At 44.2% G+C, this 143,172-nt stretch overlaps 8 protein-coding genes and 1 long non-coding RNA gene across 12 annotated transcripts; 6 read left to right on the top strand and 3 right to left on the bottom strand.

Moving 5' to 3' along the window:
• Positions 1-15,871: 15,871 nt before the first annotated feature.
• On the bottom strand, positions 15,872-18,212 carry LOC144411396 (proteasome assembly chaperone 4-like). Its single transcript, XM_078107900.1, has 3 exons — positions 17,810-18,212; positions 16,884-16,959; positions 15,872-16,238 (listed from the first exon to the last, which is right to left on the bottom strand). Exons 1-3 carry the CDS (start codon positions 18,002-18,004, stop codon positions 16,117-16,119), a joined length of 393 nt encoding a protein of 130 aa, XP_077964026.1. The 5' UTR covers positions 18,005-18,212; the 3' UTR covers positions 15,872-16,116.
• Positions 18,213-20,300: 2,088 nt separating this feature from the next.
• Positions 20,301-25,782, top strand: LOC120824300 (uncharacterized). Its single transcript, XM_040185020.2, has 2 exons — positions 20,301-20,764; positions 21,773-25,782. Exon 2 carries the CDS (start codon positions 21,790-21,792, stop codon positions 23,446-23,448), a length of 1,659 nt encoding a protein of 552 aa, XP_040040954.2. The 5' UTR covers positions 20,301-20,764; positions 21,773-21,789; the 3' UTR covers positions 23,449-25,782.
• A 1,475-nt stretch (positions 25,783-27,257) lies between these two features.
• bphl (biphenyl hydrolase like) lies at positions 27,258-30,716 on the bottom strand. The gene is made up of 7 exons (XM_040185021.2): positions 30,374-30,716; positions 29,421-29,524; positions 29,150-29,316; positions 28,395-28,548; positions 28,179-28,310; positions 27,755-27,878; positions 27,258-27,594 (listed from the first exon to the last, which is right to left on the bottom strand). The coding sequence occupies exons 1-7, from the start codon at positions 30,454-30,456 to the stop codon at positions 27,486-27,488; spliced, it is 873 nt and encodes a 290-aa protein (XP_040040955.2). The 5' UTR covers positions 30,457-30,716; the 3' UTR covers positions 27,258-27,485.
• A 2,138-nt stretch (positions 30,717-32,854) lies between these two features.
• On the top strand, positions 32,855-40,052 carry LOC120823720 (dual specificity protein phosphatase 22-B). 2 transcript variants are annotated; one of them, XM_078107903.1, is made up of 7 exons: positions 32,855-33,015; positions 33,085-33,160; positions 34,926-35,008; positions 37,247-37,296; positions 37,694-37,768; positions 38,255-38,426; positions 39,256-40,052. In XM_078107903.1, the coding sequence occupies exons 1-7, from the start codon at positions 32,995-32,997 to the stop codon at positions 39,415-39,417; spliced, it is 639 nt and encodes a 212-aa protein (XP_077964029.1). In that variant the 5' UTR covers positions 32,855-32,994; the 3' UTR covers positions 39,418-40,052. The 2 variants fall into 2 exon arrangements, with proteins under 2 accessions (XP_077964029.1, XP_040039886.2); XM_040183952.2 differs by having other exon boundaries at positions 33,127-33,160.
• A 252-nt stretch (positions 40,053-40,304) lies between these two features.
• On the top strand, positions 40,305-46,748 carry LOC120823719 (interferon regulatory factor 4). The gene is made up of 8 exons (XM_040183951.2): positions 40,305-40,839; positions 41,471-41,657; positions 41,817-41,893; positions 42,506-42,638; positions 42,736-42,837; positions 43,497-43,874; positions 44,850-44,962; positions 45,819-46,748. The coding sequence occupies exons 1-8, from the start codon at positions 40,642-40,644 to the stop codon at positions 45,978-45,980; spliced, it is 1,350 nt and encodes a 449-aa protein (XP_040039885.1). The 5' UTR covers positions 40,305-40,641; the 3' UTR covers positions 45,981-46,748.
• Positions 46,749-48,955: 2,207 nt separating this feature from the next.
• On the bottom strand, positions 48,956-83,484 carry exoc2 (exocyst complex component 2). 3 transcript variants are annotated; one of them, XM_040183949.2, is made up of 28 exons: positions 83,402-83,484; positions 74,963-75,126; positions 73,083-73,259; positions 71,933-72,059; positions 70,035-70,148; positions 68,943-69,067; positions 64,213-64,293; positions 62,748-62,893; positions 61,997-62,078; positions 61,791-61,893; positions 60,896-61,014; positions 57,186-57,299; positions 56,741-56,865; positions 56,300-56,368; positions 56,005-56,162; positions 55,764-55,885; positions 55,332-55,393; positions 55,023-55,103; positions 54,701-54,760; positions 54,063-54,118; positions 53,908-53,977; positions 52,725-52,841; positions 51,781-51,922; positions 50,579-50,634; positions 50,316-50,438; positions 50,044-50,105; positions 49,658-49,717; positions 48,956-49,350 (listed from the first exon to the last, which is right to left on the bottom strand). In XM_040183949.2, the coding sequence occupies exons 2-28, from the start codon at positions 75,078-75,080 to the stop codon at positions 49,257-49,259; spliced, it is 2,763 nt and encodes a 920-aa protein (XP_040039883.2). In that variant the 5' UTR covers positions 75,081-75,126; positions 83,402-83,484; the 3' UTR covers positions 48,956-49,256. The 3 variants fall into 3 exon arrangements, with proteins under 3 accessions (XP_040039883.2, XP_077964028.1, XP_077964027.1); XM_078107902.1 differs by having other exon boundaries at positions 83,356-83,435; XM_078107901.1 differs by having other exon boundaries at positions 83,156-83,410.
• LOC120823721 (uncharacterized) lies at positions 66,904-67,729 on the top strand. The gene is made up of 2 exons (XR_005712872.2): positions 66,904-67,042; positions 67,267-67,729. It is a non-coding gene; the product is annotated as an uncharacterized LOC120823721 (long non-coding RNA).
• A 47,166-nt stretch (positions 83,485-130,650) lies between the features above and the next one.
• Positions 130,651-132,199, top strand: foxq1b (forkhead box Q1b). Its single transcript, XM_040185264.2, has one exon. The coding sequence runs from the start codon at positions 130,833-130,835 to the stop codon at positions 131,727-131,729; it is 897 nt and encodes a 298-aa protein (XP_040041198.1). The 5' UTR covers positions 130,651-130,832; the 3' UTR covers positions 131,730-132,199.
• Positions 132,200-135,952: 3,753 nt separating this feature from the next.
• On the top strand, positions 135,953-140,567 carry foxf2b (forkhead box F2b). Its single transcript, XM_040185266.2, has 2 exons — positions 135,953-137,454; positions 139,049-140,567. The coding sequence occupies exons 1-2, from the start codon at positions 136,479-136,481 to the stop codon at positions 139,219-139,221; spliced, it is 1,149 nt and encodes a 382-aa protein (XP_040041200.1). The 5' UTR covers positions 135,953-136,478; the 3' UTR covers positions 139,222-140,567.
• The last annotated feature ends 2,605 nt before the right edge of the window (positions 140,568-143,172 follow it).

The following is a 143,172-nucleotide window of genomic DNA, read 5'->3' on the forward strand; positions in this document are numbered from 1 at the left end:
TAATAAAAACGAGAGCACAAACAGGCACGCACGCGCGTTCTTAAGTGCCTTGGCAACGGAGCGATGACCCGCCCGAGGTTACTTAAGGTCAGCAGACTTTCTGATCGTTCCATTTGCACTTTGACTTGAACACGAACTTTAAACCTCTTGTGAAATCAAACTGTTGAAAGCGAACTCTTTGAGTTTTTAACTGCTGGACGAAATCTATCGATACGAATCTTGTTGGAGAAGTGAACTACTAGATAACAACTCTTGTGGAGCACAGAAGAGGCTGAAAAAGGCCCTCAGGCGGCTGAGCATCGCGGACGAGCACCTGCTGGAGGACGTCGGCTGTGATTGGGACCTCCGGTGCGCAAGTAAGACAACTTTCTGACCCCCTTACGCCCTTAGAAGGGTTCCCAGCTTACAAATGAGTACGATACATTGAGTTTAAAGGTGAAAGAAATGTGATTTGGTGGACAAAGACACTCAGTCGATGATTTCTCCCTGTAGGAGGATTATTTGCGGCGCGGGGTCAGTTAAATGTCGCGGGACATCTGCGGAATGTGTCAACAATTAGTGTAGAGCTTTTAAAACACTATTATTTTGGTTTTAGGGTATGAAATCGTCGAAGTTTAACATTGAAATTTGTGAAAAAAGATGGCGCTGAGAACGTATTCATAGAACGTTTAAATAGTGATCCGAATGATGATTCGATAGCGACGGCTGAGAGGCGACGTCACGATGGTTGAAACTTCTATGAATGTATTGTTGCACGCTGCACACACCACGTCTCTGGTATTGCGCGATGTGCGCGTGCTGCACCTCCTCACGCGCTGCGATGTGCAACTCATACACTGTCTGGTAGAATAAAGAGACATTAAAGAAGATCAAGTGGTTATGTTGGATCAATGCCGCCGTGTTTCACTGACTCACTAGTTCAATGCACATCAAACAGGTCCACGCTTTTTATTGCAAAGTAATGACACACATGCAGAATCCACGTCTCTGTCCAGAGCTCCAACAGTGGCTCAGTTGACCCGCTGATTAGAAGCTTTTTTATATTAGAAACCCTACCGCATTTTTTTTTGCCACATAAAACCACAACAGGATATTATTTACATTAATTGTTGTATTATTATTGTTATAGTTGGTTTGCCATGTGTTATCTGTTCAGCTTGACAGAGGCAGAGCTGTTTCATGTTACGATTCAAAGGACACGCTTCATGTGTGTTGGTGACTCCTTGTGTCGTGCAGTCATAGTTTTTGTGGTGATCAGCTGTCGACTTTACAAATTAAATATTTGATTATTGATTATGTAATCCAGAACTATTTCATGTAATGAGAGATCCTGACAGCTTTAATGTTTCCTTCAAAGCTGGTGTTGGCTGAGTCATGGAGCGTCCCGCTGAAGACTGCAGGATCCTCGGGGACAACCCCGGTGTTCTCCCCATCTGCAACCCCTCTGATGAGGTAGAGGTAGGTGAGCTTTATGTTGTGGGTGAAGGTGAGTTTCTTCCCCAGGCCTTCTTTGACGAGGAAGAGGAAGAGGAAAAAGAAGAGGAGGAAGAGGAGGAAGACATGGAGGAGGAAGACGACAAGTCCGACTGGGAGAGCTACGGATCTAGCTACCACGAAGAAGAGGAGGAGGAAGAAGATGAAGAGGACCCTCTCACCCAGAGGTGGCCACCTCAGAGCTTCATGACGGAGTTGCGACGAGTGCTGTCTCTCCCCCTGGCCTCTGATGTGGAACGCCCGGATTCTGTGGGTGAAGATAAGCTGCTTCCCTGGGCCTTTTCTGACGAGGAGGAGGAAGAAGAGGAGGGCGAGGTGTCCGACTGGAAGAGCGACGGATCCAGCTACAACTCCAGGTTGTATGAAGAGGAGCTGGAAGGGATGGACGAGGAGGAAGAGGAGGAAGAAGATGAAGAGGACCCTCTCACCCAGAGGTGGCCACCTCAGAGCTTCATGACGGAGTTGCGACGAGTGCTGTCTCTCCCCCTGGCCTCTGATGTGGAACGCCCGGATTCTGTGGGTGAAGATAAGCTGCTTCCCTGGGCGTTTTCTGACGAGGAGGAAGAAGAGGAGGAAGATGAAGATGACCCTTTCACACAGCCACCTCAGAGCTTCACGACGGAGTTGCAACAAGTGCTGTTTCTCCCCCTGGCCTCCGATGATCCCGTGGGTGAAGGTGTGTTGGTTCTCCTGCCCTCTCCTAACGAGGAGGAAGAGGAGGAAGAGGAGGAAGAGGAGGAGGACTATGAAGAGATGGCGTACCATTTGGACTTCGGGAGGGATTTGGCGTACTATGCTCTGGAGGCGGACAGGATGTTACAGGACATGGAGGAGGAGGAGGAGGACGAGTTCGAATGGGAGAGCGACGATTCTGGATACGACTCCTTGATGTTTGACGACGAGGTGGAAGGAATAGACTGGGAGGAAGAAGAGGAAAATGAAGATGGCCCTTTCTTGCTGCCCCAACCTTCTTCTCACGTGGAGTGTCCTGAAGATGCGTCAACCCCCGTCCCTCAGATGTCAGGAGTGTCCACCAAGTGGAGCAGGCAAGAGGACGACACAGGGCAGGTAAGTGTGAAGAGGCAGAGGATCGGTGAGGAGGACCACGTGGACACAGCCCCTTGTACTTCAGGTCAAGGCCCCTCCTCCACCAAGAGGACCAGGGAAGAGGACTACAGGGACTCAGCACCCTCCACTTCAGGCCTCGGCGCCTTTTCCACCAAGAGGACCAGGGAAGAGGACTACAGGGACTCAGCACCCTCCACTTCAGGCCTCGGCCCCTCCTCCACCAAGAGGACCAGGGAAGAGGACTACAGGAACTCAGCACCCTCCACTTCAGGCCTCGGCCTCTCTTCCACCAAGAGGACCAGGGAAGAGGACTACAGGGACTCAGCACCCTCCACTTCAGGCCTCGGCCCCTCCTCCACCAAGAGGACCAGAGAAGAGGACTACAGGAACTCAGCACCCTCCACTTCAGGCCTCGGCCCCTCTTCCACCAAGAGGACCAGAGAAGAGGACTACAGGGACTCAGCACCCTCCACTTCAGGCCTCACCCTCCCCACACACAGAAGATACTGGCAGTGGGCTCCAGACAGCGACTCGGATTGAGAGTGACAAGAGGCCGATAAGTATGAAGAAGGCAGAGAAACGATGAGGAGGAACACACCCCTCCTCCACTTAGAGGACCGGAGAAGAGGACTACAGGGAGGCAGCACCCTCCACCAGGCCTGGTTTTCTCCTCAAAAAAGAGCCGAGCAAAGGACTAAGTGGTTTCCTCCCTCAACTTCAGGCCTCAGCCCCCCCAATATACTGACTTCGATTGACAGCGACATTCTGCTTGCTGCAGGATGTAAAACCTTTGTTTGTCTGGTCAGGACTAAAAAAGCCCCAGACAGCATTCCCTCGTGTTTAGCGAAGTTGGCTATTGGTAGCATCTTGCAGCAGAGTTTTTACATGAATCTTCTTTATGGATTTTAAGTTTGCGACCCGTGGCAGGTAAGTTTGAAAAGACAGAGGAACAGTGAGTGTCCACCAAGCAGGCCAGAGGATGACAAAGGATGGGGTCAGTGAAAAGGCCGAGGAACAGTGAGGAGGGCGACATGGACACAGCCCCTTCTACCTCAGGCCTTGGCCCCTCCTCCAGATGACCTGGAAAGAGGACTACCTGGAGGCAGAACCCTCCACCTCAGGCCTCAGCCCCTTCTCAATGAAGTGGGCTCCAGACAGCGACTCGGATTGAGAGTGACATTCTGCTTGCTGCATGATGTAAAACCTTTGTTTGTCTGGTCAGGACTGAAAAAGCCCCAGACAGCATTCCCTCGTGTTTAGCGAAGTTGGCTATTGGTAGCATCTTGCAGCAGAGTTTTTACATGAATCTTCTTTATGGATTTTGAGTTTGCAACCCATGGCAGGTAAGTTTGAAAAGACAGAGGAACAGTGAGTGTCCACCAAGCAGGCCAGAGGATGACAAGGGACGGGGTCAGTGAAAAGGCCGAGGAACAGTGAGGAGGGCGACGTGGACACAGCCCCTTCTACCTCAGGCCTTGGCCCCTCCTCCAGATGACCTGGAAAGAGGACTACCTGGAGGCAGAACCCTCCACCTCAGGCCTCAGCCCCTTCTCAATGAAGTGGGCTCCAGACAGCGACTCGGTTTGAGAGTGATACTCATCCGAGCAGATGAGTACCTGTTGTTTCCTCCCTCCAATTCAGGCCTCGGCCCCCCCACACACAGAAGATACTGTCAGTGGGCTGAGAGCAGCGATTTGGATCGAGAGCGACATTCAGCTCGCTGCAGGATGTGAAACCTTTGAGTCTGGTCAGGACTGATAAAGTCCCAGACAGACAGCAGGTTGCATCTTGCAGCAGAGTTTTTACATACCTCTTCTTTATTAATTTTAATTTTGATTAATAGTTGATGCTATATGCAGAGACCAGAGGTAGGTTTACAGGGTATGGTTGTTATTCTGTGTTGTATTTTCCTTCATGTCGTTTAGATGTCTTCACCAGACAAAGGTAAGTATAATAACATGCATACCAAACCTGAAGTTTCCAGAAAGTCTCTATAGTCCTTATAGTTAAGAACCCTAAGGTGAAGGGGACTGAACCAGACAACGCTTATCCAGGATCTCCTTAACGACGGACAAGATAAGCCAATTACAGGACCAGATGAGAAGGATGGAGGACTGCAGGACCAGACGAGAAGGATGGACGACTTAAGAGCGGCTGGCACCCTTCTTTCATTGGGCAAAGTAAGTAATCCCTCACTAAGACTAAAGTTCAATCGTTGGAGGCCGGATCCAACTCAACAATGTAAAGGTTGTGTATTTGAGCTCAAAAGTTCTCATCACTTGTGTTTGTGTTCCACAGGACGAGACCCCTCCAGGCTTTGGTCTCACTCCTGGGACAGATGAGAGAGGAAGTCAACCTTATTGCATCTTCTCAGAAATCAAGAAGGAGACGGACGTTTCAGGCTGAAGAAGAAGGAATAATTCTAAATATGTTTAAAGTTTTTCATTTGCCTCATGAAATAAATTCTGTTATCGTAAACTCTTTTTCTCTTGTTATCTCTACACAATGAAGTTATTTAAAAATTGGAAATACCTACATTTTTTAAAATATTGGGTAATGAATCCAACCCAAAAGCCGGCCCCTCATCCAAAGTAATGACATTTTTTTTATATTTTGTGGCCTTACTGACCAATATTTATTATGATTATTTTGACACGGTGGCCTTTTTTTATATTTCTGCTGAAATATTTTTTCCCCACAGTGGTTTTATTTGTAATACTGGGTAATCAATTATTGCAAAAATGTATTCAACCATATTCCTGTGGGGCTAATCAAAAATCATTTTCCTTAACCTGGGTTAAAGAAAATGTTATAGTGTGGAGTGCACCAAAGATTTGACTTTTGTCAGGTTTCTTTGGACCTTTAAGACAGATCATATGTACACTGATTACAATGTAGAAGCATCCACTTCTTACAGGGTTGAACTGCCCCAACTAGTCAACAAAAAGTTAATACCAAATGCATTTGTTAAAGCGTTAATGCAAGATAGCATTGTCAACTTCTTCCCTACATGTATTTCCTTTTAGTAGTCCACCAATCAATCAAAGGAATCACACACAACTGCAAATAAATTACTATTAGATTTCAAATAAAATACAATTAAGAGTTACCGTACCTCAAATTGGGGCAGGACATTTAAAACAATTACTCCACTGACAGTAAGATGCAACAGAGACACAGTCCAGTTTTATAAGTAAGCAGACAAAGATTGGTCTGGAGGTGAACCCGGCATGTGGCGGAGTGTCGGGTACATATTGCAGAAACACTTTCAAGTAAAATTCATATGTTCAAAATGTTAAATAAAAGTACAAGTAGGTATCAGGTATCAGCCTCAAACTTGACCAAACATCTAAATAGGCGCAAAGGCCTGTTTTACATTAATATTTATAATTGGATTATATTTACTTAAATTTCAGTTGCAGCCAAAAAATGTAGAGCAAATATACTGTTGGGTACCTTAATCTATAATTATATAATTATAGATGTACTAATTACTTACTAATTACTAATTTTCTGATGATATTCTGAATCTGCAAAGCAATTAACGTAAATCAAATTAACTGAGATAACTATTTAATGAATGGAACATAACCAAGTCTATTTAAGCCAATTAATTCATTTCCAGAGAGACATTGTTCAAATTAAGTCTTGTAATGTAACTGACTTCATTAATTAACAAAATTCACAACATCTTAACTTCAGCTGTATAGTTAAGCCTTGAATTAATCTTTGTTTTTCAAGGTTTTATTAGCCACAATTACAACAAATATCAAGATGCATGATGAGAGCAGCAAGTAATTTACTTGACAAATAACTTCTCTCTCTCTTAAAGGGGTATATAACAATTGAGTAAAGTTTAGACATTTTTAAACTAAGCGTCTGAACGCAATTAATTGTATTCTCTCTGATCCTTGTGCACAAAAGAATCAGGCATTATTTTGGATTTTCTGAAGTGTGTTCCAGAAAGTTTTCCACCAGTTGGTTGAATTCATCAGCGTACCTCAGGTGGATATTGTGTCTACCCTCTGGCATCAGGTGTAATCTAGATTTCAGACACAAAAAAAGGGTTCTCCACAACCAGAAGGGCTACTTCCTGCACCACGTGATCTTCGCCTGCTGCACCCTGCTGTGCATCATCTGCCTGCTGCTGCTGCCCGAGCCGCGGGGCCAGCCTTTACCCGAGAGCCTGGCCGACGGAGAGAGCTTCACCCGACAGACGCTGCTGCATCCGGGGGAACAGCACCTCCTACTGGCCAAGACCGACGGGGACTACGCCCGCGTCCACGACACGCCGTTGCACCTCACGACCACCGGGGGCGCCACGTTGTTGTGACTATGATTCATTCAGGAGTTGCCAAAAGAAAAAATATTGTTCTTGAGCAAGTCTATCTGAAGTCAGTGTGCGTTAAATAATTTGAAAGTGTTGTTTGGGGAGTTTGTTGCACTGCCGTCCGAGAAGGATCGACAGGTAGAAGAAGCGGGCAAAGCGGAGCGGACCCTCAGAGTAACGTCCGCTCGGGGGACGTTTCCGTTTGCGGTTTTGACTCGTTTGAGGGAGAAAATTTCACTGCATCTTGTAATTCTTTAGAAGTTATTTTGCACTAAATGTCAGAGACACAATCAAGTGTTTGTGATGTTCAGCCGACTTGTTGGAGCACCAGGGATTTGGCTAAACCACACTCTCTTTTGCATGAAAGGGCACAAATGGTTTGACATGTGTAGCAGGATGACTGCTTTTCCAGTGGCTCCGTCCACTCGCAGTATTGTCCCCCTTTAATTTATTATATAAGGAGGGACCTGTAGATCTGCTCGCTCTCTGACAGCTGATACGCACCTCCCCCTTCCGGGTTTACCTGGCTGCAGGTTCGGCAGACGCTCGGCACTCTCTGCAGGGTTGTGCAAATTGTTCCACCGTGCAGGTATGTTGCAGTCTATTGCGCGTCGGCGATCTAGTCGGCACCGTAATAAACTTGCGTTTATGTGCAGGCGCTGGCAGGTCGGACTGCGTGTTTGCTCGTTCTGTCCCGGAGCTATGCCACGCTGAGGTCCCGACTGTCCTGACCCGTTTTGGACTGCTGCTGCTTTGTGTGGGGATAAAACCCACACTTTTTACGGACATTGCCTGCTGCTGCGTTCGGGTGTGGAAATCCCGTTGTCCGCATTTTTATGCCTATTGTATTATGTTTTCATGTTTAGCTGCCTGAAATAGGAGGTGGATGGCAAGGGAGATTTTTCTTTATTATTTTGTTTAGTTCTTTGAGTTCAAACTGTAACCTGTTTTGATATTTTCCTTTCTTTTTGATTTGTATTGGATCTCTATTGTTGTTGAATTTATTTTCAGTCTCCCATTAACTGTCCATCTTTGTGATTCCAGGTGCTGAGGGCCTCACTGGTGATCCTGTTTGGTGATGGTGTCCCTTCGTGTGTAGTGTCTTATTCACTCCCCTCCTTTGTTTTGCTTTGCCCTTGTGTGTTTGGAGTGTTAATTTTGGATTGTGGTGCTCCCATTTTAAGTTTATACTCCCACCCCTCACTCACCTTGAGCACAAATGCCCCAGCCCTGGAATACATGATAATTTATACAAATAGGATAACTTTTTTTTAGATTTGAATTGTGCCCAATAAACTGTTGTATATGCTTTTGGAAGCACGTCTCTCGCCTGCTCAGTGTAACGAACTTGTGTTGTCCTTTTGTTTAGATTTAGTAATTTACCTTATTCATAGATTTCTTTCTTTTCCCTGGGTGATTTCTCCCAGGGTGGCGTTGCTGGTTTCCTTTAGTTTCTTTCTTTTTCCCCTAGTTAAAAACATAGATTATTGGGGTAGTTCCTACCCCACCTCACGCTTACCACAAACTTGGCGTTGCTGGCAGGACTTATACTGAAAAAAAAAAAAAGGCAGAGACGTGTGTTCCTTTGTTTTTTTGTTGTTTGTTTTTTGTTTTTTTTGTTGTTTTTCTGAATAAGACAAAGCAGCAGCAGTCCCCTGGCAACCATGGAGGAAGAAATGCAAGAGTTGCGAGCTCTGGTTGCGCAGTTAAAGGCTGACAATGAGAGGTTGCGTCAAGCTTCGTTGGTGCCGCCCTCTAGTGCTACACCTTCAACCTCCTCAGTACTGCCGACTGCCCTTACTTCTGCCAGTGCCCCTGCAGCCGAGAGGTTAGTGTTCGTGCCCCGAGACAGAAAGTGCCCTATGTTTAGAGGAAGGTCAGGGATAGCTCTGAGCGAGTGGCTTGAAGAGCTACAGTCGTGTATGCGGGCTCGTCATTTAGCCCCAGCTGATCAGGCCTACTTTCTGTATGACCATTTAGAGGGAGAAGCACGGGAGGAAATTAAATACCGCCCCAGCACAGAGCGCGGGGATCCAGCTAGACTAATCACTATATTACAAGAACTCTATGGCTGTTCTGAGTCGTATGTGGCCTTGCAGGAAGCATTCTTCTCTCGTAAGCAACATGAAGGGGAAACGCTACTCGAATTTTCGCTCGCTCTCATGAGCCTTATGGAAAGGGTGAAGCAGCGTGCACCGCCTGGAATGCTTAATACAGATAGTCTGTTGCGGGATCAGTTTGTTGAGCAGGTCTTAGACAGCACCCTGAGGCGAGAGCTTAAACAGTTTGTTCGTCATCAACCTGCAGCTACCTTGCTCGACGTCAGAGGGGAAGCCATTAGGTGGGAGCGTGAAGGTCTGCCCAGCACCTTCAGAGGCCGCAGTAACTCCGTCCCTTCCATCAGTGGCATTCAGTATGGAGTTCAGGGTGCTCATTCTGTTGTATGTGTCCCTCCGTCCTCAGAAATGGTAGAGTTGAAGGAAATGTTGAGGCTGCAACAAGAGCAGCTCAACCATTTAACCCAGACCCTCGCTCATATGCAGCGCCCTCATGCTGGTAGTCATACAGCGCATCGTGGGCCCAGAGTGTGTCATCGCTGTCAGAGACCAGGCCATTTTGCGAGAGACTGTGACGGTGTGCGCAATTCCCGCCCCCAGTTTTCTTCACCAGATTCCAGGCCGTCTGCTAGGCAGGCAGAACCCAGCACGGCTCCGGAAAACTAGCACCCACCAAACTGCAGAGCCACAGTTTAGGTGGGGCCCCTCATGGCTCACGCCCTGTGTCTGGTGGGCTAGCTCAAGGCCCCAGACTGGTGTCGTCCTGTCCCTATTTAGAGGTTCTCATGGGAGGAGTCAAGGTGCCATGTTTGATTGACACCGGCTCTATGGTTTCTACCGTTACAGAAAGCTTCTTTCAAAAACATTTTGAACCTTGGGGTCAGGAGCGGCTCAAAGCCTGTAGCTGGTTACAGCTAAGGGCAGCTAATGGTTTGAGCATCCCATACCTGGGTTATTTGGAGCTCGATGTTGAGTTGTGCGGTAAACTAGTTTCACTGTGTGGTATCTTGGTGGTAAAAGACCCCCCTGGTAATGCTTCTCTTCAGGCCCCTGGTGTGTTGGGAATGAACGTGATCCAGAAATGTTATCAAGAGCTCTTTGTGCAGCATGGTTTGTCCCTGTTTAATCTGCCCTCTGTCACGCAGGCCCCACAACCTGTCACGCAGGCATTACAGGAGTACCATCAGGTGACCACGCAGACCTCCCAGGAGCTGTCTGGGAAGGCAAAGGTCAGAGGTAGGCGTGCCTGTCGTATTGCAGGTGGTGTGATGCAGATAGTCGCAGCTACTTGCTCAGGGCAGGGTACCGATAGCACAGTGTTGTTTGAGCCCCTTGACTCCGGTTTACCTGCAGGTTTGTTGGCTTCTCCATCTGTGGTGAGGGTAGTTAGAGGTACAGCATACATACCCATTGTAAACGTTGGCTCTATAGAAGTACTGCTGTACCCATGCACTGTTCTTGGCACTTTACAAAAAGTGAGTGTTGTCAGCCTCCCTGCAGGAATCGCAGAGGTCCCATCCACTGTAGCCATTGTAGCTTCTCACACCGCCTTACCTACCGTGCCAGACCAGATTGAGGGTTTAGATCTGTCTTCTCTTTCCCCTGAAGAGCAAGGTCAGGTGAGGTCTCTCCTTAGAAAGTACAGTCCTATTTTCTCTACTCATGACGGTGATTTAGGCTGCACTAACCTCATCTCTCATGACATTCCTCTGTTAGACGAGGCCCCAGTCACGCAACGCTACAGGCGTGTATCCCCTTCTGATTATGAGGCTGTCAAAGACCACATTAATCAGCTTCTTTCTGCTCAGGTAATTAGAGAGAGTTGTAGCCCCTATGCCTCCCCCATTGTGCTTGTAAAGAAGAAGGATGGGAGCCTGCGTATGTGTGTCGATTACCGGCAACTAAATGCCAAGACCAGGAAAGATGCGTTCCCGCTGCCACGCATTGAAGAATCATTGGATGCCTTGACGGGTGCACGCTGGTTCTCTACCATGGACCTGGCCAGTGGGTACAACCAGGTTGAGGTCACGGAGAAGGACCGACTGAAGACGGCGTTTTGTACACCGTTCGGCCTGTTTGAGTGGAACCGTATGCCATTCGGACTCTGTAATGCACCTGGCACTTTTCAAAGATTAATGCAGAGGATCTTTGGCGATGAACAAGGTCTGTCTCTGCTTTTATACCTAGATGACATTGTTGTTTTCTCTTCTACTGTAGAGCAGCATCTTCAGCGACTTGACGTGGTACTAGCCCGTCTGAAACAGGAGAGACTCAAGGCCAAGCTCTCCAAATGCACCTTTTTTCAGCCAGAGGTGCGGTATCTCGGCCACATTATATCGGCCAACGGTGTCGCCACGGACCCATCCAAAATAGAGGCCGTGGCAAAGTGGCAGCCTCCCCAGACGGTCTCTGAGCTTCGGTCTTTCCTGGGTTTCGCAAGCTACTATCGCCGCTTCGTGGAGGGCTTTGCAACGCTGGCAGCCCCCCTCCACCGACTGATTGCTGAGCTTGGAGGCACAAAGTCTAGACGGGTCCAGCGGTCCCCACAGCTGAGCCCTGAGCACTGGAAAGAGGAGCTTAAAGACTGTTTTGAGACACTTAAGACCAAGCTCACTAATGCCCCTGTGCTTGCTTACGCAGACTTTTCACTGCCCTTCATCCTCGAGGTTGACGCCAGTTATGGTGGGTTGGGTGCAGTGTTATCACAAGAGCAAAACGGCAAGGTGAGGCCCATAGCTTATGCCAGCCGCGGACTGAAGCCCACCGAGCGTAATATGGCAAACTATAGTTCCATGAAGCTGGAGTTTTTAGCCCTAAAGTGGGCTATGACCGAAAAGTTCCGAGAGTATCTGTTGGGCCACCGCTGCATAGTCTACACGGACAATAATCCACTCAGTCATTTGGCGACTGCTAAGCTTGGCGCCACGGAACAGCGCTGGGCAGCTCAGTTGGCCTCTTTCGACTTCGAGATCAAGTACCGTTCCGGCAGAAGCAACCGAAATGCGGATGCTTTGTCCCGTCAGCATCCGCCTGGCCCATTAGATCTGACGGCCATGCTCCCTGGCACACCACTCCCGGAACCACTCCAGCAGGTCCTAAAAGTGAATAAAACGGTCGTGACACAAGCAACTGTGACTGTTTTACCTGAGAGAACCCCTGACGATATCCACAACCTGCAGCAGGCTGATTCGGTCATTCGGGAAGTCCAGAGGTACTGGGAGGAAGGACGGCGTCCCAGTTACGCAGAGCGACAAGAGCTCTCACCTCCCGCATTGATCCTGCTGCGTCAATGGGGCCGGCTGGTTAAGCGGGGCGACATCCTGTATCGGCAGACCTTGCGCCCTGATGGAGCTGAGCCCATCCTCCAGCTGCTCCTGCCTGCAGTTTTAGTTCCTGAAGTGTTGACACAGGTTCACCAAGAACATGGCCATCAGGGTGTGGAACGGACCCTCGCTCTTCTACGATCCAGGTGTTATTGGCCGGGTATGTCAACAAAGGTCGCACAGTGGTGCCAAGCTTGTGAGCGGTGTCAAGTTGCCAAGGACCGTCAGCCTGCTGCCAGGAATCCCATGGGACACCTTTTTGCAGCAAGACCAAATGAGATCCTCGCCATTGATTACACCCTGCTGGAGCCCGCTCAAAATGGCATGGAAAATGTCTTGGTGATGACAGACATCTTCAGTAAATATACGCTCGCCATCCCCACCCGTGATCAACATGCTTCTACTGTAGCCCATGTTTTGGTGGTGGAGTGGTTTTCGAAGTTTGGGGTTCCTGCAAGGATACATTCGGACCAGGGACGCAACTTCGAGAGTGCACTTATCCAGCAACTTTGCAGTCTTTATGGCATCCAAAAATCTCGCACCACTCCATATCACCCAGCTGGCAATGGTCAGTGTGAAAGATTTAATCGAACTCTCCATAACCTCCTCCGCACACTGCCTCCATCCCGAAAAAGAGACTGGACCTCTTGCCTCCCACAAGTCCTTTATTCTTACAACACCACTCCCCATCAAACCACTGGCGAATCACCATTCTTTTTAATGTTTGGTCAGGAGCCCAGACTCCCCATCGATTTCCTGTTGGCCAGAGTCCAGGACCCTGTCAGTGGAGGTGTTCATGAATGGATCCAAGAGCATCAGGCCCGGTTGCAGATTGCGTTTGATGGTGCAAGAGAATGCATGAAGACTGCAGCGGAGCGCAGAAAGACGGCGCATGATCAGCACCTCAGAGGTGAACCACTGAAAGGAGGTCAGTCAGTCTTCCTGCGCGACTTGAGTACCAGGGGGCGTCACAAGATGAAAGACCGCTGGAGCTCGACAGTGTATTCAGTCCTCAAAGCACCAAAGGAAGGAGGCGCCGTCTACACAATAGCCCCAAAGGATGATCTGTCTAAAGTAAAGCATGTTCACCGTACCTTGTTGAAGGCGGTGGTTGGAGCAGAGCCCCCTGACCATGCGGTGGCCAGTTATGCACCGCCCCCTGACAGCCCAGTCTCTGAGTCCTCCTGTGATGGTGACTTGTTGTTCCTGGTCCCTAGGACTGCTCCCCTCCCCACCTTTCCAGCCACTCGGGCACGGGCCGAGACTGAAACCGCTCCTCAACAACTACACCATCGACCTAACATGGATCCCACTGTGCCAGGTCCATCAGTGCCCCCTGTTCTGAATCCAGACCTGCCATCTGCATCCCCAGTTGCTCCGTTCACCAGCTCCTCTGACCCCATTAACTTGCCACCCCGGAGGTCAACGCGGTCAACTGCTGGCCACCATCCTAATGTCCACCGCATTCCAAGGCCAGTGGGGGACTTGGCATCGGGGGCTGCAATTTCCGAACGCCCCGTATCACACTTAGTCACTGCACTCTTTAGACCCTGGAGTTAAGCACGCATTTAGTTTATCGTCGGGACGGCGATACAAAGAGTGGGGGTAGATTGTAGCAGGATGACTGCTTTTCCAGTGGCTCCGTCCACTCGCAGTATTGTCCCCCTTTAATTTATTATATAAGGAGGGACCTGTAGATCTGCTCGCTCTCTGACAGCTGATACGCACCTCCCCCTTCCGGGTTTACCTGGCTGCAGGTTCGGCAGACGCTCGGCACTCTCTGCAGGGTTGTGCAAATTGTTCCACCGTGCAGGTATGTTGCAGTCTATTGCGCGTCGGCGATCTAGTCGGCACCGTAATAAACTTGCGTTTATGTGCAGGCGCTGGCAGGTCGGACTGCGTGTTTGCTCGTTCTGTCCCGGAGCTATGCCACGCTGAGGTCCCGACTGTCCTGACCCGTTTTGGACTGCTGCTGCTTTGTGTGGGGATAAAACCCACACTTTTTACGGACATTGCCTGCTGCTGCGTTCGGGTGTGGAAATCCCGTTGTCCGCATTTTTATGCCTATTGTATTATGTTTTCATGTTTAGCTGCCTGAAATAGGAGGTGGATGGCAAGGGAGATTTTTCTTTATTATTTTGTTTAGTTCTTTGAGTTCAAACTGTAACCTGTTTTGATATTTTCCTTTCTTTTTGATTTGTATTGGATCTCTATTGTTGTTGAATTTATTTTCAGTCTCCCATTAACTGTCCATCTTTGTGATTCCAGGTGCTGAGGGCCTCACTGGTGATCCTGTTTGGTGATGGTGTCCCTTCGTGTGTAGTGTCTTATTCACTCCCCTCCTTTGTTTTGCTTTGCCCTTGTGTGTTTGGAGTGTTAATTTTGGATTGTGGTGCTCCCATTTTAAGTTTATACTCCCACCCCTCACTCACCTTGAGCACAAATGCCCCAGCCCTGGAATACATGATAATTTATACAAATAGGATAACTTTTTTTTAGATTTGAATTGTGCCCAATAAACTGTTGTATATGCTTTTGGAAGCACGTCTCTCGCCTGCTCAGTGTAACGAACTTGTGTTGTCCTTTTGTTTAGATTTAGTAATTTACCTTATTCATAGATTTCTTTCTTTTCCCTGGGTGATTTCTCCCAGGGTGGCGTTGCTGGTTTCCTTTAGTTTCTTTCTTTTCCCCCTAGTTAAAAACATAGATTATTGGGGTAGTTCCTACCCCACCTCACGCTTACCACACATGTTTCCTTTTTTTAATTTGGTATTTGTTGTTCCTCTGCTAGAAGTCTGTTGTGGCACTTTCTCCTCACAGACGAGGTCAGTGTAGACACAAGAAAGCATTACCGCTATATTGGTGTATGATGGTTGTCGGATGGGACCAACAGCCGGAGACCTTTGGCAGATTCCACGTGCAGCTCGTAGAGACGGGCGAGTGGCGCTGAATAAAACCTGAGAGTTGAACGGACATGAGAGTTTACCAGTCGAGTGTGCAACCGTATGTCTTATTACGCTTCTCAGCATTTCAATGGCTTTATCATGATGGCTCTGTTACTTTTTTTTTAAATTTTTTAAAGGAACAGAAGATTTCAATTCAAGGTAACCAGTATTTATTTTCTCCTGCTCCAAAGGGCAGTTTTGTTGCTTGAAATATCTGCTAATTAGAAGGTATTTCCACTCCCACTCCTTGTTCTCTGTACTGTGGTAATGTTGTAATCCTGCTCAGAGGATGTGTAACTATAGCCAGAAAGCACAATATTTTACAGTTTTTTTTAAATAAACGTTTGTGAAGATTAGAATAGAGCAGCGCAGCCTGCACAGACCTGGCCTAGATGTGATCGGTGTACAAAAATACACTTTACTAGATAAGTATCCTTTAGGACTGCATACAAATGTAATGTATGGATACATGTACCATTCATAATGTAGGGACCATCAACTTTTATAGGATACAAGATCTTTGAATGGATAAACCAATTTTCATTCATATAGACAATATTCATGTGTAGTACACAGCACGTATTTTGAACACCCTGTACCGTTTACTAGTTTGTATGTTTTCAACAGTGAAAAAAAACTCAACCACTAATGCTGTTTTCTTAATGGTATTTTTTTAATATGACGCATTTGTACAAAAAGCCATAGGCCTACATGTTTTGATAATAAACCACTTAATTTATTGTGTCAATAAAAGAACACTTGATGTGACAGTTTGTGGTGATTCTTGTTGTACCACGACAGTGTCTGCAGGAGTTCCAAATGGAAGAAACGCTACTTCTACCCCTCTTCCCATCTTATCCTCAGCTCTACACAAAACAGGAGTAAATAATCGAATGTGATCAAAAGTGTTCAGGGTGAAGCTCCACCTCCTTTTTGATCCTCTGCTCCACCGAAAGACTGAGGTTGGAGTCCGTCATCGGAAGACTGTAACTCACAAACACTTGCTTTTTGGTCTTCTTTGCTGCAAGACAGACAGACACAGACCGTTACCTCCCGTTTAGTTTGGATTGTAAAATTAATTGTTTGCTTTACAACACAATTACACTAGAGTCAGACTAAGAGGTTTGTGGAGATCTGAAAGGAATTATTTTTAAAAGCCTTTTTAGAATGACAAACACCGTAGAAAGCTTGCCACAACACGTCTGTGTGTTTATCACACATTTAATGAAATGATGCGAGGGTTGAAGATCTACTTGAAAAGATGAATTGACATGCGACCGGTGAAGAACTTAGTTAATAATTCAAATCCATGATATAAATCAAATGTACATAGCACCTGAATATCATGTGTAACAAGACTACATACAACTGTAAAATGGACAAAGAAAGTAACTGCCTGAAAATGCATGTTGTCATGTCGTTGAAAACAAAATAAAAAGTGAGTTTAAAAAAATAAATAATATAAATCAAATGAATGTCTAACTGACTCATGAATTCAAAACATCCGCGCAGCATTTTGAGAATTATTAGCATTTTACGGTTCAGGGTTTCTCAAATGAGCTCAAACATACAAATAACCTATTTAAAGATACAGAAAATCAAACCACATTACAAAAGTGCTCCAACGTTTTAGTAACTAAAAACGTTATACGTCATGCATGATTACCTAATCTCTGTGCCATAGAATTAGCAGCGGTATTGGATGGGTCCCCCATGACTAATGTAGATAATGGCATCGAATCCTGCAGACAAGAAAAACAAAACTATGTGTACACCTGCAGTTAGTGTCTTTTCAGGGGGAAAAAATAATGAACTGTCTCACATCCAAAATTCTGACTTTCTTAATATATCTATATAATAATAGAAGTGAAGGCAACAGATCCTGAACCCTGTTTTTACCCCTAGTGACTCCCGTCAGACAACAGTTCAGTTGTCTCCGGTTTGTGTTGTAGTCAGAGGACACTAAGCCATCGATGAGCAATAAACAACACACTACAATCTGTCAATGAGTATAGAAATAACAATTGAAATAAACAGCAGTGAAGTGTGCCAGTTCCTCAACGTCGTGTATTCTCGTTGTCAACCTCATCGGACTGTGCATCAACGAAAAAAAGTCTCAATAAAGTTAGAGAGATGAAAACAAGTCTTATATTTACTAATGCGTGGCCTAAAACAGTTTCTAAAAGGTATTTTTTTAAAGTCAATAATAAAAAATGTATAAATACACAATTGAGGGAAATTGTAGCCTTAGACACACTGTCACATTACACATTACATTATTACTCGTGCACTAAAGCAGTAGATCATTTATTTACTAGTTTATAACTACTGTGCAATGATTATTTACATTGTGAGGTAACTGGTTAATCGACTGATCACGTCTGATGTTTACGCGTGGCGTGAAATGATGGATAACGTCAGCAGCTTTAGGACCGAAACATCCCGTTCTACAAGCTCTCAGTATCGTTAAAACGTCAATTAGTAAAGTTGTTCCCCGAAATAAAGTGTAGCAGATCAACAGCCCGTGGTTTAAACGCGTAGCGTACAAGTATGAAGAGGCAATAAAAGAAAAGAAGCAACTCGTGTCCTCACGTATCTGCTGCCCATCGACACCGCGAGGTTGGACAGAACCGGACTGGAACCGACCCAGAGGAAGAACCCGCCGCTGAGCTTCATCACGTGGAAGTGTATCACCTGCTCCAAAATCCTCTCCGAGAAATTGTGCACCGTAATGGCCGCAGACGCCTCTCCGTTGCGTGCGTCGCTCATCCCCGTGCAAGTGCGCATCTACCGGCCACGGTTAACGTTAAAGCGAAGGCGCGAGCTACAAACAGAAAGGGCTACCGCTGCTTCCTGGTGACGCGAGAGCGGCAGCCCAAAGCAATCGATCGTCAGGACGCACAAGTGAACGTGCGCGTCCACGGCAACACCGAAACAGCTGGTCAGAGCCGGGAAAACGTTTATGATGAGATACACGATGAGAAAACCGCTCCCAAATCCCAGGTGGGCCACACGAACAGGATTAGTACGACCTTATCGTTGCAACTGGTTTACGCCATGAAACTACAGTGTGGTGATTGAAACACTTCAATAAATTCATATTGTCGCCATGAATCTATGGAGTCCGATCAGTCTCAATAATTGCAAATGCAAACAAAAAAAGTCACATATATATTTAATTTACAAATAAATGTGGTTGGAAGGTCGTCAAAATTATCAAAAACGCTGTTAACATGTCCGGGAACCCAATTCTGTGCGTTCACAATAAGATTTCCTGCATCCACCTTTAAATAGTGCAATAAAAGCTCTTTCTTTCTTCTTTCTACGTCGCCCCAGCGTCGCACGACCGAGTCTACTTTCTGCAGTAGTTAGACATGTAAATTACGTTAGTTTATCACTATATAATCATTTTTAGTTGTATGGTGACTAACTATTTAACTTCATGCCGACTCAACAGTAAAACATATTAATTAATACATGAATTTAGTATTTAGTATTATATCATAATAAATAAAAAGACAACTAGATGTGTTACAGGGTTCAATAACAAACCCTCTGATTCGTTGGCTGATTTTTGTCACTAGAGACAGTTGAGATCAAGTTACCATTAACGTTGGAGCGAGTAAATTAGCCTATTAGAATATTTAGGATTTTGTTATTTTGGGAGCAGTTAACACACATCTTTCTGATCGCTCACACATCTTGTTGAACTCGGGATTTGAATTTGTTTTATTTGATTAGTTTGTGCTTTCTGTTGCCTGACTTCATTTCTTAGAAACATTCATGTTTTAATCAAAATGTTCCCTGTAGGAAACATGTTCATCTACTTTAAATATTCTCCTCTTCTTCCTCATCCGTTATTCTAAGACGAGATGTCTCATTACAGGAGGAAGTCAACAACTGAAATCAGGCTTAAACTGCCGTTCACTATAATTTAATTTAATTATTTTAATTATTGAAATCACAGGTCTTAAGTTGAGCTACATGACGGTCTGGTGAGGTGTATTGTGGTATATTATTAATGTAATGCTGCTTATGCTTCAACTCTGTCTGTTTATTTATTTATCAATATTATTTTTAATTTCATGAATAATTTTGGCGATGGGTGTCCTTTTGTTTGGGGATTTTGAGCACCTGCCCCCCAAAATGTCTGTGCGCGTGCGGGGAGAGAGGGAGAGAGGGGGTGCCAACAACTTATTAAGTTGTATTATTAAGTTGTCTTAATAAGTTGTTGTGCCAACACCTTATTCCCTTATGGACCGGACGTAACAGTCCTAAACGTGGGGTTTAAATACCGTGATTTTGTCTCTCAATGTGGAGGTTGAATTATGATAAATACTTGTATACATTTTTTTCTTCGTTGGCAGCTGAATGGAGGTGACACGTTCATCTCAATTTAGAATCCTTTCCTAAACATGTTGAAGCAGTGCTGTAGTTCTTCACCTCACTGACACACTAATGCAGAAAATCTGCAATAACAAACCTAAAACCAGAGCTCATGAAAAACACAAAAAAACCTCGATCGCGTTTATATTCCATCAAAAGGCTTCAAGAAATCCGCTTTAATTGCTCTGATCATTTCACCTCTGAGGGTGTTAGATCACATGTATTTAAATGGAAACGCACGACGGTTATTATAATATTATTATTCATGTGATACAGAAATACTTTAAAGCTGAAACCGTTTGATGAATCATGAATTTCACCAAAATGAAGTCAATCACACAACAGTCCAACCTCAAAACAATCTTACTTTGAACCTCTGACTATGTTGCATCCGAAATAACCGTGTTTTTAGCGAAACACGGATACTTCGGATTTATGATATCCACATAAATATAGTTCAGATTGAATGATTTTAAACATGTGGAAACGTTGTGATATCACTCCAAAGTTTACATTTCATAAGTTTATAACATTTCCTTTAAATACACCTTTAAGTAAACAGTTTAATTTCTGGTGGTTTATTAATTCCCAACTCATCATCTAAATCTCACCGTAAACTCTCACATTGATCTTATAGCGCAATTTAAGACCTGTTATTTCGATAATTAAATTAAATACATACAAACATATGCCGCTTTTTTGGAGTTTAAGAAAAAGATGTTCACAAGTAAACTGTATTGAATGGGCATGAATCGCTAAAAAGAACATAAATAATACCGTAATCAATTAAAAAACGAGATCTATTTAATAAAAACGAGAGCACAAACAGGCACGCACGCGCGTTCTTAAGTGCCTTGGCAACGGAGCGATGACCCGCCCGAGGTTACTTAAGGTCAGCAGACTTTCTGATCGTTCCATTTGCACTTTGACTTGAACACGAACTTTAAACCTCTTGTGAAATCAAACTGTTGAAAGCGAACTCTTTGAGTTTTTAACTGCTGGACGAAATCTATCGATACGAATCTTGTTGGAGAAGTGAACTACTAGATAACAACTCTTGTGGAGCACAGAAGAGGCTGAAAAAGGCCCTCAGGCGGCTGAGCATCGCGGACGAGCACCTGCTGGAGGACGTCGGCTGTGATTGGGACCTCCGGTGCGCAAGTAAGACAACTTTCTGACCCCCTTACGCCCTTAGAAGGGTTCCCAGCTTACAAATGAGTACGATACATTGAGTTTAACGGTGAAAGAAGTGTGATTTGGTGGACAAAGACACTCAGTCGATGATTTCTCCCTGTAGGAGGATTATTTGCGGCGCGGGGTCAGTTAAATGTCGCGGGACATCTGCGGAATGTGTCAACAATTAGTGTAGAGCTTTTAAAACACTATTATTTCGGTTTTAGGGTATCAAATCGTCGAAGTTTAACATTGAAATTTGTGAAAAAAGATGGCGCTGAGAACGTATTCATAGAACGTTTAAATAGTGATCCGAATGATGATTCGATAGCGACGGCTGAGAGGCGACGTCACGATGGTTGAAACTTCTATGAATGTATTGTTGCACGCTGCACACACCACGTCTCTGGTATTGCGCGATGTGCGCGTGCTGCACCTCCTCACGCGCTGCGATGTGCAACTCATACACTGTCTGGTAGAATAAAGAGACATTAAAGAAGATCAAGTGGTTATGTTGGATCAATGCCGCCGTGTTTCACTGACTCACTAGTTCAATGCACATCAAACAGGTCCACGCTTTTTATTGCAAAGTAATGACACACATGCAGAATCCACGTCTCTGTCCAGAGCTCCAACAGTGGCTCAGTTGACCCGCTGATTAGAAGCTTTTTTATATTAGAAACCCTACCGCATTTTTTTTTGCCACATAAAACCATAACAGTAGGCAGGATATTATTTACATTAATTGTTGTATTATTATTGTTATAGTTGGTTTGCCATGTGTTATCTGTTCAGCTTGACAGAGGCAGAGCTGTTTCATGTTACGGTTCAAAGGACATGCTTCATGTGTGTTGGTGACTCCTTGTGTCGTGCAGTCATAGTTTTTGTGGTGATCAGCTGTCGACTTTACAAATTAAATATTTGATTATTGATTATGTAATCCAGAACTATTTCATGTAATGAGAGATCCTGACAGCTTTAATGTTTCCTTCAAAGCTGGTGTTGGCTGAGTCATGGAGCGTCCCGCTGAAGACTGCAGGATCCTCGGGGACAACCCCGGTGTTCTCCCCATCTGCAACCCCTCTGATGAGGTAGAGGTAGGTGAGCTTTATGTTGTGGGTGAAGGTGAGTTTCTTCCCCAGGCCTTCTTTGACGAGGAAGAGGAAGAGGAAAAAGAAGAGGAGGAAGAGGAGGAAGACATGGAGGAGGAAGACGACAAGTCCGACTGGGAGAGCTACGGATCTAGCTACCACGAAGAAGAGGAGGAGGAAGAAGATGAAGAGGACCCTCTCACCCAGAGGTGGCCACCTCAGAGCTTCATGACGGAGTTGCGACGAGTGCTGTCTCTCCCCCTCGCCTCTGATGTGGAACGTCCGGATTCGGTGGGTGAAGATAAGTTGCTTCCCTGGGCCTTTTCTGACGAGGAGGAGGAAGAAGAGGAGGGCGAGGTGTCCGACTGGAAGAGCGACGGATCCAGCTACAACTCCAGGTTGTATGAAGAGGAGCTGGAAGGGATGGACGAGGAGGAAGAGGAGGAAGAAGATGAAGAGGACCCTCTCACCCAGAGGTGGCCACCTCAGAGCTTCATGACGGAGTTGCGACGAGTGCTGTCTCTCCCCCTGGCCTCTGATGTGGAACGCCCGGATTCTGTGGGTGAAGATAAGCTGCTTCCCTGGGCGTTTTCTGACGAGGAGGAAGAAGAGGAGGAAGATGAAGATGACCCTTTCACACAGCCACCTCAGAGCTTCACGACGGAGTTGCAACAAGTGCTGTTTCTCCCCCTGGCCTCCGATGATCCCGTGGGTGAAGGTGTGTTGGTTCTCCTGCCCTCTCCTAACGAGGAGGAAGAGGAGGAAGAGGAGGAAGAGGAGGAGGACTATGAAGAGATGGCGTACCATTTGGACTTCGGGAGGGATTTGGCGTACTATGCTCTGGAGGCGGACAGGATGTTACTGGACATGGAGGAGGAGGAGGAGGACGAGTTCGAATGGGAGAGCGACGATTCTGGATACGACTCCTTGATGTTTGACGACGAGGTGGAAGGAATAGACTGGGAGGAAGAAGAGGAAAATGAAGATGGCCCTTTCTTGCTGCCCCAACCTTCTTCTCACGTGGAGTGTCCTGAAGATGCGTCAACCCCCGTCCCTCAGATGTCAGGAGTGTCCACCAAGAGGAGCAGGCAAGAGGACGACACAGGGCAGGTAAGTGTGAAGAGGCAGAGGATCGGTGAGGAGGACCACGTGGACACAGCCCCTTGTACTTCAGGTCAAGGCCCCTCCTCCACCAAGAGGACCAGGGAAGAGGACTACAGGGACTCAGCACCCTCCACTTCAGGCCTCGGCGCCTTTTCCACCAAGAGGACCAGGGAAGAGGACTACAGGGACTCAGCACCCTCCACTTCAGGCCTCGGCCCCTCCTCCACCAAGAGGACCAGGGAAGAGGACTACAGGGACTCAGCACCCTCCACTTCAGGCCTCGGCCCCTCCTCCACCAAGAGGACCAGGGAAGAGGACTACAGGGACTCAGCACCCTCCACTTCAGGCCTCGGCCCCTCCTCCACCAAGAGGACCAGAGAAGAGGACTACAGGGACTCAGCACCCTCCACTTCAGGCCTCACCCTCCCCACACACAGAAGATACTGGCAGTGGGCTCCAGACAGCGACTCGGATTGAGAGTGACAAGAGGCCGGTAAGTATGAAGAAGGCAGAGAAACGATGAGGAGGAACACACCCCTCCTCCACTTAGAGGACCGGAGAAGAGGACTACAGGGAGGCAGCACCCTCCACCAGGCCTGGTTTTCTCCTCAAAAAAGAGCTGAGCAAAGGACTAAGTGGTTTCCTCCCTCAACTTCAGGCCTCAGCCCCCCCAATATACTGACATCGATTGACAGCGACATTCTGCTTGCTGCAGGATGTAAAACCTTTGTTTGTCTGGTCAGGACTAAAAAAGCCCCAGACAGCATTCCCTCGTGTTTAGCGAAGTTGGCTATTGGTAGCATCTTGCAGCAGAGTTTTTACATGAATCTTCTTTATGGATTTTAAGTTTGCGACCCGTGGCAGGTAAGTTTGAAAAGACAGAGGAACAGTGAGTGTCCACCAAGCAGGCCAGAGGATGACAAAGGATGGGGTCAGTGAAAAGGCCGAGGAACAGTGAGGAGGGCGACGTGGACACAGCCCCTTCTACCTCAGGCCTTGGCCCCTCCTCCAGATGACCTGGAAAGAGGACTACCTGGAGGCAGAACCCTCCACCTCAGGCCTCAGCCCCTTCTCAATGAAGTGGGCTCCAGACAGCGACTCGGATTGAGAGTGACATTCTGCTTGCTGCACGATGTAAAACCTTTGTTTGTCTGGTCAGGACTGAAAAAGCCCCAGACAGCATTCCCTCGTGTTTAGCGAAGTTGGCTATTGGTAGCATCTTGCAGCAGAGTTTTTACATGAATCTTCTTTATGGATTTTAAGTTTGCGACCCATGGCAGGTAAGTTTGAAAAGACAGAGGAACAGTGAGTGTCCACCAAGCAGGCCAGAGGATGACAAGGGACGGGGTCAGTGAAAAGGCCGAGGAACAGTGAGGAGGGCGACGTGGACACAGCCCCTTCTACCTCAGGCCTTGGCCCCTCCTCCAGATGACCTGGAAAGAGGACTACCTGGAGGCAGAACCCTCCACCTCAGGCCTCAGCCCCTTCTCAATGAAGTGGGCTCCAGACAGCGACTCGGATTGAGAGTGACATTCTGCTTGCTGCACGATGTAAAACCTTTGTTTGTCTGGTCAGGACTGAAAAAGCCCCAGACAGCATTCCCTCGTGTTTAGCGAAGTTGGCTATTGGTAGCATCTTGCAGCAGAGTTTTTACATGAATCTTCTTTATGGATTTTAAGTTTGCGACCCGTGGCAGGTAAGTTTGAAAAGACAGAGGAACAGTGAGTGTCCACCAAGCAGGCCAGAGGATGACAAGGGACGGGGTCAGTGAAAAGGCAGAGGAACAGTGAGGAGGACGACGTGGACACAGCCCCTTCTACCTCAGGCCTTGGCCCCTCCTCCAGATGACCTGGAAAGAGGACTACCTGAGGCCTCAGCCCCTTCTCAATGAAGTGGGCTCCAGACAGCGACTCGGATTGAGAGTGATACTCATCCGAGCAGATGAGTACCTGTTGTTTCCTCCCTCCAATTCAGGCCTCGGCCCCCCCACACACAGAAGATACTGTCAGTGGGCTGAGAGCAGCGATTTGGATCGAGAGCGACATTCAGCTCGCTGCAGGATGTGAAACCTTTGAGTCTGGTCAGGACTGATAAAGTCCCAGACAGACAGCAGGTTGCATCTTGCAGCAGAGTTTTTACATACCTCTTCTTTATTAATTTTAATTTTGATTAATAGTTGATGCTATATGCAGAGACCAGAGGTAGGTTTACAGGGTATGGTTGTTATTCTGTGTTGTATTTTCCTTCATGTCGTTTAGATGTCTTCACCAGACAAAGGTAAGTATAATAACATGCATACCAAACCTGAAGTTTCCAGAAAGTCTCTATAGTCCTTATAGTTAAGAACCCTAAGGTGAAGGGGACTGAACCAGACAACGCTTATCCAGGATCCCCTTAACGACGGACAAGATAAGCCAATTACAGGACCAGATGAGAAGGATGGAGGACTGCAGGACCAGACGAGAAGGATGGACGACTTAAGAGCGGCTGGCACCCTTCTTTCATTGGGCAAAGTAAGTAATCCCTCACTAAGACTAAAGTTCAATCGTTGGAGGCCGGATCCAACTCAACAATGTAAAGGTTGTGTATTTGAGCTCAAAAGTTCTCATCACTTGTGTTTGTGTTCCACAGGACGAGACCCCTCCAGGCTTTGGTCTCACTCCTGGGACAGATGAGAGAGGAAGTCAACCTTATTGCATCTTCTCAGAAATCAAGAAGGAGACGGACGTTTCAGGCTGAAGAAGAAGGAATAATTCTAAATATGTTTAAAGTTTTTCATTTGCCTCATAAAATAAATTCTGTTATCGTAAACTCTTTTTCTCTTGTTATCTCTACACAATGAAGTTATTTAAAAATTGGAAATACCTACATTTTTTAAAATATTGGGTAATGAATCCAACCCAAAAGCCGGCCCCTCATCCAAAGTAATGACATTTTTTTTATATTTTGTGGCCTTACTGACCAATATTTATTATGATTATTTTGACACGGTGGCCTTTTTTTATATTTCTGCTGAAATATTTTTTCCCCACAGTGGTTTTATTTGTAATACTGGGTAATCAATTATTGCAAAAATGTATTCAACCATATTCCTGTGGGGCTAATCAAAAATCATTTTCCTTAACCTGGGTTAAAGAAAATGTTATAGTGTGGAGTGCACCAAAGATTTGACTTTTGTCAGGTTTCTTTGGACCTTTAAGACAGATCATATGTACACTGATTACAATGTAGAAGCATCCACTTCTTACAGGGTTGAACTGCCCCAACTAGTCAACAAAAAGTTAATACCAAATGCATTTGTTAAAGCGTTAATGCAAGATAGCATTGTCAACTTCTTCCCTACATGTATTTCCTTTTAGTAGTCCACCAATCAATCAAAGGAATCACACACAACTGCAAATAAATTACTATTAGATTTCAAATAAAATACAATTAAGAGTTACCGTACCTCAAATTGGGGCAGGACATTTAAAACAATTACTCCACTGACAGTAAGATGCAACAGAGACACAGTCCAGTTTTAGAAGTAAGTCCTGATCTAATATTCTGTGACCGAAATGCTGTTCAATCACATTAGTTTAGCAGTTTTTAGTAGCCTGGCAGGTTTCTACAGTAGTAAAACAGTGAAACAGCTGTGAATCCACATATTTACAGTAATGTTGTGCACTTAAAACATCTGTCTGAATAATTTTTCAGTTTGTCTAATAAGCCACAAGAAAAAATTCCAATGCTTTCTTGCTAAGGAATTAATTAAGTGTTTAATTAAAAAAAAAGAAAAAGCAGACAAAGATTGGTCTGGAGGTGAACCCGGCATGTGGCGGAGGGTCGGGTACATATTGCAGAAACACTTTCAAGTAAAATTCATATGTTCAAAATGTTAAATAAAAGTACAAGTAGGTATCAGGTATCAGCCTCAAACTTGACTAAACATCTAAATAGGCGCAAAGGCCTGTTTTACATTAATATTTATAATTGGATTATATTTACTTAAATTTCAGTTGCAGCCAAAAAATGTGAGCAAATATACTGTTGGGTACCTTAATCTATAATTATATAATTATAGATTTACTAATTACTTACTAATTACTAATTTTCTGATGATATTCTGAATCTGCAAAGCAATTAACGTAAATCAAATTAACTGAGATAACTATTTAATGAATGGAACATAACCAAGTCTATTTAAGCCAATTAATTCATTTCCAGAGAGACATTGTTCAAATTAAGTCTTGTAATGTAACTGACTTCATTAATTAACAAAATTCACAACATCTTAACTTCAGCTGTATAGTTAAGCCTTGAATTAATCTTTGTTTTTCAAGGTTTTATTAGCCACAATTACAACAAATATCAAGATGCATGATGAGAGCAGCAAGTAATTTACTTGACAAATAACTTCTCTCTCTCTTAAAGGGATATATAACAATTGAGTAAAGTTTAGACATTTTTAAACTAAGCGTCTGAACGCAATTAATTGTATTCTCTCTGATCCTTGTGCACAAAAGAATCAGGCATTATTTTGGATTTTCTGAAGTGTGTTCCAGAAAGTTTTCCACCAGTTGGTTGAATTCATCAGCGTACCTCAGGTGGATATTGTGTCTACCCTCTGGCATCAGGTGTAATCTAGATTTGGGACAGAAAAAAAAAGGCTATACACATCACATTTTCTTTTCCCTGAAATTCAGGTATTTCTCATATTGTTGATGCTTAAACATCTGTGCGCACGCACACGTGTGTGTGTGTGTGTGTGTGTGTGTGTGTGTGTGTGTGTGACAGGTCTTACCGTGATCCCTGTATGTGTTTGAGGAGGTGCTGTGGGTGGAAGCTGGGCACCATGGGGTCTTTCTCTCCATGAATGACGAGGGTTGGACAGCGGATTAGCGGCAGCAGCTCCAGGCAGATACTCCCTGACGGGAGGACGTTTTATCTTAGCATTTTGGCTTTTGTCGTTTCCGTCTGAAATCTACTTGAACATACCAAACCGGAGGAGCATCTGAAATGTATTCGCCACTGGTTTCTCGTGTTAAAGGAAGAAAATATCTAAATATCCTCAATCCTAAATTCATCCGCTACTGCAAACCTACAGTTGTTACACATTATCAACCTTTTACAAGCATCAATACCACAGCTTCCTTGATAATATCTGAATGTATTTTCACTTTTAACTTCACCCGCGTGCTGATTGGGAAACCACACGTGGTCCGTACCTTCAGGTCTTTTTGCAAACTGGGCGATCCCGTCCCCCCAGGCCTCCCAGGTTTTAGCGAAGGCTTCTGCTCCGTACACCTCCTCCATGGGCTTCCTCATCTTCGCGCTCCACTTGGAGACGTCCCGGACCGCTGCGTGGACGCACATTGCACAAAGATATGAATGACTAAACCGGGCACAGTTCACACGGTGTTGGGATTACACTGGCAGATTACCATCGTAGAGCTCCAGGTCCTGCTGGGAAACAAAGGCATTGGCTCCCCATACAACCATCTTGCTGATGACGTCGGGGTTCTTCGCCGCCGCGATCATAGCGGTGATTCCTCCGTCGCTCCACCCCAGCAGAGAGAACTTGACAAATCCCAGCGCCTGGCAATAAAATGAGCTGTAGTATACGTCCCTAACAGAGTCCGTGTTAGCTTTGTTCTCCTCATACAATTGGGGGAATAAAGCACATATTTGGAAGGTAGTGAATTGAATACAAGGTAATACAGGGTTTAAAAAAACTGCTGTTAACATTTGGCTGCTTGATCCACTGACAGCATGGATTAATAAACTGTCAGGATTATTATTGTTAAGCACAGTGTGGGAGCCTCCCGTTTACAGCAGCCACTCAGAGATGAACCAAGTACAGATCAAAGGAGGTATTGTACATTTTAAGGTGTCATTTTTGCTTTCTTCACAGTAACATGCTGTGACCTTTTTTGTTCAAATCCATTAAGTGCATCATAAAGGAAATACAGTATCTTCCTTATTATTATGAAACCAGTTGATTTAACTGGTGGGACAATTTAGAACTTCATTATATATTTATTTCAAACGTTTTCCCTCCACACTTTTGTTCTTAACTTGCTTAAAAGTTTCCCTCCATTGAGTTTACAACACACGCTCTCACATCCACACACCCATGTTACTCTCAGTAAAGCATGCGATTCACAACGACACCCCCCACACGGCTGATGGATCGGACCTTCATCAGATCCACCGCGTCCTTGGCGTCCCTCTCAAAGAAGTCCGAGGGGAAGTCTCTATCCGGGGGGCGCGATCGCCCGTAACCACGGGGATCCCATCCCACCACCGTATGGCGCTCCTTGTTAAGAGACTTCAGCTGAGGTCCAAAGTCAGTTTTAGTGCAGCCTGCGGGAGAAGAGGACGCACGCGTCAAGGACACGAGGCAGAGAGCGTGTTAGTGTGAGAAGGCCTAAGAAGAGGCATGTTGTTGTTGTTGTTGTTGTTTTTACCAAGGGCACCAGGAAGCAACAGCACAGCGTGTTTCCCTGTGCCGGTCTGCTCGTAGTACAGATCCACTCCATTAACACGCTGCTTGCCTGAGGCCACCGAAGAGCTGTGGGGAAGCAGACAAGGCACACCGTTAGCCGATGAAGTCGTTGAAGTGGAAAACACTGGCTTTATTTTACAGTCAAAGCGAAACCAAATATGAGAAACTACAGCAACATGACGTATGACAGAGCTGTGTTGTTCTTGTGTTTTATAAGTAGGTTGTGTGCCAGCTATGTGGCCTCGGCCTTCTGTCAACGTCAAAGCGTTTTGACCTTGTTTCTCAGTTTGCACCTGCAGGTCATTGAAGACTTGCTGCTAAACACGAGTCACGCTGTGATGAGGGGCCTCTGACAGCAGGAAGCAGCAGTGACTTTTCTTAGATATTGCACAAGGGAAAAAGCTTCTGAGAGGAAGTTCTGTGTACTCACTTGTGCAGGTATTTTGATAAGATCCATTAGCCATTTGGCTTCCACTAATCTTTGTTCATAAGGGGATCAAATCTACTTAGTAAGTAGACATTGAGTGAGTAAACATTGCAACAACAATTTTAACGCTGGAAAAAATGTACCTGTCCAATTTATATTATATTACTTTAGGATTTGTAGATTTGGCAATATGCGTTCAGTCTCAATGGTTCACTTGACTACTTAATAATGGGGCTCAATTTCAATGAACGGATTGTTATTCCCCTTTAAATGTAAATATACAATCTAACATGGTAGAACTGTTAATGCAAATATGTCACATGCACTACACGCCACCTAGCGGCAATAAATCAAACAACCCTTGAGGGAAACTGGACGAGCACGCCGCAGACAGCCGGACGGGCTTTTCCTGCTCGTCCTCTGCAGCGCCGCGGCTCGTCAGGCCGGTTAACAAGCAGAGGAGCGGCGGGCGGGCGGGCGGAAGTTACCGGTTCCGCTGCGCGGCGGTCGTGACTCTCCTCACGTCGCTTCTGCAGCTAAAGAAACGTCCTCGGAGTAAAAACAACGCCATTCCTCGGTCTTCCGTTGCGGGCGGTTAAAGATTCAACTAAACTTGTGTCTGACTGACGTCATTTTTGCCAAACCGGAAGTCCGTTTGGCACTTTCCGCCTCGTTTTATTGACACAACATTTAGAGCGAAAGTACGAAAACGAACCGAAAGACAAACATTCACAAACAACTTTCATTTATTGAGTCTCATATTCGACACGCTGGCACATATTTCTGTCATTTCCTAATAAATTGAGACAGCGAGAGACAGTCGTTAAATAACTGACACGTGTGACGAAGCATCGTTTTCCAAACAGACTCCTGAAACACAGTTCAAAGTCATATTTAAAACAAATTACCCAAAGACCAATGAAAGTCGTGAAGTTCAGTGTGTTACAGTGAGCCCAGTTATTGATTAGCAGCAAAACAAAGTACACACAAAAATATGAATACAGTTCATTCTTATGGGAAGTGGATGTGGGCATTTCACAGCAGTTCAGCTGTTGATTCGTCCCACTAAAAACACAACTGAACCTCAGACGACGTGAAAGAATCCTCTGCGAACTGTAAATATCTGTAAGAAAATATTTAATAATTTATCATGTGGATGTTGAGAAAACCCCAGGATAAGGGAAACCATTCAAAGTCACTAACTCTCAGTGGGATTATCATCTGAGCACCAGCAACGTCTGAACCAAGCTTCGAGGTGCTATAGACATTATAATAAAAAACTTAAATTTCTATTTAATGGGGGGCACTTAAAGCAAGGTCAGGGATTCAGTGCAGACCAAAGTGTTGGAGCAACAACGCACATTTCCAAAATACCCAAAATCTCTCTGGTTTCAGGTTCTCGATTGCGAGGATTTGCCTTTCTGTGTTAATATTCTGCGGTTGAAACACATTACTTTGATCTCTGTCACATCGCATAGGCCATTCTTTTCAATAAAATAACCTATTACTCAACAAATCGAGATAACGTTCCTCAGATTGAGTCACGAATGAAGATAATTAAGTTGCAGAAATGCTGAGTAAGGGTTTCACAGTGTTCTGTTGCATAAATCATAACTCCTCTGCTGGCCGGGTTAGAAACAAACAAACCGACATCCATCTTGAAAGTAACTTCTCGAAAGAGACAAATAGGATCGTCGACATATCACCTCCTTTAACACATGCCCACTCCCCCCCCGGGTTTCTTTCTGTGTGATGTGTGTGTTTATGAATGGGGTTGACCCGCTGCTAGATGAGCTGTAGAGGCCTATTTCTCTGAGGCAGGCAGCAGGCTTTTTGTAAACGCCTCCACTCTCCTCTGCCTGTCACGGCGTCTGAGCTGTGCCACACACTGAACCGCACACAGGAACACGACACACAGGAACACGACACACAGGCGACACGGCCGGGCTAAAAATACCGTGATCGGCGCAGAGCCGTGTGTTGAAGATGAAGCAGAGTTTACTGGAAACGAAGTGACTGATGCAACTGGATGTCCAATGAGAACCAAGACAACACTAAAAATGAATGGGTGATTTCTCGCTTCTGAAAGAAAAACTATTCTTGTGAAATAAACAACTGATACATTAGATGTCAGGATTTGCAGCTTAGTTTTGAAGCCAACCTACCATCAATGTTAGCGTGCTAGATGGATTTCAATGATATTCGGCGCAGACATTCTTAGTCCCCGCAGGATGAACCCTATACTGACTTGGTTGACCCCCTGACCCCCTGACCAGGGGGTTGAAACTTTTGTTTTAGACTCAAATCAGAAGTTTATCTCAAATAAAATTGTTTACTGCTAAATATGTAAAACATACACCTTAGAAAGAGCATTGTTTATTAATCATCATTATTATCATGTAGCTAAAAAAAGTTTTGCAGCCTAAGCAAACATCTCTATAACTATCATTGCATTTTCACAGATATATTGCTAAATTCTTTTTGTATCTATTCAACCACTTTCCAAGCAAACAGCAAGAACAGCACAGAGACCATTTTAAATACAGAGCAATTCTATGTGGAAGGACAAAAACTGTTTTGTACTTTTAAGGAGTTTTGTGTTCATGCAGGACACCATTAAAAAGTGTATTTAAGCTAAATGGGCAGATTTGTAGTTCAAAGACAACTAGCCTGTCATACATACCTTGAAAACATTATCTAAATTGTGATTTATTGCAAGAGGCATGTATTTTGAGCATCAAGAGGAGGTGCTCCTTTTACGGTATCTCCTCAGCAGAGAGGGATAGCCGGTCTTGACCCACTGTTCTTCTGCCCTCTGGCCCTCAACCATCTTTGTCTTTCTGGCATGTGGCTATCCGCATTCCCGTGACCCAACTCTAGGCCTAAATATAAACAAGCAGCTAAGGTCACATTACGTAATCTCGAGCAGTACGTTCCCAATACAGAAGCCCTGGGAGCGCAAGCTGTGGGCGCGTCGAAGGCTTTATGATACCCAAATGACGGGATGCAGTAACGACCAGTGAGCGAGCTTCAGCAGCGCAGCTACACACTTCTGGAGCACCAGCTGACACACAACTTTAAAAAACCCGGAGAAAAGAAACAGGCTGACATGGGTAATGGGATAAATAAGGTACAGTAGTAAATCTCCAAACCCCAAAACTGCCTGTGATGACCATGGCGCATGCTTGTACTTTCACAGCCTCTTCTTCCCTCCTTTGACTCCGTTTCTAACCGTCTTCAGGTCCTGCCTCATCTGTATCTCGGAAATATCAAAGGTGAGATGTCCTGGCTTTGCCATTTGCGTGAAGAATTAATTTTGTTTTCAGGATAACATGGCAGAGTGTGTTTCAGTTCCTCATACGGAGGGGCATGTGGTGAGATGCTACGCTGAGCTCAGTTTCTATAGAGTGGAGAGGTCACAGAGTAGAACAGAGCGATTGAAGTAGTGTATTTTGGTGTGAAAAACCCCCGGTTACACTGCGTATTTGCCGGTGAGTGTGTCTGTGCAGAGGTTGGTGTGTAACCGGCTTGGGGAAATAACTTATTTTGAGGGTTGCTCGGAGCGTTGGGGTTGGTGTGGGAGGGGATGCCCCGCCGAGTGGGGGCGTCCCTGTTGCGAACTGTATTCCAACTCTTTCCGTACAGCAGCAAATGCATCAAAAATCTGTGCTCACGTTTAATGATGGAAAAATGATGTATTACTTTTTGTAAACATGACGGAACAAACGTTCTAAAGGAAATTGGACACCTTTTATTCCGGCTTTTGATCTTCTTTGACTCAAAAATTTCGCGGAATAAGCAAACACCGTCATACAACGAACGGCAAGTGGGAGCGAGTTTGACAAATAAAGTCAAACAAAGGCTTACGGTGATAAAGTGATACCTTAGTAAATCACAGCCATTTAACAATTGTATCGTTAAACCCTTCCGAGAATGAGGGGAAAAGTGCAGCTTAAGAAAATGTTCCATCTCAGCTTTCTTGTAGGCTACTTTTGTTTTTTAAGTTCTTTGGTCATGAAAATAAACGGACCAAATTTATTCAAAGATTTAATTATGTGATTTTAAGTTTCCTTAACCGGACAAAATTCTATTTTGCGTTCAAAGCTGTGATAGAAGTTACCTGCTACCATGCTAAGCTAGTTGCATTAGCTTTAACAGGAGTTAAGAGGTAACAGCAGTTCAGCGTAAACTTGTTTTTATTCCACGTAATGGTTTATGGCTTTAGCTACTGTCTCACTACTCACTACTCACTACACTAAGATGTTGGTTTACCAAAATGGATACGACATCAGCTATAGGAAAACCTAAATAATGGTATTACATGATAATAATCAGACTGTTGTACAACAAGCAGAGGTTGTGATTTGGCCGTTTAGGGTATAGTGTCACTCATCTGTGCTCAGTATGGGGGGGGGGCAGGTGTTGGCACCAAGATACCCCATTAAAATATTGAAGCTATCTCATGACCGCGTAAACATACTCGTGGACTTTTTTTTATCACCTTCAAGTCACTGGCGTACAGGTTGAGTTACATAATCAGATTGTGCTTCCAATGCAGCTATATTTAGGATTCATTCACTCAGATGTTCATCTATTTTCAAGCCATCCATTGTATCAGTTGATGCTTTGCAGTATGAACAAACTCTCATGTTAAATTCATTTGAAGAGGGTTCAGTTCAGGCTCACCTTGGTCTGGTATAGGTGGAGTCAGCATCCTGCAAACTTGCAAAGCGTGAGATAAATGTGCTCAAGAAGGTAGAAAACATCTGGCTTCCTTTTAAAGAACAAATTTGATTAGACCAATTACTGTTTCTTGCTTCTGGGCCAAGCTGTTGGACTGTTTTAGAAACATTGGTTTTCCGGTTTTTCTTTCAGTTCAAAACCGGAGCAAAATCTTTAGGCTCCATTCGTTTTGGAGAGAGGGGGTTATTGTCGTTGGGCAAAAATGCTTAATTTAGTCTGGGCCCTACATGGGGGGGGGGGGGGTTTGATTGGATGGACGGACGGGTTGAGATGATTGCTTTTCTTTGCAATCCGTAGATGCGCGAGACGGGCAGCTGCTGGCGCAGCACAACATCACCCACATCCTGTCCATCCACGACACAGCTGCCCCCATCCTGGAGGTGAGCCGTCCTCCCCGAGTCTCATGTCGGCCCGTCGGACCCCACATTAATCCAGCCATCAAATACACAACCTCCCCTGAGCTCAGCGCCGCAACCTCAGCGGACCTGTGGTGCCACTCTGTCTTTTTCAGACGGAATGTTTTCGTTGTTTGCGGCAGCTATCATTTTATTTTGTTATATATTCATTTGTCTTTTGATTTGTCCAAATAACTGATTATTATTTGCTTGGTCTGAAAAGAATAGGGAAACAATTCTGTCCAACTTCCCCAAAGCCTGAGGTGACTTCCCATATTTGAGAAGCTGCAACCAGTTGATTTTCAGTACTGTATATTTGAAAGTTGACTCAAATAATTGATCATTTATCATATTTCAGCTCTCCTCTTCCTTGTACCCCTCTTATCACCCAATCCATTTGTTACATGAGGCCATTTTAGCTGTGTATTGAAATGAGAGAACAAACGGTTCAAAGTAAAATACAAAAGTCAGATTTTTGTCAAAGGCCTTTGAAATAGACCTTCATTTAGTGTGCAGGGCACATGCTCTTATTTAGAGTTTTGCATGGAAAGTCCTTTCATCATGAGCCTGTCAGATGACCTGGAATCCACCAGGTTTCACAAATAAGCAGTAGTTCTCCCATAAAGCCATTCAACTGGGAGACATTTTTCACACATGGTGCTTTTAGCCGCTCCTGGTTCATCAAGTCTTGAAAGTGGAACTACGTAAAAAAGAAAAGGTTCCTTGCTTTTCACAGCTGCATTGAGACGATGCGATTTCTGCATGAAAGGGACAGAAATGTATTTTTCCTGTGCATACCTGAGTGAGTGTGAGAGAGAGCAAGAGGCGACTTACTGTGAAAGTAAATGTGCTTTTACTGGTTTCAATTATGTAATCGATGTAAACGTAAATGTTATTTCAATTGCTAAATCTGTCCTATGAGAAATGAAGTTGAAATTAGAGACCATGTTAAGAATATTAGCCGAGGACTCGTTTTATTTTATCGTATTGCAATGAACCGGGATGAACTCTCCCGGTCCGCGAACAAATCGTTTCTCAAAAATCTTGGTCATTGTTGTCTGCTTTCACAACTTTCCTCTTTTCTTGTTGAAAGCGAGCATGAGAAGTGTACACTTTCTCCAGCAATGCTCGTATCTTTCATTGAACTCTGAAGAGAAACAGCAAATTGTGTAACAGTATCGCTACCATAACTGGTCAACCACCAAAACCTTTCCACGACTTTGGACCTGAAATCATGTCAGACTCGCTGAGCCTTCTTTCAGCTGCTCTTTGATCACAGCTGCTGTGCAGATGTTTAGTCTTGATTGGAGGATTGTTTACCACATTCACACATATGACACAGCTTTTTGAGCTCTGTGGCGTGATGACTCAGGTCGGTTTGACCAGATGGGACCGTGCATTTGCATACCTAACAGTCAAACTGCTGACTGATTGATTTCTTGGAAAAATGATGGTTCTTGATAAAAGAAGTTAGAACTTTCAACCACCGACTTTTAAAGGTGGAACGTGCTCCTTGTGGTTCACCATGAGGCTCTAATAAGCGTAAGAAAAAGTACACGGATGGTCAGTTTTATTGAGCAAAATCTGTGTTAAGAAAATGAACTTGAATGCACGTCATTTTGGAGCACACTCATGCTTCCTACCTTTGTGGGTTTGTCGATGATGCAAAGTAGCGGACTTGTCAGCATGTCTTAGCGTAACCTGACCTTCTCTGTCCAAAAATACAACTTCACATACGTGAGAGTTGCATGTTCCTCCAATCAATGCATGTCCGTTAGTGTTTAAGCATGTGTGTGTGTGTGTGTGTGTGTGTGTGTGTGTGTGTGTGTGTGAATGATTACTGCATAAGACTGTGCTTGGCGTACGTGTGCGAGTGAACCTGTCCAGAGCGCACTGTGTCCCAGAGGGCCAAGGGGTTTTTGCAGCGGCGCAGTCATAGCGGGACAAGGTAGTTTCTGTGTGCAGCATGTACCATCAGCTGCCAGGTGCTCAGAGGGACAAAAACACACACATTAATACGCACGCACACTCACACAGGCGACCGTATCACTATGTCTTGACCTGCCATGCCAGCGGGGTCAAAGTTTTCGGAGACCCGGGGATCAAACAGATGCTCTGACAGGATAGGAAACCCTTTTCACTGTGTGTGTATGTTTTAGATTAAATGGTTGAGCAAGTGTGTCCGCAGAAAGAAGAACACTTCTGCCCTTTTCCCCCCCGTAGGACATGACGTACTTGTGTATATCTGCTGCTGACCACTCTAAGCAAAACCTGTGAGTACTTACTGGATATTCAATATATTCAGCAACGTGAGGTTCAATGTTTGAAAGTTGTACAATATTAGATGGTTGTATACCAGCTAAATGATGTTGCATGAAAATAAAAGTCCAGTAAGAGCCTTATTTGCGTTTTCATATAAGTGAGTGTTTGTATTAACTTCACCCAAATCTTTTGATTCATGGAAGTAAATCTGCACAGAACCGCTCTTCAACTCATTAAAGCACCGTACACCAAAAGACTAAGTCAAACCGTTTGGTGTCTTATGGTTGGAGGGCAGGTTGTTTTATTCATTATTTTAGGGAAATAAAAGTGCAGAATGAAGAAAACAATTGAATCAAGTGATTAATAGATAAATTAATTCTCGGTGGTTTGATATCACATTTCCACAAGGGTTCAGTACTTCAGAGACAGCATCATGTTTATCCACGAGTCCCGGATGAAAGGAGACGGATGCCTCGTCCACTGGTGAGTGATTTCTGTACATACGTTCTAAATCTTCTATTTGAATCATCAAAAAACACTCAGAGAATTTCCATCTTTTTAGTAAAAACCATACGTCTTGTTTTAACTGCACTGAATAACATAATAACATTCTTACAACCGTAGCTCCATTTAAACATTTTTTTCACTTTACATTTATTAACGATACAAAACCGGTTACATTTGCATGTGAGTATGATGAAACAAAGCAGCACAAATATCAAGATGTATCATTAATTGCCTTAAGATGTGTATTATTTGCAGACCTTCATACTTTACAATACCAATTTTCATTTTGAACCACATCCAAACACAGCAAACGGGAAAAACAAATTCTGCTTAAAGCTTTCAACCAAGCAAGACAAACACAAACATCCACCCGAATGCTCAGGTTACAGCGTAAAAGAGATCCGAATATGTGTTGGTTTGAAACAACCGGCAGCCCGTTGTGACGCGGCGCTGTGCTCTCAGTGTGGCAGGCGTGTCCCGCAGCGTGACTCTGGTGGTGGCCTACATCATGACGGTGACGGGCCGCGGCTGGGTGGAGGCTCTGGCGGCGGTGAGGGCGGCTCGGCCGTGCGCGGGGCCCAACCTGGGCTTCCTCCGGCAGCTGGAGGAGTTTGAAAACACAGAACTGACAGAAGTGAGCGACACCCCCGCTTTAGCATCACTAACGCTACACACACACACACACACACTTTTAGCGGTAGCCATCGAAGGCATCTCCCTAATGACCTCCCCGTGTGTCCGCTCGAGTTGTTACTGGCGGGGTCCGCCGTTACTGAGTGGGATTCAAATGGAGGGACTGACAGAAAATAACGCGACCACAAATCGGACTTGATGTGGAAGTCAGTATGACTGTGTTGGACGACGTTGTTGACCGTCCTCCTTTATAAGGCAACTTCACCTGACGATGTCAAGTTGGTTTCCCTCTCGGCGTCTACCGACGGAGCAGCTGCTAAAAGAGCAATTTATGGCGTTTCAACGCCCTCCCCCCCAGTTGAGTCTCAAGCCTGCTTCCACTTTTTTTTTTCTTTTTCTTTTACAGATTTAGTTTTAGTTGGGCCTTTTTGACGGTTAGTTAACAGAGAAGGTGCAGACAGGAAGCAGGGGGGGAGGGAGGGGTGGAACGGGCCTCAGGCCTCCGCGGTCACACTTAAACTGTGGACGTTAGAGACGCAGCATATGGGGGGGGCACGCGCTGTCACCGCTGTCAACAGTCCGCGTCAATTCTGACAGGGACCAACTCCACACACACTTCTGATCAAAACCAGTTGGCTGTGGTCAGATGTGTGAACGGTTGCACCCAAACCCCTCTCCCGCCAGTGATGTCACTGTGTATACGTCTGTGTAACACCTCTGAGCTCAGGTTGGATTTGTCTGTCTTGTCTCCCTCCATCACTTCGATTCGGCCTCAGCGGTCGTGTAGTCATCTGACTCACTCTTGCGCTTGTTCTGCTCCCCCCCCCCAGTATCGGGCCTGGTGGAAGGACCGGTACGGGAAGAACTCGATCAACGATGATGAGGAGGTGAAGAACCTTTTAACCCAGAAATCCAGCAGCAGCAGCAGCAGTAGCAGCAATGGTACCATAACGACCAGCATCTCTCCTGCCCTCGGTGCAGGGGGCACCTGAAGCAATGTCTCCTAAAGGAAGAAGTAGCTGAGGGAGGGACGGGCTTCTATCGGAACATTGAACCCACCTGGACCAGACCGCCGTTGGCGATCCTGCAGAGAAAAGACGAACGCTCTGTATCAAAACGATAACTTAAAATCAAGTTTGCAGAAACGGCAAAAAAAAGTCATGTGTGAGAGTGTGAGGGGGGGGATTTTTTTTATGTTGTCATCTTAGTCCCCTTCGTCATGTCATGTCCTCTAACTGTCAAAACAACATGCAAGGGCAGCCAAGCATGACATGCAGGAGGACATGCATAGGAAATATGTACATTCAGTCCACAGCTTGAGCACATTTAGCAGCATTCACTCACGTTATGATGTGTCTTCTTCTTGAAATGACTCTTTTCTTACAGTGTGCAAACAACGCAATCATCTGTCTTGCAGTAAAACTGCATATTTTTTTAATCTAATCACAGTTTTATTCCTAATGTATTTTTTCTTTTGTATTGTAAAATAGAGTTTGTGGTTAAATGAGATTCTCAACTATGCTATTATAAGAATGATTAAAGTAAAAAGCAAGTTTGTGGGATTTAATAATGTACACATGCGAATTAGCATTGATTGAATAAAACATCAACAAGTTGAATTCATCAAGTGAACATTATTTTAGGGGATTTGTATCTGTGTAGTAATCAATACAAATGGGACAGTTTATTTGAATCTGAAGGATTGTAGCCTTCTTGTCCGCGCTCCCCGTCAACTTAAATGTTCGAAATAATCTTCTTTTCTTTTCGTAAAGCTTTATCATTTCAAAGAATTGTTTTCGTCTTCGTACCATGATTATTTTCCACGTGTGCGGGCGTGTGACACGTTTCGACTGACGGCGGCAGGGTTTCCCCTCCCCGGGGGGGGGAGAGACAGAGAGAGAGAGAGAGAGAGAGAGAGACACAGCAGGTGCGTCCTCCTCAGCATCCTCAGCTCAGTGTCTCCACCCCCCCCCCCCCCGCTTCTCGCTGTAGGGCGGAGGATTTAAGCGTCCCCCCCCCACGGGGTGCTGAGGGCTCCCTGACTCCGTCTCGCGCTCCACAGGTGAACCTCACGCTCGACACGCTGTCCCGCGACCAAGTCCGTCCACGCGGGCTTATCGGACCGAGCTCCACTGAAGCGACGCGTCCCTCTCTGCTCCCAACTCGCACGCGCCGAACCCCCCGCGCAGTGGTCGCGTGCGCGCGTCCCCGCGGAGATGCACGCGGAGGTGGATTACGGAGGCTCCGGGAGCAGCGGGAACGGAAAGCTGCGCCAGTGGCTCATCGAGCAGGTGGACTGCGGCAAATATCCCGGTCTGGTGTGGGAGAACGGCGAGAAGAGCATCTTCAGGATCCCGTGGAAACACGCCGGGAAACAGGACTACAACCGCGACGAGGATGCCGCGCTTTTCAAGGTAAAATACTCAGACAATACAAAGAGTTTCCAGAATAAAAGTGCGCAAACTCAGAAGAAAAGTTCAAAGTTCAAAGCTTTTATAGTCGCCAAAATGATGTCAAGGTGGACTATGACACTTGTTATATTATAATTATTATCATCATGTTGTTGTGGCGTTTTTTTTTTAGATATAGGGTTTCCCAATCATCCGAATATAAGCCAGTTGTAATACTAAGTAATGTAATGTTTTTAATATTAAGCACTATTCAATGTCTTTGTGTTTAAACAGTGCAATATAAAGAGGGCTGCAATGGTTATTTTCATTATTGATCGTTCTATGGAACGTCAGAAAATACAACCAATTCAAATATGACTTTCTTTTAAAAAGCTTGTTTTTCCTGAACTTTAATTCTAAAGTCGAAGCAGTGCAGCATTATTAATATGAAAAAAAGGATATCTTCTCATCTGGACACAGAAAATGTTGCTTATAATTGTTTGTAGACACCTTAACTTATTGATGAATTGTTTTAGCTATTTAAAATAATTTAGATATATGCCTATTGTTTCTGAGAACTGTGTAGCATGTATGTAGCATGTATGTATATATATATATGTATTTCCAATACGTTATACTGATGATCCGTCTGCAGGCCTGGGCGCTGTTTAAAGGCAAGTTTCGGGAGGGGATCGACAAGCCGGACCCTCCGACCTGGAAGACTCGCCTCCGCTGCGCGCTCAACAAGAGCAATGACTTTGAGGAGCTTGTGGACCGAAGCCAGCTGGACATCTCGGACCCGTACAAAGTGTACCGCATCATCCCCGAGGGGGCCAAGAAAAGTCAGTCCCACCTCAAACACGTGACATAATGAAACAATCAGTACAGTAATACATCTTTGAGTAGTTAAGCAGCCAAACCACGGGTGAAGGTCATGCCGTGTCGAGTTCCGTGCCTGTGCTTACTGTGCTTACATTTGGTCTCTTCTGTCTCCATTTCAGGACCCAGACAGGAGGACAGTCCTCTGAGTCCAATCAGCTACCAGGTGCACTCCCCCTATCCTGCACTGCAGACCCAGGTGATTGAGGGCTGTGCGATAGAAACAGTGGATGAGGGCATAAACTTCGCATTCACGAATGAAGAGGCAAATGACGCGTTAAAAATCGGCATAACGGACACTGACTCTGTGTGTTGTTGGAAATGCTGAAATAACAAGAACATCGTCACTCAGAAAGAAAGCTGGTATCTTTTTTAGTTTAAATCTTCTGGGGATTCTGGTGATGCAAATCATTAAAAAAAACAAAAAAAAAACATGTCAATAACAGGTGTTTGTTTATGGCAGGGAAATTCCCAAGATTATATGAATACTTCTGTCAGTATTTTCAAACGTAATCTCACCATCCATAATTCTGAATCATCAACCGAATAGAAACACAATCATATTTTTGTCCTTCTTAACTCCCAACAATATTTTAAAGTTGTTGACCAGAGCTGTACTACTTTTTCCAACTTCTCTTTGTCAAAAATTAGTGTCAAATTACTCTTTTTTTGCACAACTTTGCACATACTCCAGGCCTGAGAATAAAATAAGCGCAACAAAATGATCAAATTATCACAACTACAACTTCAATATGGAAGCCGGAGCGCGATCCGGTGAGGTGGAGCTAATTGCCTGTGCGTCTGTCTGCAGATACCACAGTACGGGCCCACGCAGGAGTGCGGCTGGAGGGATTTCTGTCAGGAGCCGGCCTCCCTGCCCGAGCTGCCCTTCACTCACTGCCCCCCCCGCAGCCTGCCATGGCAGGGCCAGTCCCTGGAGAACGGTACGGCCCTCGGCGCTCCATCGCCAGCATTTTGCATCTCGAGCGACTCCTTTCGCCGCTCGTGTGAAGCTCTTGTTCGGTTCCTCCGTGTTTGCAGGGTATCAACTCAGAGCCTCCATCTACTCGTACGGCCCAGCTGACAGTCAGCCCTCGCCTTTCACGCTGGACGCCAGCATCAGATCAGCCGAGGCGCTGTCAGGTAAGCGCCCTCATGTCACCTCTCAATAAAAAAAAGAAAACACAATGAAACGGGGGGGCGGCACTAAAAGTGGGCTTTTGTGGTTGATGGGGCGGTCAAACTGCTTTCCCTAAAAAACACTGAGATAGAAAACACAGAGGAGATTGAGGACCATCATTAACGTTGTAGTTTGAAGCCAAATCTCGCCACATAAATCCTCCCTCAAACGCAGGGAGCCACGTAATTTGAATGTTGCCCCACACAGCTGATGCCTCTTCCCTGTCAGTTTGCTGAGTTCACGGTTTCCTGCCGCTGGCCGGAGGGAAACGCTCCTCGCGGTCCAGTGGGCAACAGGCAAATTAGATACGGTGTGAAAAAAAAGGGTTTTACAACCTCACATTACAGCTTAAACTCTAAGCGGCATTAACATCTCTTAATAGCTCGAGGCTATTTAAGTGGAGCCCTTTCAGCGGGTGCGTTTAACATTTAAAAATCTAGTTTGGGAGATTTTGGAGTCATAATATCACAGTGGACGTCTGAAGGATTGGAGACAATTCTTGACCAGCTTATATTAAATATTAAATATTTGAAATAGACAGTTTCACATCGACGAGATGAGATGAGAACCATGAGGAAAGATTCCCGGGACGTTTACCTTTGACCTCTTCTCCTCCCCTCAGACTTCCGCCTGCATGTGTCTGTATACCTCCGGGACACGCTGGTGAGGGAGGTGACCACCTCCAGTCCGGAGGGTTGCCACATCACCCCCTGCTCCCCAGAGGAGAAGCACTACCTGCCTCCCGGGGGTCCCGAGGTGGTCCCCCTGCCCGTGGACAGCCTCTCGGCCCCGAGGAGGACAGAGGAGTGTCCCCCGAGTCCCCCGTCCACCCTGGAGAGGGGCGTGTTACTGTGGATGGGCCCGGACGGCCTCTACGCCCGGAGGCTGTGTCAGGGCCGGGTGTACTGGCAGGGGGGGCTGTCCCAGTACGGAGACAAGCCCAACAAACTGGAGCGAGAGGTCACCTGTAAACTCCTCCACACACAGGACTACCTGACAGGTGAGAGGCAAGCAAAGGTTCATCGTCACGCCATCGGGAGACTTGCTTCTGAGACTTCAAAACCTTTAAACCCAAAACCAAAAGGAGACATCTTCGATAAAACCGTGCACGTCCAAACATACATTGATTTCTTTTAAAAAGCACGTTAGTTTTTAGGAATGATCAATAACTGATGACTGTATATGTCTGTAGATTATATTACCCGGTTATAGTCTGTACGACTCCACCGCCGTTCTGAAAGTAGTCTCAGATAACAAGTTTAGTTGTTTTTTTTCAGCAAAATGCAGGCGAAGCCTGTAGGCGGAAGCGACTCATATTCTTTTGGAAAAACAACAACGTTTTGTATAATAATTTCGTAAGAAACACCCTTTTTTACATTTTTTATCGGTAAAAAGAAGGCGGCTAAAACTATAATTTTGCTAATGAGTCTCCAGAAAAGGGGAAATTGTTGTTCTTCGAAATCAAAGTTAATCTGTATTATCAGCTCTGTAGCCGTGGGACTTTTATTTAATGGTAAAACAGTATGTAAACACTAAGACTAGACTCACAGTTAGTCACGCGTAGTTTCCGTCTTTGAGGAACAGCAACAGCTCATTTACGGTAAGTCGTGCTGGATAACACCCGCGTGAAACAACCCCCCCCCCCTCCGGTGGTCCGTATCACTTTGTCTCAGCCACAACAAGCGTGAAAGACAAACCCCTTAAAGAAGGATCTCAAGACGAAGCAGAAAGTCACGCGACTGCTGCTTCGTAGCCACATCAACCCTCGCCCACATGCTCAGCCAGCTGTGTGAAGGTCTGACAGCTAATCGTATTTGCCTACGCGGCGTCAGCCGGACTTTCCATTCGCATCACCCCAAAGGTCACGCCACTTCAAGAGAAATGCTCCTGAAGTCATTTGAACCCACCCGTCGGCGTGCGCGTCACATCGCGCAGCTCACGATGAAGTGATCTCATCCATTCCCTTGACTTTCAGAGATCCAGAGCTACGGGCTCCACGGCCGGCCGCCGCCGCGTTTACAGATCCTGTTGAACTTCGGAGACGAGTGTCTGGACCTGCAGAGACAAAGACGGACGCTCACCGTGCAGGTGACTGTCCACACACACATCTATTGGTCCTGTTCCCCCGAGCCCCGCCTCCTCATGGCGCCGCCACGCACACACCGATCTCCTGCTGGTCATTTATTCCCCTTTTTAATTGTGGTTTGAAACGTAGCATTTGAAAAAAGCTTAAAGTTTAAAAGCTGTAATTCTTTAAGAACCTTCATGGTCGCAAAGTTTCAAAACCGGACGTTCAGTTTCGGTCTCGAGGGGATTCGGCACTGGGCCCGGTTACAGCCCACATTTGTTTGGGCATTTATTAAACAGCGCTTTAAAAGAATCTGCTATTTTAATTTTGGATGATGGGTTTCAACCTGAGAAGATCAGAAACACAGTGCATCCTTTTGGGCCACAAACATGATGATGCATGATAATGATCATGCAGATTTAAGCGTTGTTACTATATAACAATATAGTATACATACTCAAATCTGCCACGCGTGAAGAGTAAGAAGTAGGAGTATGAATGAAGATGATGATAATATTTTTAGAAGTTTGAATCACATTTACATTATTTTTCCCCGCTGTGAGTTTAATTCCTTAAATAACTGATGAGTGTACATTCTGATTGTATGGACCAAGTCTAGAGTAGGGACGGACATTTCAAGCAAAAATACTAGTTTTGAAGATGTTCCCAAAAAAGACTTTCCATTTCATTAAAAACAAATGAAGCTATTAATCCTGTGCATGTGCAGCATCTGGTCAGATGCTGGTCAGATGCTGCACATTGCATCTTCAAACACTCAAACGATGGTTTCACTTTTCAAATACGAGTATCAGATCAGAAGAACCTTTGATGGGGGACAATGTTCAAACTGACCCGTGTGACCTTGCCGGCCCTCAGGTGGAGCCATTGTTTGCCAGGCAGCTCCTGTACTACGCCCAGCAGATGGGAGGCCACTACTTCCGCAACTACGAGCACCCGGAGGTCACAGACCACACGAACCCCTCCGAGGACTACCAGAGGACCATCGCGCATCACCTCAGCAGCAGCCTGCAGGAGTGATCTCAGGAGGTTCAAGTGACTGTTGAAAACTTCAAGACACGGCAGCGACCTTTGACCCGGGAGACGAGATTACCGCGAGAGGAGGGACAAGCGTGGACAGTGTTGCACACCGAGATTGCGGACGACGAGGGACAGCGGGTGTTTCCCCCCGTGGGGTTCTGTGTGCGCGAGTTCTTTCTCTACTGGCTCTATTTTCGTGTCACCGTCTTTATGTCTCCATACTTACTATGCAAAGAAAACTGACAGCTCAGGTGATTGAACAGGAGGGGGCTTTTAATGCCTTGAGACGATATGACATTTTTGGGAATATGCTTGTTGTCGTTCCCTGTGTGTACAGTAAACATGAAGCAGGAGCCAACAGGCAGCTAGCTTAGCTTAGCACCAGGACTGGATGCAGTAGGAAACTGCTGGCCTGGCCCTTTTTTTTTTACCTCTGGAACCACCCATCTGCAGACTTTATGCTAAGCTAGGCTAATTGTCTTCTGGCAGTTATTTTTCATCTGTTGTGAGACTTCCTACAAATACATCCTCTTGTTGCTAGGAGACACTATCACTATCACCCCCATTTAAGTTATGAGTGAAGCAAGCCCAGCTACGTTTAGGTGACAAACAGGTTTTAGATAAGCTTTTTCAACTAAAGTTTGTATCAATTACGAGATATATTTTTGTAATTGAATGTAACATATGAAATCTGAGAAACAGTGGCTGTTTTTTGCTTTGAAGAAGCACATTTCTGTTGTACAAAACAATAAAAGGCTCAAGTGCAAAGATGACCTGTGTTGATAAGTGGGTGAGCTCCTCGGGGGAACGTCGGTAGTGAGCGCGCTGCGTCTGAGCAGGAAGTGAGCTTCTTGTGCAGGATGAGGCTGGTTAATCAAACACTTTATTATCACCAGTGATGACATCAGGAGGGGCGGAGAGAGAGGAGGAAGAGGTCGGCCACGCTTTCCACGCTGCGCTGGAGACGAGGCCTTCCTGACTTCAGCTCGCAGATTAACGTCGCTTTCCACTTCCATGGAAATTAATCGCAAAACCCCACGAACACACGTGTCACTGCCGCGAAGCCCCACAGGAAGATCCTCTGGCGTCACTTTGAACCAAAACAGGGTTTTGAACATTTCCAAAGGGGCGTTCCTTTACAGAAAGTAAGATATTAACTTCACAATAACAACTTTACCATTTAAATATCAAAACAGTAACACTAGGTTGTGTAGTTGTTACGTCCTGAAGAAAAATTAAGAACATTCTACATGTTGAATAAACTATTTTCAAAATAAGATAAGTCAACATGCTATGGGCAAATAAAAATGTAGTGAAATACAGACGTGGGAATCTTAAATAAAAGTTATACTAACACTTGCTTTGGCTCCTTATGACCTTAAGCTGTAGTTAAATGTTTATATAGTGTAAGATCCAGAAATATATCATTCAGAATATTGCATGTGTATGTAACCGGATTCTACGCATTGCACCTAAAGCATTATATGATAGAAATAGAAGACTGATCCTTTAAATTAAACATTTCTGCTGTATTTCTTTAGCTAATGTTGTTCACTAGCTGTGTTTTTTTTAATGTCTAACTGTTTGAATAACAACCAGTCGGTGAGTGCACCCTAAATTTCCTCTGATGTGTCAAATTTCTCCATTTCTTTCAAGTACCCACTCATAAAGAAGAAAAGTCAGATTAAAGTACCAACGTGTTTCTCAGGTCTCTTCATCTCGTCTCGTGAATGGAACACAAAATGAAATAAAAACAACAAAAAAACCCTCCCCCTTCTCACTTCTGTCAGTGTAAACAGAGAGCGCATAAGGGTTTATTTGAATGAATGAATCCGTGGGAGGGCACAGAGCTAAGTTTAGAACTCAGACAATCAAAACAGCTCCTGCTTTCCCCTGAACATCGATGGGAAACCAAGGCCCAGAGAAGGTCTGAGGACCGCGACAAGAGCAGAACGCTGCAGCTAAATGGATCAACTACTGTAAAACCTGATGTTGTCCTACGATAACCTGACGTCTTTGTCACCTTCTCCTGCGAGTTGTGGGCGCGTTGCTGTCGCTCTCCTCAACCTGAGTGACTCGACTCACCACAACCGCTCTGCTGGCTCCACCCACGACCAGAGTCACACTTTCTGCCGTCAACCATCTCCCCCTGGAGCAACGACAGCGCGTTCTATTCCGTTAGATGCCCTGAATAACGAATAACGGCCTTTACCCCCCCCCTGCACACGCCCTGTGCTCACCCACCTCCCAGACAGCGCGAGGGAACGGCCGGTGCAGGAGCTCCACGGATGAATGGCTTCTACCCGCCGGTTTGAACTGTGGTCTGCAAGCATGCACAGTATGCAAAACGGAGGATCTGTGTGTGTGTGTGTGTGTGTGTGTATCTGTGATCAGGAATCATTCAGCAGGTTTGGCAACGATGTCATTAACACCCGTTTGTTAATCCATAGAACAACATGTGTGCTATTCCTTCTTTCTCTATGCAACTAGAGACAGTTGGCTGATTTATATTAATAATCATTTGGTAATGCAATACATCATTTGTAGCACACCAGCTTAAGTGATGTTGTATATATGGAAGACATGAATGCAAACCTGTAGGATTTATAATGACAAAAAGACTCGAACAATGAAAGCCTTCAGAAAGAGATCACATTGTAGTGATCATCACAATGGAGACCAGCTCCTCAGTGGATATTGCTGATCAACTACTGAAAGGGTGTTTGGTAATGTAGGCTATGGGTAGAGCCTGTGGCCCCCGATCCCAGTGGCCATCAGCCAATCCTCGTGACGTTCTACTAAAACATATACGATACATTTAAGATTCGTCCCCTTTCAGTCGCACAATCGGTTATTTTGTCTATCTCACATACGGGCTGTGAACCTGAAAATTGCTCAGAACAATGGAAAGACTTGACAGAGTTCTATAAAAAAACTCGATCGGCTGATGGGTAAGTCAGAAGTGAACAAACAAGTAAGTAGTGCTCATTTATTGGGCTGCAGAGATGGCAAAGTACAAAGCATCAACACCAACTTTAAACTGAGTTTAACTGAGTTCATCCCAGTTACAGGCCTACACACTAACAGCAACATCAACTCATCTTGTGTCATTGAGATTAGATGAACACACTCTGGTGAAGAACAACTGAACACTGATAGTGAAACAAACGCTATGAGTTAATAAAGTGTTAAGCGAAAAGGTTAAAGTTCATTAGCTCACTGCACACACATGAGACACAGCGAGTGCAGTACAGTTGCAGACAGACGGGGTTGAATTCATCTCTTAACAGGCTGGATGCAGCAGGGCTGGAAGCAGGTGAGCTGGAGCTGCATGCTGCTTTTGAACTTGTTTAACAACTCTTCCAACAACCTGGCGGAAAAAAAGAAATAGTTTGAAATTAATATTGAAATGAATGAATATGAATATAATTGTAGCACTTAAATTGTACTTATAACGCCACTTGTCTATAGCAAACTGTAAATTGGCTTATTTTATGAAATTGCACTTTCTTGTTTCTTGTTCTTCTGAGTTTGTACCCTATGGTTGAATGCACTTATTGTCGCTTTGGATAAAAGCGTCAGCTAAATGATTTGTAATGTAATATCAAAAGCATTGAAGAACATAACAAAAGAAAAGACAAAGATACACTTTGGCAAATAACCAGAAGGACACTCACTTCTTATCAGCTCCACTATGGAGCTGTGGAAGGGCATCCAGAGCCAGTTTGAAGTTGGCGCTACCAGAAAAAAAAAAAAAAAAAAAAGGGTTAAAAACTAATTTCTCAAAACGCGGTTCAGAAGAAGCCGAAGCAGGCGCGCTGACCTCGGCCCATGAACACACACACGTATGCACACACACGCACGGAGGCCCCACCGCAGTGCGTGCACACAGCAGGACCAGATTACTTTCACTTCCTTTCCAGAACCCACCAAGTAACACAAATAGGGATCGTACAGAGGGATGTGCGACTGCTAAGATTTATGTTTGTGACATTCGCTACCATAAATCACCGGGCACGTACAGGCGTTCCCGTCTGTGTCAATGTGCGTGTGCTGCACATACCTGCTGTCAGAGTTCAGGAACGTGGATATGGCGTCTCTCAGAGCACACAGCTCGAGCCGGGCCTGGGGACGTGGTAGGGTGGGGTTGGGAGTTGTCATGGGCAACAGAGCAAATTAAATCGAATGAACATCTTCAACCGTTGAACTGCATTAAGTCATGATCAGAAACCACAGGTAGATCCCCCAGCGAGTGCAAAGGTCTGCTTATGAGTCAGGGTCTTACTATGAGTGATGAACTGCTCTACCAACGTGCGAATGTGTGTCAGTGACTACCTGCAGGGATCCATTTTTGCTGAAGGAGGACACGCATTGCATAAGACGACACATCTCCTCCGCAACCGACTCGACAATCTTAGACAGAACCCGGGGTACCAGGTCCTTAGACACCGTGAAGACCTGGTAAAGATAAAAGACAGTGACGGACGCATTAGACAGAAGTCTGGTAAATGCATGGTGCATGATAGAGGGACAATTCCAAAGAGCGAGAAGGGGTGATGGTGTGTAGGGGGGGAGGGAGTGTGTGCAGGTGTTTGTACCTCAGCATGAACTGTGATGATGTTGACCAGCGCTTCCTTCAGGTAGTTCCTCACACCTAAAGGAGGGAAAAGGCACAGCATGGACAAACATCCAGGTACACGAGATGCTGAGAGAGCTACAGAAAAACGTGTCTGAGTTTCTGCTCTCAGAGATCCATAAATAACAAAGTGTGTACACACACACACACACCGTCAGGTGTTGGAACGTTTGACAAGTGAATATGAAACGGGAGAGCTAGCTGGATCAAAGAGAAGATCGTAGTCTTTGGTTTCTCTTTAGTTCAGCCTGAAAGGAACTAATGCACAGGTTGTATACTGCTGGTTATGAGGTATGTCGTCACGTTTTATTGAACTGCTAAGCAATCTAGTACATCTTGTATGTACAGTACAGTAAATAGTGAATGTATCGAGCTATGCAGTGACATTCTAATATAATCAACGTTGCTAAAAATAATATTAACAAGCTGCACACAAAGATCAACGTGACACAAATGCATGTTGATATTTTTTAGTCTATAGTATTCTTTGAAGGTAACATAGACAGGAGAGACCAGACGGCGCAACATCTGAAGGAACCAGAGGCAGCAAAAGACTGAAAGTGGATTCTCAATGCCTCGCAGCAGCCACACACCATCATGCGTCCCACACAAAATGTGCAACAAGTGAAAGTATCATATCCTAGAACTGTGGTTTGGAGTCCAAAATGTTCCTCTTTCACATGCGGCCCAATGAGACCGACTCCCACCGGCAGGAACCAAGCAGAGCAAGGCCCAACGTCCGCTCGCCGCTGCCTGTTTCAGCCACGCAGCGAGCTGCTGCCCATCGCAACGTGCACCCGGACAAGCTGCCTCACATCCTGTGTCAAGGTAAACCACATATACACATTTAAGTTTCACCTGGCTCGGTGCATCTGGTGTGCGAGAGGTTCAACACACACACGTGTGCATAAGTCACTGCACTCCCACAGTAAGCACAAAGGCCACGAGACTTTGAGACCAGTAGCTCGCCTGCACTGGTGTTTCCTGTAAGCCATCAAAGAGCCGTGCACATGACACATCGGACCGGAAACGTCGAGTTCTTACCCGACAGGACTGTGAGCAGCTCATTTCAGAGATTAACAGGGTTCAGGTAGGTGATTTCGACCCCACGGGCGTCTCAGACAAACATTTGACGGCACCCGGAGAGGCCGTGCAGTACGGTACCTGTCGGCGTCCGGCAGTCTCTCCAGTCAAAGTACCCGGCGTAGATGCCGGGCTCAAGGGAGCCACAGATCGGGTCGGCTCGTCTCTCGATGTAGGCCTCAAAGAGTTTTCTATCCAGCTCTCGTACAGCGTCCACACTCACCTGGGACGTAGAGGACGCATGAAGGTGCGTCAGCAGGGAGGAGACACGCTACAACTCTGTACTCAAAGTCAAAGCACAACGTGATACTGAATAAAAATTAAAATAAATCTATCAAATACTCGTAATCCATCTCGTTCTGCGTTTCACTGTGGAGCTTTATTGCGATTCTTTAGTTTTGCTCTTCAAACATGTAAAACAAAACTCTTTTGATTCAATTTATTTTACTAACATTATTTATTTATAGCGTTTTATTATGTCATGATAAATCAGAGTTCACGCAGCCCTGTGTGGACGTGTGCGATCTGAGATGCTGTGTTGCAGATGCCTGATGGGGGAACTATTATTATTCACTTATTCATCAAAGTTCTGTTATTAACGAATTCTTGCAGATTAAAATCTACAACAACTGATACACATCACTTGCCCTCCAAACATCAACGGCACATGAAATGTAAAAGTCGATATCGATCTTTCAAAGAAAATGATGCTCACCGTTATTCTACCGGCAAGCTAAACGGATACTTCTTTGCTTTGTGAATCAGCCATTAGTCATTGTGAGTGACTAAGTGTGTGTGTGTGTGTGTGTGTGTGTGTGGGTCTGAAGAGGAGAAAGGAGTGAAAATGTGGAACTTAGCGTAAAGACAATGACCTTTCCATATTCTTTTTTTTTTTTTAGCAGGTAAAGAGTCATATCTCCAGGATCTCTCTGATCGGTTTTGCTGTTAATACGACACACTTCTCGATGAGCAGCATGAGTCACTGCGGTGGATTCGGTTGCTATGAACCCGAGTGTTAAACTGACCCGTGTGATCTTCTCGGTGCCTGTGAGCCCGTGTTTCTCGAAGTGATTGGCCAGGTTCAGCAGGGTGCGTCTCTCCAGGTACTGGCAGTTGCTGAGGATGATCAGTAGGCGCTGCTCCTAAAAAACACGAACAAACACTTGTTAATACTTGAACACTAGCGAGGACTCTCATGACGTTACGCGTTTCCTGTCCGCTCAGTCATCACAACTACATGGCTGAGCACAGACTTTAAGCTGATCCAGAGTACTAACCCTCACGCAGTCCAATGTTATGAACTTCGTCCTCTTTACCGTCTAAAAAGTAAACTAAAATGTCCTTAACTCTTTAATAATAATCTCACATTTTACTTGGAAATTCTCCTTATCAATGTTCTTACTTCTCCTCACTTTGCTAAACCCACATTACCCACTTTTTTATTGTCAAAAGTGTCCTTACTTCCTTAGCACAGTTATATTTTCTTTAAATGTCTTTCATTAAAAGTAGCGCGTCTCCACGTTGCTGAGACTCAAATTGGCACTCACAAGAATAATGCCTACAAATAATTATACACTGAGAGGACAGATCCTGACAGAACGGTGGGCGTAAATATGGCCAAGAACACATGTAAGAACATACATTTTTCACACCCAATCTAAGACTGCAGACCTGATAATGTGAGACCTCAGTGGGGGGGATGTAACCTGGTAGTTTTCTAGCAACGGCGGCCAGGTCCTGTTCTCTGTATGTGGCCATTGCTGGTTTGCCAACTAGGTTGAAACAGTAAATCAAGAGTGTCACCAGTCTTAACATTGGTCAGCTGCGCTCAATCGAGTCTCGCTGCCTCAGCCCTGCTGCGCATATCGGGGCTGGGGAACCCCCGTTTGCAAGGTGCTCCATTTCCCTTTACAAGAAGCACTACGCTATGCTCTTCCTCCTCCTCCTCCTCCTCCTCCTCCTCCCCTGCGCTGCACCCTCTTCGCTAACATCTCTAACAAGTTACAGGAAATGAGGACGTATCTGCTGCTGGTCTACAACCAGGAAACAGCCTGATAACATTTGGTGGTTTGACTGAGCGAGACACACGCTGGGGCTGTTGTCTAGAGGAGAGAGCCCACGCTTCGGTGACAGATGTGGCCTTTCAGGTGTATTAAAAACACAAACCGTTTGAAAAAAAAAAAAAAAAAAGCAAAGCACCACACTTACTGATGTTGGACTGAAGCCTTCATGAGCTGCAGTGAACCGATCCGTAGAGGAGAGGTCCACCGATATGTTGCTACACAAAGACACACACACACACAATATGTAGTCAGAGTCGAATACACTACAATCAGACATTAACAAGTTATCCAAGTACTTACTGAGAAGTAGAAATCTCACTCTTACTGCTCAGCTGCTCCAGACAGTAAATGAAAACCTACGTTGGGACACATGAAGACATTAGTCAGGGATGGTGTGAAAAACGTGCCGCCGTCCTCAAGTCTCTCTCTCTCTACGCGATGGACTCGCTCAGCTCACGCTCCGTTAGAGCCGCACAGGGTGCGTGTTTCAGTGGACAGTGTATACAGTGCAATAGGTGAGCAGTCATCATTCCGATGTTTAGTTTACAGCAAAAACACGACATGTCCTGGAAGTTCACAGCATTTCACGCTGTGCGAGGTGCTGCAGCAAAATCCCTGTCCAACTAAAAGACATCCGTTTACTCCACCGTGCTCTACGACCACAAAAGAAATAGAGTAATGAACTCAAGTCATGTTTCCTAAAAGTCAAACTAAAGAAGTCAAACTATGAGACAGTGTTTTTTATACCTGCACAGAATTTTGACAGAGCCTCCGTCTTTGATGGTCCAAACTTTAAAAAGGACTAAATAGTAGTAGGTTGTAGGCTCTGGGTTTCCTCACAAGTTGTCCTTTAATCCTTCCTCACTGGATATCTTTGTGTTGAATATTGCTTGCATTTGTCAAACATCCCGAATAGATTCCTGTCGGTCCCATGTTACCTTCATGATGTTCACACTGAGCTCTGTGGCCTGGTCCTGCACCTGATCCAACTGCAGCACCTGAACAGGAGATGGAGCGATCAGTAAACACTCAGGATTCATTTGCAGTGAACAGGTTCAAGATTTGATCAGATGTTATGGCGAAGTTCAGATATGTATCCACTGCTTCATACAAAGACTACAAGTGTGCAGCAGCGGTGCCGTACCCACACACTTGCTATAAAGAAATATCTGTGGGCAACAAATAAGATAACTGAGGAGGCTAAAGTTGTGACTGTAGTTGTAGTGTCTGTGGATGGATGACTGAAGCTCATTAACTCACATTAATTTCTCCAGGTTTGATCTCCAGAGGCTCTTTGAGTGACTGCAGCATCTGGATCATGCACTGTTCGAACTGTGAAGGCTGTGAAAAGCACGACGAAGAGAAAACAGATTAAAAATACCGCCTTGTGTTGAGTTATACAAATATCATTCAAATAATCTTTCTATCTTTTTTTGAACAGAAAATAGTGCACATTTAAGGACTGCTGGTTGAATAGACGGTGTGCATCTGGGAGTGTGTCACTGCCATGTGACGGACACTTTGGTGGATTGTTCGACCTACGGCCCGATGTGACGGGACTTCACTTACCAGGCTGGTGATCCCTTCATTATCCACGACCCAGTTCTCCTTCTCAGCGAGCCCCTTGACATCTGGGGGTACAAAAAGCACAAATAGGAATCAGAAAGGATCACTTTCTCATGGGGCCATTACAAATTCATGAAACATATAAACATTTTTGTGAGGGTTTCTGAGGGCAAACCGCAATATGATAGAAAATCAAACTCTGGTGACGAGACCACAGTGTGGGGGAAAGTTAGGAGGAACTCAGTCGCTCTTCTCAAGATGACCATGCATAACCACAAGTGAAACTGAGCATGTCTGGTTTTAGTATCATAACACTTTCTCCATTACTACCCTGGAAGTTGTTGTAAGTCAAATGTAACTGTTGAGGACACTGACCGCCTCTCGATGGAGGAAATCAGTAAAACCGATACCGGGCGACACGAAGGGCTCCCTCACCGTCTGTGGTGTGCAACAGAGTGACCATGAGGCAGTGAACTCTCAGCTCCAGCAGCAGATCCTGGATCACCTGCAGCAAGTCGTTGGGGATCTCCAGAGTGGACAGAGCCTCGTGACAAGCCCTGGACGAGAGAAAACAAGGAGGCCACAGGGAGGAGCACAGGCAGAGGGCATTATGCCATTATGGCAGCCATTGGAGTCTTGCAGAACTGCACACGACCACTGAGACGGGGATCCAAACCTGACGATGTGTATGATTTGAGTAAGCCAGGCCCCAGTGAGCTCCGTCTTGTTCTCCCAGCCTCCGTAAGAACTCAGCTCCCCCTGCGGCAGCGTAGTGGGGAGAAGAGCCCCCCGAACGAGCTTCACCAGCCGATTGATCATCTCCTCGATCATTTTCTATGACACACACAGAAGGACACAGCGAGACGTACAAACAAGGTCAGGTGGGCTTTACATAAAGAAAAATATGCTTTAATAATAATAATATGATATATATATTTTTTTAAATAACATTTTCACACAGCAAAGCATACTTTAAAGTCATTCTGCCGCTGTCTGGCATTTTTCTTGGATTTTTCCACCTGTCCAGACTTCTCTCCAGTCTGAATAAAGAAAGAAAAAGCGATACACAATTATGTTCAATATCAAACGCAAATTTAAGCAGGTCATCCATTTGACCAAAACATTTTTCCCACCTCTTTTCCTTAATTCCACAGTTGAAGTGTAGGGAGATAAAACGTGTAATCACAAGCAACAACGAGTACCAGAAACAGAGTTTATATTAAATACTAATCCTCAAGGATGCACATCAATGACTTGGACGCCAGGTCAATCCCTCGACCACATTTAAGGATTTTTAGGACATTTCCAAATATAAACAATGTGCGCTTTCGGATTACGTTTTCAGAAAATGTATCCAAACTTTTGACTGGTACTGTACAGTCACTTTATTTCCCGTCCCTGTAAAATTTTACCTCACTGAAAAGACTTCCGTTAACGTAAGAGATCCAAAGCTTCCAGAAGTTGGGCAACTGGCCGATGACCACATCTGAAAGCTTCTCCACAAACTGCACCTGCTGCGGGGTTTCAAAGCGCCAGGCTAGAAGAAAGACAAACACACAAACCCACTGTAATATGTTTCTGCACTATGAACGGCGTTGATGGGAAACTCTACTAACACAACTAGCAATACCCCCCGGAAAATGTCAGTGTGCTTTAACTTCCAGTCATACTGTCGTCGTACTTTTACAGTTTCCTTACATTCAACTCTTTTGTGATGTGGTTCCCCCAAACAATGCACGCGGCAAAGAAGTGTTACAGACACACGCGCACACACACACACACACACACACACAAACAAGCAGGTTCACACTCTGATGAGATGGCCTCAAACAGGGAAGCCCCTCCTGTGGTACCCACTGCTGGGTCGCGTCGTCCTCTGGCTGCCTCCCCTCTTCAGAGACGCGCAGTGGCCCAGTCTGCCGAGGGCCGACCCACGGCCATCCCCCTCCTGGTCCAGAGCGCCGACGCCCACTGACGGCATTAACGAAAGGAGGAGAAGAAATTAACTCGGGAGGGGAGAGGGGGGGGGGCACAAACATACTTCAGATATCAAATAAGCCATTTTCATGATTCCACATTCCTCAATAAGCTCAGCAAGCTTTCACACCAAACAATCCTCCCTCGCCCCTCTCGGCCTTTCTTTATTTGTGTTCTGATCCATCTGGGAGAATGCAGCCTTGTTTCCAGACCGAGGAGACAGAGCGGTGGGCTTTGTGAGCAGCGGGGTGAAGCGGGTTTACTGGGGCCCAGTTACCTCTGGTCCTTGAGACCAGAGCTCCACTAGGTGGCAACAGGGAGCTTTGCTGCGGCGCGACAAACGAGAAAAGCGCTTCTGCAACCACACACTCCTGTCTGCTGGGCTGGTGAGATAGAATCCGCTCAGTGGACCCACGGAGATGAAGTGGTTGACAGTCCGGAGTGAAAGAGAAACACTGCAGTGGTGAGAGGGGATAAACCCCAGGGAGGTTTCTGCAGCGCCGCAATACGCCTCCATGCAGGTTGTTTGAATGAAGGCAGACTGGTGGCCACATTTCCAAAGCATGAGTCTGACACACACGGTAGAGTCTCATTGGTGAGTCACAGACTGAATGCAGGGTTGAAGCTACAACTGAGAAATCCCCAGCAAAAGGAGGACACAGCCCGACCATCCAGTCAAGAAAATGGAAGGAAATTCCCGATTGAGTCAGATTATCTGCAAACACACAGAGAGCTTTCTCACACCACATCGACACACAGCTCATATGGAGCCGTGCAGAGTCCGTCTCGGTTTTGTTTTGCTCTTTTTTACGGGGATGAGAGCCACTGTTGATCCAGGTGTCGGCTGAATCCCCGGCGTCCTCAGAATGCACAAGTGCATGTGTGTTTGAGACAACTTAGGTCCAAGTGTGCATGTGTGCAGGGCTGCTAAGTGCTCAAACGGTTCATTATGTTTTTTCTTGCTCAATGTGTGAAAGTTAAAATGTAGGAACCGCTGTGTATGTGCACTGAAGACGCTCAAACAAGGATTCTGCTCACTTCCTCATCAGGTCTGATGCTTCTCTGCAGATCACATGAGTTCCTGTTCCCCAAGAGGTCACTGAACCTGACCATGAAGTGAAAGTGGGCTCCAGGATCCCTCCCAGAAATATTACACTCTGCCGGTAAAATAACCGGCATTTGGCCGGATAGTTGTATTAATGAATTAGCATTAAACAGATGAACGAATACAAGTAAACTCACGCATTTTTGGATTTCTCTGGGATCAAATCAAAATAAAACAAACGTCAAGAATACGCAACCCTGCCCTGATACACATGCATACACATGTGATAATTAACGTTTTTCCCTAGAGAGGTACTGACTGAGTCTAAAATCACAGCCGCATGTTCACTGACAAATCAATTTTCCTACAGACAAAATGCTGCTAATTGTATTGATATTGGCAGAAAAGGTGCTGTTCAGGAAGTAAGAACACTGCAGTTTAAAACTGAATCGGGCAGAGTCAGATTGCAGCAGCGGGGCATGATGGGAGTGTTTAGACATACGGAAGCAACTTGCCCTGCTAGGCTTCCTCGTAAGAAAACTGGGACTCAAGGCTTTTGGTTCAAAGGAGACGGATGGGTTTGTTTCTCATGGATGGCAATTCAAAGTGTAATTGAATCGGAATCCGTACTAAACCACAACGGCCTCCAACCTCATATTCAGGACATCAGTTACTGCTCCATCACAAAAGGCTAATCCCTGCCACGTGTGATGCCGTCAATAGCACAAAACAATGTCTTTTTAATAAACCCAGCTGCTGCATGTGAGCAGCTCAGTGGAGGAGGAAGAGGAGGCTGCTAGCAGCCTGTGCGGGGAGGAGAGGAGGGTAGAGAGAGAGGGAGGAAGAGTGGGGTCAGGGAGATGCAGTGGATGTGGTTTTCGGATGGTGGCTGTTAATGGGCTGCCCGGGTGAAAGATTCGTTTCAAGAGGCACAAGTTTCGTACTTGGGCGAGAGGTGAGCAGAGAGCGCCGGGTAAATAGCTAGCAGCTGTGTGTGTGTGTGTGTGCGCGCGTGCATGTGGGGGGGATAGAGGGGCTCTGTGACAGCAGTGGGGACAGGAGACAGCTGGCTGTGGCGAGAGTCGAGCCGACCGCTAAATGGAGGGATTGTGCGCACCTTTTTTATGCGAGTATGCTATGATCATTAGCTAGATGAAGACCATCCTCACCAGCAGAAGAATGAACGTGATGGTCAATTGTTTTAGCCCTTGTGGGTACCTGGTGGAGGTTTTGGCCCATAATTGTGCAAAGTTGTGTTCATTTATGAGAAAATGTTTCCCTGAAAAGTGGCCAAATAACGACTATCCTCTCTTGGTGGCAGAGGCAGCGGGAAGCCCTTCATACCAAGAAAAGCAGGATTTGGGATTTACAAATCACATGACATCCATGGTGCTGACTGCAACTTAGGTCCTGCATAGAGGAACGAGGTTAAGTGTGGGTTCTTTTAAATATTATGACCCCAAACTAACAAAGTAGCTTTAGTTGCTTAATCTTAAACAGAAATTCACCGTAGATGTCGAAGATCCGGAAACACTTATTTGTCTTGTTTGGAAAATCCCCTTTAGTCACTTTGGGAGACACCAAAAACTGACTTTTTTACAGAATAAGGACTTTGTGTGCACAGTAAATGTGTCTATTTGGCGTATATAGAATAGTGTTTAGGTGTAAGGTTTCTCTTAAATCCCTTAACGTTTATTTCATGTCTCACACTGTTCCATTTAAGTAAATAAACAAACCATAAATACAGATCTTTGTAAAACCAGCAATTTTCTGAATAGTGGGTTTGTCCTAGATTTGCATGCGATTTTCGTTTCACTCCCTGCCACATGTTGCTCAGCTGTGGAATGCATGTGTGGACTGAAAAGAGGCCATCTCGGACATGATGATCAAGATGATATTTAAATGTGGAGAGGCAGGGAGCACACCGACCCCCAAGATCCATCAGGCCTGAGCCCCGGAAACCACTGTTACCCTTAGCATTAGACATGTTTATGTTCCAGCTGCACTATGTGAAGCAGCCACCCACTCACAATGTATTTGTATGGGTGCCTTTGTGCGAGCATGGATGTAGGAGTGTGCATGTGCGTTTAAGCGTGGCTGGCAAATCGCTGTTCCTCCTGAGCGGACGGTTTCACGTTCACATTTTTCTGCTGGCTGATTTAACAGAGGAACGGCTTAATTGGGGTTAATTGTTCCAATCCATCTGTGAAGCTGTGTGTGTGTCTGTGTGTGTGCGTGCGGGGGTGTGCAGTAACATGTCAAGCCCTGAAACCCAAATCCAAAGCCAATGCGCCCTCGCTTTCATCTTATTCATACGTTCAGAAGAAAATAAACACACAGGCCCGCAGCAGAGCGGGGGAAGGCGGGGAGCGAGAGGGGAATGCGAGCATAGAGCTGGTACCACGGACAGGCAGCAGGCCTTCTCTCTGCCCCGGGCCGCCTCCACATTCACACGACATCCACCAGCCGCCTGATTGGAAATGCTAAACAGGGGCTTTTCCTCATGAGTAATGCGAGTCATGTCAGACGTGTGTGTGTGAGTCACCTCGCTGGCCGCTGATGAACTCATCTCTGCAGCTTTGCATCAGCTGCAGGATCCACTTGTGCTGGGCATAGATGCACTGCCATGCCGGGTCGCCCGGGGCGTGGAGGTCAGACAGATACCTACGCAGGCACAAACACACACGTGTGAGAAATGTGCCCTAAAAAAAAAAAAGAAAAGAAAAAAAAAAAGGAGAGGAGACCATCGCGGCGAGATCTACGGTTTCCTTTTCAGTCTCTCCACCCGTGACCTGCGGGCTTGTCAGGTGACGCACTCGCTGAGCTGTGGCTTGGCTCCCTCTGCTGTTGTCCTATGAACTACCTCCTCATTTGTTTCTCATTAGGTGGCATCTTTCAAGAGATTGAGCAAGACTCACAGGCATAAACACACACACACACACACGCACACACACAGACGCACATGCGCACAGTTCCCACCATGCACGGCAAGAGTAAACAGGAGCTGAGTGGGCGTTCAGAGCCGTGCCTAATGCAGCGGGATGAAAGCTGTTGCTGTGTAGTTGAGAACTGCTCTCTGTGATCCTGACAGGTCGGTCTTAACAAAAATAAACCGGGAGAGCCCACAAGTACGAATGGGCAGAAGGATGGAAGGGGAAAAAACAGAAAGGCATTGAAGAGGGGAAAATAGAAACAGAAACAAGGCGGCGGGGCGGAGTGAACAGGCGAGACGGAAGAAAGTGGACGGAAGAGCGAGTTCTGGGAAACGAGGACACAGATAAGAGAAAAGTCATTACTTTATGTGTACTGTACGCACAGATTATGTGTGATGAAAGACCGTTTTCACACGTAGAAAATGAACCTGTTCATGTAAAATCACATCATGGCGTATGAGGTATAGAAAACATGACAAACGGGAGGAATTCAGACAGTAAGGAGACCTGATGTATCTCTTCTGGTCGTGCAGTGTGGACGGGGTCTGGAGCAGTTTCTCCAATAGGAGACTCCTCAGAGCTCCGATCCTCATCTCGACCTCAGCATACACTAGAACAGAGTAACAGGAAAATTCAATAAGAAGAGAATGATTTGAAAACAATTGTTAATGTTATACTTTGTTTAATTTATGTATCGAGGCAAAATAATTTACCTTTTTTGAAAACGGGGACTTCAGTGTTGCCAAAGAGAGATTTGGCTTTCTCATAGTCATTGATCACCACATCATAATCGCCCTGACAGAGAAAAATCCGTTCAGTTAATAATGCAGCTTAGTCTGGGTTGTTTTTTTGTTTTTTTTAACTCAACATTCTTGACACACATTGTCTATTGGAGCCTAACTCGCTCCACCCGTATGATGACAGCAATCCCAGCTATGCCTAAAAAGTCTGTACACGCTGAGCGTAGATCTCGGGTATCATGCAATGGAAAAGACTAAATAAACAACTTTGAAGAAACAATTAATAATATAAAAAAGCTTCACAAGAATATGAATTTGAAGAACTCGAATGCTTCTTTTCTTGTAGGGCTGCGGGAGTTCTCAAGCTTGATACAAAGGCAATTAAAAAAAAAGAAGCCGTCCATACAACAAACTGTATTTCACTCAAAACTTACTTAGTATTGAGCCATAGTTAAGTAAATGGTGGCTATCCCAGGTAGTGCAAACTGCAAGTAAAGGGAATTAACCAGAGCTCAACTCTCTGCTGAAGGCCTGAGTGCCGGCTGGAAAACACATTTGTCTGGTGATGAATGATCCGATATCTCACTACAGCCGGCTCCAATTAGAGCATTTACAAATTGACCAGTGGGGAACCAGTGAGGAAGCTGTATTTGCTTCTTACTCTGCACTTCATATCGATACAGCGGCTGTTCCTCTCTACGTGCGCGTACCACACGGAAAGTACCTTTTGGATGTTGCGCTCGATGTTGAGTGGCAGGTTGAAGAGGAACTTGAAACGTTGCAGGACGTTGAGTGCATTGCGTGTGGAGTCAGCCTTGTCTTTGCGCCCTAAGACCTCCTGGAAAAGAGTATCTGCAGTATCGCTGGCTCCTACGAGACACACGGGAGGGAGCATGTGTGAGGGAGAGCAAACAGGGAAGGAGCAAATGAGAAGCTGGGACACTATAAAAATAAATGATTGACACCACATTTCCGCTTAAATGGCGGCCTCTGGGTTTCTTCCTGCTCTGAATGCTACCTAACGCAGTAGAGCCGGCGCTGCGAGGGAGAAAGTGACGGCTATCTCTCATTCAGACAGCCGAGAGGAACTTTTGCAAGACCTGCCGGCTTCGTGGGTGGCCTCAAATCTGCAGTCCGATAGAGCAGGAAGAAAAAAAAAAAGTTCTTCTAATCAAAACAAAGCCCCACCCCCAAAACAAAGACCCGCACGGAAAAAAAAGCATGGGACCAAGCGGAGGAAAAATTCTTTCATTTGCTTCCTCGCTGATATGAGTTCTTAACATTCTTATTTGGTGGTTGGCCCAGTGACGCTGGCCGTCCCACTAAAACCACTTTCTAGTGGTGAGCGGTGGACTGGTCCCACTGGTCTGGGGATGAAAGCTACGTCCGGCTTGGCGGTTTGTTTACTCTGGAAAAGGACCTGCTTATTGACCCTCCATTAGAGAAGTCATGCTATCATGTATGAGATGAGAGAGTGGGAACATGAGATCTGCTGGGGGATCGGCTTGTTAAAAAAGGGGGCAGATCCAACGTACACGCGGGGCACACGAGCTCCGTTAACGGACGGCGTATCAGTGGAAGATGAGTTTGGCTTCACAGAGTGTAAGACACCTAACGCTTTGGCTTTTAGTTTCATTTGAATGCTTTAAAATCCGATTAAATTAAGTCAAAGCAATGTGCAGTGAGTGAATATAAAACCAGACAGAGCTCGTAGAGTAGATGAAAATGTGTGTGTACTCACCCTACCAAGGTCCACTTACTAACTTTTCTAAAAGCGAGTGGATACTTTATTGAGAGAAAGATAAAGGGTTCATTTTTTACACCTAAAATAGTGTTTTAATAAATAACGGCATTACAATCCCCCGTATGATGATGTCACAAAGTGAGACGTGGACTAGTTACATCGGCTGAGCAGATGGAGTTTTGTTGCTCAGAAAAAAACTAAAAGCCATTTTGTTACCGGAGAAAGTCCAATAATATCCTGAAAATGCATCCCTGACTGTATCCGTAGTGTCAGTTTAATTAATGGCCGGGCAGATTTCCCATTCTGAATCGATTGATGCATATGAAGGGCATTTAAGTCCAAAGGGTGCAAAGATTTTTGCACGTTTTTTGGGGGGGGAAATATCCCCCAAAACACACGTTTTCACTTATTTTTATAACTGCCGTGTGAATGAAGCGATGCTCACTGTTGAGGATGTTTTCCAGTCGCTGGGTCATCGATCCCTCCACTCTCTCTGTGCCATCAAACTCCAGCCTCTGGTGGATCGCTGCAAGACAGAAAACAGTATCACTTGTAAAAGACTGACGGAGAACATAAACATAAATCTATATAGATTATTTATATCATATTATCATGGGTGTTTTAGTTGTGGAAAAATGTGGAAAAATAAAAAAGAACCAAAAACAGGTTCCTACTCTGTTCCTACCAACGTGGAATCCTCACACAGGAACTTAATCAATTTGAGGAACCCAAGGTAAAACAATAAACAGGGCCTACCCCGGTAATAGATGGGAGATAACCCCGCCGGTTCTCCGCCCACAGATGCTGCCCGCCCCTCCTGAGCCTATTCCCACGCAGCGGCCGACGTGTCCCTGTCCCTACGTTAACTGTACTCAATCAATTCATCTAACTGAAGTCATTAACAGCACAGTGTTGTGGTCTTGGGACATTTGGAGCCCTTTGACCTGGAGGTAATGTGAACCTAAAAGGTCTCGAGTCTAAATAATAACATTTGGAAGAGCAAAGCTGGAGGTCTAGATTCCAAAAATGACTGTTTGCTAAGGGGTGAGGCAGAGGGGGCGGATTGAAAGAACTCTGATGACTTGTATTCATCACTTTACGCGGGAGAAGGAACTTCGAATAGAGAGAATGAGGGGAGAAAAACAGAGAGAGAAGAAGGGGCACAGCGAGTGGCTGCCCCTGTGAACAAATAAATGCTGAGCAGTAGTGGGCCGCTGGGCGCTGAGAGCTGCAGTGTGGGTTTATTGACGGAGAGGAGGAGAAGCAGAGAGGCAGAGAGGGCTTAGGAGACCTACTCATGCATACTTGGGGTGCGACTTAAATATGCACCAGGCAGACAAAAAAAACGTGAAACCGGGAAAAGAAAAAAGGAAGAACGTTGAAGCAGTTTCTGCCCTCTCCTCTTCCCGGTCTTCTTCTCCACACAGCTACAAATGCTCCCCGTCAGCCGAGCTCGGAGACGGCGGAGGGAGCAGGAGGCAAAGACGAAGGGGGGGGGGGGTTCTGTAAATAAATACATGGGTCTCTTCTGACAGACAGAAGCCTCGAGGCAGAGACTGAGGTATTGCTAAAAGGCCCCGGCCCTCTCAAGGACCTCGCTGCTCAACAACCCGGCAGAAAACACGGGTGAGGACGGAGGCACGGAGACGTGAATGTGTATATGGGAACGAACAGGATTAATAGGGCTGGACACACAGGAAGACTAGGACACACACACACCCACACACACGCGCGCACACACTGCAGGTCTGCTTCACGTCCCCCCCCCATCTTCCCCCCTCGCCCTGCCAGCTGCGTGTCCTCTGCATCTGTCACACGGTGAAGGGCTCATGGCGTCACAGCTAACCTAAACATCAGCTCAGAGTCCGGATAAGACACGCAGACGGGACCTGAGGAAGAGCTGCGGCTCCCGCTTCACTTCCTGCAACTATTGAGGGAACAGAAAATGAATAAGATTAAAAATACAGTGTCCCTGGATTCTAAAGCGGGAGATGTTTTGACTCCTGGCGGGGCTGGGCGCTGGGGGAATAGGCCCTGGGAATCTGGCATTTTTGGAACACGGTAGCCGTTCCGTTTCCTGCATCACTGGGAGACTTCCTGTTCACACAACAATGAAAAATCTCAAATTTCAACATTTTTGTAGAAACAACCCCAGACTCCGTGACGGACTGTCAGTCAGTCAATCAGCCGCCGCGGAGTCACGGCTCGAGGCCGCGCCACCAAGCAGTCGCCGGGACAAAACCTTTCACCAGGCTGTGGCGCTTTGTTTGTTTCTTTGCTTCAAAACGGCCTTTCTTCAAACAACTAAAATATCATATTTAACAAGAGATCTGCTGATGGGGCACGCAAACACATTTTTGGGAAACTAGCATAGAAAAATCTGACCACTTCCAAAGGAGATACTGTAGTTTAAATGCCCAGTCTTTGTACCTCGGCAGGGCAGCAAACCTCAGATGGAGAACACACAGTACTCTAATCTGCCCCACTGATCCAAACCACATTCAAAACACACGCAGTCCTTATTGTGACACTTCTTCAATTTAAATCACAGTTGTCCAACTTAAATGTGATTTTAAAAATATAACATTCTCTATAGTTGGTACACAGTGAGATGCGGGTTTGACAGTTTGAACTACTTTCATCTGGTCGATGTAAAATCTCCTTGATGAGTAGATCAGTCTCGGGCCTCACGTCCATCTGGTGGTCGTGTCCGGATAATTTGCTTCAATTAGAAGAAAATCTAATTCTAATAAAGAATGTGCTAACAATAGTGACATTTGGTTAAGCACATGAGCCAGAAGAGGCTCATTCCTTATACTGTGCGACCATTTATTCTTTTATTCAACCCGGCGATGCGCTGCTCAACGGCACTTTGGAAGCTCAAATGAAAACGGCCACAGCACCAAAAGCTGGCTGAAAGTCAACATTGAGCGAACTAATGCAAACAGCAGTGTCATTACCACGATTTGTGGAGTGCAGATACAAAAGTCTAAACTGTGTGCTTAAAGGTTCATAGTGCAATAACAAGAGACACAGGCTCTTGTTTCGCCACTTCAGTCGGAGATGATTAACTGTACTGGAGAGCAATTAAGAGGCAATTAGTGGGGACAAGTAGGTGAGGGAGGGGGGGGAGAGGGAGAGAGAGAGAAACCCCACGGGTATAGAAGTCAGCGTTGTGCGATTTGCTCTAAATATTTTCTATCCGCCTCATTTCTTTCCCCAGATTTGGCTCTTTCCCTCCAGCCTGGCCGCAGCCGTACACTTGCATCAAAAAGGTAACTGCAGACTTCTATTGAAGTCATCAATAAAAATCTCACATGCGAGCGAAAAGTGAAAATAAACAGGAGAGTAAAATGTCTCCATGGTGATTGAGAGGGCTGCAGGCACGGCAGCAACGTTCTGAACAAGGAGAACACACAAGCGCCCTATTAAATCCTTTTTTTCCTCCCAATACTTATTCCTCTTCAACTTTCACACTTCCATCCAACTTCCATCGCAGGTGAGGGTCATTTGGATCAACGTAGAACAACAGAGACCTGCCAGAGGCCGCTGAGAGACAAAGAAAGGATTGACGGTGGCTCACACAGCTGGAGAGCCGCCTGGAGGCGGCGGGCGGCCAGCGGCGTGTCGGCCGGTATGTCGGTTTGGCCGAACGGACCTCGTGTACAGAACATCTCAACCTGATCTATCCGTTCTTTTAATGACTGACGGTCCCACGCTGGCAGAGAAAGGATGTTCTAGTGCTGTAATGATTCAAGAGGAGGGCGCCGGGGAGGGAGAGGGGTTACATTCATTTGATATTTCGTTCCATTATGTTAGAGGTTCACCCGTTTGGAACAACAAAGCCACAAACTACAACATTAACCAGAGTCAGCATGTTGGCCACACTTTCTTTACAGTGTTTTTTCTGGGTGCCCTACATTATGTGAGTTGCCACTAATCGCATTAAAAAATACCTCTTAATTATTGTTTGTGGTTTTAGTTGGTTAACCTGTTTCAAAAGGTCTATTGTATTCTTAAATGTGTTAATAAATAACGTATATGTGAAGCACTTAGACTAACATCCTCACATCTAAGTACTATTATTTTCTACAGCCACCACCTTTTTCAGATTCACTGTACATATTTATATAGAATATTTTTTTTTCATATTTCTTACTATATACTATCGATATTTAGATTTACAAGTGAAAACACACAATCAATGAACAGGGGTCCATTTCTGAGATGAATTATCCAAACAAAAAGGTTGCAAAGCAAGCAGGGAACCTCATAATTATTTGTAATAAGGCCAATAAAGTGAATCCCATCCTGTCGCACAAGTCATGAAGCACCATTAGGCCCTCTCGGTTCACAGGTCACTTCAGTCCATCCACAGTGTACTGCTTCCGCCGTCTGTAGAGATTGTACATTTCCCATCGGGGCAGTGGGCACACAGTGGGCACGCTCAGCCTGAACGTGAGAATGACCGCGCATTGTTCCCATTGGTCATATTGGGTCTGTTATCAGCACTATCAGTCCTAATACTGTGGCCTGCATTGTGTTGGGCTGCTCCGTTTATTTAGATTCAGCCACTAACAATGAAAACATTGACTCTCTCCGAACCGGGGCACAAACATACGGAAAGCAATAATAATAATGATGGGGGCAGAGAAGTGTACGTATAAATAGTAAGGGGAAGTAACTGAGTGGCTATGGCGGGAGGAGAGAGTAAACAGACAAAATTATGAATGATGAAGCGAACAATTGATTCAGAGTACCTGGCAGAGTGACAGCAGTCAGTCAGTCTCTGCTACCTTGAAATTGTCTTGGCATCTGGAGGTCCACTTAGCCAAAAGTGTGTGTGTGTGTGTGTGTGTGTGGAGACTGGAGTGAGACTTTGTGCGACAGACGAGAGCTGATCTCATTTTGATGAAGCTGAATTAGCAGTATTGTGGTTGGCTGGTGAAGCTGTAATATGAAGTGGAGGATTTTCACACAACGGCCAAACGAGCCCCTTTAATCAACCGCTGCTAAACCGCGTGCGGAGAGGGAAACAAAATCCTGACACACACACTTGCGCGCTTTCCAAACAATCAAAAGCTCTTTTCTGGGCTGAGATGAAGAGTGATGATATGGAGGTTTGTGTATTAATTGCAATTCCATAGCACACAAAAATGTGTTAATCCCTCTCACCTGCCAGTGCGTCCTGGGCCTCAAAGAACGTACTGAGGCCTCCTTTCACGTAGGCCAGACTGCCCTCGTTCTTCTTAGTGGCCTGCTTCTTCAGGTTATTGGCTGCCATCTTCAACTGCTCAAAACTAAGGAAACAAAACGATCATGTGGTTATACTGAGACCTTCCATGTTGTTTGTCTGAGGCTATTAAAAGGATGTCCATACGTTTTTTGAACAAATACCCATGAAATTAGCTAACGGTGATGCCTTTAAATTGCTCAGGATTCTTAACTTGAATAAAGAAAAGCACCAGAAGGAAAACATAAAGATCAAAACCAAAACCAAAACCATGCATCTCAGAAACACAATCGCACACAAACATTGGGTTGAAGTGAGTATGTGCGTGTGTCCTGAGTGACGCTTCCTCCGCAGGAAAAAAACAGTCACCCGGCGAGGACCAAACAGAGGCCCCTGGTCACGCTGGATCCTGGGGTCTGGGTTACTGGAGGGCTAAGCAGGAAGCCAGGAGAGTCCAAAATAACTCTTCCCTGCCCTGATGTGACATTCAACCCGGCTCAGGGCGTTTGGGTCACCCTTGTCTGCATACCTCACTGCTCTCAGAAGGGCCAAATGTGGAGACGAATGTCTCCAAAAACAAAGCATGACAAATTCTCTGCATTTGCAACTAAAGATTATTGTCATAATCAATTGTCCTTTAATAATTTTCTTCATTACGCCATTATGACCGACAGACCAAAAACTAATGTTAACAGTTTACTATGACAGAAGAGTAGCAGACAGCGGAAAGCATCTACCCTGGAGAGTCTGGTCCCCGACAGTTTAAATAGGTACGAAGTTGTTGCAGATTTATTAATAACGAATAGCTTCACTGCAATGATCTTTATGATCTCACCTGCTAGCCGGGAGCGTTACTGCAACAAACCATAAGGAATGTCTAGCACAGTGACCAGGAAGTGAATCCCAGAAGCTTGACTTTGGTTTTTGGAACTCTCTGTGTATCTTGACTTGTTACTTCATTAAAAACGGATGTTGCATTCCAGAGAGCTTTGAGGGACGGCAGCGGAGGGCTGGTGATCAATAAAAGGACCTACCTGGAGCCCATGTGGTTTTCTATGAGGTACCAGGTGGCGGAGAAGTTCTCACTGGTGAAGTCTCCACTCATTCCTGGAAATGTCAGCTCTATGTCTTTCTGTGGGAGCTTCCCTCTGAAAAGACCGGTAAACAAAGATGAGCGCGGACGTAAGGCAAGAACATCTACATCTGTAATAAAACGTCTACAAGAGAAAGTGTGCAGTATAATCACTCAAAAACAAAGAGGATAAAAAGTATAAGACAAATAAATGTAGAAACATAGTAATGACAAATTATAAGTGAGAATACGCTGCAATTGTTTAAATGGTGGGATCAAATATGTGAAGTTGGGCGAGTCTGTCCAGCAGGGGGCAGTATGCAGCCAAAAAGTACCCGGGCTGGGAGAGCTCGGCGTGGGAAGTGCCTGGGTGCCCCTGGAGGACCCTGCACTCATTAGGGAAGCTTGATCTCTGCTAATGACCCGTGGCCTACACAAACCCAACCCCCCCCCCACCACCACCCACTGTGCGGCTATGCGCGCGCGCACACACACACACACACACACACACACGTAGAAAAGACGTCACATAGGCAATACAGCATTACGGTTTGAGGTCTGTGAAACACATAAAAACATACAATTCGTGACGCATAAATATCTTGACTGCAAGCAGAGAAATTCCAAGCTGCAGATGTGTAATGCATGACATTTATACTCCCATTTATTTCCACGGGGTGAAATTAAGTGTTAGTGACTGCATTTGAAAAGAGGGCCGTCGTGTTCAGTCTGCTGAACAATCACAGCTGACGGGTTCTCAGTTCTTTCCTCTGACTGTGGAATGTGGACCAAATGACCAGATGAGGGAGATTGCTCTTCAGTCCTGGATTGGTCATATTTACCTCATAAAACATGAAAGCTTCCCCGTGTTTCCGGTGACCTCCAACTGTGTTTTACTTATGAGTGAGTTGTGCTGTGAAAACGTGAGGACTGCCCTAAATAGAAAAGCCCTTAGTCATCAACTGCTAGTTACACATCATTCACAATAGAAGTGACTGCAGCAATATTGTAAAAGTAATTGCAAAGATGCTTTTATTGAATACTGAGCTATAACCAGCTTTCATGATACAAGCCTTTTTTTAACGTGGTGACTTTTCAATCTCCCCTCTCTGCCCGCTTACATCATATTGAGGCCAAGTAGGACTTCGCAGACAGCCGGTGGGAAGATCTACAGCTGATTTACCATCCGGTGACCTCACCGTACAAAGATGCGCAGAAGAGTGAAGCACTCTTGCTGAAGAAAACATCTCCCATCCGCTTGAATATGTTTCCGAGTATTTTGACGCTACAACTCTCCCCGTATCAGATAAACACGTTGCTGTCAAGGAGAAGCGTGTGGGCTTTTTTTATGGCAGACGTTTCGAAGCGACCCCGGGAGGCGGGTGAAACGCTACAGGCTGACTATGGGGGTCTCCTCTCTGGCCACGAGCGGTCACTTGCCCCCGGCCCCTCTTAACCAAACAAACGCTAACCCAGAAATGCCAGAACCCGACACAGCAAACTAATGCACTACAACCACTGCATTCCCTGTCCGGCGCGTGGGAGGCGGCGCTGTGCCGCCTGCTCCGGCCGTACACAAAACACGTGTGTGGGTCGCTGCCTTGGTTCTTTCCAAATCCCTTTCAAATCGCTGTGCTCTCTGCTTTATACACAATTATTCTGTTTCCACTCCCTGTGAGCGGCGGTTTAGAGGACGCTCAGCCATTGCTGTGTCGGCATAATATTTCAAACGCCTGCATATGGGGAGAGTTTGTTTCTGTTTAGGGATGTAAACCATGACTCAATGACTCGAGCGTGTGTTTACAGCGGTGTGATTGTGCCGGCTTTGAGTGCGTGCGTTCGCGTGCTCTCCGGCTGTACTTGTCTATGTCGATGCCCAGTGGATTGCTGGGTCGCAGAGAGAGGGGGGAGATGCCTTTGTTGCGGTCGGTCCTCATGTCGTAGTAGTTCATCTCATCCACCCACACGGCGGACTGGTCCAGGATACCTGCAGGACAGGGCGGGACGGGAGGGGAGAGACATCACACCACATCACAGGAGTGCACAAACACACACACACAGACTACACTCGATCAAACACAAATAGTTCTGCAAAGCCCCATATTTCTAGTCAATGTTTCAACTTTGTTTCTCCCTTTTGTGATTAAAGCAATGCAGTTCTTGTGGACTCCTCTCTGTGCACGTTTGGGGTTTGCACTGGAGGTCGTCTGAAGTCGCAGAGGAACCTCAACGCACTTTAGGAACTAAATGCACACAGGCGAAACAGAAGTAAATGAAGATGACATCTCTTCTCATTTCGACAACGCACGTATTGCATTTAGGAGAACCTTGAAATAAATAAAACAAGCAAATATTAGAAACACATTCGCGAATGATTGAAGTTTGGGGCCACACAGGTCACTGTGTCTAATGCTTTGTGTAATCACTATTTAAAGTAAAATTGGAATGATGTTAATATTTAAATCAACAATTATAGTTACACGACTAGTTAGGTTCATCTGGTTTTCGCTTTGTGTTTCATCCATTTCCAGCATGTTTTGTCAGTGCAAATATGTGTTGCCAAGGGCTTGAACAATACACTTTTTTATGAGCTTGTGTTTAGTCTAATTCAATGTGTTCTTTCAGAAAACCTGAGTGCCCTTTAGGGTTCCTCTGCTGTTGCTCTTCCTGTGGGTTCTGACTTATTTTTCTGAATCCTGATAAGATTTTTGAAAGACAAAAACCCTTTTCCGAATTGGGGTTGCAAGCAGAGAAGGTGTCACACAGATTGTAAAGCCCACTGGAACAAACCATACAATAATAAACCTTATCAGCTAAATAATTGTTTTTTTCCTAATTGTTTATCAAGTCAAAATGCTAGTTACAGCTCCTTGAATCTGAAGATCTACTGGGAACTTTTGAAATGCACTTTCATTATTTTTCTGACCTGTTAATAGACTAAACAGTTTATCCAATTATAAAATAGAACCCCAAAAACTACCGAGCCGATGTCTAGTCAGGGGGGTCTTACCGATCCTCTCCGGTCGGATCAGTTTGAATGAGACGGTGGAGGTGCCGAGACCACCGGACTTCGTATTGACAATGATCTCCCCCTTGTCGTCTTTGGCAGGACCCACGCGGCACACTATCTTGCTGGCTGACATCCACTCGGCTGTCAGCAGGCAGTTATGGCCGCAGATCGACAGACCTGAGAGGGACCAGAGGGGCGCGGGGCGGGAGGGGAGGGGGGAAATAGGTGAGACAGCACAAATAAACAGCATGGAGCACCGACACACACACACACACACACACACAGACAATCTGGAACAAGAGGAGCGCGCTCACACAGATTTGCCGTCTATCAGCGCGTTTAGTCAAACTGTCACCGACGGGGTCAAAGTTCAAGTTGGGGTCACGACGGGTGCGGGTGGCCGTGACCTCCCTTCCTCTCACTCAGCTCTCTTAAGTTAACGTGTGTCACTTCAGCGCTAAGTGGCCCATTACTGGCACAATGTGCACTCTGCCCTTACATCTGTCGTCCTCTTTTTAAACCCTCTTGAAAGCTCTTTGGGACGGACGGGGCGGATTACTACAGACACCTCCAGCCGAGGAGATACTAAAAACTTAATGTGTGTGTAATTTGACATGATTAAGAGCCTGTGAAAGCTGATTAACAAATAGCCCATAGAATAGTGAATAATATGACAATTGGAGTGCCATTTCCTGCCTCGTGCTCTGCGGGCCCCTTTGTTTTAATACATAAGCTCTTGCAGACATTTGTGCATAACTAATTGTGTAATTCCAGGACCCCGGGGGCACTCATGGCCAGAAATGGACCAGTATTGCTGGGCATGGAGTCCTCTGGACCGCCCCCCTCTCTCCCTCTCCCCACCTCTGCTTCCTGGCGAAGATTAGGGAAAATATCGGCACAGAAAACGGTTGACGTTGAAAAACATAACGAGAACAAGATGGAGGTAATCCACCCGAGTGGCTCATGAAAAGAAAAAAAGAGAAAGGACACAACAACAACTGCATGTTGATAATCTCTCGAGTTTCTCAAACTAGGCATAGAGCACCTAAATATTTACAAAAACTAAAATGTTGCTGCATAGAGAGTTGGCAAAACTGTCACCGAAAAAGCTAAATGGAATTATATTACAATATAATATCTGAATATTACATTTTTGTTTGGTACCACTAATGGGACTTTTTATTTTTTGCTGAACCCTTTAACAACTCAAATCAAATATTTTCAATATGCACAAAGAATTCACAAATGATGTTATGAATATTTTATTTATATTTTTAGGTTAAGCTTTGGTCTTTTGAGTCAGCTTGTTAAATTCTTATGAACATTAAAGCTAAATAGTGAAAAAGTGATGAAATTCTTCCTCCAGAGGACAGACGGAATCAGGCGTCCTGACCATTTACGTATCATATAAACAAAAATAAACGTTACACCACCCTGTTTAAAAAAGGGCCGCTGTGGTTTGTTGACGGATAAGTTAATAAAATCAGTTAATGCGACTCACGTTACAAATATTCTGAATACCTATAGAAGCAATGATGACAAAAATAAAGCTACTATATTCAGTGTTCCTCTCTTGGAACAAAATAAGCACGGAAAAAATTAAGATGAAACGTCATTATGTATTGACATGTTATCTGCCTGATGACTTAGATATGCAGTATTTAGATGTTTCTATCTTCAGGTGTTTATCTACATTCCTGCATACACTTTTTTATTAAGAAAAATTTCAACGGGAGGATGGTAAAGAAAGAAATATAAAAGCATTCATGAGTAGGCAAAAGCACTAAAAAATGTTTGGAATAATCAAACATGGAGGCTTCAGCACTTCACCGAGACGGAGGTGCGCGTGAGGTTGGTGTTGTTGTTTATTAGTGCGTTACCGACGAGGTCGGCTGGGCCCGTCCCCAGGTTTTCTCCGCGGATGGTGACTTTGGTCCAAGCCGCGCCCTCCTTGGGCGAGATGCCCGTGACCAGCGGGGGCTGACGGGCACGAGACATGGCGGACTGAGGCTGACAGCAACACCTGGTAGATCAGCACCTGGACCTGGAAAAGCAGACGGGGGGAGAGGGGGGGGGGGGGTTTGGTGAGTAACGCACAACTCAAAAGAAACTCCACACACATAAACAACATCTCATTGGCATATAGTCCATTATGAATAATTATTTACAATACATTGTGTATTTAACCATTAGTTGGAAGTCTGGAAGCGTATTAATATCTAGAATAGCCTAAACATTGCTGTAAAAATTGACTGAGGATTGTCAAACAACCAACCAAACAACACACCTCCAAGACCCTCCAGGTCTTAAAAAGTCAATTGTCCCGCCCATAGGTCTCTGCACAATGTGTGCACTGCAGCAGTTATCTCTCAGATAATAGGAAAAATAGAGAAGGGAGCCAAGAATGAAGGAGCAGACAGAGGAGCTGGAAGGAAAGGAAGAATGTAAACCTCACGGCGAAGGATAAATAAACCTGGCCTCCCCAATCATTCTGCATAAGCCCACACAATGCAGTGGAGATTATGGTACCAACGAAGACGCACCCGTGCAAATCAGTTCACGACAGCGATTCCAAGAGAAAAGACTCAAAAGGATGTATTTCAGCAGCACAGATGTTTGCTAATAAATTACTGCCAGGTCTCAAAAGCGGGGGGGGAGGGGGTGGAGACCGGTCCGGACTCTCAGTTTAGACGAAGCATCCGCGCTCTCGCTCCGGAGCCAAAACACGTTGTCTATAAACAATGCAGGAGTTCACACGGAGTGGACCTGAAAACGTGTACGCTCATCCGGTCACTCGTCAAATGCATGACGGAGGCGCCGGACGACTTCCAAGTGCCAATAGGGGCACCGAGGTCAAAGGGAATAAGACCCAAAGGGCACAACATTGACTCGTCTACCTGCTGGGGAGACCTTCAAATTGTTTATTTGGTGAAGCATGAGAGTCTAAACGTCAACGTATTTTGGTTTCAAATATGAAAAGCAGAACAGGTGAGATATGGGAATTCATGTTATGGCTTAAAAAAACAACTTCAACAATTAGTCTAGATATTTATTAGTCATTTTAGTAATATATATAAATATTTTATAATTATGTTTGTTGCATGACCCTTCAACGATGTGAACCTGAAACAATTATTCGATTTTATAGGAGTGATCTCATCTGCAGGGATGTTCTGCTTTTATTTATTGTTTAACTGTTGTAACTATTTGGTAGTGGAGTCAGTAGTGAGTTTTACCGTAAAGTTGGAAAAAGTAATACATTTGAGGACGTCACTCTGAGCTAATGGACCTCTTTCACTATTTTCTGACAATTGGTAGACTAAATGATTAATTAAACTATGAAGTCATTCCTCAATGGATAATGAAAACAATCTTCAGAGAATTGCACTATGATGCTATTTTGCAATCTGAGACGCTCGCTGACTTTAAACTGCAGGGCCACATGCAAACTGTTTGGCATTGAGTCTGTGGTGTTATTGTACTGGACTGTAAATACACACCATCTATATATATTTTCTAAAAAGTGTCAAAAAAAGAGTCTTAATCTAATGCAGCCAGGACAGTTTAGCTGGGACTTCTGTAATGTTAAAATTAATGTCATTGACTTCACACGTTTGAGAAATAACCTGAACAGTACAATCACGGTAGAGTAAAATTGTATTTTTATAAATTTTTATTAAAACCTGCATTTAAAAAAAGCTAATGGCAGGTATACCTTAATATAAAATACATGTGGCCACAATTACTTTAATTGGAGTCTGCATTTTGTGAACCTCGAATTATTATTTCTCATCTATTCATTTAGAGAAATCAGTTAAAAGTGAAATTGTTACACAATATATAATGAAAACCTTGTTAACACGGTGCCCACAAGTGCCCACGAGCCAACAAATCATGCCAGCTGCTAAAACATGATATTTGGCTCATGGCAATAAGTAAAATGTATTTTTAAATGGTAGGAAAATAAGTAGAGAAAAGTTGGGCACAACACAGTAGCATTAAAAGCTTGGAGTGGGACAGCAGCACACGCGTTGACCTAGAAACGTCCTGGAGTCGGAGCCGTTCAGAGAAAAAAACTCTGCCACAGACCCCCCCCCCCCCCACCCCATGTCCACCCTCCCCCCTCCGCCGCCTTGACATCCCAGAGTTAACGAGAAAGCTCCAACGGGATTTAACCCATGTTGTTGCTTCTGCACGAGCTTGTCGGAGGAAATGGAGGGGCTAAGGGTCTGACACGAAGGAGATAAGAGGTCAACGGGCCCAGAACAAGACCTCGCTACACCCCTCATCACCTTACGGGTCTGCAGATCTTTACTTTGTACTATTCGGATTTGGCTTCAACGAGTGTTTCTAGATTACCCCCTCCGACCCCACTCCCCCTCATCTAAGAAATACACGTGCACAAACACACACACACACACACACTCGCAGGCAAGAATGACATCTCAGCAAGGTTGCGTGCGAGGGGCCCGAGCTGGTGTTGTGTGGTCTGTGTGTATCTGCGAGTACGTGGAAGGATCTGCGGAGAGGTCTGGGTAGTGTGTGTGTGTGTGTGTGTGTGTGTGTGTGTGTGTGTGTGTGGTCTGGGTGTGTGGTCTCTGGCGCGGGCCTGGGGAGAGCCTGCTGACGGCTGGGATGAGAAAAGAGCCGCTGTGTTTACTTTACTCTGGGGGCTGTGCATGGACACGGGAACACTGCCCAGACCCCTCTCCAACGCCAGCGTACGTACACACACACACACACACACACACACACACACACACACACACACACACACACACACACACACACACACACACACACACACACACACACACACACACACACACACACACACACACACACACACACACACACACACACACACACAATGGAGCGGACTCTTGCACAAGTTGAATGTCACACACCACCACAAATACATTGTAAACTTACAGACCGGGGGACAAACTGAGTGAGTTTTTCCTCAAAGAAGCATGGAGAGGAAAACAAAAGAAGAGCATCAACTGGAAACCTGCGAGGTCGGCGGCAGGAGGAACTAACGCATCGACCTGTAGGTGGCATTAGAAGATCCCCACAGCCATAAAGCTAACCTTCTTCCAACGTGTGTTGCGTTAAGACTGTGATCGCTACATTTAATCAACGACAACACATGTTCTCTCACTCGATTTGTCTTCTCGTGCATGATGCTGCGAGCCTCTGCAGCCTCTGGATCGGGATAAAGAGGCAGGTTTGTTTTCACTGGAGGCTGAGTAGCTCTAATCTGTGGAAGTCTGAGGCTTGGGACCTTCCACGTCCCTTCCTTAGCATTGTGCTGGGGCGTGCAGACACACACGGAAGACTCTCTATTAAAGCTCAGAGAAAAGTTTACTGCTTTTGTCACCTTTGTCACGTTTTACAGTTGAGACAATCAGCGCAAAAAAGGAAAATATTGGAAAACCATTTCATAATCACAACTATTGTTGTCGATCGCTTTGTGTTTGAGTCTCACATTCTGATGCATCGAACAGTCTTTTTTATTTACTGGGAAACCGTCTGACCCGTTACACAAGCTTGTTCCCAGCACAACGTGAATACTAATTGGCCTGAATGGAAGAGCATCTACAGCAAACAAAATATGATATACAGCTCAAAATATTTTTTGGGAAATTGGGATGAATATTGTGTGTATTTTGCTATAAAAAATGCAACAGCAAATGTAGATTTCCTTGTGTTAAAATCAATATCAGATTAATGTGATATTAAAATCACATATAAAATAGAAAAACTGATTGCTGTAAAAACAAGTCGACAATACGAGTTGACAAATACAAATATACAGATTTTACAATAGGCATGAAATCAACAAGGTAAGATTCCATTGAAAGTCTTAACAATAGCATACAATTGAAACTGAAATTAGAAGAAAAAGTTGAATTTTATAATTATAGAAATGACTTGAAAGGATTTTTGATTTAGTCACTTTAGACACTTTCATCGCAGGAAAATTGTGATGGACATTTTTCCCTGTATCTGAAATCCGATATCCCATTCATTCAGGAATAATTAATAAAGAAGCTCCTCAAGTTTATGGGAAACACTAACATTTATCAGTTGCAGATCTAACGCGAGCCAAGCCTCATCTCACTCACCCAGTCTCTGCTCTGTACTATTAAATAAAAGGGAATGAGGTAATTGTATACCTGAGAGAAACATCTGGTTTGAAAAAAAAACAAGAAGAATCTTATTTCTGCACCTTCAAAAACATGACAAACTCTACAGCCCCACGAATACGGGAAGCCATCTAACTGCCGCACGGCCGGCTCCTAAATAAGGCGTTTATGCCTCAGATCACATGCAGGTCTGAGCTCAAAGGTGACTCACATGTGGCAGTGATTGGCACCTCTGTTTGTGTGTGTGTGTGTGTGAGAGAAGGGAGAGTGTGTGATGGGTTTAGGGGGCACAAAGGGACCCATTTAGACAGATCATCAGCCCCCCCCGGCCCCCTCACGACACCAACACACTCGCACCATTTCGCTCCGTGCTTCCCAACATTACACAATCACTAGATTTCATCAAAGGTCCCCCTCCAGACCCCTCTGAATGGACAGAAGGGGCCAAACATCGACCCCGGCCCCAGCGGACTGGTCTAATCATGAGGACCGGCCGACGCTTTGAACAATCCCCCGCAGTGTTTGCTCGCAGCCGGGCTCGCCAGCAGCCACCGCAATGTGACCGTAACGCGCGTTGACTGCATCGCGTGCCGTTCCCAACGGATCCCATCGGCCGGAAGTGCGCAGGTTGTGTTGGCAAACAGACCCGCGACCGCCGTCCGGTCGTCATTCTTCCCGCGGTGAGTCAGCATCTCTCGTGCTCGCGGACGGCCCCGGCGCTCATGGAGAGATTCTCTCAGGACAAAGGGGAGGCGGGGGGAGGAGCAGTGGGGGGGATCTGATTGGTGCCTCTGGCTCTCCGTCCGACCGTCATGTTGTCTGCCCACAAGCTTTGTTATTTTTGGTGCCGTCTGTTTGTTTGTTTGTCGGTCTCAAGTGTTGTTTGAGAGCGAGGCCTGACGAAGCAAAGTCCCCAATTTCCCACATGAAAATCCTCGAATAACAAACAGAAATGTGAAGTACAGGCCCGCAAAGGCAGGGAGATGTTTTCAGAGGATTAGGGGACTGGAGACAGGCGGCTTTGCCCGGTGACATGGCGAGATGGAGAGATGTGAACCTTCCTGAGCCGGGCCGCATCACTGCTGGCTTATATTAAGAAAAAACACCAGCGTGAGAACAGTCTTCACAGTCACACACTAGCAGGAGCTCTGCAACAACATGCAAATAATTAAGAGGTTCATTATCGTACTCACGACTCGTTTATCCTCTAAATTGCTGCAAATAGTCAATTGTCGTTAAGTTGTGAATTTGTCATAAATTGTTTGTTCAGTATCAGAAAATACTGCCAAACGCCCATCACCATTTCCTGGAGGTTTTCAAGCCGTTTTGTCTGGACAACAGTTCATAACGGCCAAACATTTAAAATACAAAAGTAATGTTACTAGACACTCAAAAAAGGTATAACATGAGATAAATGTTTAAAATATATATATTTCTTAAACATATTTCAGCATTTGAGATGTTGAAACCAGGCAAAGTTAATAACTATACAACTGGAAATTTAAATTTAAAAAATAAATTAGGGCAGCGATTTTACTTAAATAATAATTTTGTCATGCCTTTAAAAAAGTAGTTTAGAACAGTTTAAACTGACAAACAGCCCTAAACGTTCCGTTTCTTACCAAACAACAGCAAAAAGCACCAAGTACACAAGAAGTCAGAGACCAATGGCAAATAAATACTTCAACAACAGATCCATTCGGTGCCCCTCTACACCCACCAAATCCTGGTTGGATCTACTCTAAATAAGCGCACTCTCTTGCTACTGGGCGGCTCTCTCCGAGCCGCTCTCAGGGAGCTGCTGTGTCCGTCCAGGTCTGACCGGGTCACAGAAACCATCCGTGACAGGCGCTGGCCCAGCGAGCCCGTCGGGCAGGGAGGAGGCGACCAGGTGGGACAGACAAGGGTGAGGTAGAGAAGTGTCGCTCCCCAAACAAGGCTGGGCCTGACCCGCCCCCCTCCCCCACCCACCATGGCTCCACTCACCCTGGGGGTCTACGGAGCAGCGGCACTGAGGAAAAGCCTCCAAAAAAACACCACCCACCGCATTCCACCAAAACAAACAAGCAGGGCCACCCAATTTTTCAATTAGAGCCCCGAGAGAAGGAGGGGGGGGGGGGGGGGCTGGGGCAGGAAATGGATCGGCGCAGCGTTGGCCCCGCCATCCCCCAGCCCGGCCTGACTTCAGGGGAGGAGGAGGAGGAGATAGACAGAGTTCTGTATGGGCTGATGAGGACCAGTTAGCATTAATGTCAAGGCAAATGACGGAGGAGCTCGATGACAACTTATTACTGCGACGTGGCGCCTGCCTCCAACCGGCCTGTCGATCAATTACTCTCTCTCTGGCCCCCTCCCCCGAACAATCAATCAGTTAAACAAACACAAGTGGTCCCCCCTTAAAAACGCCCATTTAAAGAAAGTACGCTAGAACAATATTTGACAAAGGTACACAAGAGTAGAGATTATAGAGGCTTAGACTATTTTCTGTTTGAAAACACTTCACTGAATGAGGCTCAGCTTAGAGGAGTGTCTTTATCACAACAGTAGGGGCTTAAGTAAGTAAGTATGCTCTTAACCCCTTAAACAGGGCTTTCTAGATTTCAGAGTAACATAAACTTGATCCGACTTTTCTAAAAAAAATAAAATAAAAAAAAAGCTGAGCTCATTACCGCTATTTTCTTCTTTAGATACACACTCTTTTAAGAGCAAACACCAAGGAAACTGAACATTTTTGAGTTTTAGACTGTTGGTCAAATAAAACCAGCAACTTGAATACATCATAGTTGATGTATTATCGATCAATAATCAACTAATTGAAAATGATGAAAATAATTGGTTACAGATCTAGTCCATATTTCCAAATACAAAATGCTGAAAAAACTTGTGTAGATCCTTCCTGAAGGCCAGGGCTGATTTACAATTTGCAAAACAGACAAATAACTAATTATGCTAATGATAAACAACTTGGTGACGTACGTATACTAATGGCACGGCAGTAATGCTGCTTAATGAAATGTTAAGATGATTTGTCATTAAATATAAACCAGAAAGCCATGTCCAATCGATGAGGTAGTGATGTATTCATCCTGATGTTTATCCTCATCAAAGTGTCTTTCAAAGCTCCCTTTCTGAGTCATATAAGGACTTCGGTGTGATCATTTCATGTTGCTCATTACCATCGGTGCATGGAAGGTTTTTGTTACAAGTATAAAAAAGGTGCTAATTCCAGCACATTTTCTTTGTTTTGGTAGAGCGCTATAGGCAATCATTATTTACTGCGTTAAAGGCCAGTCGGCTCCTCTGTTTACACTGGAACGGATTGCAAAGTGTTTATAGAAATCCTGCCACCTGGCAATGAGTAACTCTGCAGGTTCTCCGTTACACACACCGCTCAAGAACGGATGTGCGCTGTTTCGGGTCAGGACAATCACACTATTGCGTTTGCTTCACTGGATGTGAGCGATGAACCCGCGGCTGGATGGAGGACCGGAGGAGGAGAAGAAAAGAAAAAAAGATACTGTTCTATTTGGGTTTGATATACTGCAGGGAAAGCTCTGCGTATTGTCCAGAGTATTTAGAGAAATGGCTTTCGATAAAGTTCGAGTTGCCGCTGGGAGAAAAAGTCATTTTAGGGGCTTTAAGCCTCACAGACAATTGTCTTTAAATTACACTGACGATACGAGTCGACAGAACATATTAAAATATTGACCGCTTGATGCGGAACTAACCTGCCAATTGTGGCAGAAGACTTTAACATCTAACGTGATCTTCTTCTCACACACACAACATTGCCCTTAAAGTGGAGGACGTATCAATGCAGTAGGGTTCAGGTTATCACAACTGCCTTTGAGACGTTGCAACGGCTGGATATGCCGGTTGTGTTTGCTGTCACAGTCGCCCGGTGCTTCGAGCTAAACAACCCACCGGGGATTTTAGAGGAAAGGAAACCACCGCTGTTGACGAATCCGACATCTAACGTTAGCTTAGGCTAACCTGTGTTTGCTAGGAGGCTATTCGTTTGTGCGGAAGATTTAACGTTAGCAGTGGCTGTCACATGTATTCGTCGTGATCATTACAACACGCATATATCGTCACCTATCCTACCAGAATAAGTTTGACCCTACCTGGAGCACTTAAGAGGTAAATAGGTTGGATAAAATGGTAACTTACAGTTTCTGCGGTGGAGCTTCAGCGACCGTTTCCTGTATCCGGTGAGTACTTCCGGCCTCCGGTCTCAGCCTTCCTCAGCCTTCAAAATAAAACTGAAACGTTACTTGAAATTACTACTCTATTATTGAACGACACATATTTTCAAGAAAAAATACTATGACAGCATATACTATATTTTTAAATATTCGATGTATTCAACCATAATACATTTCAATGACTTGAATAGTTCACAATTCACAAATGTCATTAGCAATTACTGTCCACTTCATTCATCTGACATTTGATAATGATGGCTCGTCATTGATTAAACTATCCCAAATTATTACTACCTCAAACTGCAACACTTTAAAAGGTGTCAATGCCTCCCCAATAATAATCAAATAGTATAATATAATTCAGGAGTTGTTAAAAGAGCCTGCTCTAAATAATGCCAGGTTTTGACACTGAAGGGGCACTTTGCTGTTAATGCTGTAAGTTTCCTATTGCATAATTATGAATGCGATAATTTCACTTTGTGGTTTTACATTGTAATATTGCCATTTTTGCAATAAAGTATATGTACACTTCTACCACTGCATAATTATACTCATTCTTAATAATAACTGCCCAAGCAAACATTTTTTATTGTCTTTAACCAGTTCTTTATTGTTCGTTCTGCAACTCTGTCGTTAAGGCCTTTTTTAAGAAGTAATGAAGATGCTGTGTTCTGTAACAACATCTAATGAGCCGTTGATCCAAGGGTCATCTAGTTGGTGCTCAGAGTGGATGTAAGATTAAGCAGAAGCAGTATTATTGGACTGCATGATCCTCGCAAGTGTTGGATGTCCTTTGTGTGAGAATTTTGCGGCCCAGTGGGAGCTTTGCTCCTTTCCTCGTTTCTCTTTTCACGGTGCATCACTGAGGTATTTCCACTTGTTCTGGGAAAGGCGCAGCATCATTAGAAATGCAACAGAGACCACCCAGGCCCACACTAGAACACTGATACCATTACATTTATCTCACCAAATTGTGCAGGGCAGAAAGAATTTCTGTGATAAGGCAAAGCCCAATCCCCGGGGAAACAATATTGTCCAATTATACGGGGTAATCTGATAATTGAAGGATCAAACTGTGACTCTGGAGTTTGCACAGATGCTGATGCAGCAGAGGGCCTGTTTGTCTGTGTAAACATCAACATCAATGAAGGAAAAAGATTTTGATCTTAGTCCCGCTGGTAAAGCCTGCACCATTGAAATAAGAACATGAGCTTCTGCATTTGACAGTACTGTTGTTTACAGTTCAACATCAGAAAAATACCCTAATTTTCTTTCTTACAGAGAATACGATGAGAGACTTGTTTTCGCTCTGATGTCTATTTGTTAAGTATGATGGTGCATTTAGGAGATAGTTTAGCTTAAGAATAAAGCTGTAAAGTAAAAAAACAAAAATATCTCTTGTCATATTCATTTCTATTTAAAAAAAAAGTGTAAAAAGATTACATGTCATTTTAGCTGACGCTTTTATCCAAAGCGACTAACATTGCATTTTTTAACCCATGGCTTTTTACATTATTGCCCGGGGAGAAATCAGGGGTTAGGTGTCTTGCTCAGGGACACTTCGACAGGGGACATGGAGCAGCCAGGGCTCGAACCGCCAACCTTGTTTTCCCATCGCACCCTCTCTACGCACCCTCTCTCTAAATATGCTGCACAGTTAAGTGGCAGTGATTAGTGGCTTACCCTCTGTTTCTATTATATTCACTGATCTAACCATACGTGATGGAATGTTGTGTTTTTTAAATAGCACAGGCTCTCCGAGCAGGTGTTCCAGGGGTGCTCCTATGGGACACTGCTCGTGCCTCGATCCTTGCCGTGACCCCCCCAACCCTCTGCGATCCACATCCCGTGATGGCACATGCCGCGCTGGCACCATTGCTCATCCCTGAACCCTATTGTTCATTGTTTGTCCTCTCTAGTTTTTTCCCATGGGCCCCTGGCCAGTGAGAGGAAAAGGTCACTGTAAATATTGCACTCAAATCCCCCCTCCCTCCCGTAGAGCTCCTGAAGATGGAACAGGCGACCAGTGGGTGAGCACTTCCTTCCTGCGCAGGGCATTTCAACTGTAAGACATCAAATAACTATGAATCCCTCAATGTCAAAGATCGCTGCAATGAGATCATATGCTCAGTGTTGACATTTCAATAACCTGGGCAGGTCTCGGCTCTTTGTTAAGAACATAAGACTGCATGATATCTCCATATGTGGCTCCATGTGCCATCGCTGGCTGCGATCCATCAAGAAAACTCGACAGCGCACAATAAATACTTGGATGTTTTAGTAGACGAATGAAAGTTAAGTGAAGCTTAGCAACTCCTGACCCATGTGTGGCTAATCACTAGCCTGTAGCAGTGCTGTTAATATAAGACAGGGATATTGTAAATAAACCCCCGATATTTGGGTTTGTTTTGCTTGTGAGTGGCGCTGATCTCCCGCTGCTCCCCTTTCCCGGAGGAGTCCACTCCACTGGGCTCAAAATTTGGGCTCCGGAAATTCAGGCCTGTGCCAGGCTTAGCTTGGAAAAGCATCCAAATGAACACAATGGGAGAGAGAGAGAGAGAGAGAGAGAGAGAGAGAGTTAAGGGGAACAGAGCGCTCTTCACATCATAACACCACCATTAAAGGGATGGAGGGATGGAGGGCGGAAGTTCAGGAATCATTTTACAAAAAGGTAGAGAAAAATCATTTAGTATGATTATCTTATGGCAGCTCTCCCGTGACCTTAAGGCTTAGTTAAACCAAATTACAACAAAATTATTTACACTGGTATTTTGCAATGGAGATGCCGGCAGCCATAACGTTTTTGCTTCATTTGATGTTTCAATAAAATCACTTGCTGCTTCATTTAGATCAGCGGTATTTGAGCTAAACGCAAACACGGGCATGCTCGTGATGACAATGGTATGGGTCAACAAAGTCACACATACTGATATTTCTATTTGTGCTGACGGTTTGGATGAATCATGAAGGTATCATAGACATCCAGTGATCCCTGGTACCTTTTTGGTTAAAGACTCGGTACAACAAGTCTTGTTTTGCAATGTCTTTGTTCCTTCTCAAGATAATCCACAGAGCATTCTGTCAGCAGTTTTCCCAGGAACCATTTCGTCAGTTGAGTTCCAAAGAAAACTATTTATGGCGAGGTCTGTTCGACAGAACTATACCAATGCGAATAATATTATTAATATTTACCCTCAATGGGTTCATTTTATTGATGGCTTAAATGACTGGATGTAATGTAAAAGTAATCACTTGTACACACAAGACTTATCTCCTGACTCTGCACTTCCCCTAAATGTTTTTAAGGGAGTTTTAGCTCATTGTTTTGGATTTAAATTCCATTAAATTTTCATTAAGTCTCACTGTTCTTACTGCTTCATCACCGCTCAGCATCTGCGCCTAAACAGGAAGCGGTTATGAACATATAAAACTCAATAAACCAAATGTATAGACAAAGTTCTAGACTAGAAGGTGAACATTTATACTTTTAACTCCTGAATCGTCCCACTCAAGGAAATCAGTTCATGAGGTGAACGCAAACTCATGTTGAGTACAGGAACGGTTCTGTGTTTACATTTTGTCGGTGGTGTGGCTGTAAACAAACTCAAATAAATACAAATTTAATTTTAAAAGTTAGGAGCAGATTTTGTATTTTTTTGCAAAAATTACAGTAAGTTGAAACCTAATTTATTGAGTGGATTATTAGTGACCACATGATCAAAGAGTTTAATTGAAATGTAATACGAACGCTTTAATTACCAGCCAAACATTGAAGTTGTGGGGATTTGGACTTCTTTGTAATGGCCGTGCTCGTGACTATCGACACAGTAATAGGAAAGATATTCAGACTGCTTTTTGGGTGAAATGTTTTTACTTTCGGTGAACTGACCCTTCAACCTTTTAGACGCAGGAAAGATTGGCAAATTCCTGCAGTTAAAGTGTGAGAATCTGAATAAAAAGAGAGGTGTGAGAAGGTATAAAGGAGCATTTTCTCAAATATGTTCAGGCATTTACCACCCAGGTTAACACAACATGTTCTTTGCCTTCTCATAACACCACTCCGTCGGCCCCCCAGGCCAGACAACAGGCTGCAGTGTCTCGGGAGGCACAGACAGGGTCGGCCCTGAGAACCCTGGAGGAGCACTCTGGGAAAAGTCGAGAAAGTCAAAAGAGAAAACCCACTAGGGTGCTTAAGACGTGAATTAGAGATTAATTTCCTTTGACACATTCTGTCTTCCCGAAGGTTGTTTCACTGTTACCCGTTCATCCCTCCACAATTGAGTGACATCGTTTTGGGAGGAAACAGCGTTCATCCACAGAGACCGACTGAAGCCGCCGATTCAGTGTGTGCTCCATGATGAGAAGTGACAGGTCGGAGTGTGTTCACGGCTGTTTGTTTTTATAAACAGGTGGACCTGGTTGCAGCTCTGGGTTCGATGTGTGCTGAATGGGCACAAGCCAAACGCAATCAAGAGGAGAGCATAAAATCGTACACTCTGCGGTCTAATGTTATATATATGTATATGTATGTTTTCTGTCAACACGTGTTGACAGAAAACAACGTTTTTATTTTCATTTGCCTGATATATAAATACAGGTCATATTTTGCATTAGTGAGAATATATCCCTCTGTAAATATTACCACACTTAACCATGAAGTGGTGAATCTTAACCTTAACCACTATGTCTGTACAAAAATTTAAAATTTTTATAATGATGAGTGGCTTTAATTTCATACTAACCCCCATTGGCTCACTTGAAATGCTTAACAGATTATATTAGTATAGTTTTTATAGGAAAGTGTATATGCAAAGATAAGTTGCATATTTTCCATTAAATGCGGACAGAAGGAGAAAGAAGAGATGAGAGTAAACCACACAAAACAGAGGGACCTGAGATTTAAAATTGCATATGCCTCAAACTTGAATTATATCTAATTTCCTACTGTGTGAAAGGAAGAGAGGGTCTTACGTTGAATGATCCCTCTAATGCCGCACATGGGTTTTCTATCCCATGGATCAGCTTGTGAGGATTTAACACGCTCAGGAGGAACTCAATTGGCCTAAGTGAATATTAACTGGACTCAACGTGCAGCATATTGGCTCGCTAATGATTTAGAATGTGTTCATTTCCTTAGTTAAATCAATGACAATAAGGATTCAGGCCTTGGCGGGAGGCCTCACCGTGGTCCTCAGGGTTTCCCCTCTTTATGTGCAGGCAAATTAAAACAATTGTGTCTTCAGACCAGAAGGGGGCGCCCAAGAATGCTGTTTGTGAACTTGGCCTCTCCACTAATGTCTTGCTCTCAGAGGAGAGCTAAAGATGTACAGCAGATGAGACAAGTACAGATGTTTTGTTTCCCTACAAAGGGAATGAGAGGTAAGGGGGCTGCAGTTATGGGGGTGACACAATGTGTGGACAATATGTACATGTAACAACCTACACATTATCCATGTGGGTTGACTAACAACTTGCATAGATAAGGATGAAAATGATCCTAAAAAATGTTCAAAGAAGTCAATGTTCTGTTTTGACTTTGTTAAAACGCCGTCTTAAATTGTCTGTTTGTTTGTTACAAATACAAATGTATAAGATGAGAATGTGACCAGACTTATCTTGGTGGGTGTCAAAAGACTTGAGCCTTAATATTCTGCCCCTGCATTATAAACAACAACAAAAATATTACTAATAAGGATATTTATGAAGAAATTATCAAGCTGGAGTGCAAAGTGTTTTAGATGGGAAAATAAATACAGGTAATAAAGGAAGACGAAGGTACAAGTGAAATTGTATAAAAGTGTTGTTACTCCATCCTACACATCAATGCGTTTGTGATATAATAATAAAATAGGTGCCTTCAACTGGTTTCAGAACTCATCCAGAAGAAAAAAAACTACTGGTGTGATCAACAAATCCGCCTTTATTTCGGCAAAAAGAAAAATGAGGTTATTTTGGGAGCTGTTCATGGTTAAGAGTGTGGTTATGTGTGTACACAAATACATTTTGTGTATACATTGCAGTGTGTGTGCGTGTGTGTGTGCGTGCGTGCGTGCGTGCGCGCGCGTAACGGAGTTGAAGCGGAGAGGCTGTTTGTAGTGAAAACAGCGAGAAAGAAGACACAGAGAGGAAGCTAAACACAGACTGCTCTTTGAAGTACAGAGCAGGGCAATGCTATTGTACGCAGGTTATTTAACCAACACAAACACAAGTTCTATGTTATTCTCCGAAATATCTGATCATCCACTTCTGATAATGTGTGATATATGGTATAATATTGTTAAAATAATTCAGATTAAAGTGAGTATGTCATGGAGGCCATAAATTGTGCTATTAATGGTTTGGAGGCGGTGAGAGATTTCCCGTGTTAAGTGGATGAGGTAGTGTGGCATGCAGGAAGGGAAATAGCCTGTGTGTAGTTCAGTGGGAGGTGGTGCAGGGGATGTGAGGAGAACTATAGGACTGTGTATGTTGGAGAGGTGCAGTGCGCGCCGCGGTGCAAACTGAGGTCAGTTTCAGCCGAGTAGCCTTTTAGCTTTGATCCCTCGGCTGAACTGGATGAAAGACATCCTGCTTCCCTCGCCAAGGAGGGAGGAAAGGGGAGGCGAGCAGGGGGAGGGCCTCAGTTTTCCACCTGACAAATACGGCTGGATGCAGCTCAAACCGTTTCCTCTATTACTAAATAGATTAAAAAACAACAACTCCTATTCGGCTTCATCAATGCTTCGTCTCTCGATCTATTCTCCCCTCCTCCTCTATTGTCTGCCTTTACAGTGCATTCAACATGTGAACTTTGATCCTCCCACGGCCTGTCAGACGGTAGACCCGGAGCCCCGAGCCATCCGCTGGTTGCGTGTGTCTGGGGCCTTCTGTCTGAAATTTGGTGTGAAAGCATCCGAGTTCGTGCCAATCACTGTGCGTGTGATCAGAAAATAATGATTTAATGAGATTACAGTGTTCAGACTTGTGTCACTAATGCGTCGTAACTGCAGGTGGAAATAGTTTGGATGCCACGGTCTAGAGCAGCCGCTTTCCAGTCAGGCACGGCGGCGAGTCTCGTCTTCGAGGGACGTTTGGTTAATGTGCGACGATTGCGACGATTGATCACATAATGAGGTGTTGTGTATTTTTCAGCACTGCTATTTACACAAATCAAGTATGCAAACTGTTTGCCACGATTCAAAGACTCTCTATAAACTTTGACGCCAGGCTCAACGCCCTCCTTTCCCAAACGCCGCTGTCATTTTAATCCAAACATCACACGCGTGCATTTTAGTGCAAAGGGGGACGCAATCACAATCGCCACATACCCGGCAAAGCTCCCCGCACCGCCTCGGTGGGTGTCTCCAGGAGCACATTTTGCCACGGTGACTCACAGGATGAAAACAATGCCGGCGACGCCATCATGGCTGTTAAATATTGGATAGTTGACAGAAAGGTCGAGCCCAAGAGTAAATCGTCTTCTGCACGCCGTCACTTTCGGTTTCACCCGCAAATAAAGGGATTTACACCATCTGCTTGATTATGTAAGTCAACGACTGTTGAGTTTTTCATGCCAACAAACAAAACGTATGTTTACATCCGGTGTTTCTCACCAGAGCTGAAATCTTAAGGGTTCTAAAAATGTGATGACCATTTTTTAATTTCAAATCGTGCAATGTGTACGTCCATGTTTGCTAGCTTGCAGTCGCCACCTTCACTCTCTTGGTCTCTTGGTTTGTTGGGCCTTGCAAAAATGTTAAACCAATGGCTCCCGTAAGGTCATATAATCTTAATGAACGTAACGGAAGGAAATGGGGAACAAGTGTGTGAAAATAAAAAAACAGGTTGTGACCAACTGTCTAAAATGTTTCTTAACTTCTTTTTGCCTGTAGTCATTTCTCATCTTTCTCTCTCTGTCGTGACCTTTCTGCTCCAACCTGCAATACTTCAAAGTGTTTTTTTTCTCACTGGAAAGAACAGACACATAAGGAACACAAATGACAGGATGGACCTATACATTCAAATACAATGGGGCTCAGGAACAAAGAGGATTAAAAGACGGCCACTGCCCTGTGTTTGACATTGGGCCATTAGACGGTAGAAGTCCTTTCCCTTATTTCATTTATTCTTGTCAGAGTAGAGCTTGATGAAACAATAAAAAACAGTCAGCTGGAGTTTGTACAGTTGAAGTTAATCCAAGACGTCACAAAAAAAAAAATCACTTCTCACAAAAAGAAGACCAGCAGTGAGGATTTAGGACGGCATGGGAAGTGTGCATGCCGTGGATCAGCCAACAACATTCACACCCGTGCTTCTCCCACTGTGACGTGTCGAGATGTCTCCAGTGAACAATCCCATCAGGCTCATATCTTTTTTTTACCGAGCGTGTCAACACTAGATTATTTAGAAGCAAACATTGATCATTTATCATACATGCCGCGTTGCTGTAGATTGAAATGCCTAAACGATATACATACACAGTAAATATGCCACTATAAAATAGTGGTTTCAGGGCCGTTCGGCAGCGTGAGCGCTCTTGATTATTGAGTAAGTTTTATTAAAACAGTCTAACATACCCTGTTAGTAGGCCCACTTTTTGGATTGATTTTTTTTTCTTGTTTCATGTGGATAAAGGACCTGGATACTCGTCACTTCCCAGGACAACTTGCATGCACAACGTCATAAACACCTGTGAAGATCAACCTGTCTGCTGGTAATTTCAGAATAGATCCAACAATAATCCAATCGAGATGAACTTGTATTTCAGTTCATTGAATAATGAGGAGTTGTCAGGGAAGATTAGTTTAGAGAACCAGAGAGACCTCCAGCTGTTGGAACTTGTCTCATTATTTTATGGAACCGGTGATTCCATCATGCTAAGAAACCAGATGGCTGAATGGAAATTCAGTTGTTGATTTTTTTTATTTTATTTCTCCTCAGGGCACATTAGCTTTTGGGTGTGAGACGTCCACCCACCATTCAATCAAGGATGAGCTCAAAATTGGCAACCAGGTAAACAGGTTTGGACCATTAACCGTTTTATTGATTTTTGTTTGTAACAATCTGATTATTAATGCAACCGTGAATCATGCTTCTCCATTATGATGGAGGCTCAACGCACAAATTTTCCATCCCATATGTGAGTCACCATTACCATGCAAAATTGTATTGTTATAGAACCAGGAAACACCTGCTATAGTGTTACTGCTAGGAATGTGAGGAGTGCAGTCTACTGATATAAAGATCCCCACCTACAGGTTGAAAGGGCCTTGATGAAAAAGTTTCCGCTCAGGTGTTACAAAAATGTCACATCAAGTTTTAATTGTCATTTGACGGATATCATTTGAATCTTCTCTCCAGACCTCCTTTGTTCACCTGATGGTTTTATAGAGAGGTTGTATTACCTTGGCTGACCAGCCCTTTTCAGACCATCAGCTCTTTAGCTCCTTGCCTTGAGTATTTCAAGCCGGCCCAAACTATCTTCACTGCAGGGTCATTTCTTAACTCTACTGGAAATTGACTTTATATTTATAGTCTACCTCTGTTCCATGGTGAGTGTTCTTCTCTGTTTTGTCTCATTATGCTTTTATTTGGAGTCATACCAGCTAACACCAGACGAGAGAGGTGCCACCTGGACACCTGGAGCATAGAGACAGACGACCATTCACTCTCACATCGAGACACCAACGAGCAGTGTTACAATGATCATTATTGAAGCCGTCAAATACTCCCACTTTGAATGTAAAAGAAGAACAAAGCAAAGAACAAGAACTTCCAGATTCAAGAAAAGTAGATTCCTTCAGTAAATGTACTTAGTTAATTGCAGTGTTGTCGGCTTTGCTGACTTGCAATGTATGAGGAGCCCTACGAGACCCCTGTTTAAGTCTCCATAGAACGGGACAGGAAGGGTAGTAAACTCCTTAATCAATCCCCCACTCCAAATGTAATTACATCCAGCTCCCGCACAACCCATTCCCAACCCATTTATCTGCAAGAGGAAATGGAATATTATGTGTTTGCATTGGCTAATATGTTTCTTAAGTGCAACAATTAGAGCTACATTAAAGGAAAATTATTTTCTTATTGCACATCCATCTCGGCTCTACATCCGGCAGACACAATGCACACAAACACACACAAACGTGTTCATATAGACATTGGAACGGAGAAGTCCCCATATTTCCGTAATGGTAACTGTCATTTGGTTTACACACACACACACACACGCTCGCACACACGCTCGGTGACGCAAATGCAGAGCCATCTTTCAACACCCAAGGGTTACCCATCGCGTGTGACTGCAGTGCAGAAGGCGAGCGCACAGGGAGGTTTCTTTGAGATGTCATCCAACCTGTTTCAGCCCACAATGAGGCGGCAGTTGGATAGCTATCAGGGAGCCACACAAAGGATTGAGACGGGCTGACACCTCCGCACGCTGCTCATGGGCCCGGCTCCAGGCACGTCATGAAAGAGCAATATCGAACCCGAACTGTTCACCATAAAACAGAAACAGCCATACTTTACCATAAATAGACATGTGGTGGACAGGCAGGTACCAACATGCCCGTCCAATGGCTCTGTGTCCTCTGAATACGAACCCGGTGGACTTAAGTTTTGTCTTAGTCTTTCTCTAGGTTTTGTAGCTTGCATGTTCAGTAACTAAGGTTTTATTTCCTAATAAAGTAAAAAATGTTACCTGCGTCCTGCGACGTCCTCGTTAATACACTGCAGAAACTATAACTATAATTCTATACTTACCAACTATTTATATTATATTGTGAACAAGACGAGGCTGATCTCGACCCTCCAGGAGCAGAACAAGGCCATGAGGTGATTCCGCCATAACAGCAACAGTTGGAGCAATAAATCGTGACACCAACTGCCTCCTGAAGACTTTCCCATTGAAAAAAGAATCCTGCATAAAACAATTAAGCAATTTGTCCAGGCGTCTGAAAACAATTTGTCCCATTAGGTGTAATAAACATTGAAAGGTTTCTGCCATCAGTGAATTATGTTGACCATCTGAACGGGGAGCCGGCAGGAGACCAGCAGGGACCAGGACGTTCCAGCTCGAGAGGACGTCACCTCAGTAGTACTGAGCGGCAATCTTAGGAGGTTGCATTCAATTCTCTAAATACACAAATGGTTTGGGTTTACCTTTTCCTACACTAATAATGCCTAACAAGCGTTGGCCGCTTGGGGACTTTGTCGAACATTAGAACGCAGACTGAGTGTTCCATGAATGAACACCTATTGTTTAAAGTCCATGTCTTACTTTGTAACTGTCATGGATTAAAGGTCGAAATGTAAAATAATGCCTAAATTGCGAGGGAGCGCGGATTCTACTTTCTGCCTTCGGTGTACGCGACGAATGCTGAAGTACGGAGCGGAAGTGGCGATAATATTTAAAGCCAGCACTCAAAACCTCCTTCAGTCCACAGCAGCAGTGTGGGACTACAGGCTGCAGTTAGAGTTTCACCAGAGAGGCTGTGTGGTCCTCCAGTCTCCTGCTATTAGTTTGTTTACAGAAGTTAAAGCTGTGAGCTGCTGACTGCCCGGGGCCAGCATTCCAATACAGTGGCTCATACAAGCATGCACGGGCACACTCTGCAAAGCTTTTGTCTCTCAATACAATGTATTCAAACGCGTATCACTGAATAGAAGGGCCCCAGCTCTCCTGATGAGCCCTTCTTTTTCCGTTTGTCTTTTGAAAGAGCATCTCTTCCTCGCTGGGTCACAGATCTTCTCCAGCCCTTTTTCTTTCTATTTGTCCACGGTTCATAAATCTTGTTCCTTGTTTTTCTCACGCAACCTTCATCTCTTTAGGCCGCGAGACATAACCGCATGACTCGCTATGGGAATGGCGGGACACTGGCGGTCTGGTCTGTATGGTCTTCTGAATGACAGATGATGGCCGTTTGCATGTTCACATAAACAAAAGTATTTGAATGTACAGGTGAGATTTATTGTGCCGATAAGACAAGAACATACACACAAGAATATGTACACAAATGAGTTATTGTCCGCTTAATTGAACCAACTGTAAGGCAAAACAAGTCACCTCGGAATAGACGAACTCACGTGGTTAATGACACCAACAGTTGATTGATGAGATGTCAAATGGGGCATAATTAATCAAGGTCCTGACAGTTACTTAAAATGATTAGTCCTGGGGGAAGAGAGACAAATATGCAGACATAATTCCTGTTCCGTATTTGAAGTATCGGTCCATCCATCCATAGAACGCACTGTTCGGTAGCAGCAGTGCAAAGGAATGAAATGTAAATAGCTTTTAAATGTGGAAGCGTACAGTAGGAACAAAGGAAATCAACTGCACTGCAGTAATCAGTCTGGGTCAAAGGGTTTCTTAAAGAATGCTGGTTGTATTGAAAATACTGTATCAACTGCCTTTGGCTTATAACGGCTGTCATTTCACATGCTGATAAGAATGCCATATTCATCTCTCCGTCTTTGTCCGAAGATTTTAGTGGACAAACTCTTGAGTTGCTTATCGGTACAGGTGTTACACATGTTGACTCAAAAGCCTCGATCTTGAATGGCTACACACCTGAGCTGGTAATGGACTCAGCTTATCTTGTTTAAACAGTCCGGATTTCTTGATGGGCAGGCATGTTCACACCTAGAGACAAGAAACAACACTGCTCAGAAGCTTAGCGGTCATTGTTCTCGCAAACTATGGTCACATATGGCTTATTTCCTGCATTGTATTGTCGAAGGTTAGTAGGAAACTTGCGTAATCTCTAACCAAATCCATACCAAAACACATTGCACAGCTACAGACTCCTGTCACGACCATTTCCCCGCTGTACCTGGGAGCCGCTGGCCATATTGCCTCAACATTTTGCCCCCATTTAACAATCACAAAGCTGTCGTTTCATTCGCATTAATGTGAATGCTTAGTCACACACACAGTGGAAAATGGGACAGTGTGCAGACACACCCTGCGCTAATGGCCCTGAACGCCGTTGGCCACAGGTAATACTGAATGCTCCTCAACTCGGCAAAAGACTCGGGTCTTTGAAGGCAGAGGATGCTCTCGGTTTACAGTCGGAGCACTTGTGTAGTCTGCAGTCACGCTACCCACTGAATAACTGAATAACTGAATGATTTTTAATTTGTTTTTGTTCCCTGATGAAACTATTGCCATGGGGCAAGGATTTTAAAGAAGCAGTAATGACCACATGCTGAGAGATGATGAAATAGCATCCTTTAGTTGCAAAGATGAGTCTGGTTGTATGAAAGACTATGAAAAAACATCCATAACTTAATTTATTCCCTCAGTGAAGATTGTGAACATTAGTCTACCTTCTCAATCTCAATAGCTTCAAGTCTTCTTCAATACAGCATGATGTTCATTTTGGTCAATTATGTGCCATTTGGAATTAAATAGACCAAAAAGCGTAAGGGGCTTCAGGGCGGCCTTACTGTGATTGACAGGTCGCTGACACTACCTGAGCCGTACACGGCGTCGCTACCACACACTTCCACATTTCAAACGTGGTAACTGTTTAATGCTTGCAAAAAAAAAATTTATAAATGGTAACTGACATTATTCAAGAGGGCGATTCTCAAACTGCTGCCCACAAACCAATGGGTGAAGTCACGATGACTACATTAATCTGTTCTGACTAAGAAAAATGTAGTGCAAGTGCTATTAGTGCTATTTTCTGGGCAGTAATAATCTTATTTTTTTGTTATTGTTACAACAACGTAGCTCAATGAAAGTAAAAAATGTATTGACCAGGTTATTTAGGGTCAATACATTTTTCAATAAAAAATAATGACCCAATGTGACAACCAAACAGAAAGTAGCCTTTTACATCTCTAGTTACCTGTAATGACCTTGTTTCTGTAATATATATGCAACATATTATTGAAGTTTTAAAGTGGCCATGATACTGTCTCAAAGTAAGACTCAACGGGGAAAAGATGACCTATTTCGATATAAATTGAGTTTGGGGATAATTCCTGACTTAACTACATAACTAGACTCAATACATTTAAAAAAAATGTTTGTTTTGAAATGTCTTGTGATGTTATCAGCAATATGTCTGCTTAATATTCAGTTGTTTAAAGCTAATGTCTAATCAATAACACTTTTGATGGTCTTCAAAATGAATCTTTACTCTCCAGGAAATGCTGCCGAGATTCTGATTAGTACACAGCGATAGTAGATGTGTCAGTATTACGTGAGAGATTGTGTGTGTGTGTGTGTGTGTGTTTTTTTGGTGTCTGCCTGGGCAACCACAGGGCAAGTGAAGTAAAGCCGGCCAATGAACCCACTCAGGACGGCATGTCTGCCAGAGCCGGCTGCTATAAAGGTGTCAAAAACTAGAGAGAGAGAGAGAGATCTTGTCTGTAGAACTCCTGCTCCTGGGTCGATCAGTCGAGAAGGGGGTAGTCCGGGACACGGAAAACAACACAACATGTACCTCCACCTAACCAAGTGTCTGACTGACTCGGCAAACAAAGGCTGGAGGTAACACCCACAGCTTATGTGAACTGTATCTGCAATCATTACCCGGGCCTGCATGCAGCTATAACACAAGAGGGCTGACCCCAGCTGCTGTGAGAGAGAGAACGTGCATGTGTTCATGCGTGATATCAAATCCAAGTCTCGAAAGGATTGTTCCCGCAGATAAACAGCCTTCTCATTTGATATCTCACTCGCAGCAGTCCAGAAAGCCCCTGAACACGTGCAGCTAACTGAGGGATAGACGCACGAATACCTGCCGCTTTTGGCAATGCACGACAAGCTACATGCCACTCAAAAAGATGCCTCTCATTGTGAGAGGTAATAAAGCCGTGCATATTCAGAGCGGGGGGGGGTGTCTGGCACCCTTATTGTGTTTTATGTACTCATGCACTCAAAAGCAGCGAGTCGCCGAAGAACAGGCCCGCCGTGGATTAGGCGCCGTTACAGCGACCCTTGCGTCTAATCCTTGCACGCACGCCACCGGGGATGTGCTGCTCCCAAGACACAGGCTTGGATTAAAGCTGGGGAGTTATCGGCATGTGCGGCGCACACACAAAGAGAGGGCCATTAACATAGAGAGCGGTACACGCTGCTCTCCTTTGTGAGGGGAGGGCGGGGGGGGGGGGGAGACGGAGCCGAGACACTTCAGCATAAACAGAAGTCACCGGGGAAGGAGCAGCGAGAGCGGAAACAGACAACAGCGATGACGAGGAGCGAAATTTGGTCTGAAACTCAGCCGAGACGTATTAGAATGACAAAGGCCGTAAACTTGGCCTTTATGTTGTTGCAGTGATGCAGCCTCAAACACTCAGAAAAACCTTTCGTTTTGCAATATAATTTCCCCATGGGGATCATTAAAGTTGCATCCTCCCTTTAATGACAGAGCGCATTGTGCTCCAACAACAAAAACTACTATTTGCAGTTGTGTACACTCTGAATGTGCCAAATATTAGAAGCTTCTTTGTTGATATTAGGTTGCAGCATCTTTTACGTGATTTAAATACCCTGTTTCAAAGCTTATACAGTTTTTGGTTATTATTGATGTCCTTGGTGAATAAGAAATAAGAAAAGTTGGTTCTTCCAATTTTTGGGAGAAATCTGTCATTATAATTTCTGCACCAAAACCGATGTAAAAGAAGTGAATCAACCTTATTTTGGTGTTTGCTAAAAAAAACCCTCAACAACATCATCTTTTTTTTTATATGCTATCAATAAGAGCCGTTAATATCTGTTCACAAAGAGATCACCGACGCATTCACACATTGTGCACCAGTTTGGTTCAACATTCTTGTAACGGATTAAGTGGCTGTGATAGACGCTCAATCAATATTCATTTTCATTGGATGTTAAATTGAAAAATGGAGCAAAGGAACGAGCCCCTTTCAGCATGACATTCAACACAACTCTCCTGCTCACTTTCTGGAAACAGTGTTAACACATTAACACGTGGGGGAGTTAGCAAGTTAATGCTAGCTAGTTAACAAGTAAGCCGCCAAAAGAGAGAAAAAAATAAGCCACTAAATGCTTCATCAACACATTATTGTCCCAGTGCAGGAGAGCACATTGATTAGTCATTCGTTAACACTAATCCGGAGACTCCCCAGTTCACAGAGACAACTGAACAGGCTTGTGGCTTTCTGTGATTATGATGTTTCACAGTGCAAATGAGGAATAAAATAATGGCCGCCGTGGGGAATCCTAACGAGGGAGTCTGATTAGAGGGCACGAACACTATTTCATGTCACGATGTAGATAAATCCCAAACGGATGTCTCCATCTCAGAATTGGCCTTAAAAGATTAGGGCCAGTTTACTATTACAGTAATTGGTTTAGTTTACGGCTTAAAATCAGATTTCGTTAAGCAGTACACTTTAAAGGTGTTCTGTGGAGTTTCCCACCACTTAGTGCTTCAGAGCAATGCAAGTGCGTCCCCGTCTTGTTTGGCGAGACAAAAACGATGCTTTAGTGAGAAGCAGTGAATATATACCTGTACTTTGTTTCTTTCCCAGAAAACCCCAAAGGCAACATTCAACATTATATTCTGTGGATGATATAAAGAAACCAATCACAACAAAATGTTCTTCCAAAATGTTCTTCCAATGAAAGCAACATTTGAGTCAACAGACAGCTAATTTTCCCCCAATTCACCTCAGCCGTATGCCATTTGACGAGCAACACAAAACAGCGTTAACATTCTGTGTCCATGCAAAAATGTGTGTGTGTTTGGGTGAACGTAAAGGCAAAGAAAGCCTTTCCTCTGCCTCACAGTAGCCCCGGCTCTCTGCATCTGCTGCTGGACGGCTGCACATTATGAGTGTGTGCAACCGCTCCAACCGATCACTCCACCGCCCACGTTTCTGTGGAGCTCCTTAGGCTCAGAAAGGTTCCTGAGTTTGGTGACTCATGAAGCTTGGCCTGCAGCTGGCTGCTTACAATGTGTTTTTGTCCTCTGCCCAGGCATTGATTCAGTATCTGGTCAGGCATTGTGAAACATGGGAGTATCCCAGCTTCATTAATCCAACTCCCAGACAACTGCGGGCAAAGACAAACGTTTGAAACACTTTTGTCGGATAGCTGATTGATTGACTCATTGTTTTTCGCGGCATCAAAACAGCTTGACAAGAGGTTAAAGAAAGGCATCGACACCCTGAAATGGCAGCACGGACCAGAGTAGCTCCTCAGACCCGTGTCAAACAACAGAAACATTTATATTGACCATAAAAACAGAACAAAAAAAACATTGGATAGTCAAGTAACATGTAGCTACACGGATGGAGCGTAAATCATCAGCGTCAACGTTCACTCCTCAGGGACATAACAACGTAACGCCGGAGCTCCACTTACATTTTAAAGTTAACATTAGGCAACAGACGGGTAAAGAAGTACAGTGACAGTGGTTCGTGTCATGTTTCCCAACATCATCAAATGTTGGTTGCAAAGTAGGTTTTTATTTTACGTTTCTGTGATGTTGCATAATAACCCAGTTGTCTTGAGATTTCTCAGGTCAACGACACGCTAACAGTCAAAGATTGTCGTTGGAGCTTTCTGATTCCAGCATCCTTACCAGAATATGTAAAGTAGCTTTCATGCTCTGCTCAAATGGTAAAATACACTGTCAGATATTAAGTCCTTAATAAAGGACGTACAGAGCATTACTTTCTATTGGTGAATCGCAAAATAGAGAACTACACCTTTGTATTCACAGGTGATTCACATTTGAGTACAACTTGTTTTAACCTCAACCACACCCTGATTAACCAAGATTGTTTCAGTTGCCTTCACTTAATCATTAGCTAATCTTTCATCACATTATCCAATTTGTGGTTTTAGAATGTATGTTTGTCCACCAAACACCTAATCTGTGTTAAAGGTTTAGTGCTGATTGCACAAAATAGAGCTGAATACCTGTGAGGTTATTGTGTTTTTAGTTATGTCTCTCTGTTTGACTAGCAAGCAGTTTTCATCTTAGTTCTGATGAAGAAATATCTTGATCCAAATTGCGGTTTCTCCACTCTTGGTGAAAGAGGTTCGGGTTCTTCTGAGTCTCACATGAACATCTGGCTGCACATGCTGAGAACTGCTGATCTGAACTATTACCATGTATGATGATAAAGTTGTGAACTTTGTCATGTGTGGCCATAAGCGAACTCATTTACAGAGTCATTAAAAACAGCTATCATCCTTAATCAATACTGTGGACACAACCTCCACATGATTGCTTTACAGTAAAACATGCGTAGCCACGTGACGTCGTCTCATTCTTATATTTCAGCATAAACATTGTCTACAAACAAAAAGCTCATGTTATCAAATGCAAATATTTTTATATTTTCTATATTTTACTTCTATATTCTCTATGTTTTTCGTCCTTTCAAGTCAGTTGCGGTGAAACGTGTCAAATCAATCAAATCAAAAAACAAAACATTTCCGCTCCATTTTAAACGATCACAGCAAACCTAAATGAAAACGAACGGCAGCAATGGCGAGAGGTTTATCAGACCCGGTAGCTGCGTACGTGGGAGCCACAGCGTTAACCTGTCAATCCTGGGCTCCCATTAGGGATCGACTGGCGAGCACAGGGTGCCACGGTTCGGCCTTCTGAGAGCCCTATCAGTGTTGACAAAGAAACAGACGACCTGTGGGCTCGGGCCAACACAGTGGCAACACCCGCACAGGGGAAGAATTGCTCAATATGCTGATAACGCAGCGTGTGCTATCTGCTTCTGATTGCTTTATAGCTGTGCAATCCAGGGAGAGTTTGCTTTAGTGCTTAGGTGACCAAATATGGCCGAATGTTACTGCAGCGTTCCAAATTTTTTTAATTATCTTTACCAGAGCATGAATTCCCACCGTGTATTGATCTGTGCAAATACAAATGACGGTAGAGTTTAATGAATGATAAGTTGTCTCAATCGGATCTTCCGTATCCGCTGTCGAAGCGATACAAAAAGTCTGCAGCTTGCAGTACGAAGCCGCGGTTGACCACGCTGCCGTTTAGCTTCAATAAAAAACGCCCTGGATTGACTGTACATGCTCAAGTTGCAGTGACGCGGCAGTTTATTTAACAGGCCGAATCCTGGTCTTGATTGTGTTGCTGTCCCCGGACAGCTGTGATGCTCATTGACTAGAGCAGAGTTACGAAGTCCAAACGTAGGTGAGAAGTTCGAGTGCAGCGTGTTTAGTAGTTGCCTCTGATCCCTCGTGAATACCTTGTATCTATTCGAGTCACTTTCAATTAGGTGCAGCACTTAAACTTAAGACATGTTTTAGTGTATATTAAATGTAGTTGTCCTTGAAATATGTCCAGTATGTGATATCATCAGAGCAGACTGCATTCAGTTGTTTAGCTGTGTCCTGACATGATTGGGTTTGTAATTTGAATTTCTTTTCTTCTGCAAAAGCGTCAAGTCCGATATGTTTCCCATGTTCTACATTACTGTACATGTTTTTCTCCACGCTCTAAACGCGTGAATCTGTGTGTTAGCGAGCCCTCTTTAGTTTATTTGAGTTTGTTCTTTCTGCTGCCACGGCCATTACTGTGTGTAAATAATCAGTAACAGCTAATCACCACATAAAAAACGTAGTTCATGTAGCGAAACCATTTAGAATTTCAAGATGAATGAATCTTCCCTTTATTTGAACCTTACTAAAAGCACTGCACACGTCTTGAAGAAAGAAACACCGTCATCACTGAAGACCTTCCTACTTTCCAAAAGCAAACAATGGCATTTAAAAATGTAAAGAGACAAACAGAAAGAGCACATTGCGGTGTTTTGTTGTGCGTCTTCTCTCCCTCTGTGGGACCGACTGTACAGTGCTGAGCCACACAGAGTGGGACAATGTGCCCAATGGGTGGCCTGAGGCAAGGAACACCAAGAAACCATCAAGTTCGGTGGTTTAAGTGCGAGCAGGGGGAGCGATTGCTTTGGTTTACATTGAAATTAAGGCAGAGGAATGAGAAACTGCTGTTTACATTTTATGTGGACTGTTCTCTGTATTTCCATCCACACCCAGAGAAAACCCGACTCGAGGAGTTATGAAAAATGCATCCTCTAATTGAACATGTGAAATGTGAAACAGAGCTTTGACTCGCTTTAGTTTACAGTTCAAGTGTAAGCATTGTAGATTTGCTCAGGGTTATTATGGCATTCAGAGTGTGGACTTTTCAGGTTTTCAGCAACGTGGCGCATATAGAGAAAATAAGAATAAATACAGTATTAAAACTTACTGGGCCACGGTTACCTGGATGACACAACAGCAATGTTTACTGGGAAACTGGGAAATTTGTATAAACTACATTTTGAAAAAAATTAAATGAAACAACACATTACATATGTCATTACTAGACTCATGCCTGTATTACCAAATAATAAATACTTCATTGTTGTCCATTTTCAACTGCATGCATAGAGATCCAGATTTTTCTTTTATTCTTTCATTCCATTCGCCGTGCGATAGATTTCTTTCCAAAATGATTTGAAAACTAGCAATTGGCTGACTCTTAATACAAGCTGCAGATATCTCTCATAGTAAAGAACAAGTCTGTATAGAATACGCAAAGTGTGGGGTGATGAACATGACGACCATGAACTCATGTTTATAAAGTTAACTGGTAACAAATCAATGGATAAGTAGGTTAATTTTGTTTTTCTCCCTGGGGTCACAAGTGTTTTTTTGAGTTTATATTATCATGGCATAATTTTATGGGCGTTTATTGCATATTTCTGCCTGTATTTAATTAAATAAAGAAAAGAAAACAAGAAATCTTCCATCAAATTTGACATCAGACGTATATTTCTGTTTCTGAGAGCAAAACACTCAACAAGATCACGACTCTTTGCTGTCCTGCCTCCTAAATGGTGCAATGAGCTCTCTGAGGACATCAGGACCACAGAGAGGCTTCACATCTTCCGCCGCAAACTAAACCTGGACTAAAAACAAATTCTAGCACTTAAATTGTACTTATAAAGGCACTTATCTGCTGTTCTTTTGAGTTTGTATCCTTATGGTCAAAATGCACTTATTGTAAGTCGCTTTGGATAAAAGCGTCAGCTAAATGACACGTAACATGACATGCAAATCACGAAGTGTGTGTTTACTTGGAAGTGGTTTAAACGATGGTCTGAGTCAAAGTTTATTTTTGGCTATCTGCTCAGATTTAATGATGTTCTTGAGCAGGCTTTACGTGTGAGTACAATGCAATGTATTCACACACACCACACAAAGCAAGGCAAGGACATACATGTCCATTGTCCCGGCATATTGCTCACAGGTGTGACCAGCTTTGTATGACAAAATGACCACAGGGCGTTGTGCGCTCTCCCACTGTGCAATGGAGGATCTCACCTCCTCGAAACTGTGAACCCTGTCATCTAATCACCAGCAACGGAGCAGGGATACACAGACGAGATTTGAGCCATGGAATCTGTTGCTGTGGAGGTTGTGTGGCGGTGAATGCTTCTTCTTTCAGCCATGAGCTCCTCTCCAGTGAAAAGAAGGCCAACAAAAAAGTAAAAGAGTGGAAAAGTCTTTCTCATCACACAGTATGAGGTGGTCGACAAAACAGCAAACTACTCATCAAAAGTCACATGTATTGTAATTGGCAATATGGGACCGGAGAAAAACCCACTTTCTTTACCACCTTCTTTTCAAGGATCCGTGACATTTTCAGACTGTTTCTCTCAAAGTATCATCCAGGCAGCAGTTTGTTTTAATTTAATTCTAAACTTAAATTCTAAGATTTTTTAAACTTGATTGCAGATACAGTATTCATCTACAATAACAGTATGCCAACATAATACATCTGTTAAGATGTATAGATTTATACTTTGCATATTTCTATTTTTACATTTGATACTTAGTTTTGTTAGTTAATGTCTAGTTAACGTCCAATATTTAAATATGTATGGATTTCTTCTTTTAGATTAATTTGATTCTGGAACTAAGTGGTTTTACAAGTCATGTCTCTTCAACAATAAATTAAAATGGATGACATATTCCTTTACTCACATTTGAATAAAAGTCAAATTAATGGAAACCAACAGCTGCATTAAAACATGTTTAATTGTCTACAGTAAAGAACCCTTGTTCTGTTACTTATCGTGTTTTAAGTATACATCGGATGGTGGCACATTAAGCACATGTTTGAATTCTCCAAATACCAATGATTTAACCAGAATGTGTCTGAATGAAAAGTTATGGGAGTTTCTTTCGAAACACTGACACCGGCGCACCCATTGCTGCAAGTGTGCATGCATGTGCACCTCGGATGACGTTGTCAAACTCTGTACACTAAAGGATGTCACGCAGGTTCATTTATTTATATCATTTGTCTACCTATGTGTTGTGCGTGGTTGCTTATGTGTGAAAAAACAGGTATGCCCCGCCACCTCTAATTAACTCGGTGAAGATGTGTACGACTCAGCAGCAGTTGACAGCATAATAACCTTGTGGCTCACCTGTTTACACGCGCAAACACACAGTCACGCATGCACACATAAGCGTACGCTTATTCACACACACACTTTTCGAACCCCTGGGAGAGTTTTCGTTCTGCATCCGGGTGAAACCCGAAGTCTCCGTGGAAGACTGGAAGTATAAAATGTAGGCATGCCATAACTCATCACTAAAGGCTGGTCGAGGAGCATTCTCGCCAACGAGTGTGCGTTTGTTTGTCTGTCTGTCTGATGTAACCTGGCAGCTCAGGTGCAAAAAGCGGGAAGCGCGGGATTTGGATGTGCCAACCTGCAGCCTTGGGCGAGCGAGAAAATGAACGTTCGGGTTAATTAAGCAGCAGCTATTTAAGATACAAACAGACACAAACAAACTCTATGGTTTCACAAAGCCTGAAATTCTTTTTGTATTTCAGTGTAGTTTTAGTAATTAACAGTAATTGATCAGACTTTTGGTGTATTTTTTCCCGTTAATTAGTTTCTGAATGAATTTGGGATTCTGGTATGTTTTTCAATGGATCAGATTCTAGACCGATATAATCACACTTTACTGACACTGTTTAAGTGCAGTAGGGGTTAAACTCAACGGTATCTACAATGGACAGTTTGTGTTTACGCTTGATTGTACTTAGTTTTGTTTTCATTTCCAAAAACACGGATTTGTTTTGTCAACTGGGAACTTGTTTTAAACGTGTCTCACCACTTGTCTTGTCTATTAATGTGCAGTCTACTGTATGTTTTTTTTTTATATATCCCTGCCTTTATCCTAAAATCTAAGCTTTCATAGAAGAAAATCAAAAAAGCCAAATTTAAATTGGATGCAATATGTGTGTAACAAGACAGCATGAGACTGCTCTGAGACTGCCACATGTCTACTCTCAAATCTTTCTAAATTTGAAAGATAGATGGTTCTGCTAGGCTTCAAAATGGAAACCAAAGGATCGAATTAGGAGATTATGTATACAGATGCAAATACTTAGCACTCTACACAACTATACAGAAAACCCAGAGAGCTATAAGTTATTGTTTATACATATGTAGCATCTTATATAATATGAATAATGGTTATAATTTTTCAAATTGCTACTATTTTTCCATTACCTCTCATTCTTCTTATACTGTATACGGTGTAATCCATTACCGATCAGGTGTTGTATACGGAAATGTTGATTAGAGTACAAATTACTGCAAAAAAAGAGATTAAAATATAGAAATATAGAAACATCTTTTAAAAAAACAAATTGAAATTTTCAGTGTTTGGTCAAAGAGGTTTATTGGGTTTATCGATTTAATTGAACAAATTTCAAATGTCACCGCGCCCTGCCTGCCAGAATCATACTCTGAATCTGACTAAACTATTAAACTAAACTTCAGGAACTAAAAACATAATACAATACACCTTACACCTCATTTTCTACTCTTGACAGATTAACAAACCCTCCAATGTTAGTGACTGCTGAACTCCAATCCTGTGGACATGCAATCAATTTGCCTCCCTTTTTATTTATAAAATTTGGACATTTAGACAAGCAGTCAGTACCTCCACACCAAACACAGGATATGTTGTGTCCCGATCTCAGAATAACGTCCGTTCAAATACCATGTCACAATTTAATTCAATCAACCATACAAGCGTAGAAATCTACTATCTGAAGTCATCCTCCTGCTGCTTAGATATTCTTCCACTGATTTCTTAGTAATTATAAACACATCCCTCCTTTCAGGTGTTGACACCGCAACATTGAAAAATAATAGCCTTATTTAAATAAAATATTTGATAAGGCGTTTTTTCAACAGCTAAACTACTTTTTGGTCGTAAATAATAAAATAATTATTCGGTCTTAGTCTTACTGGATCTAGGCGCGGCATTTGACACGGTTGACCATGTCATACTACTGGACAGACTAATTAACTGGGTGTGACTCTCTGGCAATGCAAACTGGTTTGAATCCTACTTGAAAGACCAAGAATACTTTGTGTCTGTAGCTAATTCCAAGAAAATGACATGTGGTGTTCCCCAAGGTTCAACACTGGGGCCCCCTCTGTTCAACATCTACATGCTTCATTGGACCTTAGACCTTAAGTACCTTATTGCTTTTATAATACGGTTACCAGCGAAATTAGAATTAGTAAGTAAATAGCTGCCTTTCAGCACAAAATAGTATTGGCCACAAAACGTTGTGTATCGCATTTCAGTAGTCTAGAGAAAAAGTCAGCGTACGTAAACGGCATTGGGTCCCACACCATCTCATTCATTCACATTGCTGATGACGTCCACCTTAATTGTAAAAGCTTTCATTGCCTGAAAAACAATCATTTGTGAGAGTTCTGGGTTTTTTTCAGCGATCGCCACCGAGCTAAAAGCTAAAATGTCAACGGTCTCGCAAAATCTAACCTATTACTTTGAGTGCGCAGTGATATGGAACGCTCGGGTCAATGTGATCAGCAGCTGTACATTATCACCCAATAATGTACTCCCCGTGACTCACTCTCAACCAATCAGAACGCTGGATCCATATTATAATTTATATTATATATTATAATATATTATTATAATTTCCTATATTTATTTTTGTCTGGCAAGCGCATTGCGTAATTTTACTATTTTCACGGACCGATATTGCCAATCTCCTGTTATCCAATCCTGTTAGCCAACAAAAAAAAAACTGAAGCTACATTGATCCGTCGTGCCTTGCATCAACACTTTAGGGTGCTGCTGGTGGTGTTATGATATGTAGGATGATCATCTCAGAGGTATCTTTCTTGACTGTGACAATGAGTTCACGTTACTCAAATGGCCTCCAAAGTCAACAGATCTCAATCAAATAGGGTCTCTACGGGATGTGGTGGATTGGGAGATTAACATCATGGTTGTTCAGCCAACACATCTGCAGCAACTATGTGACGCAATCATGCAATATGAATCAAATGTCCCAGGAATGTTTTCAGCTCATGGGTGAATGGTTGGCCCAAAGAATTAAGGCGGTTTAGAAAAAAGGGGTTTCAGCTCTTGTATTAGCAGGTGAGGTTTTTGAGACAAACCGTCACACAGAGCGTTACTTAAAAAAAGCTCCACATACTCACACTGGTAATGTATAACTTGATTTTCACAGGTGTGTTGCACAAACATCAAAGTGGTGCAATCCTCCCACACGCTGCGATGGTGGAAACAGTGAGTGATTTTTGTAAGATAAATAAATGGACAATAAACAGCGTAGGAGTTCGTCAGATACAATCAGATGTAAGAAATGTGTAATTGACTCTAATGAGTCAGAGTAAATCAAATGCAGGGCTTTTTCCGATCAGGCATCGCAACAATGAGAGCTGTTTGTTTAAGTGTAATGTGGGAGGCGATAACTCGGGGAGGCTGCTGCCTAGGAAACAAAGTGATTTAAACTCTGTGTTGTGCAACGCCTTGACTCTGCGTCGATGATGACAAACTGAGGGAACACCAATGCCAAAATCATCAAACAGGGAGCTGTGATGGGGCGAGAACCTGTTTATGCACACAGAAACTCTGCAGCTTGTACAAATACACCTGGAACACGCACAGTACACATGGCAACTGGGACCAACAACCACTTTAAACACAACCGCAGAAAAGAGGTTCTCGCAAGCTGCGTGGATTCACTACACCCGGTCAAGTCTGACGACAATAAGCGAGCAGCAAAACATGAACCCACGATGTTAGTATGTTTGATGTCCCGCCGCTCCCCCCGCCTCTTGTTTTTTTAATCTTTGCTTCAATAGAGGGGAGTCTGAAAGGCAGAGTCGAGATGTTTAAGTACACGGTTTGCGACGGTAAAACCCGCAGATAACAATAAGGGTTTAACACTGAGCAGGAACCCAAAGAACTCGAGGAGAGAAACACAGAGACAATACTTGGCTGTGAAAGAGTGACGAACACTCTAACATGCTAAATCTCTGCCTTTGTGCCCCGAAGCTTTGATCCCAAACTTCCAGTGAGCCTCTTGTTGAGTCTGTTTGCTCTCATTCAGATATATTAAGACCTGCCATTATTTGCAGACTTCAGAAACAGCCCGTGGTATTTGCTCAAAGATTAGTTTACTTAAAAAAAAACTAAAAAAAGGTCCCGAAATCAGGGGGGAAACCTTCCATTGATAGAGATGAGAGGTAATCTGTGCGTATTTCAGGGCTGTGCTGTTGTGTACATATGGACTGTGTGAGTGCATATGGCAGTTTGTGTGTGTTTCTTTAGCTGTTGGATAAATATGCATTGAAAATGTTGGGCTTGAAAGAACAAGTGTCAGGAGCATAAACTTCTTTCATACTATAAGTCCAATACACTGTTTACTGAGACTTATTGTGGTTAGAGCCAAACAGCCTCTGAAGAGCTTCTGCAGACCTGTCAAGCATTCGTGTGTGTGTGTGTGTGTCTGTGTGTGTGTGGGTTGTGTTGTCTACTTTTAGTGGCACGTATCTGACGGCTTGTTTTGTAAGAGTTGTGTGTTTGAAGTATGCTTATTGCCGTTCATCCAGTGAGCGGTCAAGGTTCATTTGGGTCACTGTGGTTCCCCGAGGATACCGACTGTGCCGGCGGCCGGTTGGGTCAACGAACATCACTGACCTTTGACCTTTACCCTTGTCCCAGGACTAACCCTGCCAGATGATTGACTGCAGCCTGGGAGGTATCTGAGGCGCTCATGAGTTTCAGAAATGTCCTCAGATGACCTAAAAATATCAGTGTTCACGATGGGCTTGATGGATGGTGACACAACGGAAATGACTTTTTCTGAGATTCTGTTTGATTACTTATGTTCAGCACAACAACATTAAGATATGACAAATTGTGAGGGCAGTATCTTTGTCAGCATTTTTTTGGATTTAGTGCCCCAAAAATCAAATGTAGCTTTAAAGCGGAAATCTTTTCAACCTTTGTTAAAATGTTGTAATTTATTTGGTCAAACAAAACAACAGAAAAGCTAAACATTTGTTTAACACTATAAGCTTGACGAGGCAGCAGCACATGTGCCATTCTAGAGGCTTGACCTTTCATGTCAGAATTTCAACATGAATTTGAACAGTTCTCACCAGTAATGAGCAGATCACTAGGGCGTTGAGCTTGATTTCCTCACAATCAATGAACTAATTGTTCGATTCTTCACTTCAGGAACGTTTTGAATCATCATCACACTGTGTTTTAACAGGTTGTGACACACAAAAATTGGAGCAAGGAAAAAGACAATGCATTCAACCATTGGGAAAAGACTAGTGACAGGAATCAGTTGTGTGGCAAAGCATTTTTCTTTAATGTTCATTCCAAACCAATGAGTTTGTGTGCATTTGAGCAGCTGATTGAGTGACATGGGTGTGCTGAGGACTTGCGTCGTGATGATCTGCATATTTACAGTCACATACCACAATCATACTCACCCGGGACATCACACCCACTGTATTTCTTTTGAAAAATGTGAAGCAATAAGTGCTTTCTCAGAAGGTTTCTGTCACTCAGGATCTGACAGACTGTGTGAATATGTTGTCTTGTGTCTTGCACCAACCGCCAAGTGAAATTCCTAGTATGTCTGACATATTTTGGTAATAAGTGTTCCTGGTTCCTGATTCCTGAAAAGATCAGGCAGGTTGGAAGGTAATACTGTAACTTAGTACTTATCATGTATGTCCAAATCATATGTTTAATGAACAAAGAAGTACACAAACCTACAAACAATTCAACATATCCTCATACAACGGTTTGCATACAACAAAAGGTCACTGTGTCATCTGCGTAAACGCGGCCTCTATTGGTTTCCCTCAATCTGCCATTTCGGTAGTTGATGCTACATACAACATTGTCTTTTTGTGTCTCACTTTCTCTTTCTCACAAGGGTACGCACGCATACACTCACTCTCTTTGTTTTGTTAGAGGTTGATGGTTTTATATATACGTTTTTTTGTGCGTATTGTGCCAGTAGCTGGATATATTAGTCTGTGCTCAAGTTTTGTTTAATTGTCCTTAGACTGTTAACATCTTGACACCCACTTTGAGAGACGGTTTGGTTGCTGGTCTCTGATATCAGGGTGGCGGTTAATATTAACATTTATTAAGATTGTATTAATGTCAAAATATAATGTTTGAAAATCAAACACACTCCTGCCAGATACACAGATGTGTTGTTATGGTTGCTTAGTAAAGGGTGACATAGCGATCACTTCCTCCTCAATCCATCATCTTAAAGCTACAAATGAAATAAATTGCTCAAATCTGCTTCATAATGTGAACATTTAAGGTGGACTGTGCAGTGTCCATTTCCAGAAAGAAATCCACCTACTAAACAAAGACAAGGTTAATAGATGTTACCTAGAATATTTGAGCACAGGGAATTCAGCAACAACTGCCTCTATAGCACATAATCCTTTATTCATAAAAAACTACTTCATTTGGAGCGTGCAGGGAGGGGGACCGGCGGAGCAGCTCAGCTGCTGGCTGCTGGCTGCCTGGTCTGGGTCTGTCCGCAGCGGGCTGGCTGCTGCTTTTGGCAACGTTGAAGTCCAAGCCGGGGCCGTTTCTGGTGAACCTGAATGCTGAAGATTAATTTGCTCTAATTTTGCAGGCGATTGGAGAAGAGGAGGCTTTGACAATGACTGCGTAGAAACAGCAAACCTTCTCAGTCATTATCTTGATTGCTTATGGTGGTCATATAGACTCATTTTCAGTATTAAATCCTGACTGTTTCATATCTTAAAGGTGCTTAAAGTCACTTAAAGCAATTGTAATGTAATAGCAACATTTGCGTGGCAAAACTAAATTCCATCATACTTGGTGCACATGGTCAGAGGGGCTTCTGATCTGCCAACAGTTCAAATTCAGAAATCCATGATCGAAATAAAAGAACCGGTCCCTGTCGTCTCTTTCAGATGGATTTTAATAGAGAGAAGAACACGAGACAATGAGTACATCTAGATTAAGGATGTTTACCTATGTTGTTAAAGGTTTGTTTACATCAGTGATTGCTTGTATACAGAGCTGTAAAACAGGCCAACATATTGAATTATGATTAAATGGAAAATGTACTCCATCATTCCATCATTAACTAAAACTCCTGAATTATATAAGTAAATAGAACTTAAAGAACTTGTCACTGGACAAATGATGTGGTTTCTCAGACATCTTTGGGCTTCAGGGCACAAAGCAGTTACTCGCAGTGTTTAGAGCAGTTACTGTCCAAACTTCAGCAATCATAGTCAGGTTTAAAGGACCCGGTGAGGCTAATCATCTGTCATAATTACCATGAGATAAACAGAGCCCTCTGAACATCTCTCAGACTGCCTGCTGACCTCTGACCTAAAGATTACCTGCGATGACCCCTGACTGATGTGCTTGTTTACTTTGCAAGGACCACGTTATTCTTTCGACTGGTTATGATCAGCAAAAAGAAAAAGAGAAAACCCAAGTTGAGAGGCCCGTCGGAAGAAAAAAAGATGAACAAAACTATTTTCCTTTTCTCAAAAACTACACATTCTAACCCCCGGCTAGCATCTGCTTTGTAGCTGTCAACATGTAAAACTGACAAAAAGTATAAGTCAAACATCTGTTATTGTTAACCAGCTGGCCTACAAAAAGATGTACTGTCATTTTCTAACCCTTATTTATGGTTAACTATATTGGGGTTTAACGTCTCTGATAAACACTTAAAAGTGAGGTTGCTGTGCCCCTCAGGAGTTCCCCACACTCTCTACTTACTCCCTGTAAACTCTGCAGGAGGTAATGGCCACTTAACAACCCACTTTGTGCGTCTCCCAGTGTTCAGTGTTGAAACTACCTGAGCAGAGGGTCTGAAGTTTCAGTGTGTTAAACACATTGAGTCTGCAACACCATTAGCATTCTTCTTTATTACACATGAACGTCTACATGCGGTGCCCCAGTTCACTTACAAGCGGCCGTGTTGTGGTGAGAACAGTACTGTAAGGCAAAAGTTAACAGCCTAAAGTGTAGTATGTTCTTCCAGGCTTGAACTTTTGTTTGAATTTGGAATACAAATACCAGAACTGGGAAACCGCAGCTTCAAGGAATGCAGAGCAGGGAGACACGCGTCTGTCCACATTGGGGAGAAAAAGAACAAAGATAAATAGAATCAAATGTACTTTGTAATGCCCTTTCTCTCAAAAGGTACATTTTGTTCAATTGATGAAAATCTAATTGTATAAAAAATGTACATGTTGACGTGTTTCCTCTAGAATGCTTTTTTCAGGTGTGTGTGCCTGCGCACGGGCGGGTGTGTCTGTCTGTGCAAAGTACAAATAAAAATGATAAGCGATCCAGTTGCACGGCGAGTGAGGGCTCCATCCCGTGATGTAACAGCTAATGACAGTAAATCAGTGGAGTTCTATGCTCGGGCAGATCAGTGGCATCCAGAGGAAAAGGGCCTGCGCTTCACTCTGAGTGCTGCGTCGTTACATCTGAAGTGAATGGAGTTTGTTATCACAGCTTGCTCCCCCCTCCTCCCCCCTCCTCCCCCCCTCTGTCACTCTGCAGAGCGACAGTGCAGAACCCCTGCTGCGTTTCTCATGCCAAACACCACAGCACTGCGCACACAAACGCACACACACACACACATGCACACACACACGTATGTGAAGGGAGAAGACATACATGCAGACACGTCTCTGTTGCAGTACTGTATGGAAAGCATGTAAAAAGTACCTGGAGTTGAAGGAAGTGCTCGTGGTTGTAAGAGTTCATGGCGTGCGACTCGCCAGCTACCGCCATGACTGTGCTTACATGTTACTTATCTTATCTGCTTATCACGTTGGCAGACAATAAAACACACACACACACACACAGTCTTTTGGTATGCACCAAAGTAACCAGTATTTTGGCAGGTGTTCTCCAGTTTCCATAATCAGGTTAAGATAATCTTCCCACTGAGTACACAAACTCCCACACACACGCACAAACACACACGCAAAGACATAGCAGAAGCGATAAGTAACTAAATACATTTACTCAAGTAAAAGAATGGAATATACTTGAATATTGAATATTTCAGATTAAAACACATTGTTTCCCTTGCGCTATTAAGTGATCACTTTTCTGATCAATATTTCATGTTTAAAACTGATAACAAGTATGCGAGGGGCAGTTGCACTCATTCTGTTTCTAAGCCAACACGTGACTGTCTGAAAGAGAACATTACTCATGACGACTTTTACTTGCAGCAGTTAGGGAGACAGATGCGGGCAGAAGAATGTCTAACGCCTACAAACCGGGCTGGCAGCCAAACAAACTTGTCCCCAAATAAAAAAACAATAACGCGTAACAATCAATCAACAGTCGACGAGTGGAACAGGTGAGCGTCACGCGTCACACTTAAGCCATTAGCCGACACAAAGCAGGAACGTCTGCCTCTGCGTACGTCACGGGGAGGCTGGCTGCGGTTAAGGGCCATGTGTGTTTGTGTGGGTGTTTGTTTGGGATCACGGCAACTGTAGTGGGGCAGACGATCAATTGTCAGGGCCGGTGGTATGAAACATCAGCTTCGACTTATGAGAGGGAACACGCCGTACGGGGATTCCTGGAGACAAAGCAGTGACGCCGTCGCTCGCTGGTCTGACCTTCTCCATCTGGGTCGGACCCAGGACGCTCGCAAACGGCTGCTTCACCGGTGGCAGAACCTTAGCCCGACAAAGACGTCACTCATCTGGCGATTGTTGAAGTGTTTCCTTTGCCGGGACCAGAGATGAATCACTGAATGTGAATACATTAGGCAGCCCTGTGATGAGGGGTGGTCAGCACTGTCGCCTCACAGCAAGAAGGTCCTGGGTTTCAACCCGCTCAGCACCTTTCTGAGTGGAGTTTCCACGTTCTCCTCAGTGGGTTCTCCGGAGGGCTCGGGCACGGGGCCCCCTACGGATCGGCGGTATATAAGGTGACTGGTTGACCATGCGACGAGTCTGCAAATGATCTATTAGTTATTGTTATTATTTATATCAGTCAACATCCATGAAGGTACAGAATGAGACCATCATTGAAAGTCAAACTCCAGCCTTGAAAACATACTTTTGATTACCATCATCGTGGGTTTTTTTTCAGCTTCAGAATGTTCCAGAAAGCGTCTACAAACAGGACAAGATAAGTCAGATTCTTGCACAGATATCGAGCGAGAAGGTTGATGTTTTTGAAGGCCTGAAAACAAGTATTGTAAGCCAGTCACTTAGGCACTTTACAGAAAATGTTTGATGGTTAAAAGACCCAAAGTTGTCACTCTGTGTCTCTGTCTCCACATACTTGTAAAACAATAATTCACACTTGTAACGTGTTGTTTCTACTTCAGAAATATCTAAGATTCCAGAAATGGGCCAGAATAGTCTGCTGGATCGATCTTTAGCAGAGCACTTGAGTGAAAAGCTTAAGGGTATTTGTCCGTGGGGGGAATTTTGTGAAATACCGGCAGGATTAGCACATGCTCTGTGAGCTCCAATGCAAAAACCCAGGGTGCAGTGGTGTGGGGTTTGCACCTGGCCGAGACCATGTGGATGTGAAACTGGGTGACAGGCTCAGGTGAGTTGGGAGCGCCTGTCGGTCTCAGTCCCGGCGGCAGGCTGCAAAGTTCAGACTTACTGCCATACATGGGTTTAAACCCGAGCCGGTGGTCTCTGATTTGCCCTATATAAACATGCAACCACATATTCTACACACTTATATGAGAGTGTGCACCTACAGACACACAAGCAGATTATCTTGGGTGTTTATACAGAATGGCTCGAGCACAGATCTGATAAGGGGGCTTATCCGATGTGTATCTGAGAAATTCTCACGCACCCGTGTGCTGCTTAGAAAAATGTGCATTCGTTCAAATGGATTAAAAAATATTTCTGTTTTCACAAATAACGTTTGAAGACTGTTCTTTGTGCCCTTTAAACCACACATTATTTACCTGGGTGTTTCATCTCACACGGGATTCCAATAGCTCAAATGTGTTTGTACCAAATAAGTAAACTAAAACCACATGATCACAAGGAACCATTTGAAAATTACAAATAGAAAGTCAAGCTGTTTTATAGCGACAAAGAACGATAAGATAAGAATGGCATCCTGTGAGGTCTCGGCACATCCTGCTGTAGCAGTAAATGTTTATTTCCTTGATTATATATGAACAGTTTAACATATCGTGGTGTAGTTTCTGTACAGTTGGCCGACACACATCTAAATAAATTCCGGCATTAAGTGGATCAGGGCCAATTTGTTGGATCCAAGCCAGACTTTAGACAGAACCTTAATTTATTGACAACAGCAGGTTAAGTTTGGCCCCTGATCTTTACACGACATGTATGATAAGATGAGCTGTGAGCATGTGAAAAATGCTACAGCAGTATTGGCTCAGTTGTTCGCAATATGTTTTTGTCATGCGAAAGACGACATATCTAGTTATCTCTTTTCTTTGAAGCGTTATCGTTGAGTTTGATGTAACTGCTTCTTTAAATCTTTACGACACTATCTGATTGAGTGTTTTTTGTGTAGTCATGCCGTGCGTTTCGCTGTGCTAGCGGCTCGGCTCAGTCAGATCGGATCTATAACCCCACCTGAGCATGCCAGCGCTCCAAACTGTCAGAAAAGGCCCACATGCGTTGGCACGTTATTGTTGCATGCCCGATAATCCTGCAACAGCCGAAACAGAGCGTGGATGAGGGGCCCGATACATAGGTAGGTAGAGCTGCTTAACTGAGTGTGCAGAGGAGGTGAGAAGGAGAACTTTGATAGGATTGTTGTCACATGTTTGTTTGTGATTACTGGTAAAGCACATGGGGGAGCTATGGGGGGTGGGAAACGTTGATTCTCAGTAACATCAGACACATTTTACTTTTATCTTGGCATCACTTTTAGCGGGACGTCTAAATATGAAGATATAACAGAGACGTGTCACAACTGTCACATTTGAAGTTGAATGGTGAGAATCCTCACCAAAATGGTGACCTGGCATTACGTATCGTTGTGTTCCCATGGTCCAAACCCGGACCTTAATGAACCATAACGAGTCAACACCACTGTCAAAACCAAATACTGAAGTCTGGCCGTGAAAGGTGTGCAAAAGGTGTAAACAAAAACAGCAAGTTAACATGAAGCTTGATCAGACATTCAGTTCTCGAAGGCAGAATGGTGTTTCACTTCTTCCTGGTAAGTAACGTATAAATACAGGGGTAAAACTGAATGCCGACACTGTTGCGGCGCTCCAAAGGCCATACTCCTTACCTCACTATATTAGGGGGACATTCATTTCTGCATTGGCAATGATTATTTACAGCAGGCATCACTGCTCAGCAATTCCCAGGGTAACAGAGCTGGGAAGTCTTGGTATCAACGAGAATGAATCGCCACAAATGTAATGTTCTTAAAGCGGTTGGAGTTAGCATGCTTCACCGTTTAGAGAAAAATAGCCGTAAAAAGACGTCACTCATCTGGTGATTGCATTTTCTTTTCTTTGCTGTGTCTACAGTGCAGGGCTGGATCTCTCTAAATCATAATCATTTCCTCTGAACCTCTATGGTTTTACTACTCTCTTAGTTCTTGCCACCCGCATTAACCCTTATACACACATACAACATATTTGTCGGATTAGTATTTTTTGAAAATAATATTTCTAAGTGAAAATAAACACTTCTGAGTAGCTCTGTTTGGATGCCCGCTTTGCTAAAACCTTCCTCTTAACGTAGCAATGAAGTTTTTTTAATCCAAAGCATGCTGAACATCCGTTGTCACAGAGCTCCTGGCCTGGCTGTTTTCAACGAGTAGTTTGAGTGTGTAATTTACGCAACTGCCTGAGGCTTTTAGTGGAATTCTGAGAAGTGACAATTCATTGTGTGCGCCACACCTGGCGTGTCAGCACAATGGTAGAGCTAAATATAAACTCAGGATTTCTATTGAAGGGATCTTCTTGCCGTCAGCCAAAGTTTCCAACAATTTAAAGATGTTGTGTTTGCGATGCATCAAAAATCTCAAAGATTGACACCAGCCGTGCCCTAAATCCCCCACCGAACACACACACACACACACACACACATCCCTTAAATCAGAACAGAGGAAAAACAGGTAAGGTGAGCACTGGGAACGGAGGAGGGAGTGGAGCAGGAAAGGGGGATTTAGGTTAAAACCATAATAACGGACTTTGTGTTATTTTTGGAGCTGCTGTCAGAAAGCTACTATGTAGAACAAAAACAATGACAGGAACCTTTTGCAGCACCTAAGACACAAACAAACATGTCCTTACCTTCTATCCAAACCCATATGAGTAATGTCAGACCTGATTCATCAGTACATTATTAAAGGCTATGCCTCAAGACCTCAACCAAGACTAAATAACAGCCAGCAAATCAGCTTTGTTGGTGAACGTGGAGGGAACCCCATGCACCTGGTGATCCCTGTGCTATTGTCAAAACAACATTTCAGAAGAACCAGTTTTTCAATAGCACCTACCTCTACACACACACACACACTGGCCAAACCTCTGCTGCTAAACACACACGCGATGGCATACTCCGAATAATGACTCACAGCTATTACCTGACACTATTAGGCATTGTGCAACGCAGGCTGGGTTACCCTCCGAATCACTCTTTTCTCATATTTCACGCTAATCCTATTTTCAGACAAACACGGGCTAGAAGCTAATAGCACAGGTATGTTTGGACATGTTGAGCGAATAACCAGGTCGTGACAGGTGATCTGTCACGCACACTGTACATAAACCATCGATGAGCAAACCAGCCGCCCACCGCCCCAACCAACAATAAGTCAATACGATAAGATACAAGATAGGGTCTGCTTCAACAGCGCCCCAGGTCAATGTCAGTCATAAAACATTGTCCACCCGCGATAAGAGAGGCCCCCGAAAACACACTGGTTATGTAAAACACTATCTAAACATTGCATAAAGCAGACTGGCGTCTGGTTTTGTTGGGGCGATCCCTCACCTGTCGTCGAAGAAAAGGAATACACCCGTCACATGACGTGTGTGTGTGTGTGTGTGTGTGTGTGTGTGTGTGTGTGTGTGTGTGTGTAGGTGTGTGGAATGTATTTTTCCATCTAGTAAAACATTCAGCCGTTGTGGCCCTGCAGTCAGAGGCCTGGAGCCGCTCACAATATAAAGTTTAAATCATAAACAAACACAAGGCCAAAGTCATACATTCACAGTCAGGCTTGTGCAGAATAAACCTTTGTTAAGAAATAATAGATTAGTATATTAGAATAGATATTGGCGAGAGATTTGTAAAGGAACATGGGCAATGTTTGTAAAATCCGCCTTCAATTCCTTTAATTAGAGAAATTATTTGATTTGGTAAAAATACCTAAATATGTTTCAACAACTGACACTGACACAAACACCTGACGCTTGAGATATAATATATACAATTTATTGATATATATACATATATATATATTTATACATCTTATTTCCTAAGAGGAGTATTTATTTTGAATTCATCTTCTCTTCTAGTATCGTTTTAGTTAGTTAGCTACAAATTCCCTTTTAAATTACAACCGATTATATTCTAATATGCAGATGTATTGTAATATTATAACACAATATCCCCTGACACCCCTGCATTGTGATGGTATGGCCTATATGTAACCAGAGAGGAGAAGCGGAAACAGGGTCTGACTGCTGCAAACTAAGAGAGCGCTGTATATACGTCATTGGACATGAATCAATACACAGGATCTTTAAGCACACAAATTGTTGGTCAGGTCGGAGCTGACATTTGCAGATCTGCAAGTTGTATTTTGTGTGCCTCAGTCTTCTCATTCCCTCTATGCAACAACAAACATTTGGTGCCAGAGAGCTTTAAATACCATTAAACAGATTCTCATGGCAGTTCAGATTTTTGCTAACAGACAGGGGGAGCTCCTGAAATAAGAAGATCCAGGTTTGTGATTGCTGCAGCAGGCCTCTCAACCGCCGCTCCATTCCGTCTCTCACACATGGACCACCTGGGTGATCTGTTTATGGAAGCCATCCCAGCTTCTGGCCCTGAGCACATTCAAGCTATTCATGCCTCTCTTGTTTAAAGAAAGTCGATTTATAAAGTCTCCTAAACAAGCAGTATGCAGATTAGAAACAGGGTGACTTGTCCAATCAGTCCAATGCTTTCAATCTGGACCGGAGGCCGCTCAGTCCTCCAACACAACCACCGCGACATTAAAGACTTATTGCCCTGTTTTGGATCAACATCGTTCCTTTGGTGGATTACAGGAGGCATCTCTGAGGATCATTTTTTCCATGCTCACAGAGAAGCATCAAGAAAGAAAAAAAGAACAAAGAGGGGCAGGTATAACGTGTATGCGCTTCGTGCGAGACCAAAGTGTTTCTACAGGTTAATTTGTAGGGAGCAGCTCCCGCTGTTGTCACGCACGGCACACCACTTTGTTTTGCTCCTGCTGTGAAAAGTGTTTTTCAGCAAACCCAAACACGGTCTATAGTAACAGTGATATTATCTACCTGAGCACACGGGGCCCACCTGCGGGGCTCTGACACAGCCAGGGAGATGTTTTACCTCGTCTGCACGAATGGGCCCGGAGCACAGGAGTGAGGCAGGAGGGAGCGGGGGCGTGTGGGAGGAAACCCGCGGAGGAGGGGGGTGGGGGGGCGGAGGCGTGACGGAGAGTTTTACAAGCTAACACGCACAATGCTGTTGGGGCAGGTTGAGCCTTCAGACTCGCTGACTTTTCATCAGATAGTTTTTTTTTTTCACCTCAACGGCCACACTGTAATTAATCAGATGTCTGGGTTTGGAAATGCACGCAAGGGCTGGGTTCAAGACCTTTTGTTTGGATAGATGCCTGCTCAGGTGTGTAGCTGTATAAATAGCAACTGCCTGTTTTTCTTACAACGCCTTTCAGAGAAAGTTCCATTTGAGTGGTGTGGCAGCAAAACATCTCCTGCAACGAGTGAGCAGATAGTTTTCCGGCTCATTCTCTATGGTTTTCTTCTTCTTTAGCATAGTTGGTGATCTCTGTAGGGTTAGGGTTAGGGTTAGAGAGACCTTCACCGAGCCCTGTTTCTGACCCCTCAGTTAACTGTTAATGCCCTCATTGAAACCGTCACGATCTGTTTCACCCAGCAAGGTACAGTAGAGGTACTGAATGGCTTTGGGGGAAAAAATCACCATGCCGCATTATTATCCTGTATTGTTACAGTTATCATGCAGCTCATCCATTACTGCCCATTGACGTCATCAAGCAGGTGGTGCAGTTTATGCCTCTAAACGGATCTCCCTCCGCTCCATCCACCTGGCCGCCCCAACGGTCAAACTTGTTTCTCTGGCAGGCAGAAGGAAAACCAATCTCAGAGAATCTGGCATACATAGAAGGGCCCGGATCTATTCCCAAATTAAAGAGGGGCCATGGGGATTGGGCCAAAAAAAGGTCAGCCCGCCAAGCATTGGTGGCTGACATATGGGTGGCATTTTTCCTAACTGATGAAAAAGGTTTTATTGGATTGTGATAATCCTCAACAAATCCCATGGATATCCCACATCTGACTGATATGAATCTGTTAATCCATTGTAAGCCAATATTTAACACAGCAGTACTCTGGTGTCGGGAAATACAGAAAATGTCATTTTTCCTTATCAACAATGTTATGTCACTCACATTTGTAGCCCTTCCACGCCTCATTTTTGGAGGAATTCCGCAGCCACGTTTTTTTGCTTCCCAGCTGAAACAAAAGAATGTATAATTTGCTAGCGCTCTAGATTGTGCCACTGACTGGCTTCTTCTCCGTGGCGGGGCAGATAAGGCTAACGATGTATCTATAGCCGTCCATTATGCCAAAATGATGGACAAAACAGGATTTCTCATGAACAAAGTTGAATTGATTCAAACAGCTGTTCACAGCGTATAGTGCCTTTAAATTGTTGCATGTTCTTATGTCATTTGAGCATTTGATTCTCATCCCGGCGGTTGCTGTGCAGCCATGCCGCTGCTGTTTGCTCTGGTGGATCAATGCAGGAGCAGAGGCAGGAAACATTATAGCCAAACAGCCAGCTGGAGGAGATTAGGATTTTTTTTCCCAAATCAAACATCCGATCCTTAATGATAATAACTTAACAAATTATCGCCGGATCAATATCTAATAGCACATACTACAAACAGTAGCATCTGCGCAGGAGCCCAGGTATCTAATCTCCCCTGCTGTGAGCCATGTGACAGAGATTAGAAAAAGAAAATACATTTAACGCGAGTTTCTGTACTTTGGGTCGGGTCCCACCAAGAAGGGGCCACTTGCTATGCAGAAAGGCTTTTGGTAGATTTCTAAAGCGGGAAAAAAATGTATTATTTCCTCATAGAGAAAATATAAACTGTGGCGACCTTGTTGAGTGAAGATTTCCCTACAAGATTCAAATCTGCATCAAATTAAAGGTTCTCTGCAGTCATTTAGTATTGCCCTCATGAAGTTGGCGGACTCTCAAGAGACAAATCGTAAGTGCAAGATGCCAAACCAACACAACTTTTAGTCTGAAATGGTAACTTTGGTATCTCTTGTGTTGTGTCTCAGTGACTGATACCATCAAAGGAAAGGACCCTACAGAGAATTCAAAAGGTAAATACAAACTTGAAAGGAAGCATGCCGACATAAGCACAGAGTTTCAGGTTTCGCTGATACGAATAAGAGGATAACTGGACCAATCCAGAACCCCAGAAGACGTATCAACGCGTTTCACAGGCTGAATAATAGTCTTTGTGACGGGCAATCGGTAAGTTTGATGGATTTCAACTTGAAAGTCCCATACTACTGTTATCTTAAGAATATCTTAAGAAACCTTCTATTTTCTCTTAAATCCACCAAACTCTTAGCTGGAGTAAAGTACAGGCTTTTTGCTCTCTCTGGTGAGAAAAACAGGATCTAAATATAACCCACTCACTAATGTTGTCAATCAGCGAGATGTTTGTTGGGGTGTTCTGTGGTTTGACTCCATGGTAACTTTTCAAATTCCCTGCTATGTTTGCAGATAAAGGCCCCCGGGCGAGAGGTTCCACCTCCTCTCAATCAAAGAAATAAGAGGGGTGGTTTAGGTTCAGACGGTGCAAAAATAGCGCTGCGGAGCAGTAGGTTGAGAGGCAGGCAAAGCATCTCGTGCAAACCACTATGCGTGCGTAGAGTGTTTGGATCCTATTTCAAGTTTAGACAGAAAAGGGCTGAACGGCTGCCAGGTAAACACTGCAGCACAGGTACTGATTTGGCCCTGTGTTTATGCTTACACAAAAACAGCCTACAGCTCTGCTGAATGGAGGTAGGTCCTATCAGCTGCAGCGATAAAGCGAGGTGTCTATGGCAAGGATCAATCAATGCTCCTTTTTCTTCTTTATCCATCCCATACACTCCCTCCGGGATGCGTGGGGACTCTAGCGTGTGAAGAGTAGGATTGGACGATAGCGGCAGATAGGGCAGGTACTGAGGATTTGTTTTGCCCGCATGACGGCAGTTCATTGACAGACACGCACGAGCAGTTACATTTTACAGGCGGGATTAAGGGGTGCACTCGAGTGTGCTTCTCCCTCAATGATGTTTTGTTTTCAGTTTTTGTAGACTGAGGCTCACGAGATGGTGCGCACTTACACAATGTCAAGGATAAAAGTAAGCTTGAATATATGCAGAGAGTCATCTGTTCATGCACACTCATACTGTACAGGCAGAGGTAAAGGAATGCATAGGGGACGTGTCTGGGATATTGAAAGGGAAACCTTAAATTGTAAAATGTAGCATGTATTGAGGCAATAGCAGCAAGGGGGGACCCGAAATGACATCACTACCTCAGCATTGGATTAAGGTACTGGAGGTGCCATGCTGACTCTCACCCGTAGTTCACCTCTTTCCTTAATTACTTTAATGATACCGTCTTAGCTCCGCCGTTTATATGTAACCCTTTTTTTTTTTCATCCTGTCGGTCTGGCAGCGTGTGAGCACCTCAGGTAAGAATGCAGGAGAACCCAAAATAGCAACGTACCATCTGACTGCAAGATATGCTGCTTTATTTAATCCCATTTGATTTATTGATCATTACTGCATTTTACTTTTTTTTACGTATTTGTATCAGGTATCCATCACTTTATAAAAGGTTTTTAACGTCATGGATCAAAACAGCTTCGAGGGAACTTTTTGTTTGTCACTTAAGTGTTCAGGTGCCTCTGATTACATGGATGAGGCTTCCCCCACAACCATTCATCTTCGAAAACACAACGGTACCGTTCTACAGACGCGCAACCAAGCAGGCGGAAAACGTTTAGAAGGCCGCTTTGCCGAGTGATGACAGTAATCACTGCTCAGAGAATAAACAATATGGAACGTATTCGTCTTACTCTTCTGTTTAGCCGAAACACACGCGCAATAAAACACACCTGAGCAGGCGCACAGCTGCAGACAAACATAGACTCGCATACACAAACCCCCGTGCCCGGGCCTATGGTGTTGAGGACAGGATAAGGGAAATGGATGTTTATTAGGTTTTATTGCAAAGCTGACTCTTGGCCTTGCGTACCCGTGGGCCCAAATGAAGCGTGTCGACCATCAGCAGCCTCCGTCAGAGGCTCGACCTGCTGCAGGGAATCCTGGGAATGTCAGCTACGCAGCGCGTCTTGTGGTTCCTCCCTGGCCTGCTCGCCCACAGCCCGCACTTTGTTTATACAAAGACATGGGGGTTGGACAACCTTCACTCACAGAGAAGAAAGAAAACAAAGATAAGATACAGGTAAGAAGTCAGCCAGAGACACGCAGACAAGGGTTAGCGTGTGAGCACAGACCGCCACAGAGGTGGGGCTATTTTTGGAGCTGCAAAGGATTCACCAGATGAATTTACATTACTGGAATTCCACTCATGTCGGCACTTAAAGGAGACTTCTACTCTTGCTCGGAGAGGAGCAAGGAGACGCATTAGATCGCACTAGTTGAGCTTGTTAAAAAACGAGGTGCCAATTTTGGGAGAGACACTGACAGGTTTTATAAGGGTGATGTGTCTCTCACGGTCTCGCTTTTCAGGGAACTTAACTTCTCTGATCTTGATGACCTTGCAATTAAAAATGTTTAAAAGCCTGGTACTGTATATAAATATAAATGTCTTTTAGAACCAGAAGGTAAAAGAGCGTTCTGACCTGCTCATATTGTTGTGAAATAAGCACAAATATCCGGAGAGGAATGGCAACATGATATTTCACTGATCCCTGTGGGGAAATCGAGTTTCCACCTCGGATTTCAAATTGCCTTGTGGAAGATTAACACTAAAAACCGGTGTGTTGCCTTTCACACAAAATCACTGCAGCGCAGGTGTGTGTAGCCACCTTGGCAGAGTACCTGAAATCAAATACAGCTTCATCTCACTCCCGAAAAGAAGAAAAATACATGCAGGCACACCTACCACCACCCTGCCGGTGTAACATTCTCAGTGTGCCTTGTCCCAGTGTTATACAGTGACGGTGATAATGATAGCACACATGCCGCCGCTTTCCTCCGCTCTAGTTTTAGGCTCACAGCGGTAGGCCTCCTGAGTTTCAACCAAAACATTTGGGTTTCGACTCTCCAGCTGCTGCAGCGTTGTGAAGGTGAGAGAAGGAAGCTGTTTCCAAAATGTAATCAGAGGGTGTTTGACGACGTCTAGTTTCTCAGGCCATCCACCAACGTGCATTGGAAAGTAAAATACCCTTCAAAACCCCTTGCAACCGAAGACGACCATGTTGTTAGACTACCCACTATAAAAAATGCATTCAAAAAGCTTTTATGTCGCCAGAGCTTTCAATCACAAGGTCTTAATCAGTGGCTGTAGTTTGTTTGTTGCAGATGGATCTCTCGGTAGTACAATTTAAAAACCTACTTTGCAAAGACAAACGCCAAAAGGTCAATCTCAAAACAATTGAGTGAGTAATATGGACTGAAAGCTCTTGTAAAATTTAATCAGTAGGCATTGAGTTTTTTCAATTATAAGGCCTATGATCGACTTTTTCAGTAATGTGTATGTACCTTAACATGCTAACAGGTGGACAAAATACTAGTCCACAGAAAACTGGTTGATTCAAATACACATCACAATCCAGCATAAATAACATTTTCATTTCAAATACTAAGATGGACAGTGATAACCAGGAGATTATTTTTGAAAAGAAAAAAGGAACAGTCATTGGGATTCGCATTGATAAAACTGGGACCAAATGCATGTACATGTAATTAATCTACCTGCCCTCCGAATCTGTTGCTTTCCCACACCCAGACAAACACCAATACCTCTGCGTACGCTGAGATTTGTAATATACCTGTCATGTAAATACAAGGTCATAATTAGGCAATACAATTTAAACATAGAGACACATGCCAAATAAAGATCTACACCTCATTGCTGATCAGATAAGACTTCCTCCTTTATCCTACACTCTAAAGAATGTCACCGTAAAGTAACAGTATTTTACTGGCAGCAAGGACGCCAGGAATTTACCGTTAATTTACGGTATAATTCCGTAAATGGTTTTCACACTATGTTACCGTAAAATGGAAGACTGTATGTTACCGTGAACTTGAACAAATTTTACTGTGAATTAACTGCAATTTACTGGCAGTCGACGCTAGTAACTATCTACAGTACCCTACCGTAATTTACGGTATGTTGTCGTATATTGGATTACAGTTTCTTACCATACGATTACTGTTTTTGTGTTATAAATACCAGAATGTTACCGTTTACTTATAACTGTATACTTTTGCATTTAATTTCCCACAAATGAAAGAAAGACAACCAAACTCATTTCGGTCATAGTGGTTGGAGTTTATTAGATGCCTTTAAGACAAAAATGTTTGGCATTTGTAACCAAGATCAAAACATAAAATATGCCGCATGTATACAATAATAAAAAAATGAATCATAAAATTATTAGGAACAAGGTAAACTAACTGCAACAATACGCTATGGAACACTTTCAATTGACCGCAGCTAAAGGCTGGCGTCCTTAATCCAGAGCCTCTGTAAAACAAACCAAAATTAAATATTTAGAAACACTGTCAATGGTAAAATATTAAAATTACAAAGTTTAAGAAGACAACAAGATGTAAGGAAGGAGAATGTTAATCATGCTAGGCAAATAACACTTACCAACATTACTTGGAAGACGAGGCAATGAGAAACTCCTCCGATGTTGAACTGCACAAGTGTTCTGGATGAAACTACGGGCGTTTTGGATAAAAGTGACAGCTGCATGTATAGTAATGTCCTGTAAGTCAAAGTCATCATCGTATCTCATGAGATACTATCTCGTTATGATGACTTACAGGACCTGTTTTTCAGTGGCTGACATGGGCTTCCATACATTAACCTACAACAGATGTAGATGGATTGTGATTCACTGCACTTGTATGTGTATTTCCACCACTTCATAAAATATATGTAACATGCAGTTGAATTACGGTTGTCTGCCATTCTTGTAAATTGACAGCTTTAACTGTTTATTCATGACATTGGCCGTTAATTTACAAGCAAGGGATGGAAATTTAACTGTATGTTACAGTTATTATGACATACTGTAAGATACCGTTAGAAATGCACCGTAAATTTACAGCAATTTGTTACAGTGTATGGAATCATTGTAATATGTAGTTATTTAGTTAATTATGTTTAGCACAATTCCAATATCCAGGGCCACTATGAATCTTTACATAAACACTGTGTAGCCCACATGCGACGATGTGAACGATGTATAGTTGAACTTACACCAAGTTGTTCAGGTTTCAGCAAATTCCAGCTAAGATCTGAGGAGTGCCAGAGAAGACATTTTAATGATTATTACTGGCCTGAAGCCAAGCTCATGACTCATGTTGACTCTCCAGTAGAGTTCTGCTCCATCAACTGGCTGAAAGCTGCTGGCAGGAGAATAGTTACTGGTAGACATTTGGTTTACAGGTGTTAGGGATGTCGGTTTACTTACTTAAAACCTGTTAGGGTACACTCCCTACAAAAAATGTTCTTGTGAACTACTTGTGTTTCAAGTGAAGTCTATTTGTGGGCAGAAATCTGAGAGATGAAATATGGCCACTTCCGTGTGAAAAAGGTCTCAACGGATCCTCGACTAATGCGGCAGCAAAAAATGATAACAACTAACCGGTGTAAACCACGACACCTGTACTTTGCCAAGTGTCAACATGTCACAAACGGGAACAAAAAGGTGCAGTCCGAACAAGGTGGGCCAGAAGGAAGGGGGGTAAGAAAGGAGTGGGGGGGCCACGCACACACACTTTAAGCACAGGTGGTTCAGAGTCGGGGTGGGTCGGGGTGGCCATCATGAGAATGTATCTTCAAATCATCAATAAAATGGACATCAAACAAGAGTCACTTCAGTATAAAGTCTCGCCACAGCGTCAACAGAAATGTCTGGTAGATTAGATTGGAAAATAGCCATATGGCACTGGGTCAGAATCAGAATTAAATATTAATTTGCCAAGTGTTGGACATACGAGGAATTTGTCTTGGTGGGTGGTGCAGACAGCCGCGGCATTGAACAAAAGAGAATAATTAACAATTAAATTAACAATAGAATATAAAGGCAAATATAAAAGGCAAATAAAAAATAAATAAAGTGCACAGGCAAACGGACTGTGTGATCAACCTTGTGGTCCCTCTTCCTCGCGCTCCAGGAGAGCAGGGCACAAGCTTCTGAGACTGTAGCGGCTCTTAAGCATCCAAAACTCAATCAGCGCAAAACGTTGTGTGTGGCTCTCTGTGTGTATGATACTTCCAACCCGGAGGTTCCAACCTTGGAAAATTATTTACACTCATCGATATTTTACTGCATTCGTTTTGAGCTTTAAACCATGATGTGAATTTCATCAACATGTTACAGAAATCCAACCTTGTTAAGGACCCTTATAACCAGTCGAAACCAGCAACCAGTGGCAACTTGTTACAACAGGAACTCCTGGTGATTTTTAGTGTCTTGGTTTCTTACTGCACAACAAGTCAGAGGGGACGAGCAGAGCTCGCCAGGATGAGCAGGCCTGCATCCTCAACAAGGGAAGTAACCAGCAGCCCTCACTGCAGAAGTGAGGAATTCCAGAACCAGAGGGCCCTGGCTCCCATTCAACAGTACGACACTTGGTGGACGACTTTATTTAAATGCTGTTACATGAACCTGGCACTTAATTGTCTAAAAAATCTAAAATAGGCTGTGAACAATCTATTAAAATAATTAACCCAACATTAAACAATAGAGCAGTATTCTGTTTATTGCCGGTGCCTTGCGTGGAACTGTAAACCCATGTCTTGTGTGTGCGTTACTTCCCCGTTCCACCGGAGCGCCAGAGGAGGGAGTGACAGGTTGAAGTGAGCAGCAGAAACATTCTTGTCTACTTCCCCGTGTATTCCGCTCTCACCTTTCTCCTTAAAAACGTATTCATGAAGCAACTGAAGAATGGTAATATTAAAAAAAAGAAGTAATATTGTTCTCACCCATGATGTGACAAAAATGCATTTTGGACTCATTTTACGCATTTCCCTCGATCTGGAATCAAGAAGGAAAAAGTGATAAAAGGTGTTTTAATCACAGCAGAATACGACCATAGAAACCAAATGTAGTTCATGAGAAGGATTCCTTTAACCGTGAAATGTTCACTCCATCGGGTTATATTATTTTGTCTTATTATTTTTCACTCTCTTCACTCCCTTTGTTTTTTATTTTACCTCCCCAGCGTGTCACCGTGGCGTCCAATTGTAAACATGCACACTAAATCACTCAATCGCATCAATGGGTTCGGGCTTGAAACCCCGCCTGTGGGCCGTCCCTTGCCGAAGCATTATATTATACCAAGACAAGCGTGTCTCCGGAGACAGATCTGTACTCTGCTGCTGCAGACTGAGGAATAGGGTGCCTCCAGCGCTAGAGACGAGCCTCTGCAACACACACAGAGACCTCCCTGCTGTCAGGACCGCTACACCTGCTCCGCTGCTCAGATATCATCCGTCTTTTTTTGGTGGGGGGGAGGAGGAAAATGAAACTCGAAGTTTTTTCTGCGCACCACTTTGTGCCGAAGCGAGTGGAGTTGTGTATGGACGCGGAGAGGGCAGTCCCGTCTCCTCTATCCGGGGACGAACTGGGGTCCGACGGGGACTGCGTGGCCAACAGCCCGGCACCTGTTACCCAGGCCGGCGAAAGCAGCAAAGGGAAGCCCTACACCCGCAGACCCAAACCTCCTTACTCCTACATCGCCCTCATCGCCATGGCCATCCGGGAGTCCAGCAGCGGCCGCCTGACTCTGGCGGAGATCAACGACTACCTGATGAAGAAGTTCCCGTTTTTCCGCGGCAGCTACACCGGCTGGAGGAACTCCGTGCGCCACAACCTGTCACTCAACGACTGCTTCCTCAAAGTGCTGCGGGACCCGTCCCGGCCATGGGGCAAGGACAACTACTGGATGCTCAACCCGCACAGCGAGTACACCTTCGCGGACGGCGTGTTCCGCCGCAGGAGGAAGCGCATCGCCAAGAGGTCCGCCAAGGAGCGGGAGAGCCCGGACATCCTCGGAGAGGACACCCGCGTCCCCGTCGCGGAGGAGAGGGTGGGGACCAAGTTCTCCAGCTCCTTCGCCATTGACAGCATCCTCAGCACACCCTTCAAACGGAGGGAGGACAGCCCCGTCGATGCTGATATCCACGCCCACCGGCTCTACTGGCCCCCGGGGGCCCACATGCAGCCTTACGGTGCGGGCTACCCGGCACAGCGCACGTACCTGTCAGAGGGTGTGTACGGCAGCACGGAGCCCAGCAGGGACGCCCCCACGTACTTTCAGCACACAACACCGCGCATGGCCGCAAGTCAGGCCGCTCTCCACGCGCTCAGGATGCCCAACAAGGCGCGTGGTTTCCACATAGACTTCTTGCTGTCATAAAGCCTCTGGACAGTTGCCAGACTTGTATGTTTTGACACATGATGTGAACTTTTGTGGGCGATCCTAGCTTTCAGTAAGCTGTTTAACTGTTTGGGACTGTGTAAGTTGCTGCCATTGCATTTGTGTGCTCGTGTGTGTGTGTGTGTGTGTGTGTGTGTGTGTGTGTGTGTGTGTGTGTGTGTGTGTGTGTGCACAGATGTGTGCATCTAAGGTTCATTGGTCATTTCCACTGTATGACGGCGATCAAACGTCCTGTTGAAACATATTACAATTAATCTATTTATATTTTATTGTTTTGTATGACCTTCTGTATAAAATAGAATTTTGCCGTGTTTACATATGTCAGAAAATGATGTGCTACGTTGAGAATCATGTGGCTGCACTAGAGACGCATGGAAATACCTGTGGTTTTCTTTAGATTGATTCATGCATGCCTGGTATTTTTATGAATAAAAACGAAAAACAATGGGGCTTGATGTTGAATGAGTTGTTCATTATGGAGACATGAAAGGGGGAGGCCGGAAGATCATAAGCAGGTGTACTGATCAGTGAGGGCTGGAGTGAATGGGCCACACCTGTTCAACAGACGGGGGGGGGGGGACAAGGGTGGGTGGGGTCATAATCTGTAGAAAAGAAAAACATGATGGATTAAACCCCAACGCATCCCTCACACTATTTACTCAGAACTGATTTTTCCAAATTTAAATACTTGACTATTACTGGGCCACCACAATCAACGCAACAATCAAATACAATAACAGGTCAAATGATACAAACAAAATAAATAATAAATATAACAATTTTGCTCAAATTGTTTTCACACTGTTATTTATGCACATAGATTACCTGAAAACTTACTTCAAAACACTACAAATAATTTTTCCACAGGTACTACAAATACAATTTCCCACTAAAAAGGCTCCCGTCGTAAAGAAATACAATTAGCTATCCTTCCTGATGTACTTATCATAAATTAATGTTTTATTGCAAAGATTCACGTTTGACGTTATTAATGTTAACGTCAAAATATGGTTTATTAGAGCCATGTTTGTGTCAGTGTCTCACCAACATATTGTAAAGAAGAGACAACAAATATGACAATATTCACTAATTCTAAAGCCTCACTTAATTTGATAATGAACGCGATGCAAACCGTGGCCTCGGGGCCGATGTTCCGTCATCATAAGACAGCCTTTATTTTTTATTATTTCTATTCCTGTCATTTATTTGTATATATGTTTGGATATTTACTCAATCACAATAATATTCTCCGACATTTTGCTCACACGAACACGCATGTTTCGTGTGAGCAAATGCGAACACGCATTTCAATAAATGCACAAAGACGAAAACGCCATTGTTCACAAAATTTAAAACTGTCTTTCTGTAAAAACATTTTGTACATCATGAAATGAAAACATAAAATAAGAAGACTTGCTGGAGAACCATTAAAACCTGAATACCTGCCACTTAATTACCATTCCTAATACTATTCTGTAATTAAACGGAAATTGATTGTACTTTAGTCAAAATAACAGATACGTAAATTATTCCAGAGTTCCAATCCGAAACTGAACGTTTATGACACGTTTAAATATCCTGTAATTGTGTTTTTGTTTGTCATCCTAACCTTTTCAACATGTTTTAATAATACCTTTATAGTGACTGCACACTGATTATGCATGACCTCTATACATCCCATGTGCCTCCGCGGATCGTAAAGCACATACACAAGTCGTATAAACAGAAGCCGAGGTCGCCAGTCTGACAGGTGTGACAGGTGAGACTTTGCTCCTGTTTGCAGGGGCAATGCTGCAACCTGCAGGTGAAACGCCGGAACCGCACACCTGTACCCCGTGGGGGAGGGGGTAGGGGAGGGGTCACGTGGCTCCATTGCTCCCTGTACCCTCTCATTGCGAGCATCCTTGTTGTCGAGGCGCGCCTCCTTCGTTCTTTTGCAAACAGCCTTTTTCTGCACGGGCATTTCATTTGCTGCCCGTCTCGACCTGGTGCACGACGGCAGGCGCAGGAACTCGTGCCTGTTCCAGGGCCGACAGTGGTGCAAATAAGGCGGACAGTGTTGTGGAACCGAACTTTACGACAGGCACAATGTTAGGAAGTCCAAACAGTCTGTCACTCCGGCAAACTGAGCCGCCCCTGACCTCACAAGTTCCCCGCAGGAGCAGCTCCAAAGCTCCCGCCACAGGAAACACAGGCACAGCGGCCGAAAGAATATAAAATTACCGTTAAAAGGAAATGTTATTCTTTTATTCAATCAAGTCTATTATAGGGCTATATGATATGACTGCATTAAAAGAATAATTCAACACAACCTTTATTATTGTGGCCAAAAGTTGTGCGTCTTTTCACTATTTGGGAAAACATTTTTGTAAATATTTTTTTTTCTAATGAGAAATCTATGATCGTTATGATTTTTATGCATTTAATGTTTAGACCCGTAGAACGTGCGCATAAAATGAAATCGGTTACCTGCGGTCAAACTGCCCGATGGAAAATATCTAACATAAGTTTAGATGAACAATATATTTCAGCCTGAACATGAAAACAAATAAAAGGCCTTATTGTGTCGGCAATAGACTCATACGGGCCTTTAGCCGAATCCGTACAAAGGCGAACTCCCCTATCAAAAGCTTTTGTGGTGCCCTCAGATCAAATCATATTTCCAGAAGGCTAAATTAGGAGGTCGCATAATCTCGGTGCGTAAAAGCAGCAGCGGCGCGGTCTTCAAAGCACTCACAGAACAAAGATTCCCTCTGCAAACCGAGGCATCCTGATCTCGGCGGGGGTCATGAGTTTTGATGTCACAGGAAATTTCTGGGGCCGTTGAGATCCTCCAAACTGCTCTGTGCGTGCGTGTGTGTACGTGTGCGGGTGTTTGTGCGCGTGCATGTTGGTGTGCGCGTGTAGGTGTATGTGTCACGGTGGAAAATTATTTTATCCGCGTGTCCTTTGTTCTGTTTGTGCAGAGGTTGTTGTTGCTGGTTATTGTTCCAGCATATAATATTGTCCACAGACAAAGGTTTGTGTGTCAAATAAAACGTATAAATGTGGAACTATGTTGGGGTATTTTCTGCAGAGTCCGATGATGGACTTGTGGTTTGTTAGATCTCCTACACACACCAAACTCTTGGGCCCGTGAGAATGAAAATAAGCACACAACTATAGGCTGACATAGTATGCATTATTAAAATAGCTTAACAGAAAGAAATCGCGAACAGCATGAACAACACAACCAAAACCAAAAGATCTCGGCTTGGTGGCAGTCACAATACGCGATGCTTTCTTTTTTCTTCAATGATCTCCGCACCATTGCAATACGGATGTTGATACTACCTTTATGGGATATATAACTCCATCATGTTAGACAAATCTGCGTGTGATGTCTCCATAGGGGAGGAAACTGTCGACGCCCGCTCGCCTAATTTCGCTTTTCTCTTTCTAATGAACGTGGGGCCCATGGGAGCAGCTCTGGCCCGGGGCGGTAAGCTGACACTGGCGCGCTGTGTGTGGTATCCAGGGCCGGGCTTGATGGAAAAAGCCTGCTTCCACTCATGTCAAAGTCATTTACTCAGAGCAACCCCCCGCTTACACACGCACGGTGAAGACCACCACCTCTCCATCTCTCACACTCCTCGCCCCAGACCGGCACTGCGACAGTTTGTTTTTGTTATCCTCTGGACCGGTTTGGGAGGAAATTATGAGCAGAATAATAAAAATAATACGAGACGGTGCGGTTTTTTTTTTGTTTGTCTGCCGCAAATATCACGTATCGGCCCAAATGAATTGTTATGCGTCGTCAAGGCTTTAATTTGCAGGTTGAACCTTAAGCACGTCGTTTTGTCGTGTCAGGAATATCCGTGATCTGGGGCAGAAATCACGACTTCATACATGCAGGACCAGAGAAGGAAACCCCGTTTTATACCTGTGCGCCTGGCGTGCAGCGGCGCTGTTGATTGGGATGTACGGGGGAGGTTAGATGGCTTAATTGCGTGTATAGTCCGAACTTGGACAGAGGAGGGGAAAGAATGCTGCAAGGAGAGGATCAAATGAGGGGCTTTAACGCCGTTGAGGACGGTAAGTTGACATGGGCCAGATTTGGCAAGAGGGTGTAGGGGGGAGGGGGTGGGGGCTCTATTCGTCACTGATTTCAGGGAGATTTGCAGGCGCAGAGTGCGGATGAGGAGAAGGGGTGGGCGGTTGCTGGGGGGGTTATGAAATGATAGGTGGTCGAGCTTTGTTTGGCTGGACTTTTGCGCTCTATAGGTCGAGTGTTTTTTTGTGTTTCCTCCTCGTGAGGGATTATTAAAGCGGTCGATGGCCACCCGGCGCGCCACGCAGCACCACTTAGCGCCGTTGTGACACCCAGTGGAGCCCCTGTGTCGTGCTAAAATCCTGGACACAGTCTCCAGTGACTAACCAGCCCCCCCACCCCCACCCCCCTCTCCCCCGCGCCCTCCTCCCTCTCTCTTCCTCTCCAAGTCAGTGCGTAGTCGCCGTGCCTTCTGCATGCGTCAAGGGAGAATTGTGCGTAACGGGAGAGTCGTGCGTAACGGGAGACAGATTTCACTCCATTTTGCACAGGGATTCCGAGGACCACTGGCGGTGTGACGCTCACTCGCGAAGACACTGGCCGCTGGATACCAACACATTTCTCGGCTAAAACATCTCGCAGCACGTCCTTTCTCCCTCCCTCTCTTCACTCTACGCCAGTCGTACGTCAGAGCTGACATGACGACCGAGACCTCTCAGCAGCAGCTGGACCCTCCGCCTCCTCTGAGATCCAGCCCGGCGTCCGGCGGCCTGCACCCCGCCATGCTGAGCCCTCAAGCCGCTACAGAAAGTTCGTCCACCGCCATTAAAGGAAAGAAGACAAGCTCCGGTTTACGGCGACCGGAAAAGCCGCCTTACTCCTACATCGCTCTCATCGTTATGGCAATACAGAGCTCCCCCACCAAACGACTGACACTCAGCGAGATCTACCAGTTCCTCCAGGCTCGCTTCCCGTTCTTCAGGGGCTCGTATCAGGGCTGGAAGAACTCCGTCCGGCATAATCTTTCGCTCAACGAGTGCTTCATCAAGCTGCCCAAAGGGCTGGGCAGGCCGGGGAAAGGCCACTACTGGACCATCGACCCGGGCAGTGAGTTCATGTTCGAGGAAGGCTCGTTTCGTCGCAGACCCAGAGGCTTCAGAAGAAAATGTCAAGCCCTGAAGCCCATGTATCGGATGATGAACGGCATAGGCTTCGGCACCTCCATCCTCCCGCAGAGTTTCGACTTCCAAGCTCCATCTGCCACCCTCGCGTGTCACAGCAACAGCTACAACTTGGACATGATGAGCAATTCGATGGCCGGGGGTTACGACGGGCTGAGCGGCGGCCACCACGTGCCCCACATGTCCCCGAGCCCCGGTTCCACGTACATGGCAAGCTGTCCCGTGCCGTCGAACGGAGAGTACGGACCGGACAGCAGTAGCAGTCCCGTACCGTCCTCTCCAGCTATGGGCAGCGCGCTGGACGGCCACTCCCCGTACGCCAGTACGTCCGCGCACTGGGCGTCCTCCGGCGGGTCCCCCTACATTAAACAGCAGCCTCTCACCTCCAGCAGCCCCGCGTCCTCTGGTTTACACTCCGGCATGTCGCCTTATTCTCTGGAGCCCAGCTACCTTCACCAGAACGGCCGGGACAACCACAGCAGCGACCTATCAGGTACCAACGACGCGCGCATGGCTCACGGCGAACCGCGCCAAATGTTAATTTACCATATAAATGAACAAAATCATCCTCGTATGGCAACTTCACCCCATTTAGACACTGCAAGCAACATCCTTTTCAATGTGCAGAAGAGGCCTCTGACAGATCCTATTTTTTTTAGGGAGTATATGCTTAAATTATATATATATTTTATAATTATGAGTAATATTTAAAGCGGGAAAAAATGTAAATTATTACTACATTTCAGTGTTTTTTATTGTATTCTACCCTTATTTAGTTATGTCTTTCTCCCCAACTATGGAAGACAAAATGATATGGCAATTGTTTAACCCATTGATTTGGATAATACATTTAATGTTAACTGAATATTACAACTCTGGCCAAGCTTGGTCATTCAAAATGATGCTTCTGAGGGCAAGAAATAAATCAAGTATCAGGTTATAAGGGTAAAATGGCAATATGTCCCTCAAATGTACAGATGGGATTTTCTATCACATCTGTGCACGTGCTCATATATCTATTTTTCCTGAGCGCGTTCTTAATTCACCCACCCAGTTCACGCTCATTGGCTTTAGCACAACACACTGAGGCTTTACTTAAGTCAGGGGATTTCACCGAGGCCAGTTACTCACGCTGGAGCCTAAAGGGTCCCAGAGGTTACCCAAACAAAGGGTCTGCAGGTCGGACCACACCAGCGCAGGATTTCAACCAGCGCGTATCCACGAGAGACGGCAGGCCTTGTTAAACTTTACGCAGCGTCTTAATTGAGCCTGCGCGGCGGGTCATCGTGGGACTGAGCAGCGGAGGGTCGGTGGCGTTCAGCCGGGGAGGCCAGCGTGTTGTCTGTGGAAACGGGCGCAGGGCAGCGAGCTGTGGCCGAGAGGATAAAGCCCGCTGTCTTCCCCTGAAAAACACAGTCACATCTGGAGTCCTTATGACCTTGACGAAGCCACGGCCTCCTTATTTATTTTTCTCTTTCTCGAAATAGAGGCTCACTTCCAGACACAGAATGACGGCCTCGTTTAAATGTGGCTGCAGGTCGGAGGCTCTGTAAAGGGAAGGAAACAGCCAAACAGACAATAAAAGCATTCAGTTTATAAAAGATAAATAAGGTCCAGTGCTTTTACAGTGACAAACAATTGGAACGGATTGGGTCGCCACCACTTGCTAGATGTGTAAATATCAAAGGCCTGTGGAATGTATATATTATATATGTAAAACACATTTGATAATTAGAACTGCGAATTAATCTGTGATAAATGTGAGAAAATGAGGGGGATTTTTCTGTCTTTTGTCAAACAATAATTATTTCTGTAAAATAAGGCCTCGTCCGTCTGAGCCAATTGTATTACCTTCAAAAGCAAACCTAAACATGAATACACATTTTGCAGTTTATGAAACATATCAGGCAAAACTACGTTTATTTTGAAGATGTAAAAAACATAATTTTCCGTTCACAACGAACCTTGTTCACCCCCCCCCCCCAACACAGTTGTCTGGCAAAATGTGGATTAAGACGCTGAAGGGCTTTTTCGTGATGCGTGGATGCGCGTGTCTTCATGTCCTCTGATGTCTGTCTCCTCCGCAGTGGGGATTCCACGTTACCAGAGCCATTCCTCGGTGTGCGACAGGAAGGATTTTGTGTTAAACTTCAACGGCATCTCGTCCTTCCACCCATCCGCTGGCGGATCCTACTACCACCACCACCACCACCACCACCCGCAGAGCGTCTGTCAGGACATCAAACCGTGCGTGATGTGAGGCGCCGCGTCACCGTGCGCGACGGGGACAGTCAAACTGCGGCTCCGTCACGAGACAACAGACCAGCGGACGTTTTGGATGTATCGAGGCGTCCGCTTTCACGCGTTGGCCTCCTACGTGCAGCCAAAGTAGCTTTCTTGGTTGGACTTGAGAAAACTATGCATTGAAGGAAATGAATGAAGAAACCCCAGAAGCCTTTAAAAAGCAACAGCAACAACAACAACAACAACAACAACCGCGACACTCAGTCAATATAAAGCCCAACCAGCGTTTTCTTCTTCAAAAGAAGCTTCAGAAACACAACTTTTAATGTGTTTGCTCTTGTAACACGTGCAAACGAATTATATTCTATGTAACTATGTTCTATCCTATTAGAGTAACTACACCTTGCACTTATTGTATAACCCATTGCCAACGTTTTGTCCTGTAAAAGGTTTCAATAAAGCTGATCTATATTTTAGGCTATATTCCTACAGATTTCTGTCTTTTCATATGCATTCATATTAAAAGGTTCTTCTCTCTGCATTAAAACAGGCTGGATATTGAACGTTATAATTCCCTCTTCTTGAATATAGAATCTGGCCGTTTACACATTATGGGCAGCAGTGTTGCAAAGGCCCTTATACTTAATATACGGGATTTGAGTATTTTAATTACTGTTAAATGTACTGTTTAATTACTTCGGCAGATGGAGTAATATTCAACAAAGGAGACCAATCAATTTATAATATTTTATGTATTTTATAGATCACATTAATATTATTCTGACAACATGTTGACACAGTTAAACAGTAAAATTATATTATTATAATTGTTATATTATTAAGAGCCATTGTACTGCATGGTGCGTAATTTTACTTTTGATACTTAGCTTTTAAAAAACATTTTAAAATGTTAGTATACTCCAACAATTGTCAGGTATTGAATTAGTATTATTCTCCATCTCAGCAACAAAGAGATGACAACCTGAACATACAGCTTTTACAAAAAGTCGTCCATGAATCCTGTTTTTGTCAAATCAATAATGTTGATTTTCAGACTGCTGTTGAAATCTCTGTCTTTGGATTTATTCTATTTTGATTTTGCAGTATATGATAAAGGGGATATTGCAGTGTGGAAGTTCAGATCCTTCACTTCCATAAAACGTAACAATGGCACTGTGTAAAAAGACAGCTTCAAGTTGTATTCCTATAACTCCACCACGACCAACTGTATCACATTTAAAGACATTTTGTAATGAGATTACAGAAGAGCAAATTGTACTTTTTTTAAACATCGGAATGGCCCCTTTTTATATTATTGGTTGTCACTACTTATTTATTAAAATGAAAAAGGATTTTGAATGTGTGAAGTCAAAGTGGAAGAGATGCGTCATGTTAATGAATCAGGTCATTTTGTCTTTTATTTTCACGTAAAATCACAATCTCCAAGGTAATTAAATCAATTCAAAAAGTAGAGTTATAAATAAATACTCAATTGAAGAACATGCACCTCAACATTTTACTTACAGTCGGTACAGTGTCTGAGTAAATGTACTGTTATCCACCCCTGTTGATAAGTAGGGGTATTTGAAAAAAATGAAGACTTTTCAGCAGAGAACCAAACAGATTTAAGATGAACGCCTCAAAAGATCAACGTCCTAAGATGTAAAACAAAGACCGGCTCGTTTCCCCAGTTTGAATATTTCCAAATGTCACAAGTTTTACACTCACATCCAGCCTGTCTGAAACAGCTGAAAGTCTTTTGCATCCTCAGGCTGCTCCTTTCCATGTGGACATCCACGGCTGCCAAAATTTCAGGGGGCCGTATAAACAAAGACACGACGGGGCCCGCGTCTATGGAAACGCAACAACTTGGTATTTTTAGAGTGCGGTAAACAGATCAGACTCGCAGAGAGCTGCCTCGTCACACAAACAGAAACCAGGCTGGGGCGGCTGCACTTGTGCTGTCTCTCTAGTTTTTGTCTTCATAGCATTTGGTCATGACTCCGATGCAGCAGCATCCCCCATGGCTGAAATACGTGGAGATTTGGCAGTGGCAGCTCCTTATAAGGCCACTGACATAATCGCAGACGTCTACAATTCTCTGTTGAATCCCTATCTGTGTCTTGAATGCAACGCCTCAGAGAGTGTTTAATATCTGTTACCTCAACGTTTATTTGTCCTGTTTAAGCGCATAGTGGGTTTTCTCCAGAGCACAGTATTATTGTAAATATATTTTCTGTTGTAACGTTAAAGTCATTTTCGGGTTAAATTAACAAAATTCAACCAGTTTTAACATTTCAAAGGTATTACAAATGAGAACAACTTGGGAAATTCATGTTTGATTTCCAAATTTAAACTTCCTAAATAAGCCACATCCTCATCAAATGATGTGGAGAATAAGAACTGGTCTGGTAGCAGATTGTCCAGGCGGGCCTTCAGACGTCCTGCGTTCCCATATGCTTATAATCTATAGCTTCAGATGCAGAAGCAGTCAGAAAGCGATAGTGTTTGGGGTCCAACTAATGTCTTGTCTGATTGGGAGCTAGAAGAGAGAAGAAAGAGCAGTCGTATAAAAAAAATAGTTGCCTTTACAACAAAATTCTCTCTAATTTCCACAGTGCAACCCTCCATGATGAATAGTCACAGAAAGTGCCCCTGCAGCTGCTGGATTTTCCATGACAAGAGTAGCGTTCAATGTGGTGGAGTACAATGCCATCTAGTGGCTGACTTCATCACACAAAGATAATCTAATGAGGAGCAAACTAGGCCCGGACACAGATGCATTGGCTCATTTCACAGTAACAGCACTCTCAGGAAGCCCACATGAAATCAAAAGTGAGCTCTGACTCAGCCAACGATGAACAGCGAACTGCTGAATCCCAACCAATTGAACACGCATGTGTATATCATTATATATTATTATACTCTGCACTTTATCTGCTCTCTTGCACTTCTGGTTAGATATTAAACTGCATTTCGTTGTCTCAGTACCTGTACTCTGTGCAATGACAATAAAGTTTAATCGAATCTAATCTTATATTAATGCAGGTATTTGGGTTGAATGACACACCTCTAAATCAATACATATGAAATGTCTTCAAGCTATTTCTGTGTTGAAGTGAAATGATCTCCGAGTCAATTAATAATTCAAGACATTTCACAAACAGATGCTGTGGTATCTTGGAACATATTCCAAACAGAGCAGTGCTACACTTCAAAATCACCTGAAAATGAACATAATGTATGTTGATGAACAAATGCATCCTCAAACAAACTGAATCATCCTCAAGTAATCATAATAACATGCAAGTTAACGATTAAGGACCAATGTGTTGAATAGACGGACAGACGAGCACACAAACTATTATCTTTCATGAAAAGAAGATTCTGACATTTCCTCTTTTGCTAACCCTAACCTTAACCCTAACCCTAAGCCTTTCCCAGCCGTCTTTTAGTGAAACAAGTCCCAAATTTCTGAGTGATGTCTTGTTTTAACTCTCGGCTAAATAGGAAACAAATGTCCTGCTCAAAGGGTCACTGTCGCTTTAATATGGACCACAAGCTGTGAACAAAACATCCCGGTTGATTCCTCTCATTCACAGACGTGGTCCACAGCTTTTTACAAACTGTTCTCTGTTACGAATGTGACGCAGCCTGTTGCATCACACTGTATCTTGTTGCTGTATATGTGGAATAAGTCACTGTTCAGTGGGCTAACCACTTAAAACGATTTGAGTTCAGAAAAATAGTGAACTGACAGAGGAAAGTAAACTCAGACAGCTCGGCTCAGTTGCTTGTAAATCACAGCGTTTTTGTTTGTGTCACAATGGAAAAAGGAATCTACGGGTTTGTGGTCAATTGCCACGACTGCACTGAAGTTCTGTCACGCCCCGTTTGACCAAGAGCCGTGCAGGAGATAAATTTCACGCCTTTGTTAACTGTTATCAGTGTTATTACCAGTGGCGGC

This window comes from Gasterosteus aculeatus, chromosome 8 (assembly GCF_964276395.1).
Source record: "Gasterosteus aculeatus chromosome 8, fGasAcu3.hap1.1, whole genome shotgun sequence".
In the NCBI taxonomy this organism is placed as follows: domain Eukaryota; kingdom Metazoa; phylum Chordata; class Actinopteri; order Perciformes; family Gasterosteidae; genus Gasterosteus; species Gasterosteus aculeatus.

Coding starts and splice junctions, on each gene's coding strand:
- foxf2b (XM_040185266.2), top strand. CDS start 136,479: ATGACGACCGAGACCTCTCAGCAGCAGCTGGACCCTCCGCCTCCTCTG. Junction 137,455..139,048: donor CCACAGCAGCGACCTATCAG/GTACCAACGACG, acceptor TCTCCTCCGCAG/TGGGGATTCCACGTTACCAG.
- LOC120824300 (XM_040185020.2), top strand. CDS start 21,790: ATGGAGCGTCCCGCTGAAGACTGCAGGATCCTCGGGGACAACCCCGGT.
- exoc2 (XM_040183949.2), bottom strand. CDS start 75,080: ATGTCTCGTGCCCGTCAGCCCCCGCTGGTCACGGGCATCTCGCCCAAG. Junction 70,149..71,932: donor CTGGGCATCGACATAGACAA/GTACAGCCGGAG, acceptor CGGTCTTTTCAG/AGGGAAGCTCCCACAGAAAG. Junction 50,106..50,315: donor GCAAAAATGGATCCCTGCAG/GTAGTCACTGAC, acceptor CCACGTCCCCAG/GCCCGGCTCGAGCTGTGTGC.
- foxq1b (XM_040185264.2), top strand. CDS start 130,833: ATGAAACTCGAAGTTTTTTCTGCGCACCACTTTGTGCCGAAGCGAGTG.
- bphl (XM_040185021.2), bottom strand. CDS start 30,456: ATGGCGTTGTTTTTACTCCGAGGACGTTTCTTTAGCTGCAGAAGCGAC. Junction 28,311..28,394: donor GGACCTGGAGCTCTACGATG/GTAATCTGCCAG, acceptor GCGTCCACGCAG/CGGTCCGGGACGTCTCCAAG. Junction 27,595..27,754: donor AAACACATACAGGGATCACG/GTAAGACCTGTC, acceptor TCCCAAATCTAG/ATTACACCTGATGCCAGAGG.
- LOC120823719 (XM_040183951.2), top strand. CDS start 40,642: ATGCACGCGGAGGTGGATTACGGAGGCTCCGGGAGCAGCGGGAACGGA. Junction 42,639..42,735: donor GGGCCAGTCCCTGGAGAACG/GTACGGCCCTCG, acceptor CCGTGTTTGCAG/GGTATCAACTCAGAGCCTCC. Junction 44,963..45,818: donor GACGGACGCTCACCGTGCAG/GTGACTGTCCAC, acceptor GCCGGCCCTCAG/GTGGAGCCATTGTTTGCCAG.
- LOC120823720 (XM_078107903.1), top strand. CDS start 32,995: ATGGGTAATGGGATAAATAAG. Junction 35,009..37,246: donor CAGCTGCCCCCATCCTGGAG/GTGAGCCGTCCT, acceptor TCCCCCCCGTAG/GACATGACGTACTTGTGTAT. Junction 37,297..37,693: donor GACCACTCTAAGCAAAACCT/GTGAGTACTTAC, acceptor CATTTCCACAAG/GGTTCAGTACTTCAGAGACA.
- LOC144411396 (XM_078107900.1), bottom strand. CDS start 18,004: ATGCGCACTTGCACGGGGATGAGCGACGCACGCAACGGAGAGGCGTCT. Junction 16,960..17,809: donor TGTCGATGGGCAGCAGATAC/GTGAGGACACGA, acceptor TCTTGTCTGCAG/GATTCGATGCCATTATCTAC. Junction 16,239..16,883: donor TTCTATGGCACAGAGATTAG/GTAATCATGCAT, acceptor TCTGTCTTGCAG/CAAAGAAGACCAAAAAGCAA.